Here is a 106,787-nt window from a genome sequence, read left to right on the forward strand (position 1 = left end):
GTGGAGCCCAGTGGGGCTCGATCCCACAACCCTGGGACCATGACCTGAGCTGAAATCAAGAGTCAGACCCTCAACTGACTGAGCCCCCCAGGCACCCCTCTCGGTTAGTTTTTTTTTTTTGGAGAGGAAGAGAGAGACTATCTCAAGCATGGAGCCCAATGAGGCTCGATCCCACAACTGCGGGACCCTGACCTGAGCTGAAATCAAGAGTCAGACCCTAAACGGACTGAGCCCCCCCCCAGGGGCTCTCGGTTAGTTTCTTGACCTGCCCCCCCAAGCCAGTTTCTTCCTCCCTTGGAAAGTTTGCCTCACAGAGTCTCCCCAGGAATGACCAAAGCCCTCCCGTGAGGGGCCTGATTGGCCCCACGGACAAGCAGCGTCACCACCCTGCCACCACACAGCCCAAGTAGCCGTGGGAAGGCTGACTTCGTAACACCTCCCGATGCACACATCTCGTGAGAAGGCAAGACAAAGACCCACGCGGAGCAGGCCGACACAGCGGTCTGAGCGGGAGGCCGCGGGAGGAGAGTCACAAAGCCGGAGGGCCACGCAGACTGGTGAGACGCCAGGACTGAGGAGCGCCACGAGCTCGCGTCTCCGCACCTGCACTTACTGCCTCCAAACCCACGTCAGGTGAAAGGTGGTTTGCTGAGAACAAACCGCGTGACGTGACCCGAGGGGTGGGCCAGACCAGCGCCCCCTGGAAGGCATCCATGCCTTGTGCCGCCCATGTGAGGAGCCCTTTCAGACGTGTTTTTGGACATCAGCCTATACAAGCTGGCTTCCTTGTTCTTCGCGTGTCCCCCTGGCAGAAGGAGGAGACGCCACTGTCCCACTCCGACACGCGTGGCGGGTTGGGAGCAGCCGGCTGGTGTTCCTTCAAGGCGCGCCCCGCAGTCCCAGATCCCAGCCCCGTGCCACCCCTCTGATGCATCCTCCGCGGATCCACTGCAGCCAGGTCCCCGGGTTTTGATGACGCTAATAATGCACAGAGACATCGTAAACTGTATGGAAGCCCTCAGAACAAAACGTGAAGCCCTCGGTCTCCCATGCTGCGCTGGTCGGAAGGGCCACTGCTAAGTGTGAAGCACATTCTCCCAGTTCTTTTTTTTTTTTTTAAAGATTTTATTTATTCATTTGAGAGAGAGAATGGGAGAGAGAGCATGAGAGGGGGGAGGGTCAGAGGGAGAAGCAGACTCCCTGCCGAGCAGGGAGCCCGATGCGGGACTCGATCCAGGGACTCCAGGATCATGACCTGAGCCGAAGGCAGTTGCTTAACCAACTGAGCCACCCAGGCGCCCACCACTCCCCTTTGAAGGGCTCACAGTTGCTCCCAATTCTGCCACATCCTCAATAGTGGTGTAGCAAACGGGCTTTTAGTCCACAAGTGTAAGTGGTTTTGAGAGACGGAGTCCTACAAGGGGGCACTGCTGGGTTGAGGAGCGGGTATTCTTTAACTTTTAACACATTCACGTGGTCTTCCCAAAAGGCTTCACCACACAGTGATCTTCCTGAAACACCCCTGTCAGGCCACCCCTCTGCTAAGGCTTCCAGCAAGTCTCCTCCGAGGGAAAGCCGGGGAAAGCTGCCGAGCAGGGGGTGGGCAGTGATGGGGCACTCCCACCCCTCCAGGGTGCTGTGTGCACTACACACGTGTGTACGCACGTGTTGTGGGGGTGCAGGCCAGGCCGGGGACAGGAGAGAAGCAGCCAGAACGGAGGCAGAGGAGGTCGGTGAGGGCTAAGGAATGAAGACAGAGAGGCACTTAAGACAGCGGGGCTTTGTGGCCACACCAGAGGCCAAGGACGAAAGGGCAGTTGGGTGGATGCCCTTGCTGGCTGTGGAGACAGGGCATGGCAGAGCAGGCTGGGTGGGGTGCACGTGTGGGGAAAGGTGGTGGTTTTGGTCTGGGCCCTCCTGAACCTGGAGGGACTGAGGGAGGTCTGACCCCAGGTGATCCCAGGTCAAGATCATGAGGCTTGAGACACCTGGGTGGCTCAGTCAATTGGGCATCTGCCTTTGGCTCGGGCTGTGGTGGAGCCCCACATGGGGCTCCCCACTCAGCAGAGGGTCTGCCTCTCTCTCTCCCTCTGCCTGCCGCTTTCCCTGCTTGTGCGCTTACATGCTGTGTGTCAAACAGATAAATCTTTTTTTAAAAAAGATTTTTATTTATTTATTGAGAGAAAGAGAATGAGAGAGACCATGAGAGGGAGAAGGGTCAGAGGGAGAAGCAGACTCCCCGCCGAGCAGGGAGCCCGATGTGGGACTCGATCCAGGGACTCCAGGATCATGACCTGAGCCGAAGGCAGTCGCCTAACCAACTGAGCCACCCAGGCGCCCCTAGATAAATAAAATCTAAAAAAAAAAAAAAATCATGAGGCCTGGAGCAGATCTGGGAACCATCAGCAAGGTGTTCATGGCCTCTAGAGAAAATCATGCTTCTAAGGCTACCACTCCAGTCCCCGGGTTGAAGGAAGCCCCAGGGAGGGGGGGGGACAGGAGTCACCCAGGGGGCCTCTCAGCACCCTGCTTCCCCAGGAACAGAGGCAGCACCTCTTTCAGCTGATCCTGTTAGGAAGGGAGGCGCCAGAAGGTGGGAGCACAGACCAGGTGCCTCTTGGGTCAGGGAACGTGCTCAGCCCTCGAGCAAGACCTGTGGTCTGGTTGGGTCACTTGTGAGTGGCTGATAGTGGGAACTCATTTGAAACGCTCTGTTTTTTGGAAGGGGGGGACGGTGGTAATGAGAAGAGTGAAAACAAAGGGCTGCCCAGGGTTGGGAGAAAATCAAGAGCTTCCAGCTGGGAAATTGAGGGACGAGATAAAGAGGGAACCACCCACTGGATCTGACTGCGTAGCAGGTCAGGGTGAGATGGTGGGAAGGCAGTGGGCTGGAGAGTAACCGGCGGCGAGTGGAGAAAGCCAGTGTAGACAACTCCCTTGAAGAAGGGTGGTCAGGACGGAAGATGAGGGTCAGGGAGGCTGCAGAGGGAGGATGCAGGACTGGTAAAAGGACCTAAGGGCAGTGTGGGTGCTGTAGGACTGGGTGCACTTACAGAGGACTGAAACAAAGCTGTGGGGAGACTGCAGGGGTCAGGGCCAGAGCCCAGAAGGGGGCACCCCCGCCTCAGCACCGCAGGGAGCCAGGAAGGCCAGGCCAGGGGGGAACCAAGTGCCCAAGGACTGGTGGCTCCCAGGTTTCTCCGGGATTTATCCCAGAGCAGCAGCTCCCCACAGAAGGGAGCGGGCGAGGGAGCCTCATCTGAATGCTCAGGCATTTCCTTATTGGGTACATCAGAAAGAATTGCTCTGGCTCTTGCTGATCCAACCGGTCTTCATGAATGGCTGTCCCTCCACCCCACCTACTGACTTCACAAGTTTAGTTGAATTCACACAATTTATACTGGATCTTGCAAGGACAGAGAAAGGTTTTATTTATTTAGAACAAAAACATATGTAACATAATTCTCCAAAACAGAAAACCCTATAAAATACACAAAGTAATCTCTATTTGTATTTACCCAGGGACATTAACAGCCGGAAGGGGGGCTAGGACTGGGAGAAAAGCCAAGGACTAATTCCATTTAAGAAAAACAAGAAACTGCCTTTTAAAAAAATAGCATTTTTCTACTTGTCAGTAGCTACACTTTCCCCGACTCTGTGTATGAAAACGTGAACAAAATAGCACCTGTGAAAACACATTTGAGCTGCGTCAGTCAGAGATGAGGCAATGACCGGGGCTGTGGAATTCCAGCCCCAACTTCCAAGCGCGTCCCTACAACACAGTGTGTGCTGGGGAGTTCTTTCTAGAAAGCCCCCCTAGCCCCAGTGATGGAGAACTCCAGCAGCCCGGCCACTCTCGTCTGTAGTTTAGTTGAAGAATCTAGGAATCAAACACAGCAGTTAGAAACGCAACAGGACTCAGCTGCCCGACGCAGAGCAATCATAATCTGGAGGTGCCACGTGCGGCCACGGCCACGGCCACGCGTCCGAGAGCCAAAGCCGGCCCTGGGTCTGCAGTGACCGCACTGGGCAGGACCGGGGGACAGCGGCCCCTACTGGATGGGTTCTGGGAGACGGTAGCTGATTAACGTGGTGGCTCTGAAACTTCAGATCAAAAACACAGGACAGTCTCCAAAGATTAGAACAGAAAGGACCCTACGATCATCCAGCTCAACTTCATTTTTCAGATGAGGCCCCAAAAGAAAAGACTAATTTTTGAACGCAGGCAGAGCTTTATTCATTGCAATTTCTCGACTGTTCCCCAGAGTGACACTTCCTTAGCCATTTAAAGATGTGAAACCCTCCCCCAAACAGCCGAATGCTTGCGGCAGCTGCTTTTCAACCGGCAACCACCAGCACCTGCCGCACACACTGGGGCAGCACGAGCTGCTCGGGATGCAACCAAACCAGGAGCCCGGGGGAACCTGTCCCGGGCAGCTCCGGGCACAAGCGGCGTCACGCTGCCGGACAGACGACACGCACACTGGTGCGGAGAGACAGAGCACCACCGTTCAAGTCCTGGGGGCCACCGCCTCCGCTCTGTGCCCCTCTGTCCCGAACCCGCGCCTCGAGCCTCACGCAGGTGCCGCCGGACGAGTGGGCTGGCGGCTTTCCCAGCGCTGCTGGAACAGAGGTGCGAGCATGGACACTTCTTCCTTCACGCGCAGTGGCGGTCTCAGGGGAGGGGACCTTGCCTGAACACCCGCCCCCGAGGGGCGGCTGTAGCGGCCGGTGGCTACAATCCAAGGCAGAAGGGGAAAGGCCAACGCTCCCTCCTCAAGTAGTTGATGTGGCTTCTCGCTTAAATCTACGTGGAGTGCTTTCCGTGCCTGTAAGGACTACGGCACTCGGCTCGTGAAGCCTTTGTTGGCTGGCCTTCGTCACAAACTACAGAAAAATATGGCACCTATAAAATTCAACTTACAAATCTCAAAGGCACCGCTCTTATGGAACTCGTTTTTAGTGGGATAAAGAGATGAATAAACACACAAATCTAAGTGCTATAAAAAAATAAGCAGGCTATAGGGAGGCAGAATGATGCACGGTGCTCTTCAACATGAAGTAACGCGAAGACCTCTCTGAGGGGACATTTAAGCAGACGGAGCTCTGTGAACAGCCAGGAGAAGGGCTTTCCAGGCTACAAGAACATGGATGCAAAGGCCGGGAGTCCGAGACACGGCTGGAGCGACGGAGAAACGTCAGCAAGCCAGCATGGCTGGGATGGAGTGAGCGAGGGGAAGAAAGACCACGACACTGGACTGGCACCAGGCGCCAAGTCACTGGGGCCACGGAGCCCTCGGGCAGGACTTTCAGGTGCACCACTGGGGGTTCTGAGCAGAGAAACAACTTTTTAAGAAAAGAAAGGTGAGTCTGGCTGCTTTGCGGGGAAGAGACTGCAGGGGCATAAGAACAGCAGTGGGGAGAGCAGTCCCCTCTACGCTGGGCTCTCGGGCTACTCTGCCCAGCACCCCGAGGTGGCAGCTGCGAGGTGGTGCCAGGTTCCTGGTCCAGGCCTTTGGAGACTGGCATCTTCACTCTCCGTTGGGCAGCACCTCACGTCCCATTTATTCCTCCACGAACCCAAGCTGCCATGTAAGTGCAACCATTCTAAGGCCATCGCACTGGACGGGCCACGTGTGGGCTCCAGTCAACAGTCCACTCACCTGCCTGACTAGAGTGAGACCCCCTGCCCACAGCCACTGACATGGGAAGCATTTGCTGTACTCTGCTGGGCGACCGGACAAGGAGAGGATGGGGGTATGACCACACAGGATGCATGACGGCGGAATCATCAAAAGCACTTGCCTGTCCAACCCCAAGCAAAGTCCTGGAGAAACAACATGCTGGCAGTAATCTCCTGATTAGTGGCAGGATCGCTGATGCAATCACCCCGAGAAATGGCCAGCCCTGGTGCCAAAACCAATTTGACATTGCTTCTGATCACTGGCAACTGCTGTCCAGCTTGAGGCCCAGCAGGATTTGCAACGTTCAGGCCCAGAACCTACCGGTGAATCAAGACCGAGCTCAAGCCCCAGAGTCAGTAAGGGGAGAGGGAGACTCACTGGAGCATCACGGAGCATGATTAAGTCATTCCACCACTAATGCTACCTGTTTGTCACACAAACAAGAGTCATTCTATTGTTAAAGTGAAGGAGTTAATTTACCCTGTATAGATGTGAACCCTTTGCTTCAGGTATCATATATGGTATTTTAAGTCCATAAACAGAAATTTTGGCATAATTATTTAAAAATAAAATCTTGAAAAAATAATCATCTCTGCACCCCAATGGGGCTCAAACCCACAACCCTGAGATCAAGAGTGGCACGCTCTACTGACCAAGGCAGCCAGGTGCTCTGGTACAACTATTCAGGCATTTGAATAAAAAATAAAGATCTAGGGGCGCCTGGGTGGCTCAGCTATTAAGCGTCTGCCTTCGGCTCAGGTCATGATCCCAAGGTCCTGGGATCGAGCCCCGCATCGGGCTCCCTGCTCGGCGGGAAGCCTGCTTCTCCCTCTCCCACTCCCCCTGCTTGTGTTCCCTCTCTCGCTCTCTGTCAAATAAATAAATAAATTCTTTAAAAAAAAAAAATAAAGATCTAAGGGCGCCTGGGTGGCTCAGTTGGTTAAGTGTCTGCCTTTGGATCAGGTCATGATTCCAGGGTCCTGGGGTCGAGCCCCGCATGGGGCTCCCTGCTCAGTGGGGAGCCTGTTTCTCCCTCTCCTGCTCTCTCTCTCAAATAAATAAAAAATCTTTTTTTTTTAAAAATACTAGAAGGACACAGACATTTCTTGCTAGTTATGGAGAAATGTAAATAGACAATAAGCAAATGAGGAGAAGCTTCCCTACACAAATTCAAACATCAGAAAGGCACGACGGGGCCCCTCCCACAGGTAACGGCACTTCTGCACTCTAGTCCACAGAAATGGGAGCATCAGCGCCTGGAGCCTGGGTAAAGCTGGCCGCCTTAGCACACCCGGCTGGGGAGCCCCCCCATCCACAAGGTTATGCTTAGGCCTGTCCGCACCCCCTTCAATGGGGCTTTCGGGCTCTCCTTTTGCTTCCTTCCCAAGTCCAAAAGTCCCCCACACTCCACCCTCTCAGGCATCAAGCTGCCTATTAACCTGGGAGGAGGAGGAGCAAATTTGGTCTCCTTTTACTTCAAACTCTTCTACTAAGTTTCAAGGTCTTTCATTAAACAATGTCCTAGAGATGCGCTTTCTTAGGGAAGGAACTGTTCTTTTGTGTACCTCTTCTGCTCTCCCAAAGCAACCAATTAAAAATGCACAATATTTCTATCCCTGCCACATCAAAGATTCAGTATTATAAAAACATTAACAGCAGGTCAAAGGGTAAAAAAAAAAAAGCTTATCTTTGTGACAGGAAGGCGTCTGCTACCAATCACTCCTGATAAAAGCTTTTAATAACAACCTTTCCTTAACATGATGAAAAGACGACTGTCTCAGCCCGAAGTTCGCATCATGCCTACGAGCGGAGAGTGGCAGTCCCATCACAGCCAGGAAAGATGCGGGTGCTCAGGGCTGTCTTCACTATTCAACACTTCTGGAAGCACTAGCCCACATGTTTTGATGGGCTCTGAGTAAAATAAGAAATGCAACTGGTAGAAATATTTGGATATGATGATCATATACCTAGAACATCAGGAAAGCAACTGACCAACTAATGTGACAACTATCAAAAAACTAAAAAATTCACAAACGTGTTTGGTTACACAGAAACAGCAATATTTATAGAAAGGACACCTGACTGTAAAGTTGCTTGACCAGGGACATGCTAATTCTCATGAGATCCCCTCTCAGATGCACCAAACTGGCAAAGATTAAACTAATAACAGAAATGACAGCAAAGCTATGGGACAGAATCTCTCAGATGCTACCAGAGGGGACATAATTGGTACAGCCACTGAAGAGATCAATTTAGCAATACCTAGTTCAGTTGAAGAAATACAGATCACAACCCAAGGATACATTTAGTTAAGTGTCACAGAAAGCTCAGGTGTGGGGACAATAACTACAAGGCCTCCTGCTACTGTTAAGAATATTGTAAAACCGGGCACCTGGGTGGCTCAGTGGGTTAAGCATCTGCTTTGGCCTAGGTCATGATCCTGGGGTCCTGGGATCGAGCCCCACATCAGGCTCCCCTCCCTGCTCAGCTGGGAGTCTGCTTCTCCTTCTGCCTCTGCCCCTTCCCCACTACTTGTGCTCTTTTTCATGGGAAAAAGAATACTGTAATACCCTCCTAAGATGGAATGCTACTCGTTTTTTTTTAAGATTTTATTTGTCAGAGAGAGAGAGAGAGCACACGCACACAAGCAGGGGGAGGGGCTGAGGGAGAGGGAGAAGCAGGCTCCCCACTGAGCACGGAGCCTGGTGCAGGACTTGATCCCAGGACCCTGAGACCATGACCTGAGCTGAAGGCAGACGCTTAACTGACTGAGCCACCCAAGCGCCCCTAACTCATCGTTTTTTAAAAATGAGGTGGTAGTTCTTTGAGTGTTAACTTAGAGATCACCCAAAATGTATTTAAATTTTATTTATGTACTTTAAGCAATCTCTATGTCCAATGTGCAGCTTGAACTCACGGACCCCAAGGTCAAGAGTCACATGCTCTTCTGACTGAGCCAGTCAGGCGCCCCCAAAATGTATTTGAACACAGTATGGTACAAAATATAGGATTCTATTTGTGGGGAAGATTGCATATACACCCACATTCTCAAATATTCACAATAAACCCTGCAGGAAGGATGTACATAAAACCTCAACAGTGGTTACCTCTGGAAAAGTGGGCTTGGGGACTGGGAGCTTTATACTTCAACCCCTCTTTTTTTTAAACTGTAAGCATATAGCATTTTATAATTTAAATACTGACAAAAAGTTGTGGGGGTGGGGTGGGTAGAAAGCACTGAAGTGCAGAATGCTGATAATTATCAGACAGGTAATGCATACACGGGCAGATCGGCATGCCGGCCTTTTCTACCTTTAGGTTTGAAAATCTCAAGGAAAAGCTTAATAATAATCAACTGAAAAAAGAAAAAAAAATGTTTCAATCTAGTCTGTGTTCCATGAAATGACTTGACACATAAATCCTGTGATCAATATTCACTCAGCGCAAAGATGTTCCCAGGAACGCTGATGATAGAGATAACCAAAGGATCAGATAACCAAAGGATCATTTTAGGAGGTTCAGTTAGTTGAATTTTCAAATTGGAACCAAGAAGAAGTAACACTTTAGCATAAAAGAAAAGGTATCAAAATGGAAAAGTTCACATTTTGCAAATCCAATTCTCGTAGCACACTGAGGTGCAGTCAGAGAAAAAGGTCATCATGTCTCCACGGCTCAAGGAAAGATAAGCCTGGAGACCTACAAAGACAAAAGCAGCCAGACTTAGGCAGGGAACACAGAGCAAGTTCCAACAGGCAGACTCCCGCTGAATATATGAATACTAAACAAGTGGCTTCCGAGGAGAACATACCCAGGCCTGGAGAAAAGGCAGCCAATGTGAAATCGAAACTCCAGCAAGGATATGATGATCGGTGTCTACAATAATTGCACATAATAGCGAGCAGTAATCAAAGAAGAGTGTGAAAGTGTAACAGAGAAGCCCAAGAAGTGATGTAATCCTGGAAGCCTGAGCCGGAGGCTGCAGAGCCCAGGATGTTGATGCCGGAGACCCGAGTACAAAGCCCTGGGGCCAGCCGGGCAGGGTGAGCAGGGTTCCCACGGAGTCTGGTGCCAGCCCCGCCCTGTCTCCCAGCGCCGTCCAGAGCACTTCCCTCTAGGGCCATGACAGGGAACCAGAGTGAACGACCGACCGCCAGCCTTGAGCGGCATCTGTGAGGAACGTCGGCAACAGTGGGTCTTTGAAAAAACTGACGAGAGCTGCAGATCCCTCTTCAAAATCCCAGAAAATGCACAAACACTGTCCATAAAGGTGAAAATTCATAGCCCCTCTCTGAAGCTGTTCTCTTAACTGGTTCTTTCTTAAAACACATTACTCAGCCAATTGGAAGAACCTAGTCTGGGTATCTCGAGTAATTCAACTGAAGGAGAAGAATGTGAGAAGGAGCCCTAGCCCATTCATACTCTGATGTGATGTTCTGGCCTGTAAGGTCCTCCTCCAATGCGTCCCTCCTGCTCCTGCCACGCAACTGTTCAAAGTGGACCGTCACTGCTGGGCCCTCCTTCATGTGCCGCTCCCCACCCCGGCCCTGGTTCTCTGGCTCCACACGGACCCTTACTATGCTGTCCAGGGTTGGCCTCCGCCTGGCGGTCGTCCGGCTCAGCAACCTGGCCCTCCCCTCGGCTACATCCCTCCACTTCTCACTGCTGGCGTGCATCGGGGGCTATTCAGTGGTCTTCCCTACCTGCTGGGGAATGCTGTCAAGCTCTCTGAGTGGTCCCCCAAGCCCAGGCTTTCTAGGCTCAAACTGAGCCAGAGAGCACTGCCGGGCCCTCCCCCCAGTGGGGGTGGCCAGGACCCGCCACACAGCCCTGCTGCACGTCCTCCAATGACCACTGTCAGAGCTCATGGCCCTCGGGTGCCACAGTGCCATGGTGAAGGCAGCAGGGTATATGGTCAAAGAGGTAAAAAGTGCCACCCAACTGCCACCTTCATTTCAAAACCAGGTTTGTATTTAATGATGCAACGGAAGCCCAGAGGGATTAATGGACTTGGCCAGGGTCACAGTAACGGAGTGAAGATAGAGGAGCCACATTTCCCGTTTCTCAAGCCCGTGATGAGTGGTAAAGGGCACTTCCATAATTGCAGATTTTGAAACTTAGAAAAAGGAACCTAGTTATCTCCTGAAATTTAATTAAGTCGCCCTCACTGATTCCTTACCACAACAAGCACAGAATCCACTGAAGGAAACCTTAGTAGGAAGCAGGTCTGGGGCCCATTACAGCTGCCAAGAGAGGATGTGAAGAGAGGTGAAGGGGCCAAAAACCCTGCCAGGGGAAATATTTTCCCAGGAAGGGGCACAATGAAAAGGTGCCAACCTCAGTGGAGCTATTTTTAGTCACACAACAAAGGGAGGACTTCAAGGATCCCTCCTGAGCTGGGAGAACAGGCATTTCACGGACCTTGAAAAGATCAAGGGACCGTGTCTAACAGTTTGCCTGAAAAGCGACATGGTCCTCATCTGACAACAAGAGAATGCCTGCCCGGCCCAGTTACCCTTGGGAAAACACAACCACATTTTGAAGAGGAAAAAAAAAGTGAAGATGCAGAGAAAGAAGATCTGACGAATTAATGACATATAAAGTTACAAAAACACCTTTAAGTATGTTATTATTTGTTTAGGACTCAGACGAGTCTTACTGGAGACATGAAATGTCTTTATAGACTTAAGAGTGGATTTGAAAATTTCTTCTTAATCTCTTTGGGAAGAGGGGGGATTCAAATAAATTCCCCATCCAGATCCAGTCACATGCTGTGGGGAAACAATGATTGCCTCCCAGGCTTTTCCTGGCAAATGACCAGTCCAGCCCGGACACAGGAAGGCTATTTTGGAACAAGGGAACCCCTGACCCCAGAGGACACCTCTAGCTTCAGCGTTGGCATCAAGTTCTGTGGGGCCTGCTGCTTTAGTGCTCACTTCCGGCCGACTCTCTGAACCAGGATTAAATCTCAGAATTTCAGCTACTAAGAATGTACTCTTTGCAGCGTGGCCTTTATTCCCACCTGAGCCTCCGAGGAACTTCTCTGGCTTCCCAGAAAACATTTCTTATTTTTATTTATTTCTTTTTAATTTATTTGAGAGAGAGAACATGTGCATGGGAGGGGGGGGGAAGGAGCAGAGGGAGAGGGACAAGCAGACTCCATGCTGGGTGCAGAGCCCGACGTGGGGCTTGATCTCTCGACCCGTGGAGATCATGACCTGAGCTGAAATCAAGAGTTGGTCGCTTAACTGACTGAGCCACCCAGGTTCCCTGAGACAACATTTAAAAAAAAATCTGTTAAGATACTCTTTTCCTGGGCGCCTGGGTGGCTCAGTCGGTTAAGCGACTGCCTTCGGCTCAGGTCATGATCCCGGAGTCCTGGGATTGAGCCCCACATCGGGCTCCCTGCTCAGCGGGGAGTCTGCTTCTCCCTCTGACCCTCTCCCCTCTCATGCTGTTTCTCTCTCTCTCTCTCACATAAATAAAATCTTAAAAAAAAAATACTCTTTTCCTGAGGCTGCTCATGCAACATGGCTCAGTCCTCTTAATTCTACAGCTCAAAGGCTTCAGCTTAAGTATGGAAAGCTGAGAAAAAGGGAGAAACTCCTAAATACCTAAGAGAGGGAGAAAAATCCAGGGGCACCCAGTGGTAACACTCCAACTGAAAAAAGCTGCTGAATATACTTAAAGCTTCAGATTTCATCTGGGGTTTAAATTTCAAATCCAATGAAAATGGTCACAGTTGTTCATACATAAGCATAAAGACCTCCACAGGAAGGGTCTAATTCTCTGAGCTTCATTCCTTCCCAAATCTGCAAAGTGGAAACAATAATTTCTCCCTCAGAAATGTTGCGAAGATTAATGGGCTTGTGAATAGTACGAAGCGTTGCAGACCTGGAATAATGCTCAGACTCTAGGAAGAACTGTTGAAAACCCTTCACCCCGAGCACTCCTGTTCACTCACTGCAGACCTTGGCTTACTCCCACAGGTCAAACATAAGCATAATAGGAATTCCAAAAACCATACAGAAACAGTGACCTGTGTAACTATATACATACTCAAAACAGCTGGAAGAAGAGATTTGAACTTACAAAACATTTAATTAACATCCTTCACATGAAAAAGGGTTCTTACCAATCAATACTTAAAAAGACCCAAGAGAAGAGTAGGCAAAGGAGGTCAACAGGCAGTTCGCATAAAGAATATAGATGGCCAATAAACACACAAAAAGCTGCTCAACCTCACTAGAAATTGGGGATATACAGATTAAGATGACATAGCACTTGTATCCACTATTTCAGGGGGGAAAAATCCACCTGGGGAAAAACTGGGGAAGCCACTATAAGAGTTGGTACCCAGTGCAGAGGATCCTGAAACATTTTGATTGGCTCCCACCTGCTCAGCCTTAAGAAGGAGGAGTGGATACCCTGCCCGTGTATAAGAACTCCTGACCAATTTTTCAACTGCTACATTTTTAAAAAAAGATTTTATTTATTTATTTGGCAAAGAGAGACACAGCAAGAGAGGGAACACAAGCAGGGGGAGTGGGAGAGGGAGAAGCAGGCTTCCCATGGAGCAGGGAGCCTGACGCGGGGCTTGATCCCAGAACCCTGGGATCATGACCTGAACCGAAGGCAGACGCTGAATGACTGAGCCACCCAGGCGCCCCGCAACTGCTACATTTTTAAATGTGAATAGGCAACCAAGAAAACACCAACTATTTGTGGAAAGTCTGCAACATGGGAAAGAGAAAGGTCAAAGCAAATAGGCAGAAAAATAAACATTTCAGAGAACAAGAGACAATGTACAAGAATGGTCCTTAGCTTCTAGAGATACACAGGGAAATGGGAAATCCTGTGGATGAAATGATAGCATTACTGGGATCCACTTCAAATTAACCTGACAGTGCTGGGGGTGGGGAGGAAATGTGTGGGGTCAGAGATGGAAACATTGGCTTTATGTTGATAACTGTTAAACCTAATGGCTGAATACATGGGAGAATCATTATTCTACTTGTCAAAGTTTGAGATTTTTCATAATACAAAAGTGTGTGTGTAGGGGGAACGTGGGATACTATGAAAAAGGGAAATTGGAAAAGATCTTGTGGTTTCAAATATTTGATTGCTGAAATGAAAAAAGCCAACAAGAAAGAGATGGAAGATGAGGTATGTTTCCCTGGAGGGTGAGGGAGGAGGAGAGAAAACTTAAAAGAGACATAAAGGACATAGAGAATCCCTGCAGAAGGTCCAACATCCAACGAACAGGAGTCCTAGAACAAGAGAGGGGGGGGGAAGGGAGGAAAATTTCATTAAAGAAATCTGGAATTGCTTAGCTCTCAAGAACCTGAACCTCTAGAATTAAGGTGCCTATATAAAGGACTTGAGCTTCTGGGGGTACCTGGACACACTACTGTGAAATTTTAGAGAAGGTAAAAATAAAGAGATATACTTTTACCAACATCTGGAGTTGCTGAGGAGGAGCTCTGAGAAGGGAGAGGAGTACAGACAGGAGAGCCATTTGGGGGTGGGGTGGGGTCTGAGGGGAGAGCTGTGAGGGCTAGGTGTGGAGGGAGGCACAGTTTGAGAGCAGAGATCTTTTAAATGGGGTCTGGGCAGGGGGTCAGAACTAACTGGGGGGCAAGTCCTAAAAGGGGGATAGTTTCTAATGAGGAAGGGAGCTTTCAACTGGGGGATAGGCTGTAAGTGGGGAGGGGGTTCTTTTCATTCTAAAATCTATACCCAGCTATGTGTCTGTAATCAAGTGTGAGTTGGACATATAAGGAGGTGAAAAATTTATCTCTTCTATATCCAATTTTTGGATGTTACTTGAGAATATCAGAAGAAGGAAGTAAACCAAGAAAAGAGATCCAGTAGACAGTGGATTCAACCCAGGAGAAAAACAAAATCCCAGAATGGCAGCTATGCATCAGCCTATGGGACACTCTGTACAGACTGTTACATAAAACAGGACATTTCTAAGAGGAAGAACCCTGAGAAGAAAGGAAAGTCATTGACTAAATGGTACCACACAGTTTTTGAAGAGGTAAGGATAAAAGCAAACAGTTCAAGAAACAAAAACAAACGCAGTTTGAAATTGTAGGAAAAACAAAAGCTCTTAAAAGGGGCACCTCGGTGGCTCATTCGTTAAACGTCCTGCCTTTGGCTCAGGTCATGATCTTGGGGTCCTGGGATCGAGCCCCGCATTGGGCTCCCTGCTCGGCGGGAAGCCTGCTTCTCCCTCTCCCACTCCCCCTGCTTGCGTTCCCTCTCTCACTGTGTCTCTCTCTGTCAAATAAATAAATAAAATCTTAAAAAAACAACAACAACACAGCATTGGCTTTTCAGTTAGTAACAGTCTCATCATAAAGTGGAGCACAGAAAATACTGTCTTTAGCTTATGAAATCAGAAACATCACTGTAATATTTTCATTACAATAATCTAACAGGGGCTGAGAACAGTGACCTAACTATAAAGGAGGAAAGAAATGGTATTGTATCATATCACAAGAAGTCAACCGATAAAAGTCCAAAACTGACCAAAAAAAAAAAAAAAAAAAAATCAAGAAATCGCAGTATAAACATAACATTTAGCTACGTAGAATACGGAATATCTAGTTACGTGGAACAATCCCCAGGAGAAAGAGAAGTTAAAATCGGTTTCCTGTGGTAAATGCTTTAGTATTTTTTTTTTCCAATGTGTGGCTCCAGATTTGACTCTGGCTCTTTCACTTACTAGCTACGTAACTGTGGCAGGTTAGCCTCTTCACGTCGAACTCATCGTTTATAAAATGGAGAGGACACCTATGTTCTAGAAATATTGAATTTATCCACGTAAAACACGTAAGAGTACCTGACACATTGAATGTTTAATAAATAGTTTGATCAAAATTAAACCATGAAAAAAATGAATAAACAGTAAGTAATGCTACCAAAACAATCTGGAAAAAAAATAAGACAAACCGAAAGCCAAGTACATTAAAACCATGCCTAGGTAAGATGGCCGGGTCGGGGAGTCTCCTCGGTCTATCCAAACCTACGAGTTAACCTTGTAAACTCGCTCAAGTTCTGCTTTCTCCAGGAAGCTTTCCCCATCACTCCTGGTGCGTACCAGGGTCACCTCTGAACTTCCAATTCTATCCCCCCACTGCCCCCTTAAAGCTTCTCTTCTCAGAACAGCTTTAGTCCCTTCTTCCACTGCCCACAGGTCATCCTGTAGAGCCTTTGGCATTATGGTCCTCCTCCTCCTCCAGCCAAATTCCCACTTAGTACTAGAATCCTACGGACAGAAAGCTCCCTCCCAGCCTTTCCAGATGGGAGGCTTCATGCTCCTGCCTCTTTCCATTCCTGCTCGTGTGTTTAACTCCAGGCTGTCGTTGCCTCTCCAATACCTGCCACCTGCCCTTCCAATGTGCCCTTCCCCTGCCCCCCTTCAGAACCTGCTTAGCATTAGCTGGAAAGATCACATCTTTCCCCTCCTCTGAAACCTACAGAGCACAGCCCGCACTCCAAAGCGGACTGAAATGCTGGGTGATCCACAACGGACCTCAGCTCTGAATTCCTGGTCTTCTCCCCACCGCTCACACCTGTGCCCAGTGCTGCCCTTCTTTGAGGCTGGGCTCAGCAGAGTTTTCCCCTCTTCCTCCCCTTGCTCTCTGGGACAAGCGGCCTTCTTGCTCGTCATTGCTCCCCACGTCCCTGCTCTGTGGTCCTAGGATGGGGTGCCACTCATGGGTCTCTATACACCCAAACAGGCCAAAGTCCTGCTTTGCGATTTTTCAAACTAGAGCCCTGGCTGGTACAGGAAGAAGAGGGAGGTATGGGGTAGGGAAGAGTTCGCTCTCAAATAGAAAGGCTGTGGAAGGGACCCCTGGGCACGCTTTACGGTGGGAGAGCATGCAGCAGAGATGGGACGAGGTCCTCGAGGCCTTCAGAGCTGCAGGTCTCCACCTGCCCAAGGCCTGGCTGGTCAATAACTGATTCTGCGAGCTCCCCAAATCCCTTCAGCAAATCTCTTTTTTAGCTGATGCTAGCTGAAGACAGGTTTCTGTCACTGGCAAGGACGAGTGTCCTGACAGCCAATATGAGAGCCAGCCTGGAGGATACGGTTTCAAAGAGGCTGGTCTAGCATTTCAGCTATTTTACACTTGATCCAACCAACATTTACTGAGTGCCCGTCATGTGCTGGGCATGGTTTCAGATGCTAAAAAATACAAAGACAAAAAAAAGACGTGGTCTCTGATCTCACAAAATGTAGTCTGTTATGACCAGGAGCTTCGAGAACATAAATGAGAGAACACTCATTCTACCAGAAGGCTCAACATCTTGGAAAACAAGATGAAGACAGATCACTAGGATTTAACATCTTGGAAAATAACAAATTTTGTCAAAACTAGGTTGTCAAAAAAGAATCTGAAAACTTGGACATTTTAAGTAACTGACTAGTCACAAGTACAACAGAAAAAGAGCGTAGCAGAGAGAACACCAAAGACCCAGAAGCCAAAATATGTTACAATCTCAACAGCAGTGGGAGTAGAATAATAATGGCTATTTTAGACCGAAACACAGTCATTGGTAATTTGACAAAACACCCAAGACATAGGAATATCTGGGAAACCATCTAAAAACTCATCAGGTCCAAAAGGCCTTAGAAACAGAGAAAGGGCAGGAGGAGGGGAGAGTAGAGACGACAAGAAGTAGCTGCCCTGCTGGATTTTCCCAGATCTGTTTCCAGGATGGACCGTGGAAGAACTGGGTCTTCGCTAAATGGCAGGACATGCCAGATGACAGTCCAAAATGTCTGGTAAGAAGCCAGCAAACCTTCCTTCCTGCTGCACATCAACAGCTGCCAAACAGGAGAAGTCCTCTGGCTCACGTCTCCGTTCAGAAGACCTACAAATACTCCAATGTCCCCGAAAGACCTGAAGGCCAGGGTCACAGGGTCAGAGTCCATGATAAAGGCAACGCTGACTTCTGATACCGACCGGTTGTTTTTGACAGGGCTGAGAACAGCAGTTTTTAGATCACTGGTGAAAATGTCTGGGATGAATAGGCCTTTTCACTGCCGCCTTCTCTCCAACCTCTTTTGTAGAGAGATGTAGGTAGCAACAAAGGGGAGATTTATTACCATGAGCCCATTCGGCAGCTGTTTTCTTGTTGCTCCTTGTTTAACTTCTCCCAAGAGAGCAGAGTTATCTACCCAGCTAAGCAGGTGTTGAAGGCAGGTGATTTTGTTTCCATTAATTTTCTTAAGTAATAGTAAACCAGACTAGAGAGTCCGCTTATGAACTCCCGGGGAAACCTTAACCCTATGGCTGCTAGACCACAGGGCGTCTGCTGCAGCTGGAAGGCTAGGTTCTGATCCTCGGTGGTTCTAACACCTTCCAATCTCTTGGACTAACAGTAAGCAGAACCTAAGAGTCCTGGCCCATCCCTGCCCCTCAACATCTGGATTTTGTCTTCGTTAACAATGTGTTCATTGTAAAGTGATGTTGGAGGCTCTCAGGAAAAACAGATTAAGAAAGGCATTCCTCTTCATTTCAGAGCCCAGATAAACCACCACATTAATGACTATACTCACAGCTTCATGTTCCAAGCTTCCGTGAGGGAGAGGTTAACATAAAACATGGAGAAGTTTTTAATTTTAAAGCTTAACACCTCCCAAACCTATCAATTTAACCTCAGTTCTGGGTGCACTTTGCAATCTTCTCCCTGATCTTCTTTTTTTTTTAAAGATTTTATTTATTTATTTGACACACAGAGAGAAAGCACAAGTAGGCAGAGAGGCAGGCAGAGAGAGAGGCAGAAGCAGGCTCTCCACTGAGCAGGGAGCCCGATGCGGGACTTGACCCCGGGACTCCAGGATCATGACCTGAGCCGAAGGCAGTCGCTTAACCAACTGAGCCACCCAGGCGCCCTCCCTGATCTTCTTCACGAGAAGGCCCGTGGTATGTGCACTCCACAAGGAACTTTCTACTCCTCCCATCTATGCTCGATTGTAGACAGCCACTATTCAATAGTGGACTGAGGAGAACAACCAACCTTCCATATATCGGGCAAAATCCTGAAGCCTTTTATGCTTCAGCCCTTTGATTACCTTCAATTTTCTCCTACTGTAGAGCCATTATCATAAGGAGCGAACATTCGGTGACACATCTCTTTCTCTTTATCTGTGTAGTCCCTGTAATAGCTGGAGACAGAAACATACACTAGTTAAAGTCTGTCTTTGCAGGAGGTGACATCTGGTGGCTGGAATACCGCACTCAGGTCCAGAAATACTGAAAATTCAGCAGGTCCTGAAGTGAATCAGGAGGGGATGGAAGCCATGCTGGAGGTAGGGGAGCCAGGAAACTCCCCTCCGAGGGGACAGTAACAGTAAACCTCTACCTCAGAGGCTGTTCAAGAAGCCCTTGGACAGAAAGCCCACAACCTGAAAAGACTGCAGCCTTAAAGGCTGGGAGCCACTTTCTAAGGGCTGCCAGGCTGAGCGTCTTGCCAAGTGGCCTCATACTCCGTGGCTTCTAAATTATCTTCAGATTTCTTTGCTAAAGAATGGTCAGATTCCAAAATTTCTACATCTAACTTATAAGTATCCTGACAGGATACTTCTCCTTTTTTTTTTTTTTTTAGAGAGAGAGAGAGCATGAGCAGGGAGAGACGCAGAGGGAGAGGGAGAAGCAGGCTCCCCGCCGAGCCAGGAGCCCGATGCGGGGCTCGATCCCAGGACCCCGGGATCATGACCCGGGCCGAAGGCAGACGCTTAACCATCTGAGCCACCCAGGCACCCCCAGGATACTTCTCTTAAAAATTATTTTTGGTACCCTAGGTGGGACTGACAGGATACTTTTAAAAACCAGAAAAGGGGGATGCCTGGCTGGCTCAGTTGGTAGAGCATGCAACTCTGATCCTGGAGTTGTAAGTTTGAGCCCCACATTGGGTATAGAGATTACTTAAAAATAAGATAGTTTTAAAATAAAAATCATTTCAGAAAAACAAACAAAAACAAAAAAAATTGCTGGACAGTCCTAAAAGGCCTGAAATATAACAAATGGATCTAAGTATAAGAGGTGCACACACCTCGGACTTTTTTAACATCAAAAGCTTTAACTAGCAATCTAGAGTAAATGTTTAATGTCAACAGGAGCAATACAGAAGGACAAAAACAAAACAAAACAAAATAAACCACCTAAAAAGACAGTGGATAGATTATGAGATGTTGGAATTACAGACTATTTATATGCCAATATAGTCATTGTAGAAAACTTTGAAAATGACGTCTATAATCACAAAATGTTGTATTACTGAAACACTGGTACAGATTTTACTTGGGTAACAAGAAAGTCACCCTATGCGTAGGAGTCAGACCTGAAAGACGCATTGCAGACCAAACAGGATCTGTAAGACAACTTTCTGCCATCTGTTAAAAACACTCGTTTTCAGTTGATGGCAAGTAGGGAGGAGTAGCTGAAGAACAAGGCCCTTTTTAAAAATTACACTGGCCCACCTGTTTTAAGGTGCTTACTTTGGGGGTAGGAAGTAGGGAACAGACTTGTAGTCCGGAGGAAGCTGTTGGTTCAGCACTTCATAAAGTCAGCTCTAGGGGGCGCTGCCTCCCAACACATGCTGGGCAACATTCCCAAACAGTCCTTTACCCAGGTGGAGAGACCAGAACCCCAGCCATGGCACTCGCCTCTTTCTTTGGTTTGTACTCCTGCAAACAGGTCTCACCTGGCCAGTTTCTTCAGCTCATTATTGATGTCATGATTGAAGGGCTGTTCCTGCTGGGCTCGGACTAGAAAATCTCGGGCCTTCTGATACTCAGTCATGAGTAGACAGGCCTGTCAAAGGATAGTTTTAAAAACACACTTGGTTAGAAAAGACAGCATTTTTTCACTATCTTTTCTTGGGCATTCGTTCTCAAGTCCCTGGCCTCCAACACACCTGTCCACACCGGAAGAGGGCCTTCGCATTCTTCCGGTCGATGATCAGAGCTTGTTCTCCATAGCGCAAGGCTGTGGTAGGTCGCTCCAGCTTCAGGTACGTAAAGGACAGGTTAAGGAGAACAAGAAGCTTGGCTGCTGCCACCAGATGCTGCTCTTCAGCGGGTGCTGATCGTCGGTGGAGAAGCAACAAGGCCTGTGGAGATGGAAAACAGGTAGTCAAGAGGAAGCACATAATCTTACTATTGAAAGCCCGAAGAATCAAAAAAAAATATATTAGAGGTTAAAAAAAAAATGAGCTCAACAAGTTGCAGGACATAATATCAATATATGAGAGGTAGTTGTAGGTCTATACTCCAGCAATAAACAATCCAAAAATGAAGAAAACCACTCCATTTACAACAGCATGAAAAGAAGTCACAATAAATTTAAAGTGTAAGAACTGAATATTGAAAACTACAAAATACTGTTGAAGACATTAAAAAAGATATAAATACAGAGAAACACATCCCATGTTCATGGCTCAAAGGACTTAATATAGTTAAGGCAATATTCCCCAATTGATCCACAGATTCAAAGCAACCACTACCAAAATTTCAATAGCCTTTTTTGCAGAAATGGTCAAGCTGACCTGAAGATTCACATGCAAATTCAAGGGGTGCCAAGGAGCCAAAACAATATTTACAAAGAGAAAATGGAAGACTCACACTTCCAAATTTCAAAGCTTATGACAAAGCTACAGCAGCAAAGCCAGTGTGGTAATAGCATAAGGACACACACAGATCAACAGAATAGAACTGACAATGCAGACTGAGAGTCCAGAAATGAACCCATACTTCTGTAGTCAACTGATTTTTCAACAAGGGAACCAGCCCCATTCAACAGGAAAAAAGTAGTCTTTTCAAAAAAAAGGTGCTGGGACAATTGGACGTCAACACGCAAAAGAGTGAGGTTGGATTCCCACTTCAGGCTATAAACACAAGTTAACAAAATGGATCATAGACCTAAACGTAGAAGCTAAACGTAAGACTCTCAGAAGAAACCTTGACGTGTAAACCTTCATGACTTTGAATTAGACAGTGGTTTCTTAGATATTACGTGAAAAGCACACACCACCAAAAGAATAAACTGGACTTCAAAAGTAAAAACTTCCGTGTTTCAAAGGACATTATCAAGAAAATGACTGAAGAAAAATCACTATAGCCATTACTTACTGGTTTAAGCTGATAACACAATTAATGGTTTATTGCTGTCACCGTCCGTACCTACAGATCATTCTGTATCTTTAAATAAAAAGACATTCATACATTCCTGAAAAGAAAAAGAATGTAAAAACAAAACCCGCAGAATGGGAGAAAGTATTTGTAAATCATATTTAAAAAAAAAATCTAGTATCCAGACAATATAAAGAACTTTTATAAGAATAAAAAGACAGAAAGCCCAATTAAAAATGGGTAAAGAATATGAACTGACATTTCTCCAAAGATGACATACAAATAGCCAATCAACACATTAGTTATTGGGAAATGCAAATCAAACTTAACGAGATACTGCTTCATACCCACTAGGATGGCTATAATTTGAAAGATGGAAAATAAGTGTTGGTGAGGATGTGGAGTAATTGGAACCCTCGTACTGTTGGTGGGAAAGTAAAGTGTTGCAGCCACTATGGAAAACAGTTTGGCAGTATTTCAAAAAGTTAAACACGGGAGTTACTACATGACCCAGCACTTGCACTCCTAGGTACAAACCCAAGAAAAATGAAAATCTGGGTCTACACAAGACCTTGTACACCAATGTAAAAAGCAACATTATTCACAGTAGCCAAAAAGAGGAAACAATCCAAATGTCCACCAACTGATGAACAAAACACAGTAGGAGCCACACAATATACTGCTCAGCCTTAAAATGAATGAAGTTTGGTATATGCTACAACACGGATGAGCCTTGAAAACCTCATGCTAAGTGAAAGAAGCCAATCACAAAAGGACAAATACTGTAGGATTCCATTCATAGAAGTACCCATGGCAGACAGACAAATTCCTAGAGGCATGAAGTAGAATGAAGATTACTGGGGCTGGAGGAGCAGGGAGAACTGGCAGTTACTGTTTAATGGCTAAACAATGTTTGGGATGAGGAAAAAGTTCCAGAAATGGGTAGTGATGATGGTTGCATAACACTGAATGCATTTAAATGCCACTGGATGGTACAGCTGAAAATAATTGAAAAGACAAATTTAGTTCTCACTAGTGTTCTCACTAGTGTTATTAAAAAATAAAAAATTTTAAGACAGAATGGAGTATGAATACACATTACAACATGGATGAACCTTGAGAATATTTTGCCAACTGAAAGAAGCCAGGCACAAAGCATCACACGTTTGATGATTCTGTTTACGTAAAATGTCCAGGAATAGGCAAACCCACAGAAACAGAAAGTAAAACAGGGGCTACCAGGATGTGTTGGGGGAATGGAATATAACTGCCAACAGGTACAGGGTTTTTTTTTTTGAGGTGATGAAATGATCTGGAATTAGTGTTGATAGGTGCACAACCTTACAAATACATGAAAAACCACTCACCTGTACACTTTAAAATGTGAATTTAGAAAAGCACAATCCCACGAGAACAAAGAATGAAAGGATCGATAGCAAACCCAAGATGTCAGAACAGATGGCAGAGTCATGACCGGAGAACGGAGGCCCACGTCCGAGGGGCTGGCCCTCCAGCGCAGAGCCGCAGGAACGGACAGAACGAGCGATCGGAACTGGCCAACAAGTGGGGCTGAGTAAGAGAGGACAAGATGGACATTGAGAGTAAAAAAAAGGAAAGCAGAAGCTCAATCCAGGAGGCCTAACAATTAACAAAGAGTCCCCCAAAAGAGAAGACAGAGACAAGGGCAAATTACCAAAGAAACAGCTCAAGAAAGTTTCCCAGAAGACAAGTTTCCTGAATGAAGTGATACACCCGGGGCTTAATACAACAAATTTTTAAACACACACAACCCCCACTGTAAAATTTATTAACACCAAAGGAAAAAAGATCCTTAAGTCTTTACAGAGAAAAAGGAGAAAAGGTCACATAGAATAGAACAGGAACCTAAAAGACATCAGACTTCCTCACAGCAACTGTAAAAGCTAGAATCAAACAGTATTCTTCAAATCTGACGAATAGTGACTGCATGCTAGAATTCTATACTCGGTTATGCCAACTGTTAAGCATGTGGTAAGTACAAGAATATTTTTAGAAATGCATGGACATACTTACTCTATCAACACAAGGGATAAGTGGAAAAAAGCAACAGGAAGTCCACAAACAGAATCACAGGGCAGCCCAGGACAAGAACTCTGAACCAGAACACCGGAGAGCAGAGGGAAAACACTAGTTAGAACTAAAGATCCACCTTCTAGAATGAGAAGTAGAAGATATTAAAAACAGAAACTAAAGCATGTCAAGTACCAACTCACAATGCCAGAAAAAGCCGCAAACTTAAAGAGGGCCTGGGAAATAGGACTAATGATGGAAGGACTGAACTGATCTTTCTTCATTGGAAAATTCTTTTCCCCCGTGTGAGCAGGCTCTGTCTCAAGAAACCTTACAACATTGATAGTTATCTGTGATTTGAGCCGACCGTGAGCCCAAGCCTGTACCCTTCATGTTTAGGACCTTGATTCTGTCAGCATTCCAAAGGACAACACACTCATCATGCACTCTCCTGTCTCTTGAGCATATGCATAGAAACCAAACGTCGCAAATACCATGAGCCACCTACCCCAAATCCTATCTCCCCCCTCCTCTAGCAGAGCCTTGAGTTCATTCACAGCAGTGGTATACAAATTAAACTACAGTTCCCAGATTCCTACACAGTTACTGGGGTCCACTGAATATAGGTCTGGCCAGTGATATAGAAAAGGAAGTCACTGGCTGAGGGGGTACTTCTGGAAAGCTCTTAACATAAATACACCAGACTCCTCTCCCCTCCCTTCTTCCTGCCTGGGTGACCATGTGATGCTACAGGACCATCTTGGGGTAAAAAAGGATATGTTTAAGGGTAGTGGAGCAGAAAGAGGGAATCTGGATTCCTTTACGGCTTCATAGAACTGACGTACCAGCGTTGGACTGCCTCCCTGCTCATTTGAAAAAAAATTTAAATTATGGTTTATTTTCATTAAATAATTAATTTTAGAACATGAGCTTGAGAGCGGGGGAGGGACGGAGGGAGAGAATCTTAAGCAGGCTCCACACCCCATGCAGCCTGACGCAGGGCTCAATCTCATGACCCTGAGATCATGACCTGAGCTGAAATCAAGAGTGGGGATGCTTAACCAACTGAGCCACCCAGGTGCCCCTAAATCTGGTTTAAAGTACAATTTTTCAAGATTCTGTTGCTTGCAGCTGAATGCAAATCCTGAATGAATGAGGCTCCCTTTACAAATGAGACAAAGTCAGAATGCTCCTAGACTCTAAACTCTGTCCTGTTTGCCTCTAGAACCTAGGGCAGAGTTTGGCATACAGAAAATGCTCATATTTGTTGAATGAGTCACAAAGCAAAAACAGTGAATTCCTGTCAGCATAATCTATGCAAGGAGCCAAACCACAATGAGAAGCCTGGTGAGAATGGAGTCACCTTATAGCTAGAAAAATCTCCACTGTCAGACAGGAAATGAAGATGGCAAATGGGATGGAAAATCAGTTGGTAGAGGACCAACTGATTTATTTTTTTTAAAGATTTTATTTATTTATTTGACAGAGAGAGATACAGTGAGAGAGAGAGCACAAGCAGGGGGAGTGGGAGAGGGAGAAGCAGGCCCCCGCTGAGCAGGGAGCCTGATGTGGGGCTCAATCCCAGGACCCTGGGATCATGACCTGAGCCGAAGGCAGATGCTTAACGACTGAGCCACCCAGGCACCCCTGGAATGAGAACTTTTAAAGACTTTTTACTGAAATACACACAGACACATACACATACAGGTAATTACAAAAACAAGTGAACAGTTCAACAAACTTTCACAATCTGAACACACCCATGTAACCACATCCAGACACAAACACAGAACACAAACACAAATCCCATGTCCCCTCGTCTGGTCATTATCCCCGGCAGGAAGATTTTCTCAATGAGATTTTTCTTTCTTTTTTTTTTTTAAGATTTTATTTATTTGCGAGAGAGAGAATGAGAGACAGAGAGCATGAGAGGGAGGAGGGTCAGAGGGAGAAGCAGACTCCCTGCCGAGCAGGGAGCCCGATGCGGGACTCGATCCCGGGACTCCAGGATCATGACCTGAGCCGAAGGCAGTCGCTTAACCGACTGAGCCACCCAGGCGCCCTCAATGAGATTTTTCTTAAGGACTGCACGTGAAGAATAGGGACATATAAGAACTTTCAAAAAAAAAAAGAATGTTTTCAGGGTCTAAATTCATACTTCTAAAGCATCCTTACCCTCTTATATCTCACTTTGGCATCATAGAAACGATTTTGGCGGAAAAGGTAGTTGCCAAACTCCCGTTCAGTAGCTGCCACTTTTAGGACCTTCTGAAGTGGAAACTCATCTTGTTGCTCCTGAGGACCAAAGACAAGGACACCCAGCAAGGAAACTGAAAGCCACAACACCATGATGCAAGTGCTGTTATAGATGTTAGTTTTTCTCCTTCACATCGTGCACTTTCGTTTAGTGCTGTATGTGTGCCAAGCTCTGGGCTTGGTGACCCTGCAGAGGTCATCTCTGTGGCTCCCAGCAAAAGCTAAAGGTATTACTAGTCCCATTTTATACACTAGAGCCAAAAAGTGGTCTACTCCTTTGGTCCTTCCAGAGATGCTCCCTGAAGAATTAGAAACTGATGGAACTTGCCAAGCATGGAAAGCAGGTCTCACAACAACCATTTATCCAACAAGCATTTAACAGGTCTTCGTCTGCCCGGGACCCTACTGGTCTTCCTGGCCACAATGTTGTACCCTGGGTACATGTCAATCACCCACAGAGCCTCTCTTCAAACACAATGTCCTGGCCTTATCCCCGCCTAGAGATTCTCAATCAGTACACCACAGGTGCGCCTCAGGGATTTGCAAGAACCTCTGTTTTGTGGAAAGGTGAGAAAAAGGTAAGGGCCCTCACTTGAGGTGATGGCAGTTTAGTGAGGGAGACATCATGTCCAGATATAAACCTAGGTGGACATCTAAGGCCACACACACAGTCCGTGTGGGACAGCATGAGTGAGAGTGTGTATGGCTGCCGAAGAGATAACAAGCCCTAGTTCTGTGTGATGGGTTAAGTGAAAGGCTACAAGGCAAGGGAATGTTTAAAGTTATGGGGACAGAGGCCATGTGCCCCCATGGGCCTGGGACTTTCCCAGTCTACACCTGATGTCCTGGGATCTCAGCCAGTTAATAATCTCCTTTGCTCTCAAGCATTTTAGGTTGGACAATAAAGCATATGTTCACCCTAGTCGACCACTACCAATGCTTGCTAGAAACCAAATTTAATGTTGAGAAGCAAATGCTCATGGTCTTGCAGGGAGAACTAGGCAAAGGGTGACTAAAAGTCACCTCAAACTGCTGGTCCAGAACAAACCCAAGGTTGGGCCTCAGCCTAGTTCATCTGCCCACACACAGGAGTCATTACTAAGATGGATATGTACCAGGAAATAAGGGAACCCCCCGCACCGCCGCCGCCACCACCACACAGGAGCCCCGGGGTGGAATGGGGGGCAGAGGATCACCATCAGAGAAAGGTAATTACCAAAAACACAAACCCATTCTCTCTTTTAAGTATGGACATCTATGCTCCAGAACTTACAGCTGAAAGGGCACAAAATTTGTCTGACTCAGCAGAGTCCAGGAAGTCAAGCAGCTCTATCTCAAACAGGACAGTGGTATTTGGGGGGATCAAGGGAGGGCAGCCCAGCGTTCCATAGGCATAGGTTGGTTTGAACAGAAACCTGGCCAGCTCTCCTCTCCTCATGCTCAGAAGGCCCAACTCCATGCCCCAGAGTGTAATATCTGGAAGAAGAACAAGAAGAATTTGAAGTTTGCCCAGCATCCTGATCCAATGTCATCAATTTCTTCCCCCTTGAAGTCCAAATCTTTCCACATCATACTCCAAGCCTTCTGCACTACGGTCCCAACTCACTTTTCAGTCTGTTTCCCACTACTACCACCATTCCCAAACTCCAACTTTTTTTTTTTTTTAAAGATTTTATTTATTTGAGAGAGCGAGAATGAGAGAGAGAGAGAGCACATGAGAAGGGGGAGGGTCAGAGGGAGAAGCAGACTCCCCGCTGAGCAGGGAGCCTGATGTGGGACTCGATCCTGGGACTCCAAGATCATGACCTGAGCCGCAGGCAGTCGCTTAACCAACTGAGCCGCCCAGGCGTCCCCCAAACTCCAACTTCTGTGGGCTCTGCAGCAATCTGGCTTCTCTACCCCTGTTCATACAGTTCCTTCTTCCTGCAAGAAAGTTCCTGCTTCCTCACCCCAGGCCCAGCTTCTAGCCTCACTGAAATCTTACTCAAACTTCAAGGCTCATTTTAAATGCCCCCTCCTCCATAAAGCCTTTCCTGATCTTCCCGGCTGGAATCAATTGTGCCTTTATTAAGCACTCCCATAACACTACTTACACCTCCCAGGACCTCATCCAATTCAGTGAATGTGCTCAATCTCCTTACTCTAGCTGAGATGTTCTAATCATCTGAGCACATCTTCTGTTTTCACCATGCGTTATGGATATTAAGCCCCCGATAAACGTTGTTAACAAATGAACATGCCCCATAATTCTCAGGATGCAAAAGTAACCTTGCCAGGTAAACCATCTCCCGAATATCTATGCCTCAATGGGAAATGTGTAGGCGAACAGGGCTGGTTTAGCAAAACCCAGCCTCAGAAAAACCAACTCAAAGACTCCCTGCTCTGAAGCGTTTCCACAAAAAAATCCCTGCTTTTCTGGCTGCTCATGTCAACTTACCCTCTCCAAGTTTCATCAGCCGGGGTGTTTTCCTAAAGCAATTAGAATCAAAAGGCTTGTCCATATGCTCCAGATATCCAGAATATTTCACTAGGACAGAAAACAAACAAAACGGTACAAGGAAAATAATACCAAGAATGTGCACACCTCTATCTCACTGTTACAAAACAAAAAACAAAAAAAAGATGGAATTCGATGCGTTCAAACCATCTCCCACCCAGAGTGATAGGAAAAATCTTCGCTCAATGTTTGGACGCCTGCCCTTTGGCTGTTTCAGGAGTTTGGCTGGTAAGCCTCAATGTCCCTTGTTCGTAGTGGCCTCATGCAAAGGGGAGATGGGTTCCCTCGTTTCCCTTAAGAACGCGAATTGTTAACAAAACAAGCGAGTTCTACCTTTTTTTTTAAACATAACCTTCCCTCCCCACCTCCCAAGGTAAGGTGCAGAACAGGCTTGGGGACTGGTACTTCTGCATCGCCAGCTGGGAGGCAGATGGTACCTAGCACGGAAGCATCCGGGGTCACCAGCTCTCCAGCACCCTCTCGGATGACGTCCTTCAGCACGCCCCGGTCCCCGGAAATGTCCAGCATCCTTCGACTCAACCTCTGGTACGGAGACTTGCGGGCAGAGACACAAGACCTCAGAGCCCCCGGCTGGCACGCCGACCCCGGCACCCCACGTCCGTGACTCCGCGGCGCACAGACTCTCACCTGGCCGGAAGCGTTGTCCCCCTGCAGGACTCTTGGGTTCCGCGTGCTCCCCCCCATCGTCACGTTGCCTACCCGGCGGCTGCGCGAGCCCTCAACCCCCTCGCCCTCCCCCTGGCGGTGGCCCAGCCACCCCTTTATACCCAGCCGCGCGCTCCCCACCGCGGCGCTCGGCTCAGGGGCCGCGAGGAGGCGCCGATCGCTTCGTGCCAACCGCCACCAACCGCCCTGCGCCCTAGGGCGGCGCGCCTGAGCACGTGGCGGGGACTCACGGCGCGTGATGGGGCACGTGACGGGGAAGCGCGGAGCTGGACGGGCCACGTGACGGGGACGCCCCAGCGGGGTGGGGGCGCGGGGTATGATGGGAGATGCGGCGTTGGCATACGCAGCGCCGTGGGGTTTGTGGCGGGGCCTGCGGGAGCACCTGGCGGGGGACGCGTGGCTCGTGAGGAGGTAGGTGGAGGGGACCACGAGAGGCGCGATGGGGAACGTGAAGGGTTCGCCTGTGGCAAGACGGGGCTCACGGGGGGAATGTGGGGGAAACGAGAAGGGGCGCGTGGCTGGGGTGCGCAGTGACAAGGCACGTGACAGGGGCGGGACAGCGTGAAGGGGCGCTCGACGCGGGAAGCTGTGCGAGCGGGAGCACGCGGCCGGGACGTGTGGGATGGCGCGGGACATGGGCCACCCGGGTGGTGGGGGGGACTGGGGACTGGGGCGGGGGCTTGCAGGGGGTGGGGCCTGTGGCGGGAGCGCGCTGGGGAGGACGAGGTTCCAGAAACGGTCTGCTGCCGGCAGCCGGCCGGCCCCACAGAAGTGGGTTATCCCCCCCACTTTTTTTTTTTTTTTTAAGATTTTATTTATTTGACAGAGAGAGAATGAGAGAGAGAGCACATGAGAGTGGGGAGGGTCAGAGGGAGAAGCAGGCTCCCTGCCGAGCAGGGAGCCCGATGCGGGACTCGATCCCGGGACTCCAGGATCATGACCTGAGCCGAAGGCAGTCGCTTAACCAACTGAGCCACCCAGGCGCCCCTCTCCCCCCCCCACTTTTTCCACTTTCCCTCGTCCTCCTCCTGGTACCGGAGCCGTTTAGGCGCAGACACAGGCCTTTCAAGCCCAAATGCCCAGGTCATGAGAAAACAAGGCGACGTTCCCTCACATCTCCCGTCATAAACCCGCAGAACCCGGACCCGCTCCCTGGCTGTTACGGGGTCGCAGGGCTCTCGTCTCACGGAGCGGAGGACCGGACCTCGTGGGTACGCAAGGGTTGAAGTGAGGTCAAAGTTGATTAAGTGAAGGTGAGAGCGGAAAGGAGAGAAGCTCTCTGGAGTGAGAGGGCGCCCGAGTGGGTTGCCACCCAGGTGCCCCAGTGGCAGACTTTCTTTCTTTCTTTTTTTTTTTAAAGATTTTATTTATTTGATAGACACAGTGAGAGAGGGAACACAAGCAGGGGGGTGGGGTGGGGTGGGAGAGGGAGAAGCAAGCTTCCAGCTGAGCAGGGAGCCCGATGCGGGGCTCGATCCCAGGACCCTGGGATCATGACCTGAGCCGAAGGCAGACACCTAACGACTGAGCCACCCAGGTGCCCCAGTGGCAGACTTCCATGGAGAACTGACGGGGAAGCTTGTGGCCTTGAGTTTCCTGTGCCATCTTGGTTTGAGCATGGACTCTTGATAACACGCGGATGACTTAATTGCTTGAGATTTGGACATTTTCTAGGATTACACTGGACCCGCTGAAGAAAATTACTAATTAACATTTAGGGCCAGGTGGTCTGTTTCCTTATCTCTTGTTCACCTGGCTTAGCGCTTCTGCCTGCCAGGAATAGTTTCAGAGCCCAGCCAGGGGCCCCCTACGTCTCCCTTCCTATACCTTAACCCTTTCCTTATTCATGGGGGTGCAAAGCAAGGATGGGCCTGATCCTGCCCCCTCTGGCTTGTTCCCTGGGTCCATCCTCGCTTGCCTATTCCAGGACTGAGAGGTCGCCCCTCTCTCCTGCACCAATCTTGCCTTGACTCCTGGGTCGTTTCTTCAGCTTAGATGTGTCCTAAAATGTCACATCTTAAGCCCCCCTTTATCCCACGTCTCACAGGTGGTCCCGTTTCCTGCTCTTCACAGAAAAACTTTTCACAAGAGTTGCTTCGAAGGCTTTCGCAACGATTTTATGTCCATCCTTCATTTTCTCTTTGACCCACTTCAGTACCACTTGTCCCGGCTCCGTGTCACCAGCACTGTACTGAATGCCATAAGCCATAAGACGCCTCTTTGTCCTCAGATTAATGGACTCTTGCCAGCATTTGATGAAGCTGACCTCTCCTTGAATGCTTTTTTCTTTTCTGTATTAGTTTCCTATCATCTTCACAATCGGTTACCAGAAAACTAGCTGTTTAGAGCAACAGGTATTTATGATCTCACCTATTTATCATCAGTTCTGTAGGTTAGAAATCTGACACCAGTCTCACTGGACTAAAATCAAGGCCTCAGCCTTAATAGAGGCTCTCGGGAAGAACCTGAAGCCCATTCATGTTGATAAATCCAGATCCTTGGAGCTCTATACCTGAGGTCCCCACATCCTTGGCACTTATCAGCCGGGGGCCATATTTAGCTCTTAGAGGCCCTCTCTCCTGCCCTTGCTCCTGGGCTCCCTACAGGTCAGAGTTAGCAACAGCATGCTGAATCTTCTCATGCTTTGAATCCTCTTGCCTCCTCTTCTGCATTCCTTCCTGACTCTTGCCCGGGAAAGTTCTCTACTGTTTCTTTTTAAATGTTTTTTTATTTAAAAAAAAAAAAAAGGTTTATTTAGGGCGCCTGGGTGGCTCAGATGGTTGAGCGTCTGCCTTCGGCTCAGGTCATGATCCCAGGGTCCTGGGATCGAGCCCCGCATCGGGCTCCCTGCTCAGCGGGGAGCCTGCTTCTCCCCCCTCTGCTTCCCCCCCTGCTCATGTTCTCGAATGAATAAATTAAAAAAATTCTCTATCTCGAATGAATAAATAAAAAAAATCTTTAAAAAAAAGATTTATTTATTTTTAGAGAAAGCGTGTGAGGGGGAGGGGCAGAGGGAGAGTGAGAATCCTCAAGCAACTCCCCACTGAGCATGGAGCCTGATGCAGGGCTCAATCTCAAGACTCTGAGATCATGACCTGAGCTAAAATCAGGAGTTGGACGCTTAACCAACTGCATCCAGTTCCCTACTGGTAAGGGGTCCCAAAAGTTTCCTACTGTTGAGAGGTCATATGGATCTGCTTCCTGGTGACTACTCTCCTGATTTTCCTTCTACCTAACCAGCTGTATCTTTTCAATCATGCTCTTCTTCCTCATCTCTCTAGTAGCAGCCTCAGGGCTCTGTTCTTGGATGCTTGCCCTTTTCTCTTCTTAATCCCAGAGAGAGCCTAGCCATTCCCACATTTAAATATGTGATGTACTTTAAACAGGTGGTATGTACCTGGCCAGTCTAGAGCCTCCCCTGAGTGCCAGAGCTCTGGGCTCCTGTGCCCAATTGCCTTTCTCAGTGGTTCTCAAAAGTGTAGTTCCCAGACCAGCAGCAGTGTTGTCTGGAAACTTGTTAAAAATGCAAATTCTTGAGCCCATCCCTGTGCTCCTGAATCAGAAACTCGGGCCAGAGGCCAGAAGTTTGTTTTTACAAGCACTCCAGGTGATTTGCTGAAGTCTGCAGACCACTGCTACTCAGTTGCTCCACCTGGATGTTCTCAGGTGTCTGACTCTAGATTTTCCCACCTACTGTTTCACCTTGATCTTTTCTGCATCAGGCTTCACTATGTATCCACCCAGGTGCTGAAGTTAACTGTGTATCTACACAGTGGCCAGAGTGGTCTCTTAAAAATACCAGACAATATTTCCTTGCCTTAAAATCCTCCAGTAGCTCCCACTGCCCTTGAAATTGTTACTATTATTATTTTAATTTAAGTAGGCTCCATGCTGGGCCCCAACATTGGGCTCAAATTCACGACCCTGAGATCAAGACTTGAGCTGAGATCAAGAGTCCGATGCTTAACCTACTGAGCCGCCCAGGCTCCCCTGCCCTTGAAATTAAATCTAAACCTTTACCCTCCTCTGCAGGGACTTCTCTGGCAACCCCTCTGACCTCCTCTCCTGGAGTTCCCTCTCACTACGCTCCAGCTACTCAGGTCTCCTCTCTAGGGTAGCTCATACATACTGAACTCTGTCTAGTCTCGGAGACTTTGCATTTGCTGCGCATTGCCTGATCTGCCCTCCCGTAGTCTTCTCGGTAGCTGGCATTTTTTTTTTTTATCCTTAAGGCCTCAGCTCAATCATCCATCCTCCCTGCCCTGCCCCTTTCTAACGTATCTCTCAAACAACCCATTACCTCCTGCCCTTTTTGTTCACTACACCGTTTACTTCCTGCATAGCATTTAGTGCTATGATGTTGTCTTATTTATGGTCCTATCCCACTTACTATCATTGTATTACAAATTCTGAAAGGACAGAAACCTCATTGGTCTTGTTCTCTGATGTCTCCCTAATGCTCAGGTTGGTGCTTGATACATAGCAGGTGCTCAGTAAATATTTGTTAAAATAATAAATTAGCTTTCTGCATAGCTGTGCCAGACCTTGGTCTTACTTGTCATGGAGCAGAGACTGCCCCCACCACTGGCAGACAGGAATGCTTAGGCCTATGGGGGTCCTGCAGGTCTAGAGCTCTCCCTTCCTTCCTTTCTTCCTTTTTATTCATCTAAATGTTTTTTTTTTTAGATTTTTTATTCATGTGAGAGAGAGAGAGAGAGCATGAGCAGGGGGGAGGGGCATGTCGAGGAAGAAGCAGGCTCCCCACTGGGCCTGACATGGGGCTCAATCCCAAGACCCTGGGATCATGACCCGAACTGAAGACAGACGCTTAACCAACAGCCACCCAGATACTCCTCTTTCTTTGTTTCCTTTTTTAAGATTGATTTATTGAGATGCCTGGCTGGCTCAGTCGGTTAAATGTCTGCCTTCAGCTCAGGTCATGATTCCAGGGTCCAGAGTTTGAGGCCTGCATCAGGCTTCTTGCTCAGCAGGGAGCCTGCTTCTCCCTCTGCCTCCCATTCCCTCTGCTTGTGCGTGCTATCTCTCTCTCTCTGACAAATACATAAAATCTTTAAAAAAATAAAAATAAGATTGATTTATTTTTAGAGAGTGCGCATGGGAGTGTGGGAGGGGCAGAGAGAATCCCCAAGCAGACTCTATGCTGAGTGTGAGACCAGGGCTTGATCCCAGGACCCATGAGATCGTGATCTGACCCAGCACTAAGAGAGGCTTAACCAACTGAGCCACCTAGGCACCCTTAGAGCTCTTGTTTCATTTTCTTTCTTCCTTTTTTTTTTTTTTTAAGATCTTATTTATTTATTTATTTGTCAGAGAGAGAGACAGAGACAGAGAATATAGACAGAAGGAGAAGCAGGCTCCATGCAGGACTTGATCCCAGAACCCTGGGATCATGACCTGAGCTGAAGGCAGACACTTTAACTGACTGAGCCACCCAGGCACCCCAGAGCTCTTGTTTCTTAACACTCCGAGAGACCCACTCTCACCTTTTTTCTAATCAGTGATTTTTACCACACTCCAATAGTATGTTAAGACTATAATGTTTAGGGCGCCTGGGTGGCTCAGTCGTTAAGCGTCTGCCTTCGGCTCAGGTCATGATCCCAGGACTCATGATCCCAGGGTCCTGGGATCGAGTCCCACATCGGGCTCCCGGCTCGGCGGGAGGCCTGCTTCTCCCTCTCCCACTCCCCCTGCTTGTGTTCCTGCTCTCGCTGTCTCTCTCTTTGTCAAATAAATAAATAAAAAAAATCTTTAAAAAAAAAAAAGACTATAATGTTTATTGACTGTAGAAAGAAATGTCACTGAACTTCTAAATCTCTGATAGACTTTATACAAAACGTTCATAATTCAATAATATTGAGTAAAGGAAGTGAGACACAAAAGAGCACATACTAGGTAATTCTGTTTATTTGAAATTCAAAACCAGGCTATGTTAATCTACGATGGTTAGAATCAGGTTAGTAGCTATCCTTGTTAGGGGGTTCTTACTGGGGAGCACATAGAGTGCCTTCTGGGTGCTAGAAACATTATGTTGAGAGTGAGTATACACGTGTAATGTGTACATCAAGCATGTAGTTAAGATTTGTGCCCTTTATAGAACTCCTATCTCAAAACATTGTATAAAAATACCTTCAAAAATAGATTCAGAAAGAATTGTGTCGAAGCATGAGTCCACTCCTGTTTGGGGTCTGTAAGGTGTGGCTGGGGGCCCACTCAGTCTCCCCCACCTTCCCTAAAGCATGGCCAAGGTGAGCACCTGCATGTTGGAATTATCAGTGTTGCTGGCCGAAAGGAGGCTGCCTCCCCAGTCCCGTGATGTGGCCCAGTTTCCACCTGATTCTGGGCGACCTTGAGGACATGGGGGTGTTGCTGGGAAAGAGGAGGAGGAAAGGGGCAGAGACTAAGGGTGAAGCACGCGTTCAGCTGCAGTCCCCATGCCTCTTAGTGCCTCTGCCCATCCTGGGGAGAAGAAAAAACTGAGCAGATCTGTTGGACATCTCTGCAGATTCTGAGAAAGCAGGTAGTTCATTGTGGGGGCTCTCCCTAGGTCTGCTGCCAACTTCTACCTTGGTGGTGCTTCTCTCTCAGTGCCAGTCAGCTTTCACAGGGTCTCAGGCTCTCTGGAACAGCAGTCTCTGCTTTAGAATGACCTGGGGGGTGTTTGTTATAAATGTAGATTTCTGGGGCTCACTGAAAATGTGTGAAGGGGTGACTCAGGAATCTCTTTTAACTGTGCTTCCAATAGTTGCTCACCAGTTTGAGAACTGATCTAGAACATGGGAAGGACCTTTGCTTGTTTTTGCTGCCCATTGCTAGGTCCATGCCGCTGAGAGCACATTGTTGGTGTCACTCCACATGACCTTGCAGACGGCCCTTTCTGTGTTTACCTCCAAATCTGAGTGAAAAATATAGAATTCTATGTTTCCAAGTGCGTTTCCCCCCAATTAAGCCCTTTGTTTTAAAGACAGAAAACAGACCCAAGGTCATAGGGGTTGAGATTGGAATCCAGGACTGGAGACCCTAAGGCACTCTGATTTCCAGTGGCACTTGCCAGGGGTTGGGGCCCCAGGGGGTGGAGGGAGCAGGTTTGAGTAAGCTGCCCTCTCTTCTAGCTGGGCACCGTGGATGGCGTGGCAGGTGAGTGTCCCTGAGCTGGAGGACCGCCTTCAGTGCCCCATCTGCCTGGAGGTCTTCAAGGAGCCCATGATGCTGCAGTGTGGACACTCCTACTGCAAGGGCTGCCTGGTGTCCCTGTCCCGCCACCTGGACTCGGAGCTCCGCTGCCCAGTGTGCCGACAGGAGGTGGATAGCAGCAGCTCCCCGCCCAATGTCTCCCTAGCACGGGTGATTGAAGCCCTACAGTTCCCTGGGGGCCCAGAGCCCAAGGTCTGTGAGCACCACCGGAACCCGCTCAGCCTCTTCTGTGAGAGGGACCAGGAGCTCATCTGTGGCCTCTGTGGCCTGCTGGGCTCCCACCAGCATCACCGCGTCACGCCCGTCTCCACTGTCTACAGCCGCATGAAGGTGGGCAGTGAGGCTGCTGGGGGGGGTGGGTTGCGGGGACACACCGAGCCTAGCTCCTACCCTCTCTGGCACCATTGCCTGGCAGAGAAGGGTCCCAGGCCAGGATGCCAGTTCCCTCCAGCCCTGTCCTGGAGCAGAGCTCATAGAGCATGCATCCATCCATCATGTTCTGTGCAGCTGTTCCAATCTCCAGGTGCTGGGGCCTAACTGACCTGCATGATGGAGAGCCCCTTGTCAAGTGCTAGCCCCTTCCCTTGCTCGGTTTTTCTTTGTAGCTCTCATTCATATTTTGAGCGCTCCCCAGACGATGCATGAGGGCAAGGACTTTGTTTTGTTTCCTCGGGTATTTTCATGCCTAGAGCCATGCCTAGCATGTAAGTAAAAGCTCAAAGCGTATTTGCAGAAGCAGTGGATTCCTGTTCTCGTGGACTTTTGCCTCAGATCTAGCAGGTCATCATTTAAGGTGAATGATGATGATGATACTCTCTTTGGTGAATATGTTGGTCTAAGATTTACGAAGGGGTTGGGGTTATCATTGCACTTTACAAATGAGGAAACAGGCTCAGAGAAGGTAAGGGTCTTACCTAAGATCATACAGCTTGTCACTGGCAGAGTGAGGACTCTGACTGTGGCTGGTTTTCTTTCCATTGCAAAACAGATCAAAGAAGGGCAGGAAGGATTCTCGGAAGTGAATTGCTAGAGGGTACCTGGCATAGTGTTTGGGAGGGAGGGGGAGAGTAAAGGTAAGGAATGACAAAATACAGGTGATAGGGGTGGGAAAGAGAAAGAGCATCAAGATCTGAAGGCAGAGTTCCAGGGATTTCTTGGCTGAGTGCCCCAGGCAGCATTTCTTTGCTTCTTCAGTCCTGGAAGACAAGTATGAAACGTGCACAGGGCCAGCCCAGCCATCCACCAGCCCCTCTTGCCCACAGACGTTTACTCGGCACCTAATGTGTACTCGGTGTTGTGCTAAAGCCCGTAGTACAATAGTGGGCAAGAGGTTTACCACAGCCTGGGAGTCTGGCAGAGAGTCGCATGTGTTGGGTGCTACTGTCAGGGTTAAGTACAGGCAATGGGGAGACCACCTCAAATGTAGCTCTGGCATGGTCTCGGGTGGTCAGGGAAGGTTTCCTGGAGGAAGCGGACTGCTGAACCAAGACCTGACCCACAAGGAGGAGTTGGTAGGAAAAGAAGGGGAGGAAAGCATTCCCTGTATAAAGACAGCCCCGCAAAAGATCAGGAGGGAAGGATATTTAAGAAATCGTAAGTTGGGGCGCCTGGGTGGCTCAGTTGGTTAAGCGACTGCCTTCGGCTCAGGTCATGATCCTGGAGTCCCGGGTTCGAGTCCCGCATCGGGCTCCCTGCTCGTCAGGGAGTCTGCTTCTCCCTCTGACCCTACCCCCTCTCATGTGCTTGCTCTCTCTCACTTTCTCTCTCTCAAATAAATAAATAAAATCTTAAAAAAAAAAAAAAAAAAAAGAAATCGTAAGTTGTTCTTTTAAGCTCAGGGGAGAGTTAGCTAAGTGGAAGCCAGGTCATAGTAAGGCTTGTGTGACATGTGAAGGGATTTGTAGTTTATTCAGAGGACCATCCTGGTTGAGGGGGGGGCACTGGAGAGTTTTAAGCAGAGTCCTGATGTGGTCCAAGCACTCTGCCGGAGGGTGGACTGGAGAGTGAGGCTTTGGGGTAAGAGACTGGGAGTAATTACATATGGGTGGTAATTGAAGCCGCAGGAGTGGAGAAGACCAACCAGGAGAGCCTGCAGTGTGGTAGGGAAGACACGGATGATGCCACCAAGGAGCACGAGGGTTTAAGATTCAGGTAAATAGAGCCCCCCAAAAGGGACAGAAAGAATCAACAGAGAGAGTAGGAACACTGGCTGAATATGGCCTCCTAGAAATCAGAACAGTGCTTTTTAATGAGAACAAGATCACTTGTGTGAAATGCTGCTGAGAATTGGAAAGCGTCTGTTAGATTTAGCAGTAAGGATTGATTATCTTGGCAAGAGTAGTTTTAGTGGAGTGTGAGAGGAGGAAGCCAAATTGCAGTGCAATGAAATTGAGCCTGTGTTTTATTAGCCCAGGAGAGAAGGAAACACACAGGAGCTCGCTCATCATTTCTGGCTTAGAGCCTGGGACTGCTTGGGTCCTGGTTTTAGATGTGGGTGTTTGTGATCCCAAGACTCTTCTCTGTGATGCAACAAAATTGTGTTCCTTTATTAGGTTCCATTTTATGCATTCCTGTTTTCCTCCTATTGATTGAGATCTTGAGGTTATTTATTTATTTGCATGATTTTTTTTTTCTTCTCCCAGTGACCCAGTTTGACAGAGAAAGAGGGAAAGAACTAATCTCATCTCTCTCTGCCTCAAGAGAGTTACCACTAGAATTCTGTTCTTGGGTTGCTCTGAGATCTTCTGATGCCTCATTATCCAGAGCAAGACCCTGTGTCCATTTACTCCTACAGTGGCTTTATTCTTTATTCAGCTCCTTTCCTGAAAGGCTTTTGTACCTGGTTTCTTTCTTTTTTTTTAAGTTTATTTTTTAGTAATGTCTGCACCCAGTGTGGGGCTTGAACTTACAACCGAGAGATCGAGAGTCACTTACTCTTCCAGCTGAGCCAGCCAGGTGCCCCTCTTGCCACTGATTTCTGCTTGGGAACTATCTAAGCCAGAGACCGTGTATGCTCCATGGGCACAAACCAGCAGGGCTCCCTTTAAGTAGTGCAGCTGTTTGGGGGTCTAGGTGGTCCTGGTTGAACCCTTAAGACTCTGTCAGATTTGGGGCCAGGGAAGCCCAGGAGAAGGGAGTTTACTTCAGCCTGGGGAGGCCCCAAATCCAGGCTGGGCCCGAGTCTGCCAGGGAAGGATTCAGGTCTTTATAGGGAGTGGGGAATCCCCAGGTATAAGTGGGGCAACTGTATGCACCATTGGCCTTCCTTGGGGCCATCCTTTTTGTGATATCTTGATCAAATGCCCACTGATTCTAGACCTGCTGGTGACCAGAGAGTTTACTTGGTGGGTACCCAATGGCCAGCATTCCATTCAGGGAGTGTTGGCTTCAGACTGGTTATCGCCCCTCTTGGATGTTGTGTGGTGCCTTCCAGGTGGACAATGTTTAGCGTCTATCTCCATGTCCTGAAGAGGGATGACCTGGAGATCCTTTTCTGTCTGGGTAATTCCTGCCCTCAATGTGGAATATTCTTGAATAATCTTAACCTATTTTGGAGTCAAGAGTACCCGGGTAGCTCTTTCCCTGATTCCACTGAGAGTGCTTGTGGCCATTAGGATGCTCCCTGGGGGTGCCTGGGTGGCTCAGTTGGTTAAGCGACTGCCTTCAGCTCAGGTCATGATCCCAGGGTCCTGGGATTGAGTCCTGCATAGGGCTCCCTGCTCTGCAGGGAGCCTGCTTCTCCCTCTCCCACTCCCCCTGCTTGTGTTCCCTCTCTCGCTGTGTCTCTCTCTGTCAAATAAATAAATAAAATCTTTAAAAAAAAAAAAAAAAGGATGCTCCTTGGAAGGGTGAAGCCCAGGGCTGGTCCCAAGGAGCTGAAACGGTGAAGGGGTCGGCTACTCATGAGGCCATGGTACATTGCCTCCAGGAGGACCTAGCGGCTCTCATCTCTGACCTGAAGCAGGAGCAGAAGAAGGTGGATGAGCATATTGCCAAACTGGTGAACAACAGGACCCGGATTGTCGTGAGTGCACTTTCCCTCTGTACCCTTACCCTGGGGCTGGCCACCTTCCCTTTCCTACGGAGCCCAGTTCTGATTTGTTCTTTACAGAAATCCATACCTTCATACAAAGCCAGAATTCAAAGCATTCCAGGGCGGAGTGGGGGAAAGGGCAAATCGCCTCAGGGGAATCAACTCAGTTGTTAGGACTCTGTCCAAGTTGGCTGTATCCCTCTTGTCCTTGGGAATGAGATAACACAGAACCTAAGTCCTAGAGGTAAACAGCTCAAAGTGTGGGCATGACTCTCCTGCTCTCTACGTCTATTTGACCTTGACAGTCTGGTGCCCGCCCAGTACCTCGGAGCAGAGGTGTGGAAAGGCTTGGTGGTTTTCTGCTTTTCCTGAGTGACAGGTACACTGGGGCTGGGAGGTGTTCTGAAAAAAAGATTCACGGCAGCTGTACTCTCAGTTTTGAAGGAGAAAAAACACTTTATTGATAGTATAAAAATGTAATAGAATCAGAAAGAAGAAAAGGGAAATCTGCATATAGATGAGGGCAATAGTAAGCAGTAAAGGAGAATAAAACAGAGTTACATCAAATCGGGTACTTACAACATCCAGCCTCATTAGCTGGGGGAGCTCCATGGAGACGGCCAGGCTGGAGTCCCGATGGAGAGGCCTGGGCCAAGCATCCTCCCCTCAGGTGAGATTTCCAACTGACCATCCCCATAAGGACCGTATTTATAGGGCAAATGAAGTTAAACATGTGTTTGCCTATGTGCAGTTTGGAGCGAGCTGCATTCCTGTGTTATCATGTCTTTACATATTCAAGGAGCCTGTGCTGGGTGTGCTTGCCCCTTCTCCCAGATTCCATTCTGGGGGGTCAGCCCAGCCTGGAGCTAGAGTGGATGTAAGGCAAGATTTACAGCTCATGGCATCCAGACCAGAAGGGCCAATTCTGACCTAGAGGCCAGCTAATGTCCACTCATCAGGCTCCCAAGGTCACTCATGCAGCATGAGTCTCACAAACAACATTCTTCCACCTGCCTGCGTGTAAGTGCAGGTTGGGGGGTGGTCAGGTATGCAGGACAAATCCCAGAAAGCTCCATCCATACAGTCCAGGAGGGTTTGGAGCCTGGGCCCTGCAGGCAGTTGTGAAACAGGAGCTGGAGGCCAGTGTCCCCTGAGAGTCTTCTCCATTAACCTCCCCACCCTCAGGGGGAGACGGCATTACCCCTGCCCAGTGGAGGCTGAACTCAGGGTCACACACGGAATCCTGGCTGTCTAAAGTCTGCTCTCCCAGGGCCTTGCAGACTTTTTTCAGTTGCGGAATCCTGTACTAAAGCTAAATCTGATATGCACATTTTTTTTTTTTTTAAAGATTTTATTTATTTATTTGAGACAGAATGAGAGAGACAGAGAGCACATGAGAGGGGGAAGGGTCAGAGGGAGAAGCAGGCTCCCCGCCGAGCAGGGAGCCCGATGCGGGACTCGATCCCGGGACTCCAGGATCATGACCTGAGCCGAAGGCAGTCGCTTAACCAACTGAGCCACCCAGGCGCCCTGATATGCACATTTAATAGCAATATTACCCACCACCACCTCCCAGTAGTGACAAAGCAATAGCAGAGCCACTGTGTTTGAAATGGGAGCTGGGGGCCAGTCTCTCCCCTGCCTCTGTTGCCCTCCCCATGGCCACATGTGGGATGCCCAGGCACAGTGTGAACACTGGGCAGGAGTCAGCCCTGCAACTGAACTACTAGAACCATCTCCAGTTGGAGGCCCAGGAAGGCCTAAGCTGCCAGGGCCTAGGGACACTGACGTCAGCCACAGCCAGGCAGTTCTGGCCGAGGTTCCAGCTGTGACCAGTTCCTCTTTGTCCCAGAATGAATCTGATGTCTTCAGCTGGGTGATTCGTCGTGAGTTCCAGGAGCTGCACCACCTGGTGGATGAGGAGAAGGCCCGCTGCCTGGAGGGGTTGGAGGGTCATACCCGTGGCCTCGTGGCCTCCCTGGACATGCAGCTAGAGCAGGCCCAGGGCAGTCAGGAGCGGCTGGTCCAGGCCGAGCACGTGCTGGAGCAGTTCAGTAATGAGAGTCACCATGAGTTCATCCGGGTGAGTGGACAAGGGAGTGCCCCCCATGCCGAGGCCCCCAGGTCCCAAGAGTCTTCCTCATGCCTTAACCATCCTGTCTTGTCTTGCAGAAGTATCACTCCATGGCCTCCAGGTAATAACCTTGGAGGGAGCTCTCAGCTTGGATCTGGTGGCTTCTCTCCACCACTTCCTGCCTTCGGCTGTACCAGTGCCTTGGCAGCAGCTGCCCACATCTGGCTCTGTACTGAGCCCAGGGAACACAGATGAAAGTCATGCCCCTGCCTTTAAGGGTCTCAAAGACTGGTGGGCGGCAGATGGTGAACTATGGTTACATCACTGTGGGTACCTAAAACCAAAGAAGTTCACACGAGCTACAGAAATAACAGGAGAAGGTGACTGGGGTTGCAGGTGGGGGGAATGGGCGAAGATGATGCATAGATGGACGAGCTTAGGGCAGAGGACAGGTGTTGACCAGGCAAGCAGAGTGGGGAATGGTCACATGAAAAGGTGAAGTAGGGTGTGGGACTGGGGTATTTATTGTATGATGCAGGGCAGAACGGGCAATGAATGGGAGAGGTAAGAGCCAGAATGAGGGGCCATGAATCCTGAACCATAGTTTGTGGGAAGGGATTGAATCCATGTTCCAGTCCCAACAAATGAACAACCATGCAGTTCCTTGGCCTTCCTCAGACCCTGATTGTGAGTCTCCTTGTTTTTTCAAATTTTCTTTCGTCTTAAGGACAGTTGCATTAGGAACATTGGTTTAAATGAATGGACAGTGAAGCTGATTGGGAGCAGGTGTCCACTCCAGCTGTGGCTAGGGGCCAGGGTCGCCCAATATAGGGCAGGGGTCCTCAAACGTTAGTGTGTATCAGGACCACATGGAGGGCTCATTACGTCAGATCGCTGGGCTCTAGTAATCACTTTCTGATTCAGCAGGTCTGGGGTGGGACCTGAGAAATTTGCATTTCTAGCAAGCTCCCAGGTGATGCTGCTGGTCTCGGGCCTGACCTGATGTAGAGTGTTTCCCCTTCTAGGAAGGGGGCAGGCACTCAGAGTGGGGTGGAGGGGAGGAAATGACAGGCATCTTGAGCACACAGTCTTCTGAGCTGTGACTGGCTTGTTGGACTTGTGTAAGGGTGAAGGGGTGGGGTTGGTGTGCAGCTCCGCCATCATGGTGAACCGTCACCCTCAGAGCAGAGCTCCAGCAGGCCCGGCCTTTGGAAGGCACCTTCAACCCCATCTCCTTCAAGCCAGGCCTCCACCAGGCTGACATCAAGTTGACTGTGTGGAAGAGGCTCTTCCGAAAAGTTCTGCCAGGTAAGGCTCCAGCCTGTTCTCTTTCCTGAGGGCTGCCCTGCAGGGTGGGCGCAGAAGACTGGAAGGTTGTTTGCGTGGGTTATGGTGAGAGCATGGCTTTGGGGTTCCACCAGACACCCCGTGCTCAAGCTCAGGTCCAACTCTTACTGGCCAAAGACAAGTTGTGTAATTTTTTTTTTTTTAATTTTTAAAAAAGATTTTATTTATTTAAAGAGTGAGCGCTCGAGTTGGGGGAGGGGTAGAGGGGGAGAGAGAATCCCAAGCCGACTCCCCACTAAGCGCGGAGCCCAGCCCAGGGCTTGATCTCACACCCTGAGATCATGACCTGAGCCGAAATCGAGAGTCGGGCACTTGATGGACTGAGCCATTCAGGTGCCCCGAGTGCACGCCCTTTTCCTTAACCAGAATGCCTCCCTCACAGCGATCCCATTTTTTTCCACGCTTCAGGAATTGTTCATGCATTCAGCAAGCATCCTTAGGGTTGCCTCTTCTGGGCCTGGCCCCTTCTTAGAAGGCCCCTCGGATACAGGGATGAGGCCATTGCAGTTCCTCCCCTGAGGAGCTCAGGGCCTCCAATCAGACTCCTTTGTGGCAGGGTGTGCTGCCTTCTGTGTAGCTTGAAAACACTTCTTTGATCTTTCTTAGCCCCGGAGTCCCTCAAGCTAGACCCTGCCACCGCCCACCCCCTCCTGGAACTCTCCAAGGGCAACACGGTGGTGCAGTGCGGCCTTCTGGCCCAGCGGCGTGCCAGCCAACCCGAGCGCTTTGACTACAGTACTTGCGTCCTGGCCAGTCGGGGCTTCTCCTGGGGCCGTCACTACTGGGAGGTGGTGGTGGGCAACAAGAGCGACTGGCGCCTGGGGGTCATCAAGGGCACAGTGAGTCGCAAGGGCAAGCTGAGCAAGTCCCCAGAGAACGGCGTGTGGCTCATTGGCCTGAAGGAGGGCCGGGTGTATGAGGCCTTTGGCTGCCCTCGGGTGCCCCTGCCTGTGGCTGGCCACCCCCACCGCATCGGCGTCTACTTGCACTATGAGCACGGAGAGCTCACTTTCTTTGATGCTGACCGCCCCGATGACTTGCGGCTGCTCTACACATTCCAGGCTGACTTCCAGGGCAAGCTCTACCCCATCCTGGACACATGCTGGCACGAAAGGGGCAGCAATGCACTACCTATGGTGTTGCCCCCGCCCAGCGGGCCTGCCCACCTCACCCCCCAACAGCCCACCAAGCTGTAGGGTTGCTGGTGGGTCTGCTGGGTTCAGCGAGCAGAGATGAGGTTCTTTACTGTTTGGGAAGGTCTTCGTGCCTGTGTGTTCCTGGAAACACCTAATGATAAGAAAAGGACTCTAATCCCTTCCCTGTCAGCCAGGGGCATATTTATTAACCTTTTTGCCAGGTTATTCAGCTGCTTATTAACCAACAGAACCAGGCCTTGGTGTCCATGGGTTAAGATAGGCTTCCCTTGATCCCTGCTAACCATGCTTTCTGCTTACTCTCTTAACAGAAGGTGGAAACATTCCCACACATAATTTCTCTTTGTCATTGTGAACTTAAGGATAATAAATGTGACACTATCTTTAAATTATTTGCAAACATTAACTGCTGTGCATACATACTGTTTTATGCTCAGGTCTTTAAAAGCAGCTCCAACCTCTGGTCAGCCAGAAGTCCCCTCAACTCTGGGCTGGCTGGTCTGTGGTTAGAGTCACATCAATCACTCTGTTACTGCTGTCTTCAAAGACCTCTCTTGATCTCCCTCTCCATTGGTTGTTACGGAAATAACACTTCTTCAGAGCAGAAGCAAGTAGGGTCCAGACGGACATGGCCTATCCCTGAAAGCTGCTGGACACATGGGAGCGGGCCCAGAGCCTCAGTCTGTTCATGGCGAGTCTGCCCCTGGCCACAGCTGATGGTGTCTGTCCAGACCAAAGCTGGGACAGCTGAATTCTCTCCCAAGAATTTGAAAGTTGGAAGAGAATGGTTGGGGCTGAGTCATCTGAGACCTAGTGCTTTCGAGAGAAGCTCCTCAGCCTTGTGCCACTGAGCTCTGTGGAGCTGCCTGAGCTACTGCTCTGGGGAACCACTCTGTCCTGGTGCCCTGGCACTTACCCGCATTGGCCACACAGGCAGAGGCTTGACCTGCAAGCTAAGTGATCCTCTAGGAACCCGAGAGGATGGGAGGTTTGTGAGGCACTGACCTTATCCCATGGAGACTGTCAGGGTAGGTCACCTACCAAGATCTCATAAGCATGGAACTTTCTGCGCCGCCTCCCTCTGAGCAGAGCTGTGGACTATAAAACAGCTTAACTGCGTCTAGAACTGGCTTCCCAGCAATGGGAAATCCCCCAGCCCTCGTTGTAGTCCTCCTCCTGTTGTGTGCAACAAGGACCATGTGGAGCTGGCACCTTTGGCTAATCTTCTGCCTATGTAAGTAATAAGCTGTCTGAATCAAAAGGTGCTTGTTGTATCTTTACCGGCTGAATCTCTTGGGCCTTGGCCTTGGTTGCTGTGTGTTTGACACCTTGCAGACCTGGTTTTTGGTTATGCAGCTCCTCAATTCCATGACTTGGCTGAAGATTGTGGCCCTCTATATCCACTCTCCCTCCCTCCTCCCTTCTCCGCCCTGTTCTCTGTCCTGGGAGACTGGCCCCAGTGGAATGCAAAACCCTCTGGCTTCCTGTTGGGTTTAGCAGATGGGAGGGACTGGCAGGAGATCCAAGGGCAGGAAAGGGAATTCAAGGTACTTATTTTTCTGGTTTCCTGCCTGCTGGGCTGTGGGTTTGCAGCTTTCCTCATCTGAAGATCCTTGGCAGGTGGCCCCTTCCTCTGTTGCTCTCCCTTGTTCCTTCAGGCCTGGCAGTGAGCAGTGCTGTCACCAGCCCCAAGTACTGCACCACCTCTAGTTTCCCTTAACTCTGACCATCCTTTCATAAATACGTCCTTCTTTAAGATCACTTCAACTACCATTGTGTGCTCACCTCTGCCCCCGCCAGCTGCTGACAGACACAGTGGCATACGTCTGCACTCACTTAGTAAATCCCCTCTTGTTTGGCTGGCTAGAGTTAGTGTTTGTGCTTGCAACCAAAAGATCCATTCAGTATGGAGAAGGCAGATGAAAGAGCAGTTCATTATGTGGAGTTGGCATTTAAGCTGAAAGAAGTGGAATACAGGCAGAGGAGAAGAGTTTTTGGGGGTCTAGTCCACGGAGGGATGCTGCAGCCGGAGCTGGACCTGCAGAGGGGGTGGAGGCTAGACCATGGAGAACCACTGATACTATCTTAGTGTATATTAACTTTGTTCTGTAGTAATGACAGCGTGGGAGTGGGAGAGTCTGCCCAGGGAGAAAATACTAGCTAACAGGAAGGAGGTCAGAGGATGGAACAGCAGAACTTAAGGAAGCAGCTTAGACAACGTTGCCAAAGAACTGTAGAAATGATAGAGAACTGGGAGGGAGTGCCAGCAGCAAAGATCATGGAAGCTAAAGCTTTCCAACAGAGAAGGTGTGCTCCGTAGTGCCGTGAAAACCCAGCCTCAGCAGGAAAGGCCTGAGGAATATTAGATTCTTGGTGGCCTTGGAGGAAGCCATGTCTGTGGACTAGCATGGGAGACAGACTGCAGGGGGTTACATAGTATGTGAGGAAGAAGTAAAGGCAATCACTGCTGATTCTTGTTTTAAGCAGCTGGACGGGGAAGGGAAGAAAACTGGGTCATGAGTTTGAGAGAAGGTGGGATTAAGAGAAGGCATTTTTAGGATAGAGGAGGCTACAACTTGTCCTACAGAAATACATGAGCCACATGTGTAGGTTGAAGTTTTCTAGGGGTCACGTATTAGACATTTTAAGGCACAGGTCACCTAGCGTCCACATCTTGGCTCCTAATAGCCATTCTCCAATGAAGAGGAAGCAGGGCTCCTTGGAGAAATAGCTGGTTCTAGGACTGGGGCAGGAAATACCCTGAGCCTTAAGCCGCTTGGAGTGCCAGGAAGCACTCACAAACAAAGGTGTGCAAAACCCCTACAATAATAGAGGCCTTTCAAAGGGACATGGGAGCCCATTGAAAGCACTCCTAGTGGCCAAAATGGGAAAAATGTGAGCGACAAAATAAAATAGTACAGGTTTCCCCGCTATCAGAAAGTAGAGTGTTTCTGTGAGATCTGTCATTAGCTGAAGTGGAGTAATGAGAATCAGCAATTACCATTACTTTATATGGAAACATTTTTTAGTGCTACCAGACCCCCCAAATTAACTGCTTTTAAGCTTTTCTTACCTTTGGATAAACCTTGCAAATGAATGCACACAGTCAATCGAGATAAAGCACAGTTCAGAGCTACGGAGGCTTGATGCTGAGATGCTGCGTTTGTAGATCTTGGGGAAGGAGCTTGGCAGCGTCACTCTCACTGGGGTGCGTGCTGCCTCTACAAGGGCTTGCGGCAAAACAATACTATTTTTACTTTTCCCCCTTTTTCATAAAAGTGAAAATCCTCTTAGGATTTCTTTCAGTTAACAAAAACAGGTACTACTCTAGGTCTTCCGTAAAAGTGAAGTGGTGTAATGCAAACTTCCAAAAGGAGGGATAGGGGTGCCTGGGTGCTCAGTCGAGCATCTAACTCTTGATCTCAGCTCAGGTCTTGATCTCAGGGTGGTGAGATCAAGTCCCACATTGGGCTCCACACTGGGTGTGGAGCATACTTTAAAAAAAAAAAAAAAGCAGAGGATACCTGTACTGGATTACAACTCAAAGTATAAAGTAAATATCCATGAGTCCATACTGATAAACGATTGGCTAATTAAATAAATCTGGGACAAGAGAGCATTCTGCAGAAGAATTCCAAATAATTTATGTAGCTACTTTGCCCTCAAAGAGGTAGAGTATAATCCCCTACTCCTTAAAGGGTGGGCTGTGCATAGTGACTGCTTTCCAGAGGGAACAGAGGGATAAAGACTAGTTTGCAGTGGAGAAGTGTGAATCTTAGCCAGGTGATCAAGGTTAACATCAACAGTGAAGGTCATGTTGATACTATATGCCCTTGATGTGATCTGATGAGGATGGTACTTTACCTGTAGTCTTCCAAAAACCCATAAGCCCAATCTGATAATGAGAAAAAAAATTTTAGAAAAATCCCAAATGAGAGACATTCTACAAAACACTGACCAGGATTCCTCAACACCATCAAGGTGATCAAAAATCAGGAAAGTCTGAGAAATTGTCACAGTCAAGGAGACGTGACAACTGAATTTAACGTGGTGTCCTAGATGAGACTTCCGAACAGAAAATGGACATTAGGTAAAAGCTAAGAAAATCTGAGTCAACTGTGGACTTTATTAATATTGATGCACTTGTTAACCACTCACCTGAAGGAGTGGGGATTGGGATTGTTTTAGGATGGGTTAACTGGCACAGCTGGCTGTCCAGCTGTCCATACCAGTTTGTGCTCCATTCATTCACTTCTTCACTCGTGCAACAGTAACTGTTAGGTCCTTACTGTAAGAAGAACACTGGTTTAGGAGGCACGGATAAATGAGTGTCAAACAGGATTTGCCCTCTTGGAGACAGCTAGAGAATAAATCATAACTACATATGGAACAGGTGCTGTGAAAATAAAATAGATGTTACTCAATTGGGGGTGGGGTTTCCACTCAAAGATCACTATTAACCAACCTAGAGCCACAGGACTGGATTAAACGTTTAAACAATTTTGATACAGACTAGAGTCAGTTCCCTTGCAAAATGCTTGCTGATGTGCTGTTGGCAATACAGAGAGTGTACAGGCAGGAGTATTCTGGTCCATTGAGGCCTGTCTACTTGAATGCTTGAAGTACACATGTACTGGATTTACTCAACTTAATGTGTATCAGTAACCACATGGATGCTGGGGACAGAGGCAAATCCTACAAAATCCTTGTTCTCCCAGAGGTCAGCTGGGGAAACTTTCCTATAAATGAATTATTACAATGCACGAAAAGCCAGCCGTTTGGAAACAAAGCACTCTTCCTCACAACACGTGCCAAACTGAATTCTAAACTGTTAAAGATTTAAGTGTGAAAAAATGAAGGCATAGTGATTGCTATTTGTAAAGATGTGAAGAAGACATCAAAGGCAGAAACCATAATTTAAAAAAATGAAAACACGTCCAAAATAAGCCACATTAAAAAGCAACAGTCAACTGTAGAAAAATATATCTAAGACGAGGTATATATTGTTAATATACAAAGGACACTAAGAGATGGTAGAAGAGTGACCAAAGACATTAACGTGTTAGAATGCAAAGGATCAATAAACACAAAATATTCAAGCTCTGTAACAAAAAGCAGGAAAATCCCATTGCCTATCTGACTGGCAAAGAGTGGAAGAAGAAAAAGGGAAGAGGTACGAAAAGGAGGGGAAAACGCTCTCCCAGCGCTCCACCTCACACAGGCCTTGGGAGCCCTGGAAGGGCACTGGGATTTCCGGGTCGGAACTTCCGTGCCCTTTGACCCGGAAGTGCGGGCGGACAGGGCGGTGCCGAGGCGGGCGTGCTTCGCGACAGAGCCGTAAAGGCGCGTGGGAGCGAAGCATGGCGCTGTACGCGACGGCGGCGTCTGTGCTGGCGGGTGTGGAAAGCCGACGGGGCTCCATCAAGGGGCTGGTGTACGCCAGCAGCTTCCAGGTAGCGGGGTTCGTGGTTCGGGCCCGGCGCGGGGGGGAGAAGGGGGCTGCGGAGGAGGGCCAGCCGGCCCGGCCCCCGCCTCAGCAGGTGTTCTTTCGGCCGCGCGCAGAACGTGAAGCAGCTGTACGCGCTCGTGTGCGAGACGCAGCGCTACTCCGCCGTGCTGGACGCCGTGATCGCCAGCGCCGGCCTCCTCCGCGCCGAGAAGAAGCTGCGGCCGCACCTGGCTAAGGTAGCGGGGCCAGGGGGCGGGGCTGGGCTGTGAGCCTCTCCGGACCTGGTCTCAGCGCCGTACGGTCCACGGCGTGACGTCAAGTCGCCTCTATGAAAGGATGAGCAGTCTCTAGCCGGGTCATTATTTGAGGTCGGATGAAAGTGCTGTACCTTTGATCCTCGTGTGGAAATTAAAAACAGAATTGCTAAGTAGCCACGGCGGGGACTCTAGCTAAAACAAAAGGGTGGTGTTGACAAGGAAGAGGGTTAGGATCCGGGGCTCTGCTGGTGAGAAGCCCTGGGGAGACGGTTTGGGACAGGTAAGCAAGACACAGGGCTCAGCTCCCGTGTTTGCCGGTAATCTTTTGTGTGGTCTTGCGCAAAATACCTCACTTTAACCTGTTACTGCCTCGATAAGTGGCTTGGTTAGCGCCTCCAGTTCCGACGCTATACTTAGGGTTTTTTTTCGTTCTTTCCCCGTCCCCAGGTGCTAGTGTATGAGTTGTTGTTGGGGAAAGGCTTCCGAGGGGGCGGGGGCCGATGGAAACCTTTGCTGGACCGGCACCAGGCAAGGCTGAAGGCTGAGCTGGCCCGGCTCAAGGTTCAGCGCCGTGTGAGCCGCAACGAGGATCTGTTGCAAGTGGGATCCAGGCCTGGCACAGGTGAGCTGGAAGGAGTTGTTGGGAGGACGGTAGCTCTCGGGCCCTCAGAGGAGAGGGCCTCGATCCTGCTCACTCACTGCTGATTCCTAGCCTCCCAGGTGCCTCGATTTGTGCGGGTGAACACTCTCAAGACCAGCCTTGTTGATGCAGTTGATTACTTCAAGAGGCAAGGTTTCTCCTATCAGGGTCGGGCTTCCAGGTGAGCTGAGAACCCTGCCTGGCTCCCTTCCTCTCTGGGGAGGTCCCTGGGGCCACTGGGAAACAGGGATCCGGAGGAGGAGAGAGGAGGGGTGGTGGTGACTGCACTCTGGTTTTCTCGTACTTTTCCAGCAGTTTCTTCCTCTCCTTCCAAGGTCTGGCTTTCTCCATCCCTTAACATTGATTCTCCTGGGAGTTCCATCTTAGTTCTTCTAATGTATCCATTTCTCTTGCTCTGACTCCTGTTTCTCCCCTGATGATTCATGTCTCCCAGTCTAGATTTCTCTCTGTATTCCCACCCTTAGTGTTCCTCAGACAGCGCAGCCACAGCGAGTGCCGGACTAAATTCATCTTCTCTCTGAACTTTGCACCTTCTTTTTTAATTGTTAAATCCTGTTTATTCAAAATTCAAGACTTAGGAGAAATCCTTCCAAAACAGTGTGCTTAAACACACATACTAGATTATTTTGTGGTGGTTTTTTTTTTTTTCTGAGGTATAATTGACATGTAACATTAATTTTAGGGAGACAGTGTGATGACTTGATATGTGTGTATATTGCAAAATAATGGCTACAATAAGTCTACCATTTATCACTACATGTAAATACAGAAAGTTTTTTTTCTTGTGATGAGAACTTTTTTTTAGGGGTGGGAGAGGGAGAGTCTCAAGCAGGCTCCATACCCTGTGTGGAGTCCAAAGCAGGGCTCAGGTCGATCTCACAACCCTGAGATCATGACTTGAGCCCGTATCAAGAGTCAGATGCTTCCCTGACTCAGCCACCCAGGTGCCCCTTCTTGTGATGAGAACTTTAAAGATCTCTTAGCGTCTTTCAAATATGCAGTACAGTATTTATTATAGTCACCATGTTGTGCACTAGATTCCTGGGACTTATGTATCTTATAACTGGGATTTTATACCTTTTGACTACCTTTACCCCTTTTGCAGTTCCCCTCCCCACAGTCATAAATCTGTTCTCTGTATTTATGAGTTGGTTTTTTTTTTTTTTTTTTTAAAGAGAGTCCATATATGAGTGAGAACATACAGCATTTGTCTTATATTCACTTAGCATAATACTCTCAAGGTCCATTCATGTGGTTGCAAATGGCAATACTTTATTTTTTGTAGCTGAATAATATTTGTGTGTGTACACGTGTGTATGTACACACATGTGTGTATATAGTTACATGTTTTCTTTATTCATCTAACAGTTGACATTTAGGTTGTTCCAGGTCTTGGCGATTCTAAATCTGCAGTAAACAGGGTCTAGATATCTTTTTGAATTAGTGTTTTCCTTTTCCTTGGATAAATACCTAGAAATGGAATTGCTGGATCATATGGTAGTTCTAGTTTTAATTTTTTGATGAACCTCTATATTGTTTTCCACAGTGGCCGCACCAGTTTACACTCCCACCAACAGTGCAAGAGGGTTCCCTTTTCCCACATCCTCACCAACACTTGTTGTTTCTTGTCTTTTTGGTAATAGCCATTCTGACAGGTGTGAGGTGAGAGCTCATTGTGGTTTTGATATGCATTTCCCTGATGACTCATGATGTTCAGCTCCTTTTCGTGTACCTGTTGGCCATCTGTCTGTCTTTGGAAAAACGGTCTTTGTCCAGTTTCATTCTTTTGCTCGTGGCCTCCATTTTCCCAAAACCATTATTGAAGGGGCTGTTTTTTCCCTGTTGTATATTCTTGGCTCCTTTGTCATAAATTAATCGACCATATAAGTATGGGTTTATTTCTGGGCTCTCTATTTTGTTTCATTGATCTGCGTGTCTGTTTTACGCCAGTACCAATACTGTTTTGATCTCTATAGCTTTGTAATATAGCTTGAAATCAGGGAGCGTGAGATCTCTAGCTTTCTCAAGATTGGTCTGGCTACTTGGGGTCCTTTGTGGTTCCATACAAATTTTAGGATTGTTCTGTGTCTGTAAAATTTCCATTGGAATTTGCTAGAGATTGCATTGGATCTGTAGACTGCTTTGGGTAGTATGGGCATTTTAACAATATTCGAATCTATGAGCATGGAGTGTCTTCATTTGTGTCATCTTCAGTTTCTTTTATCAGTATCTTACAGTTTCAGAGTACAGGCCTTTCACCTCCTTGGTTGAATTTATTTCTAGTTTTTTGGATACAAGTGTAAATGGGATTGTTTTCTTAATTTCTCTTTCTGATAACGTTGGTTTGCAAACTCCTTGGGAGCCTTCCAGGTAGAATCTAAAACCAGCCCCCATACGCACAGGGCAAGGCCAGAGAGAGAACGAAGAAAGAGGCAGGCCGCTCCAGATTGACGTGGGGCAGGTTTAGTAATAAGGGAACTTCTATACAAGGCTTGGGCCAGGGCAGGGCGTATGGTGCCCCCCTTGGTGTCGCTCTTGGAGGGTTTCTCCTCTGTCCCTGTGTGGCGTGTATTGTGTGACAGTTACTCTTTGAGGGGGTGGCAGGCTCCCAGGTTCCCCAGATGGGGCGTTTGCCCTCAGCACTGGTTTGATTAGCCCTCAGGTGGAATTCACCCTTAAGAGTTTCACCTGGTAGGATACCAGACCTGGTGTGTGCCCTAGTCCTGGGGAGAGAGAGACCCCTTGTTCTTGGGCAGGGGGAGGATGCCTAGTTGGCAGCATCAAGAGACTTTCTTGATGGGCATCGTTGCTCAGGTTTTAAGGCTTTCCACAGGCTGACCGCTCTGTTCCGCTGGGGGCCCCCGCAGCAATGAGGTCAAGTCCATGTGCTTCCAGGTTCCATTCTCCAGACCCTTTCTGGTCATTTGGGGGTGGCCTTTTGAGCTCCGTCTTGGTCCTGGGTCTCTCCCACAGCACCTGAATGTCTGTTGCACAAGTGGGCTCAGCGTGCCTGTGAGCAGCCCGTACCCCGTGCTGGGGGCTGACTGGAGCTCGCTTTCCTTCCTGTCATGACCTGGCCCTATCAGGGCTTTCAGAGACCGGGGTGCAGGTGGCCTGTCTCGTTCCCAACTCCCTAAGAATTTGTTGGACTTCTCTGTAGATTCCTGGGGTCCCGCATGCCCAGGAAGTTCCCCCTCATTGGGCCAAGCCTCCCTGCAGGCTAGAACAATCCAGTATCTGAGGACATAACTACCTTGCACTTCCTGTAAGCTGGAGGCCCCCTGCTGGAGGGCGGCAGGGTGTGTGCGGACGTGGCTCCTTTTCTCCGGCCCCTGCGCAGTTGGGGCAGCCATCGCTGTGCGGGATGCTCCCCCCGGCCTTCAGCTGGAACGCGGCAGCGTGTCCGCGAGCTCGGAGGGAGGAGACCCTCTTGTCAGGAGAGTTGCCCAAATCGGGGGGCTGCTCTTGCTTGCTCTTGTATTAGGGGTCTGCCGGTGCGGGGTGCTTCAGCCGTCCAAAGCCCTCCTCTTCCCCTCTCCTTGCCCCCCCCATTTGCTCTACCGCAGGGCCATCCGTGCAGTTTCTCCAGCGAGCGCGTTAAAGTGGCCTGCACTTTCGGGGTGTCCCCGTACTCACGCAGGGGTCCCCCAGCATCTGATGTAGGGGCTACCCCGCGCCACACAGTGGTCACTGGCCAACTGGGGACTTCCCCCGCGGACCATGTGTTTGGTCTCCAGGCTGGCTCTCCCATGGTTGGGGTGCGATCTCGGGAGCTTCCCGGGTGCGATCTGAACTGGCCCCGCGATGTGGAGGGTAGGGAGCGACAAAGAAGGAGGTAGGCCGCTCTGGACAGGTAGGGGGCAGACTTCATAAGCAAGGGGACTTACTGGGAAGCTTGTCTGGGGCGGCGTCAAGCAAGACGTCTCCACGCCCACCTGCCAGAATCTTCGGAGTCTATACAGAGGTCTTCCTGGGTTCAGCCTCCTGCCTTCCAGATGGTCTCTACACCCTATCGCTCTCTCAAGGCTGTGTCCTTGGGCAGCCTCGGGGAGTGGGGAAGGCAAGCAGGATGCACGTCCCAGGGACGGGGGTGAGGAGCCGGACTGTCCAGGTCCTGCCCCCGGCGGGTGGCCACATCATCTCCGTGACCTCCTCTAATAGTTTGTCATCTGTGTGTAAGAAACACAACAGATTTTCGCATATGGATTTTGTATCCTGCTGCTTTACTGAATCTGCTTAAAAGTTCTAACAGTTTTTTGGTTGGAATTTTTAGGGTTTTCTGTATATGTCATCTGCAAATAGTTACAGTTTTTCCTTTCGAACTTGGATGCCTCTTATTTATCTTGCCTGATGTGCTGGCTAGGTTCTGTTGAGTAAAAGGGGCAGGAGGGGGCATCCTTGTCTTGTTCTGGATCCTAGAGGAAGGGCTTTCAGCTTTTCACCCCTGAGTATGTTAGCTGTGGGCTTTTCACATGTGGCCTGTATTATGTTGAGGTGTGTGCCCCCGACACCCGCTCTGGTGAGCTTTTATCATGAATGGATGTTGAGTCTTGTTAGATGAGACGAGCAGGATCTTTGTCCTTCAATTTGTGAATGTGGTGCCGGGTATGGCTGGCTTGCGGGTGTGGAAGCGTCCGGTGTCCCTGCACTTTGCGCCTCAGCGTTCCCTGTTGTCAGCGAACAGGTGGCGGCCAGGCTAGCAGCTGAGTCGTGTCTCCCCGTCCCGCCCACCCTGCCCGCTGCACCTTTCTGTCCTCCCAGGCCCTGCCTGTCATTTTCTGTCTTCATGGGCCGAAGAACCTCCTGGTCTCCCCACTTCCAGACTTCAACTGTGGTTGGCTGCAGAAAGTTCTCCCAGCGGAACACCCTTCCTGGGCTGGCCCCTGGGCTGTGCCCCCTGCTTTCCGGGCCGCGGTGCTCCCCTGCACCCCCGCACCTCCTCGGAGTTTGACAGCTCTGGGAAGTCGCCTCCGCTCCCTCCCTTTCCCCTGCTGCCCGTGGAGGCCAGGGTGGTGCAGCGGGGGCCGGCCGCTTGGCCTGGGGCAGCCACCTGCCCCATGCTCCGTCCCCGAGCTCGGTGAGCGCGCCTTTTGCCCCCGCCCCTCACGCCAGCGCCCACCGGCCCGACGTATGTTTCCAAGCACTGACTGGCGTTTCGTGAGCGCCTCCCTTGTGCGGGCTGCTTCCTAAGTGTCTCCGACGTAGTAACTCCGTCCTCAACGGCGACCGTGCCCCAGAAGCGCGAGGGGGTGAGACCCCCCCCCGCGCCCGCCCCCGGCAAACGGTGGCGGTGGGACCCCAGGGCTGGCCTGAGCGCCCACTCGTTCCCTCGCCTGCCGCCTCTCCCTTTCTCCGTAGCAGCGCGAGAAACGTGGGGTCACAGGTAAGAGGCCCAGCCTGGCGCTCGGCCTGCGGCGGCTCCCAGCATGCTCGGTGCTTCTTGTTCCCTGGCAGCCTCGAGGATGCGCGGGCCCTCCGCGGCAGGTGCTTTCTTCTGGATCCCTTGTTGCCAGAGCTGCTGGTGTTTCCGGCCCAGACGGATCTGCACGACCACCCACTGTACCGGGCCGGTCACCTCATCCTACAGGACAAGGTGGGGCAGGCGGACGGGGGGGGCGGGGCGCGCACGCGTGGGCCGGCCGGGGGTCCCGGTGCCCCAGCGCTGCGCTCTGCCCGCCAGGCCAGCTGCCTCCCAGCCGCGCTGCTGGCCCCACCCCCGGGTGCCCACGTCATCGACGCCTGTGCCGCCCCCGGCAACAAGACCAGTCACTTGGCCGCTCTCCTCCAGAACCAGGGGTGAGTGCCGCGGTCAGCCCGGGCGGGGGGACACGGTGCCAGTTCCGTCCTTGGAGGTTGGGCACTGTATTCCAGCCGGGCCGGAGGCCCAGAGGAATTCCATTGGGACCTGTTGGTGCTGGAGCCCTACGCTCAGCTGCCCAGCGGGCGGCCGGTGGGAGATCTGAAGCCCCAGGGTCAGGTCCCTCCAACTGGACACTGTCCCTTCTTTCCTGTGTCCCAAATGGACGTGTTCCTGCCTGTCAGATCTGTGGGCCCTTAGGTGCCCGGTGATCCGCCCCAGCTCTCCCCTGTCCTCCAGGAAGATCTTTGCCTTTGACCTGGATGCCGGGCGCCTGGCGTCCATGGCTACCCTGCTGGCCCGGGCTGGGGTCTCGTGCTGCGAGCTGGCGGAGGAAGACTTCCTGGCGGTCTCACCCTCTGACCAGCGCTACCGTCGGGTCCAGTACATCTTACTGGATCCTTCTTGTAGCGGCTCAGGTGAGATGGGGACAGAGTGTTTGAGGGACCTGCAGCTCCGGGGTCTGCGTTGGCCTCGTGAGAAGTAGGGCATCTCCGTTCGAAGTGAGGCCGTCTGCAGCTGACACGCTTTGTCCCTAGGAATGCCAGCCAGACAGCTGGAGGAGCCCGGGGCAGGCACCCCGAGCAAGGCACGGCTGCAGGCCCTGGCCGGGTTCCAGCAGCGAGCACTGCGCCACGCGCTCACCTTCCCCTCCCTGCAGCGCCTGGTCTACTCCACGTGCTCCCTCTGCCAGGAGGAGAATGAAGATGTGGTGCGCGATGCCCTGCAGCAGAACCCAGGGACCTTCAGGTAGCGGGGCGGGCGGGGGGAGGGGGTCCTGCCGGGGTCCTGGGGAAGGGGGCTGCTCTCTTTTTACCCAGAACTCTGCCATTCTTCTCCACAGGCTAGCTCCCGTCCTACCCTCCTGGCCCCACCGAGGCCTCGGCACTTTCCCCGGGGCTGAATACTGCCTCCGGGCCTCCCCCGAGACCACGCTCACTGGTGGCTTCTTTGTTGCCGTTCTGGAAAGGGTAGAGGTGCCAAGGTGAGTGAGGGGGCAGGCACGGGGGCTGCATGGAAGGCGCTGGAGGACTGGGCTGCACCTAACTTAGGTACTTTCCTTCTAGCTCAGTCCCGCAGGCTGAAGCAGCGGCGCCTGAACCCACGCCCAGCGCAGCCCCGCGGAGGAAGAGACGGCGCCAGGCCGTGGCTCCTGGCGCGCAGCCCCGCACGCAGCAGGTCCGCAGGGCTTCTCCTTCTCGGGTGGGGAGGAAGAGCCCGCTCCTCCCCGCAGCTCAGCCAGCAGGTTTTTGAAAGGTTTTTTTTATTGCTTTAGAAAGGAAAGCGGTAACCCTGAATCTCCAGTGGGGGACAGAGTGGATTTCCTCGTCCTCTGGGTCCCTTCCCCGGGCCGTGTTCCTGCTGGTGAGAGAATTCTGCCCACAGAAATAAAAGGCGGGACACGGAATACGATAGATCACAGTTGTTTTTTATTCTTAATGACATAAGCAAGGAGAAAAATCTCACATTCATACTAAAAATTCCAACTAGACTCACAGGAATTAACTCTTTGTCATGGAAAGTCCCAGCCTCCCGTTCCTGTCCAGTGCACGTCCGTGTACACACACACACACACACACACCCGTGTACACACACACCCCCACACACTCACTCGGGCTGCACCAGGACACCCTCTTCCGGGGGCTCCCGGACCAACCGTCCTGCCGGTGGAACCGAGGTAACTAGCTCAGAGTGCTGTGGCGAAGAGGGGCCTACCTTCCGCCAGCTGCCCGCGGAAGCTTGCTTTCTAGACCCGTGCCCCCCCCCCCCCCCCGATCCTAACAGGGATTTGGGACATGAGGTGCAGGCCTCTCCCTCAGCTCCACACGCAGGGAAGTCAGGCCCGCTCTTCCCGGGGCTGGGGGGCGACGGGGATGGCCATGACCGTCGCCTGCCATACATAGCACTCAACCTCGGTCACGGGTGAGGGGGGACTAGTTACATCTACGTCACATTATTTATAAAATAAGAGTTACATTTTATATCGTGTGTCCTGAAGGAGCTCCGGCCCCTCAGGAGAGCTGCCGAGGACAGCATCTGAGCCTCTCACGGGCATAACTTACCTATACAGCTAATTCCTAGTCAATAGCATTTATACTTAACCACCTCAGTGAACCAAGCTTGAAGGAATTTAAAAGGCAATTTAGCTTAAATACAAAAATAAATTTTTATTTTGTTAAAAAATGTTTAAATATTTTTTTCTTTTAATTTAGACACACGCATTCATACTTCTCCCAAAGAGGATGGGCATGGCAGCAAGGCTCTTGGGCCCGGGGTAGGTGATCTGGGAACAGAGGAGGGAGGGAGGGAGGGAGGGGGGAAGGGGGGAGGAACCTGAAGAATTCTGAAGTGTGGTTCACTACTTTTGGTTTTCTACCACATCCTGGGGCGGATCTAGCCCACGGCGGGGGTGGGAGGGAAATGGCGGAGGGAAGGTCTTTGCTTCCCCTCGGCCCCATCCTCTTGGGCTGCCAGCCCTTAAAGTCAAAACACCATTTGCAAATCCAGGAGTCAGCACGTGTAGCCATAAAGTGGTGCTACTTCCCACATTCAATTAGCGAGGCCCCAGAAACTTGAAACAGTTAAGTCCGGCACTACCAACATGCCGCCACTCATACGATTCAATTCTTCCTCCAAACTCGATTCAAAGAGCAATGGACATGAGCATCAGACGGTAACACAGGACAAGGCTTTGAACATACAACCCGGGGGGGGGGGGGGGGGGCACGGGGCGGGCGGGGAGGCAGCTGAACAGTGGGGGGACGTCCTGCCTGCTCCGGGCGCTTCCCCCCCCTGCAGCTGCCAGGCTAACAGTCTTGAGCCACCAAGCTTTTAGGGGCCAAACTGGCAGAGGGTGGGGGACAAAACATTGACTTGGACTTGGCAGGAGCAGCACCCACTGGGGTCTCCAAGGCAAAGCGAAATTCGGGGCCACTTAAAAAGGAGTGGATCCTGCAAGGAACCAGTGAGGGACAAAGCAGCAAGAGATGGGGAAGCAGGGTCCCCTAACGGGCCCGGGGAGAACCACTTCTTATAGGCAAGCCAAGCAAGGTAAAGCTGCGGGGCTGACCCAGCTCCCCGACTCCTGTCCCCAGCAGCGACAAGGGCGAGGGCTGTGCCTGTGACCCCCCCTCCCCCCGCCAAGCCGGCTCTCGCGGGGAGCAGCGGGAACACACCACACAGGAGTCAGGGAAGGAGGGGACCATATGTACAGATGTTCTCGCGCTCTCCAGCCTCACCGCGGAGCTGTTCAAGTACAGGGAGCGGGCTGCCGCCCCTGCCCCCAGGCCCGAGGCTGCTTCCTTGAGGAGCGGGACCAGCCACCAGGGCTGCCGCTGCCTCCCCGCTGGCGGAAGCCAGAGATGGGGGCGGGGGGTGGTTGCTCTATGGAACTAGAAGGGTCAGAGGCTCTTCCTAGCAGGTGCTGAGGTCCACATTTGGGCAAGGAGTGGTGGGGACGGAAGGGGGCCAAAGGCTATTTCTTGCGGGCGTGCTGCCTGCGGGCCTGCAGTCGCTGCCGAGCCCCCGGGGTCTTGGATCCTGCACCAATGGAAAAGGAAGGGGCCGCCGAGCCTGGAAAGATGCAACAAGGTCTCATCAGGGCAGCTGCTGCCTGGGGCACTTCCCCGGGCACCCCAATCTTTGGAAGGTTAGGCCAGCAGAAGGCCGGGTACTAAACTGGGCCTCCCAAAACCATGTCAGTTGCTGGGGGGTGTGGGGGGGTGGAGAGGGACTAGTAAAAATGCAGAATCCCAGGTCCTCTGCGAGTGAGCGGGAAGGCATTGTTACCTGGCTTTCCAGTGGTCGGGAACGTTCCCCCCAACTCCATGGGCTGGGCTGTGCTGGCCTTCCAGCCAGGCCACATCTTTCTCGGGCTTATGAGGCTGATCTTTCCCGGGGAGGGGGGCCCCAGAGCAAGAACCTGCCGAGACCCCCTCCCTCTCTGGAGAAACAGGACACGCTGGCACCGAGGGGACTTGCTGCTTACCGAAAGGTCCGACTCCAACAAAGCCTTGGGTGGGTGTTGAGGATGCCCCAAAGGAGAGACCACTGCCTGACGCGCCCACCCCGGGGGCAGGGGTGTTCTGACCAAAGGTGGGTGTGGAGGTGCCTAGAACGAAGAGACCGCAGAAAACTAGCCACTAGGCCAGTGCCCAGAGGGCGTCCCGGGCCGGGTACTGAAGCTGGGGGGCGACCCCACAGGGCACCTCCGCCCTGGCCCCCCATGCTGGCTCACCCCAGTGGTGGGGACTGCCGCTTTCCCCACCGGCTGCGGCCAAGCCAAAGCCCCGCAGCGCTGCCCTCTGGCCTAAAGAGCAGAGTCTGCATTTCCGTGGCCACCAAAGCACAGGAGAGGGGAACACTCAGTTTAACCAGGTTACTTCCCTCTGGGGGCTGAGTTCTCCCTCCTCTCCCCATTTACCTGTCCCTCACTCCAGAAACCTGAGCCTTCCACCAAACACCCCCACCCCCCCATGGGTCCTCTTGCCTTCCCATGGCCACACCAGACCGCCTCTGCCCTCGCCACCAGAGGTCCACTGTCCAGTCCCACCACTGCCTCCCGACCGCCCGGAGGGCTGGCCTCCTCGCTCCAGCCCTGAGCCTGCCATCTTGCTGTCTGCCTCCACCCCTGCCCCCTACGGTTGCCCCTCACCGCCACCAGGGGCCATCCTAGCTCCCAGAGGGCCCCCAGGTCCCTGCACCCCCCCCCCCACGGGAACCTGTTGGAGCTGCCACGGGCGGGGTCTCCCTGCCCCCCAGCACTCATGTGAATGTTGCTGCACCGCCTGGCCTCACCTCAAATTCATTACCCCAATTCTCCGGCGCTCAGAACTTCCTGACAATTCTACTAGGTTCTCATTAAGTTCCTTTGCTCACCCTCCAAACGACCACTTCGAGAGGCCCTCATCTGTACACACCCCTCCCCAGTCCACTCTCACATTTAAGAACACAAACCATCAGGATCAGAACTCTGTGAGTCACCTGCCGCGGGGCAGCTAAGATCACTTCATTCTCCTGAAATTCTACAGGGATCTCCCTCTGCCCTTAAAATCCAAATTTAACCCTTAAGCCCTGCATGACCTTCAAGGTGGCCTACCTCTCCACAGCATTTTGGATCATTTCCCTTTTTAGATCCTCAAGCCGCACCTTGCTTTTTGTCTGTTCATGACTAGAGCGAGCTTGCTCCTGCCCCTGGGCCTTTGCACCAGCGCCCGTGTGCCCGAAAAGCGTGCTCTCACACACACACCTACCCACCACACTCCCAGTCCCTGTGCCCAACACAGAATTGGCTTCAATTTGCCCCGAGAGGCCCACCCTCCTTGACTACCCGAGGAGCTCCTCCACGGCCACTCGGGACGCACTGCCCCCTGGCCGGAGGCTTCCCGCTCCCTGAGCCCGTGTCTAACTACTGACCATCAGCCCCGGCCCGGCCAGACCGTGGCGCGCTGTCGGCGAGGGGGCCGCGCTGGCACTTAGACCAGTGCCCGGTGCAGCGGACCGAGGCCATTCCCGAGCTTACCTCCAAACACAGGTTTGCTCTCGGGCGTGCCGGCCACATTGAAGGCAAAGGGTGTGCTCTGACTGGGCGCGCCCAACGTGCTCTGACTCAAGCCTCCTCCGAAAGGGGTCGTGCCGCCGGCGCTCCCACTCTGTCCCGTGCCAAAGCTGAACGCTCCGGAGGTACCGGGGGCGGCCACGTTGATCCCAAAGCCCCCGCCGCCGGCCGCGCCGGCGGATCCCCCAAACGTGAAGGGCGACAGCGTCGTGCCGCCGAACACGGAGCCGCTCGTCCCGCTGCTGGTGGTCTGGGTCGTAGCTCCGAAGCCCGAGGTGGTGGCCGCCCCGAAGGAGAACACTGGCGTGCCGCTGCCGAAGGCAGGCTGGGTGCTGGCGGCGGTGCCGAAGGCGGAGGCGGCGGGCTTCAAGCCGCCGAAAGCGGACTGCGCGGCGCTGCCGAAGGCGGGCTGGGCCGGGCCGGGCGCCGGGGTGGCGGCCGGGGCCGGGGCCGCGGAGTTCGCGAAAGCGAAAGAGCTGCTGAAGCCGGGGGCGAGGGCGGGCTTGGCGGGCCCCTGCTGCTGCCCGTTGGCGGCCCCGAACGCGGGCTGGGGGTTGGCGCCCGGGTACGACGGCGGCGCGGGCTTGGGGCTCGAGCCGAAGGGAATGTGGAAGGCCGGGGTGGGGGCGGCGGCGGCGGCGGCCGTGGTGAAGGTCAGGGCCGGCGGGCTGCTGGTGGCGGGCGCGGTGAGGCCGCCGCCGAAGCCGCCGAAGCCGGAGGTGCCGCCGCTGCTGGCGGCTGTCTGCGCGGCGCCGGGGACGGACTGGCCAAAGGTGGTGACGGCTGTCGACGCGGGCGCGGCAGGGGGCTTGCCGAACTGGAACACGGAGCCCACGGCTGGGCTAAAGCTGGCACCGGAGGCCGGGGGCGCCCCGAAGAGGAAAGGCGCGGCAGCGGAGGTGGTGGTGCTGGTCACGCCGCTCACGCCAAAGCTGAACGTGGGCTTCGAAGCCGAGTCCGCCGACGTGCTGGCCGTGCTCGCGGGAGCCACGGGAGCCACGGGACCCACGGCTGAGGCGGCAGTGGCCTGGCCGGCAAAGAGAGGGCCGCTCGTGGCAGTGGCTAGAGCAGCGGTCTGACTGAAGGAGAAGGGAGCGGACAAGGGCGCAGATGTAGGGGGCCCCATGCTGCCGAAGACGGGCTTGAAGGTGGGCTGAGGGCTGCTAGCAGGTGCAGGGAGGGCGGAGCTGGAAGGTGTCGTGGTGGGGACCTTGGAGGGGCTGGACGGCAAGGGGCTCTCGTTCTCGCTTTTTGGCGGGGCCACAAAGATGGGCTTGAACATGGGGGATGCTGAAGACACAGCGGGGGCTGTAGACGCAGGGGGGTCAGCGGGTGGGGTGCTCAGCATTCCCAACAGAAGACTCTGCTTGGGGGTGGGGGACCGGACAGCCGGGGCTGGGGATTTGGCAGATGTCTCAGCCTGAGGAGCCGGAGGTGACCTGGTGGTGTCAGTGGCTGGTGTCGGGGATGCAGCAGAGGTCAGCCCCAAGAAAGTGGCTGCATTTTTGGAGTCCGAGGAAGTGCCTGGAAGGGGCCCTGACTGTGAAGAGCCAAGAGGGGCCAGAAGGCTGGGTGTCTTCGGAGGCAAAGGGGCCACAGTGGTTGCCACTCCAGGGGATTCTGGGAAGAAGAGAGAACGTGAATTCTGAATACCTCCGACGTGATGGCATTCAATGCTTCTGTGCCCCCCTCGCCCTCCTGCTCGGCGCAGTGCTAGGGCTCCCAAGTTAAGTCAACAAATGTGACCTCATCTATACCACAAACCCTTCAGGTATCCACTCCCTAAAATCAACGCGGTGTTCACTATTTCTACCCTTCACAGACCGTAAGATACAACGGAATACGATTTGGCCTAAGTGGGGGGTTAACTGTGTAGAAACTAAGGAAAACCCAATCACCCAAACTCAAGTCCATTTAATTACCTAGATGCACCTTACTCACCCCAGAAAGACTGACTGCATTTGCCTACTGTGTGCCGAGTGCGGAGCACAGAACCGCACAGAAGGGTCCCTCCCCCAGGCCCTGGGAGAGGCCGATGCCTGACAGAGCCCCCCACGTGATGAAGTGCAACGAGCGGATGTGGGCACATAAGGTGCCGTGACGGACCCCTGGAGACCTCAAGGGCAAAGGATGCCATCCTCTCGTGCCTGTGGTCTAAAGGCACGCGGCGGGATCTCCAACCATGTGATCTCCCATTTCCATTTCAGAAAGCCTCACGCCTCACAAGCTAAATGTTACGCGCATATTACTGAGGATGACGGCAAGGTTCCCAACAGCTCAGGAAGGGAGTTTCAAATCATGAACCACGGGACTCCTAAAGTGAGGCCGCCGACCCCAGCTTTAAGTATCGCAGCCCCCTTCCCGAAAGCTTCCCGATTAGAGACTTCTGGAGCTCTTTTGCGCACACCAGCTCGGGTTTGGTGAGCCACAGCAGGCTCAAGCTCCCACAGATTTCCGGGGACTGGCAGGCGAGCTGCTTTTACTTCGGGGGAAACCTAGGTCCTTCTATGCTCCGGGGCCGGGGGCTCTCCCACTCACCCGGGGCAGATGATAGGCCGGCACAACTCTGCATCTTCTTCAAGCTCTCCAGCAGCGGGCTGCTGCCGGGGGCTGGGAGGGTGGCTGGGGAGGTGGCAGTCCCAGCAGCGGGCAGGGTAAATGTCAGAGAAGGCTGAGTGGCAGGGGGCTTCTCGGCGACAGAGCTCGAGGCAGTATCTAAGCAAGGAAGAAAGATCGTGTTGGGTAATTCTCTCTGGGAGTACACCAGAGAACACAGGGCGCTCGGGATCCACTTATCTGGAAATGCCTCCCCAATGCCAGTGCCCACGGTTCCCGCTAACACCGAGGACCCAAATGGATTTCTCAGATGAGAAGGATCCAACTAAAACCCCAGGAAACGATTCCTTTCCAGGGCATGGACCTGGTCGGTCTTCCTTACCGGTCCCGTCTGCCAGGGCCTTGTTAAACCACTGCAGCGAAGCTCTCTTTTCCAGATCGAGGTCTTCGGCAGTGATGGAGTAGCCAAGCTGGGGAGGGGGTGGCTGCCAAGGAGGAAGACGAGAGGCCCGTCAGTCAGAGAAGCTGGAGGAGGCCTGTGTTCAGCTTCCCGAGAACTGGGGAGCGCTGTGCTGGGGCGGACGGGTGTGGCCGGACAGAGCCCTACCAGCGTCAGCCGGGCCCCTCGCCGCGACGGCAGCAACTGGACCCTCCGCCTGCGCTGCCTGGAGCTGCCAGGTGTGGGCGGGGAGCTGCACGAGGTCTGCGCCTTCCACGTGCTTGTATCTGCAGCTAAAGAAACAACACGGGCTTGTCTTCTTCCTCTTCCCTTCCAGAAACGGCTAGGTTTGTCTATCCACCCGGCTTCCCACCCTCTCTTCACTGGGTACCTCTGAAAGGTCGCATTTTCCGTGCTTGGGGCCCTGGGTAGTGTGTGCAAGATTATTTCTGACGGGAGGGCATAAAGAGGGAACTGCCCCAAATGCAGGCAGATGAGTGCGTACTACCGGCCCACCCGCAGATTCCGGCACCTCGGCTGACCGCCAGCCCCAGTGACGCCGGGCCGCGACGTCGATCTGCCCGCGCCACAGACTACAAACCTCTGACCGGACAGGCCCCACACGCAGCGACGCTCGGCGCGTGTTCTCGGAGCCTCCAGAAACACGCCCACCTCAAGTCACTCTCGTGCGCTTATCCACCTACCCTTTTCTCCCGGGGCCTCCTTGTCTGTTGCCAACGGGGTTGAAGAACTGGAGCGATGAGAAAGCTCGTCTTCTCTGCGGGTGGAAGAGGCACAGGTGCACTTAGAAACACCTCCTGACTCGGGCTCCGGTGCCGGTGAAGCGTCTGCCTTCGGCTCGGGTCACGATCCCGGGGTCCTGGGATCGAGCCCCGCCATCGGGCTCCCTGCTCCGCGGGGAGCCTGCTTCTCCCTCTGCCCCCCAACCCTGGCTTGTGCTCTCTCACTGCTTCTAATAAATCTTAAAAAAAAAAAAAAGAAAAAAAGAAAAGAAAAAGAAAGTCCTCCCGACAGAGTACTGGGTAACTTCTTACACCCTCCTAACTACCAACTGGCCAAAGTCCAGACCATCATGATTTAAGATCAAAGTATGCCAAGACAAAAAATTTAAGAAATCAAAAGAAAATTCCTACAAAACGAAGGGAGGCAGTTCACAGACGCCATGGAGAAACCTTTGTCTTACAGCAAGCACAACACAATAACCTTCAAAACCTTACTTTCAACCTGCCAATCCCTGCGAGCTGTCACACATCTGACCCCAAGAGCAGCGTTCTAGTCGACTTTCGGTGCCTAGAGGGTCAGCCGGAGTCTAGAACGTGAGCTCTCCTGCCCCTGACGTAACTCACTCTGCTCCCTGCACACCCCGGCTGCTCCAGCTGCAGAATGAGGAAGAAAGCCAGAGACTCTAGGGTCAGCATGAAGACTGTAAGAGAGGAGAGTAGTTCAGGCAGGTACTTTCCCTGTCCTTCTAGATGGCAATTTCTTTGACTCTCCAAATCACAGCTGCAGGAAGCCTAAGAGCCAAGCACGTGTCCTTCCTTTCCTGCCCTTTTGTGAATCCGCAGGCGAGTCAGGACTCATTACCTTATTTTCTTTGCTGGCCTCTCGGGGGTCTGGGAGCGAGATGAGGCGGGGCTGGAGAACGGGGACGAGCTGGGGCCACTCCTCTTCCAAAGCTGAAAGGCAGACCGCAGAGACATGACTGAGTCTACAGGACAATATAACTCTGTGTTCTGTTCATCACTGCTATCAAGTCTCCTTTTCAGTAACTTTAACATTTCTTTATGGGGCGCCTGGCTGCCTCAGGCAGTAGAGCGTGTGACTCTTAATCTTGGGGTTGTGGGTTTAAGCCCTATGTTGGGTGTAGAGATTACTTAAAATAAAATCTTAAGAAAAAAAAACACAGGTGCCTGGGTGGCTCAGTCGTTAAGCCTCTGCCTTCAGCTCAGGTCACGATCTCAGGGTCCTGGGATCGAGCCCCGCATCGGGCCCCCTGCTCTGTGGGGAGCCTGCTTCTCCCTCTCTCTCTGCTGCTCCGCCTGCTCGTGCTCTCTGTCAAATAAATAAATAAAAATTCTTTAAAAAAAAAAAAAAAGATTTATTTGTGAAGGAAGGCCCCTGAAAGAAAGTCAATTGCCAGTATTAAATAGGGGGGGGGGGGGGCAATAATCTGAACAAGTAAGGGGAAGTGAAATAATAAATGTACAAGGAGCAAATGTACCTTTTGCATACATTAAAAAGTGGAATGTCACACTCAGTCATGGTTTAGAGCCATGATGCTTACAAGTTTACACTGCCTTACAGAAATGATAAAATTAAGAAACTTTTCCAACCCTTCCCCCCAAAAACCCTATCACAGCAAAGATAAGCCAGTAAACTGATTTAGTCCTTTCATTAAATTTTCAGTTTTACTTCAACTTTATTTTTTAAAAATGTGCTACCATGACATTCATGACTTTTGCAGCATCTCTGGTATTTACTTTTTTTTTTTTTTTTAAAGATTTTATTTATTTATTCATTAGAGACAGAGAGAGAGGCAGAGGGAGAAGCAGGCTCCCAAGGAGCAGGGAGCCCGATGCGGGACTCGATCCCAGGACCCTGAGATCATGACCTGAGCCGAAGGCAGACGCTTAACCATCTGAGCCACCCAGGCGCCCTCTGGTATTTACTGTTAAATAATAATTACCCAGACACCTGTCTTTTCCACCAGGCAGTCTCGATGACAAAGACGGTCTATTCTCCCCTCCCCTCCTGCGAAGCAGGCTTGCAGCAAAGTGACCGACGAGAGCTGGCACTCTGCACACAGCTGCATTCAGTCTTCAGCCGAATTACAACAATCCTAGCACTGCAGACCTTTTTCTCACTGAGAAGCTTCTAGTGATTTTTTAACTCCGTAACAGTTATATAAGGGGCAGCTGGGTGGCTCAGTCCGCTGAGTGTCCAACTCTCAGTTTTGGCTCAGGTCATGACTCCAGGGTTGTGAGATGGAGACCCATGCTCTGCGGGAAGTCTGCCTGAGAGTCTCGCCCTCTCTGCCCCTCCCCCACTGGCACATGTGCTCTACAATAAATAAATCTTAAAAAAAAAAAAGAGAGAGGGGCGCCTGGGTGGCTCAGTTGGTTAAGCCGCTGCCTTCGGCTCAGATCATGATTCCAGAGTCCTGGGATCGAGCCCCACATCGGGCTCCTTGCTCTGCGGGGAGCCTGCTTCTCCCTCTCCCTCTGCCTGCCACTCCCCCTGCTTGTGCTCTCTCTCTCTCTCTCTCTGTGTCAAATGGATAAATAAAATCTTTAAAAAAAAAAAAAAAAAAGAGAGAAAAGCTCTCTGTATAAAAGCACTGCCCTGTAGCAAGAGACCCCACTGTACGCCATCGGAATTTCCAACCGTACCAACAGTTCCACAAAACAGACATAAAACCTATGTGGGCAGGAAATAAAAACATCCCCAAGCAAAACAAAAACCAGAAAATTAAAAGGCAAACAATTTCAGTAAGAGTTAATATCTGTTACATGTAAACATGGGAGTCCTGCAACTCCACTTAAATATAATGAACATATCTAATGAAAAGTAAGATAAAGATATAAATCATAAAAAGAAATAGTCAATCCATGTATCTAGCAATCAGTTTAGTTCTGCATTGTAATTCAATTTTTAATTAGCTGAGTTCTCACTTCAGAGAGGCACTAGACCTTCACACTTGACAAAGAATGCAAAGATGAGCTAAGCGCTCCATCACCAAGGGACTGACAATGTGGAAAAGAGATGGGAGAGTACACAAACTGACTGTGAACAACCGAAAGGTAGCAGAGGTCTCTACACAGGAGCCCCAGGAGAGAGATGACACAGCGCTGGTTAGAAGAATCGGTAAAGGAGGGAGGTGACATCTAAGAGCCTTTCACGACTTCACAAAAAGCACCTGAAGAGACAAGCCGCACAGGCTTGCAATGGGACGGACACATCATCCCACAGCGGGAACAGAACAAGGAAGGGAAGGCACCAGGAAGGTATTAGGTGCTCCAAGAAGATAATAAATGTCCTAGTCTGGCTGATAGATCATACAAAGGAATAACTGGGCACGAGGTCAGAGAGGAAAGCTGGGGTTTGAAGCACTGAAGGCAAGGGTAAATATTCCTACTTTGGAAAATGACAAGTCTCATAAGACATGGATATATCAAGGCCATGCACAAAGAGGTCAGAGGACAGTTTACTTCTTCTAGAATTGGTCCCCGTCTAACGTGTGTAATGATTTTATAATTTCAAAGCTAGAGTTTCTAGTTCGGGCAGCTGTAGATTTGGCTACTTCCTAGCGTTCCCCTGGAAAAATACAGTTAGTCAAAGATCTTGACTGCCACCTGCACCAAATGTAAGGGCTGTCACCGATACTGACTAAATCACTACCTCAGGACATTTGTTTTGTCTTTTTTTCTCAAAGAGAAGCTTCAACATAAAGAACTTTCACATTACTTTAATCTCCTCTTCCTAATACCGACTTCTGAGAACTTAGCGTATGTGCAAATACCACACGGGAGCAGGGGGCCGGTAACTACTGGGACCACCAGACGGCGCTTACTGTTCGCGGCTGCACTTCCAGCAGGAGGTCACAGGCTCCACCCTGGAGTGAGGGCGCTGATCACAAACTCGGACTCTCTTGCAGGCAATGGCTATGTTGTTCTAGAGCAACACTCCCACCAGGGACAAGCAGCAAATGCTGGAGAAGATGCGGCCCCCATGTGTGAAGGTACGGCGTGCTGGGGAAGAGCTACCAGGCCGGTGAGACTTTGTGGAGACAAGAGGAGGAGCCAAGGGGTGAGCCCCCCCCCCCCCCCCCATTTAGAGCTCCTTTTTCTCTCTCGGTGACTGCCAATTCCAAAAGGAAAAGCTGCAGTTGGGAGACTGAGAAAAGCTTTTATCAGTCTCACGGGGTTGGAAAGACAAAAATGAATTCAGGGCTTTCCAAAGTACAGGGTCCCTAATATGACCTAAAGCTTTTGGTTGAGATCCTCAAGGCTCCATACGGGAAGAGAGGGGAAATCAGAAATAAACCAGCCCTCACAAGACCTGACAACTCAGAATCATGTCAAGTCTGCCCAGACGGAAGTCATCTGTCCCTATCCTAGCTACTGCCAGAGGTAAAATAAAAAAGTAAAACCTCTCTGGAGGAAGATACCATCATTCAGAGATTCAAGTTATTGTTACTTTTTTTTTCAATGTCTGACAGAGAAATACAGCAACAAAAATCAAGTATATAAGAAAGTAATATTTAACCAATACCCCAGAGGAAAAAAGCAGACATCAGAAACAGACCACAGAAGATTCAAATATTGGAGTTATTGAACAAGACTTCAGAAGAACTATTATAAAAATTTAAGTGACAATATGGAGAATGCTGGCAGACAAATGGTAACTATAAGAAAGAGAACAACAGTGATTTAAGAATGCACTGTATGGGCTAAAATAGCACATAACTAAAGAAAATCAGTAGACTAGACAACGGAAGAACTGGGGGAGGGGGGAGACAAAATGATGGGAAACACAGACAGACAGACAAGACAGACGTGGGACAAAAGGAAAAGGTCTAACATGTGTCTTTGAACACCAAGACGGGAGAAAACAGGGCAGAACATCTGAAGAGAAAATGGTTGAGGTGTTTCAAAACCGTCAAAAGACCTCAAGCCACGTGACAAACTCTAAGGAACATAAACCATAAGTGAGCACTTCATGAAATTTCTTCTCAAGTGAAGTTGAAACATTTACCAAAACTGAACATGTGCTGGGCCACAGAGCAAATCTACTTCAAGGATTGATAGGAGCACATCCTGTGAGCTAGTGGAATTTAGTTAAAAACCAGTAACAGAAAGATAACAACTGTTTTGAAATTAAGCAATGTATTTCTAAGCATAGAAATCAAAGAACTCAAAACGGAAATCAGAAAGTATCTGAACTGAATGAAAATGAAAAATACTTCTACTTCAAGACTGTGGTAAGCACCTAAGGTTTACAGGAAATGTATAACCTTTGATACATATATATATAATATATATATATATATTAGAAAAGGAAAAAGGCTGAAAAAAACCCAGTGACCTAAGAATCTGGATTAAAGAATTACAGGGACACCTAGGTGACTCAGTTGGTGAACTGTCTGCTTTCACCTCAAGTCATGATCCCAGGGTCCTGGCATCAAGCCCCGCCTCAGGCTCCATGCTCAGCGGGGAGCCTGCTTCTCCTTCTGCCTGCTCACTGCTCCCCCTGCTTGTGCTCTCTCTCTCTTTCTGACAAATAAATAAAATCTTTAAAAAAAAATTAAAAAAAAGAAAGAAAGAAATCCCAGCAAGTGGAACATGAAAAAAAAGAAAGGGCGCCTGAGGGGCTCAGTTGGTTAAGCATCCGACTCTTGCTCTCAGCTCAGGTCTCGATCTCAGGGTCATGAGTTCAAGCCCCACGGCTCCAAGCTGGGCATGGAGCCTACTTAAAAAAAAAGAAAAAAAAGGTCTCTTGCTGCAGCAACGCGAGTGGGAGCACCAGGCGCCGGGCTCAGAGTGGAACTCCACGGATCGCTTTAAGAAAATGGCAGACAAGCCGGACATGGGGGAAATCGCCGGCTTCGATAAGGCCAAGCTGAAGAAAACGGAGACGCAGGAGAACACCCTGCTGACCAAAGAGACCACTGAGCAGGAGAAGCGGAGTGAAATTTCCTAAGATCCTAGAGGATTCCCCACCCCCGTCATCTTCAAGACACCCCAGTCGTGATGTGGAGGAAGAAGAGCCACCTGCAAGATGGACATGAGTGACAGGCTGCACTGTGAACCCGGGCACTCTGTGCCGACACCACCGGCCTGCGCGTCTCTGAGGGGAACCCCCCCCAATCAGACTGCCAAATTCTCCGGTTTGCCCTGGGATATTATAGCAAATTATTTGTACGTTTAATGAAAATAAAACACACCTCATGCCATGGCAAAAAAAAAAAAAAAAAGGAAATAGTATCTGGAAGGGCAGAAATTAAATAGAACAACACGTAATAGAGTGACTCCTAAAACTGATTATTTGATGATACAACCTTGAAAAAGGAACTTCCTTAATCCAATAGAGTATTTACCAAAAAACTGTATCAGGGTGCCTGGGTGGTATAGTCAGTTAAGTGGCTGACTCCTGGTTTTGTGATCTCAGGGTCGTGGGATCGAGCCCTATGTTGAGCTCCACGCTCAGCTCGGAGTCTGCTTGAGACTCTCTCCCCCACCCATGCATTCTCTCCAAAATAAATAAATAAATCTTAAAAAAAAAAACCAAAAAAAACCTCACAACAACCCTATATCAAACAGCATATATAACAGGAAATGTGGAGAGCACTCCCTTTGAGATCAAGAAAATAAGGATGTTTGCTGTCACTTCTATTCAACATTGTACTTCAGGTCTTAACCAAATACAGTAAGGCATAAAAACTATAAAGTAAAGAGGGAAAAAAGCTGTCATTGTAGACAACATGATGTACACACAAAAATCCTAAAGAATATACAGATGATTATGGAATTTAGCAAATTTTTAAAATACGATAATCAGTTGTATTTGTATATATCAGCAACAGATTATACACCATTTACAACAGCATCAAAAAATATACCTAGGAATAAGTTTAATATGTAAAACCACTACACAGGGCAGTTAGAAATGATGTAAATAAGTGAAAGATATACCATGTTCATGGATTGGAAGATTCAACACTGTAAAAATGTAATCTCTCTCCAAAATAACTGGTAGATTAAAGGCAGTCTTAATATCTCACAAGTGTCCATTCTTTCTTTTAGTGGAAATTGACGAGCTGATTCTAAACTTACAGAGAAATGCAAAGGGTCAAGATCCAAGACAATTCTGAAGAGGAATAAGAGAAATAAGAAGTTGGATGACTTATTCTACTACATATCAAAACTAAAAGACTGTGTGGCACAGTGTAGGAAAAAAAGACAGGTACAGGGCAAAAAAACAGACAATGGAACAGAACAGAATCTAGAAATGGAGCCACATATATACACTTAAATTATAACTAAGGCAGTGCCACAGAACAACAGGAAAGGGATGGTCCAACCTTTCAATAAATGTTGCTTACTAAGTCAAGTGGTATTTTGATTGCTACTTCACACCGTATACAAAAATCAACTTCAGGTGGATTATAGATCCAAATGTGAAAAGAAAAAGAATAAAGCTTCTAGAAGATAGCATATCATCATCATGACTTTAGGTAGACAAAGAGCTCCTAAACAGCGCACACAATACACTAACCGTAAGTGTAAAGTGAAGAAAATGAAGTGGTGAGACACAGAGTAGGATAGTGATTTGTTGCAACACGTACAATTTAGAGAAAGCTTGTATCTAGAATATATAAAGAATTTCTATAAATCAGTAACAAAAAGACAAACAACTTAATAGAAAAGGGCCAAGAAACTTGAATAGGCACTTCATAAAAAAGGAAGTACAAATGGCTAATGAACAGTTCATACCTCTATTTCATTAGCAATCAGCAATTACAATACAACCACAAATTACAACCACAATGAAATTTGGTTACCAGAATGGGTAATTAAAGAGACTGGCAACATCAAGTGTTAGGATGTATAACCACAGGAACAAAATCTCACTGCAGTGGTCAAGAGTATTAACTGAAATGTAACTTTAAAAAATGATCCAACAACATCTACTACAACTGAGCACTTCACATACTTTACATATGTGCACCAAAAGACTTAATACGAACATTACGCATAATAGCTCTAAACTGGAAACCCAATGTCCAACAGCAGGAGGAAAAACGTAATTATGGTATATTCGTGTAAAGAAAATGAATTTCATGAAAGATTTGCTGCTACATGTAACAACCTGGATGCATCTCACAAGGAAAACAGTGAAAGAAGCCAAACACAAAAGAAAGCATATCCTGGTCTTCATTTATATAAAGTTTAAAAACAGGGAAAACTATAAGGTGCTAATATTCAAGAAGGAAGGAGGAGGTATAAGAGGGGCTTCTGGGGGTTGAAAATGATTTATTACTTGACTGGTTACATGAAGCTGTACACTTAAGGTATTTTTCTACATTATTAAAAAAACTAAATATAGATTTAACACAGAATACTATGCAATATATGATTTAAAAAGAGACAAAAAAGCACATACGTGATGATCTCATTTGTGTAACACAGACCAAAAATTCTCTGCATTATCTGTGTTCGCACACCTAGTACGAATGTTAACAACAGGTACCTATGGGATGGAGACTGGGACAGCCAGGACAGGGGAATCTTATTTTACGTAACAGTTATCTATACTTAAAAACTTTTTGAAACCAGGAAAGTTACTACGCGCAGCACGTCATACTTTCCAACAAGCAGAGTACACAGTAGAAAGTTTTCCTTCTACCTCAACAGTTATTCCTGGTTTCTAATAAAATCTATCAAAAGTATTCTATGCACAAATAACAAAGAACACTATACACACAATTCTGCACCTTGCTTTTGTTCTGTATTTTTGAATTCCCATCAGTGCCTCTTAAGCTACCTTATTCTTTTTGATAATTACATAGTATTGCAACTTATGGAAATATTGTTACTTAACCAGCCCCCCCCAAGGTACCTTTACATTGTTTCCAAGCTTCTGCTATTAAAATGCTACAATCAACATCCTTCTATATGCTTCTGAGTATATGTATAGAATTCCTAAAAACAAACCTGCTGGATCAAAGGGCACATGCATCTCTAATACTGATAATTACTGCCACACTGCTCTCCAGAGAACTGTATGAATGGACACTCCCATCAGCAATGCATGAGAAGCCTGTACTTACAAATACTTTTATGGTTTTTATTTTACATTTGTATCTTTAGTTCATTTGGAATATATTTCTCTAATATATGAAAATCGGCCCAAACTCACTCTTAAGAGACACAAATATGGGGTGCCTGGGTGGCTCAGTGGCTTAAGCATCCGACTCTTTTTATTTCAGCTCTGGTCATGGGATCCAGCCCTGCGTCATGCTCTGTGCTTCGCGTGGAGTCTGCTTGAGATTCTCTCCCTCCCTCTGCTCCCCACCCCCCCCCACATGCACATCCTCTCCAAATAAAATCTTAAGAAAGCGAGAGACACACACACACACACACACACTCTCTCTCTCTCTCTCTCTCTGTTCCTCACCCAACTGGTAAAAACCCAAAGCTATGACAACCTAATCTATTGGTGTGACTATGGAGAAGTCGTCACTCATATAATGCTAATGGGAATGCTAATGGTACATCCTCTAAGGAGGGGAATTTAAAAATATCTAGTGAAACTACATGCATCTAACTGTGGCCTGGGAAATCAGTATTCCAGGCCATATATCCAAGAAGTATAATGGCCAAAGAGTGAAATGACATTGTGAGTTAAAGCGTTACCTGCAGTACCACCTGTCACAGCAGAAAACTGAGACAGCTCAATGTTCATCAACAGAGCACAAGAGTAACTGCACTTACTGTAGGAGGAAAGATGAAGCAAGGCTCAAACTTGTACATATTACTGCCTCACGTGTTAGAAGGTGGGGTTTACAGATAGACATGGATTTGCATATAGTTTTAAGAAAAAAAAGACAGTGGAAGAATAGCCAAAAAGTAATAAAAATAGGAAGGGAACAATGTGGAGCAGAAAGAGGTTGAAATTGTGAACTTCTCTGAGTGTATTTTGTTTTCTCGTATGTTCTCTGGAACAATTTTTATTTTATTTATATTTATTCACATTTATGTTTACTTACATTATTTATTTTTATTTTTAATTTTTTAAAAGTAGGCTCCATGCCCAGCATGGAGCCCAAAGCGGGACTTGAACTCACAACCCTCAGATCAAGATCTGAGCTGAGATTAAGAGTCAACTGAGCCACCCAGGAACCCCAGAACAATTTTTTTTTTTAAATTTTACTTTTAAGTAATCTTTACACCCATGGTGGGGCTGGAACTCACGACCCTGAGATCAAGAGTCACATAATCCACTGACCGAGTGGGACGCCTGGGTGGCTCAGTTGGTTAAGCGGCTGCCTTTGGCCCAGGTCATGATCCCAGGGTCCTGGGATCGAGTCCCACATCGGGCTCCTTGCCCAGCAGGGAGCCTTCTTCTCCCTCTCTCTCCTTCTGCTTGTGCTTTCTGTCAAATAAATAAAATCTTTAAAAAAAAAAAAAAAAAAATCCACCGACCGAAGCAGCCAGGCGCCCCTGTTCTTTGGGACAATTTAAGTATTTTATTTTACATAAATAAAAACAAACTGTATTAAAAAAAAAAAAACCCCAAAACATTAAAATATACTGAACAAACCTTACTGTATATCAAGTTGGTGGTGTACCCAACTGAGAACACTGAATTCACATTACTCTAAAACACATATTTTGACTGTATCAAAAATAATTCTTAAGCTGATTCAAAATCTTACTGTTTATAATACATTGATATCATTATTTTGAAATTGTGTGTACTGGGACCAGTCAAATAAGTAATTATGAAGCAACACTTTTTGTGTAAAAATACATAAAATGAGGGGTGCCTGGGTGGTTCAGTTGGTTAAGTGTCTGACTCTTGATTTCAGCACAGGTCATGATTTCGGGGTGGTGAGATCGAGCTCCATGTCAGGCTCTGTGCACTCAGTGCAGAGTCTACTCAAGATTCTCTCTCTCCCTTTGCCCCTTCCCCTGTTTGTGCTTTCTCTAAAAGAAATAAAATCTTCAAACATAAAAATGTAAAATCAAAGAAATTATGTAAAAAGTTCTGTGATCCTAAATCTGAACTTAAAATTTCAATATGAACTAATGACTGAGAGTTCTCTTTCTAAAGGATATGTGTAATTTTAACTCTCCTAGAATCCAGACTGTAGTCTATAAAGATCATTTCCAACTGAAAAAAAGGAAGGCTACTTGAACAAATAGCCAACTTCAGTTGGAGTTGGAAATGTACAAGATGGATTTTTTTTCAAAGCTAAAAAGCAACAAAGTTATTTATCAAAAACTACTGGGATCAAAACAAAAGGATACAGGAGCCAATTTGAAAGGGCTCCCACTGGCCAAAGGTGGAAAACTTTGTGCCTCAAAAAAAGTGAAATGTCTATACAAACTAAGAAGTTCATAAAGATAATCACAACAGCCAAAAACTCATTGGTCACTTCTGGAGTTGGCTCTGGCATCAGCGCCTTCTTATTACCTAGATACTCCCACAGGTAGGACATGTTCTCCTGTACAGAATTTCAGTTAATAAATGCAGAGGAAATGACAGAATTAGATTACTACCATTTTGCAACCTAATAAAACCGTGGACCTAGGCAAAGATGATAAATGGATGCTAAAATCGTCAGATGAAAAACTCATAGAAAAATGAAAATGGAAGAATCTGACTGAAACAGCTGAGCCCAGGGATCATTACCAACCTCATAAAAGGGAGGCAGCCAGTCCTCACGTGCTCCTGGTGTGATGCAATCACAGGGATGTGATGTTCTGCTAAAATAACTGAACTTGAATCTAATCAAGTCTCAGGACTCAAATTCCCATTTACAGGGAACATAGGGGATCGTGTATATGTTAAAAAGATACCATGATGATGGAAACTTAATCTAGAATGTGGGAAATTCCACAGAACAAAATGATTCAGTTTTTTCAAAGGCATGAAAAAAATAGTAGTATTATAGATTTAAAGAGTCTAAGAGACCTAGGAACCAAATGTAAAGAACTGATGTTTGGTCCCTCAAACAAAGGAACTGTAGTAAGACAGTTTGGGATAACACAGGCAATCTGAACATGGAGCAGTATTAACAAATATTAAGGAATAATTACTGTTTAAGAGGAATAATGCCAATGTGGTTATCAATGTTTATAAAAAGTTTTAAATACACTGAAGTCCCTATACGTGAAATGACAGGTTTGTAATTTACTGTAAAACACAAGGGCAAAAACAGGGTGGGGTGCACTGATGGAACAAGACAAACAAAACGCTGGTAACTAACGAGTGAAGCTATAGGGAGGGAGGTCCATTAGATTCCCTTTCCTTTTGCGTACATTTTAAATTTGACATAATAAAAAGATTTTAAAGAACAGGTAAGTACAGGCATACTTCGTTTTACTGCACTTTGCAAATGCGGTTTTTTTTTGTTTTTAAGATTTTATTTATTTGACAGAGAGAGACACAGCGAGAGAGGGAACACAAGCAGGGGGAGTGGGAGAGGGAGAAGCAGGCTTCCCACTGAGCAGGGAGCCCGATGCGGGGCTCGATCCCAGGACCCTGGGATCATGACCTGAGCCGAAGGCAGACGCTTAACGACTGAGCCACCCAGGCGCCCCTGCAAATGCTGTTTTTAACTAATTGAAGGTTTGTGGCAAATCTACTTCAAGCAAGTCTATCAGTGCCATTTTCCTAACAGCATTTGCTCACTTCATGTCTCTGTCTCACATTTTGGTTAAGTATTGCAGTATTTCCAACTTTTCATTATTATTCTCTTTGTTACAATGATCTGTGATGAGGGATCTTTGATGCTACTTTTTTCTTTTTTTTTAAGATTTTATTTATTTATTTGAGATAGAGAGAATGAGAGACAGAGAGCATGAGAGGGAGGAGGGTCAGAGGGAGAAGCAGACTCCCCACCGAGCAGGGAGCCCGATGTGGGACTCGATCCCGGGACTCCAGGATCATGACCTGAGCCGAAGGCAGTCACTTAACCAACTGAGCCACCCAGGCGCCCCTGATGCTACTATTGTAATTGTTTTGAGGAGCCACAAACCACGCCCTTATAAGGCGGCTGACTTAAATAAATAAGTGTGCTCTGATTGTCCCATTAACTGGCAGTTCTCCCATCTCTCTCCCTCTTCCGGCCTCCTTATTCGCCGAGATAGTACAATATTGCAATTATACCAGGTAACGACCCTACAGCGGCCTCTTAAGTGTTCAAATGAAAGGAGGAGTCGCACGACTCACACTTTAAATCAAAAGTTACAAATGATCAAGCTTAGTAAGGAAGGCAGGTCAAAAGCCGAGACATGCTGAAAGGTAGGCTTCTTGCACTCAACAGCCAAGTTGTGAATGCAAAGGAAAAGTTCTTGAAGGACATGAAAAGTACTACCCTAATGAACACATGAAAGATAAGAAAGTGAAAAGGCCTTATTCTTGACATGAAGAAAGTCTGAATGGTCTGGGTGGAAGATCAAACCAGCCATACCATTGCCTTAAGCCAAAGCCTAAACCAGGGCACGGCCTAACTTCAATTCCAGGAAGGCTGAGAAGTGAGGAAGCTGCTGGAGACAAGTCTGGAGCTAGCAGAAGCTGACTCAGTGAGGTTTCAGGGAAGAAGTCATCTCCGTAACAAGGGGAAGCAGCAGGCGCTGATGTAGAAGCCGCAGGTCATCCAGAAGATCTAGCTAAGATCATTCATGAAGGGGTCTATACCAAACAATGGAATTGCAACAGAGCCTATACTGGAAGAAGATGCCATCTAGGACCTTCATAACTACAGAGAAGTCAGTGCCTGGCTTGAAAGCTTCAAAGGACAGGCTGACGCTCTTACTAGGGGCCAATGCGACCGGTGACTTTAAATTGAAGCCAGTACTCACCATTCTGAAAATCCTAGGGCTCTTGAGAATTATTCTCAATCTGCCTGTTGTGGTGTTTATTCCTACAACTACTCAAGCTTAGGCCTTCATTTTTCATTTATGTTATTGTAAAAAGCCTTCTGGATTACCTCATCTCAAAAATTTTCTCCCCTCAAAACTCTTCCTCCTTGAACGCTTTATTTTTTTCTCACTACCATATATAGGGTACCCACTTACTGACATGCATTGTAATGGATATTTTTCAAGCATTGTCTTCAATCTTTATAATAATCCTCGGGAGATGAGAAATAGAAAGTTGAAGTGATTTACCTGCCCGAGGCCCTATAGCTACTAAGTGTCAGAGGCAAAATCTGAATCCAAGTCTGTCTGGTAGCAAAGCTTGTTCTGTCCCCTAGGCCATACTGCATCCTCTTTCTAAGAAAGAATTGCAATTTTTTCTAAAAAATAATTTTAAAATATTATAATATTTTGAAAACTTTTCACTCAATTCTCAATGATGATAGGATGAATTTTATGATCCAGTGCAATCTGGACTGAATCTACCTTTTCAATCAAATTAATATCATTTATTGAATTATTCATTCTTTGTCCATTTATCTACAATACTGGCTGTTTTGTATCAGCTGTCCCCATATGTACTGGTTTACTTTCTGGGCTTTCTATTGTTCCCTGGGTCTAAGTTACCATTCAAGGGTTTGCATCTTCTATTAGCTCAGAGGCAATCCCAGTATCTGACGGGTGGAAGGTGGTTAGTAAACACTGGCTCATCAATTAACGCTTGGAGCACCTTTCCCCCATGCCACAAGAAGAACGTACCTGAGAGAAACCTCGAGTTGAACTGTAAGAACTGGTAATGGCATTGCGGCTGGAGCTAGGGATGCCACCCGTGTACGTGCTCGTCAGGGAGCTCACAGAAGAGGTGCGAGATCTCTTATTCGAGTGGTCGTCGGAGCTTTGGGAATTGAGACCTCTCTTCAGAGAGCCAGGCCTAACAAAAAAGAAAAAGGCAGTGAGTGTGCTATTTAAGGCAACATTCTTTTAAGGCTTCATCCATGGTCACAAAATATTTCTTAAATAAACTTAATAAAAAAGGATAAAGCTCTTAATGCTAATGTTACCACTTCAGCTAAATACCTTGGGCAAGTCAGGAAGGGAAAGCCAAATATTTAAAAAATTAAATGTATGACTCCACTTGTATAATATTCTAGAAAAAACTGCACGCTAATCTACAGTGACAAAAAGCACATCAGTGGATGCCTGGGACTGGGGGCAGGACTGGAGGGAGGCGTTACTAAGGAGCAAGGGGCAACTTTTGAAGGTGATAGTTATGTTTATTACCTTGGCTATGGCAATGGTTTAACAGGTGTATACAGGTCAGAACTTATCAGACTGTACATTTTAAAAAGGCACAGTTTATTATAATGTTAGTTACACGTCAATAAACCTACTAAAAAAACCAGAGTTAAGAGGAACCAACCAATTTTTTTAAGCTTCCAACAGAACATCTTTCCTGTAGAATAGTCACCCAACCTTTGTTACAATGTAGACAACTCACTTTCTCCCAGAGTGATGAATGTCAACCATGGACTAGTTTATTCTTACACTGGATGAAAATATATTTCCTCTTTCACCTATTTCACCTACGGATCTATTTGGAGCCAAACCGAACAAATGTTAGCCTTTTCTTCATGTGACTTCCCTCTCTCATTTCCTTATTCCCCTTGAGATTTTTCTCCCTTGGGTTAATACTTTAAACTTTCAAAACCCACTCATGCACGGCCACCACTCTGTAACATATTACAATTGCTTCATTCGGAATGACCGTTAGGTTGTGTTTATGGTCTCTTACAGTGCAGGCCACGGAACCAAGCACAACACTACACGGACAATGTGAGCAGAACTCAGGACAGCAGGAACCTCCGCCCCCCTCCCCACATGCTCCATTCTGGTCTTTGTTCTGCTATCAGCATAGACTGGGAGCACATTAGCTCTTTTGGCAGCCTTGTCACTCTCTTGACTCAATAAGCATGTAAGTTACCTCAAGTCTTTTCACACAGATTTCCAAGACACTTTCCCCCTCATCCAACCCCTAAATGTATTTAAACTCAATTGTACAAACTTAACATTTATCTTAAATTTCATACTGTTGCACTTTAACTGTTGCACAAACCTGTTTATATACGTAGTTATTAAATATATTTACAATCTCTCTTAGCCTTACCATATTTTTATCCATATTAATGAAAAAATATTAAAAGAAATTAGACAATAGTTATTGTGGAACATTACTCAAAATGTTCCTCTCTGATGTCAAAAACTTGAACCTGGGCTAATAAAGCAATGCAAAAAAACACAGAGGAAAATCTCTGTAGGACAACAGCTCTGACAGTGCCCTTCCCCAGTCTACCTCGTTCAGATGGATTCTCACTTACTTAGGCACAAAAGAAGCAGGGACTCCATTGGCCACCAGGGGCTCAAATGCTGAATGTCCACTCCCACTGCTATCATGGCGCCTGTGACAAATCAAAAAACCCTCAATTAAATGAATTGACTTTTTTTTTTTCCTTAGAGCATCCTCTCATACTCCTGGAACCTTATACTATTTCTATGGCATACAGAAATGGCTAGACAAGAAAAAGGCTGCTTCAAATCCTAAAGATTCTGAAAGGTAGATTTATTCTAAGACTGTCCTCATAATAACGAGTATAAAAATGCTTCAAGACCTTTTGAACTTATTCAGGTGTTATTATTTGCTAACTTCTCTCCAAAGTACTACTATCACAATACCCTACCATCCACAAATGAAAAACAAAAAACAAAAACATTTTAGGGACTAACCCACACATCCCATAGTGCTCTAGAGGTTAATATGGCAAGTCTGTTAGGGAAAAACTTCACATATCACACATAAGGGCCTATGCATGGTCCCATAATCACTGCTTTCTCCAAGTGTGAGAAAGATAATATAGAATCCTCAGTTATAGGCTCACTGGGGTCAAGAAAAATTTTAACCTTGGAGAATATGAGAGACTTATTTGGATCATAAGGAAGATGATTCCCTTTCCCACCTCCCCCACTCCTTGCCACCCCTGCTTAGCCAGTTGACATCAGTTCAAATTGCTCACCCATAAATCATCTCTACTCATCACTAGATCTTCCCATGTCACATAAAAACACTTCCATTTATTAATATCTCCCTACCTAACTTTGCACTGGTAGTACCAAAAACGGCCAACTTTGTAGGATATGAACAATCTGGTCTAGGTAATGGTTACATTTAACAAGTGTGGGGTCCACTGTCTCCTCAGAGTGCTTCCTTGACTAATGTATATGAAGAAACCCCCTTCTCATCATCTGTTATAGCATCCTGTTGTATTTCTTTTTTTTTACTTCTATACACACACAATCTAGAATTCCTTATTTTATTATCCAAGTCCCATGGGGACTCTGTCTTACTCATTGCTCTATCCACAGTACCTGGAGTAGGCCCAGGCACACATTAGGTGCTCAATCTGTCAAATTAAAAGATGCATGAAATCCTTAACTGATTCTTGGAAAGCAGTTATGCATCATACCTAGTGACTTCAACCTCTGCTCTTTCCACACTTAGGAGACAGATTGCTTATTCCATTTTCATTAAAATACCAGAAACCAAATAATGAAATTGGTTTTACTCTTATTACTGATAAATCTACCATATTCCAGTCTTCACTTTGCTTCGCCAAGCATTTCCTCCAGCACAAATAAGACATTCGAATGGTGGTTACCCAAATAATTAAGCAACACAAGCTAGTGAAGGGAAGATTTTTAGCATTCCCTCTAAAAAAAATAAAATTTAGCACATTTGTATCAAAAGTATGAGGCTAACATGGCTAACAGCTGTCAGCTTATCTCTAATACTTGTGGAAAAGGCAAGTTATAAAATTTAACCTGTACCTTGGGAAACTAACAGCATTAAACCCCTTGTTACCAAGCTCTTCCATGGAATCCAAAGAAGGGCACCTACTGAAGCTCAGAAACTGTGGAGTTGGTCTCTGTTTCTTCTTGGGAGTGATCTGTATATCAACAAATCACAGGAGTCTGTGTGGGAGGCCTGTTTAGTACTCTGCGGGGCCTGTTACCTTCTTTTATTTTCCTGGCTATCAGAAAATATTTGGTCTTCCTCCTCCACTGTCCTTTTCTTCCTCTCCTTGAGGGCACTCAGTACAGTCTCTTTTGCACATGGGTCTGGGGCATTACTTGATGGTGAGGACAGTGTTGAGTTGATTGTCTGCTCTGGTCTGTAATGAAAAACAAGATTCTGGCATTAAGATATGTTAATAACCATGCATATAGCACGGACTTCAGTCACTGGAAATCAGAAGCTATCTAATAAGCAAAAGTATACACTGATAGAAACTGCCCTTAGAATTAAAGCTACCGTCTAAGGCCAAAACAAAAAATGCTGTTCAAGGACTAGAGTTAGGGATTTCTCATTCAAATAAGAACTTCTTCCCTTTTTTGCTTTATAGTTCTTTTGTGAGAGGAACGGCTGTGGAAGAATAAGTGGAAATAAACAGGAAAGTTTATTCTGCCAGCAGTAATACTCACATTGGCGAACGAGTCCATTTACTATCCGGAGGAGCAATCCTCACTGTCACTGGGCTGCACACCATTTTGGAATTACGAGGAGACAGCACAGCCTTCTTGTGATAACCATTCCAGCACACTGTAGGAAGTACGCCCAGAAGGGAATACTGGGCCTGCTGGATTGGATATCGTCTTCGAGGTGTTATCACAAACCGGTTTGATAAACTCCCACAATCCCTATGGAGAATGGGAAACACATTATAGAACCAAAGAAGCCTGAAGGAATGGCAGAAATGTAAATTACTAAAGAATCACGTGGGTTCAGTTATCTTCCAGAGAGCTTAAACTGCTTAAAAAAAAAAAAAAAAAGGTTTTATTTATTTATTTATTTAGAGAAAGCTAGCACACGCGGGGGAGGGGCAGAAGACTAGGGAGAGAAAAATCTCAAGCAGACTACACCCTGAGCACGCAGAGCCTGATGCGAGACTTCCTCTCACAACCTTGAGATCACGACTGGAGCCGAAACCGAGTCGCAGGCTCAACTGACTGAGCCACCCAAGCGCCCCTTAAACTGCTTTTTGAGCCACAAAAAAACCCACAGCATTTTTATGGCAACGTTCCCCCATTCCATCTAAGGATGGAAAGTGGCAGCTGCTTAGCAGCTGTCCCTACAATGGACTTCAACAACTTTGAGAGGGAAATTGAAAACCCTGCCCACACAAGTAAAACTGCGATGGAAGAAAAGTGCGCGTTTGGACATGCAAGGAGGAACTTTTAAAAAATTCTTAAATCTTTTCAATCTTTTATGCTGAGTCATAAGTAATAAACAACCAAAGTCAAACATTTTTGACACCTAAGTTCATCTTTCAACTGAATGTACTTATTGATAATCTAGTATTTTCACCAAAGTTTTGTATTCTCTTGTAATGCTCAGCTATTGGGACTAAATGGAAAAGCCTCTTTAATTTGATCACCTTTATCAATCAAGTTTTATCAAAAGAAGGGTCTCCTGGGAACACCTCTTTGAGCTCGGCTAACTGACCTAATTGCTCTTATTGGTCCAAAGGAAAAATACAACAAAATATACTATATATCTACTCTAGAAAGGTCAAGATACTTTCACCATAAGTAGGGATATTTTAGTAACTTATCAAGTATTTTTCTAAACGCGGTTTTAAAAACTGTAAAGAAGGGAACAGCTCTGGCATCACATCTCATTCCAAAGGCTCAAGGAAGGCAGGGGACGACTGACACACACCAAGCTGTTTCAAGAAGACAAAGCGACACAGAATCCACTTTTGACTTAATGAAAAAGAAAATCAGATTTAAAAAGTCAAGCTCTCCATTCAAAGCCAGTCGACAGGAGGGTGTGGGAAAGATGAGCAGATCTTACCGGAGGGAAGGCCTCCTAGAGGATCGGAGAAGAGGAGTGGGGTGAGAGGGGTAAATGTGGTGAACACGATGGGCCGAGGGCGCGGGCGGTGCGGCGCGGGCGGGAGTGCGGCGACGGCCAGGCCTCTCCAGCAGGTCCCTGGCCTCCGGGGCGGGGGCGGGGGCAGGCTGCGGGGGGCCGGGCTTGCCCAGGTAACTGCCCATGAGGAGCAGTTCGGCGGGGTCCGGTCCTTCGAGCAGGGACCGCGGCTCTAGGAGATTTCCGTTCACCGCCGACTTGGCTGGAGGCGAGGCGTGCAGGGTTCGCTGACGCCGCGCGTTCCGAACGAGCGAGGAGAGGGCGCGCGAACCGCGGGGCTCGCGGCTCAGTCCCCACCAGGCCGCGGTGGCCCCCACGGCCAGCCAGGCCAGCGCCGCCGCCGCCGGCACCAGGTACAGCACGAGGCCGAACAGCGACAGGCCGAGGAGCGCCGCCCCGGCAGGGCCGCCGCAGCCCCCGCCCCGGCTCCGGCCGTCCCTGACGCTCGCTATCGGCCTCCGCCGCTCGCCTCCGCCAGCCGCCGCAGCCGCCGGAGACATCGCGGCTCCGCGCCGCGGAGAAGACTTAAATATCCCAGCGTGCACCGCGCCGCGCGCCGCGTCACCGCGCGCTGGCTGCGTCACTGCGCAGGCGACTCGTACGCGCGACTGCTGCGGGCAACGCCGCTGCTGCCTGGCAACGCGCTAGACCCGACCCCACTCTGCAAATGCGGCCCCCATAAACAGCGAGGTCGTCTTCTCGAGGCTTCCTCGCGTACACCGCGCGGCACCCATCCCGAGGTGACCCGGTAGAAGAGTCGCGTTAAAAATAAAAGCTCCGGAAAGCGACCACTCAAGTAATGCTTGATCCATGTTGTTTTGTAGAGGGCTGAACTCCCCGGAAGAGGTTGTTACCGGGCACGTTTTTCACGATTGCTACGAAAGGTGGTGAGTTTTTCAGGTGCCCTCTTTCTGCCAAAGGGGGTTTACGTGCACAGCAACAGTGAAAAGCCAGACCAGCCCAAACCAACCACTCTTGTTAAATGTGGATCTAATTCTTTTTTTTTTTTTTTTTTAAAGATTCTGTTTATTTATTTGACAGAGAGCGAGAGCAGGAACACAAACGGGGGAGTGGGAGAGGGAGAAGCAGGTTTCCCGCAGAGCAGGGAGCCCGATGTGGGGCTCAATCCCAGGACTCTGGGACAACGACCCGAGCCGAAGGCAGACACCCAATGACTGAGCCACCCAGGCGCCCCTAAATGTGGATCTAATTCTAATAAATTCCCGATCAAGCAGTCTAATAGTCTAATATATTGCGGATCAAACCTGAAGCTGCAAGCTAAGTTTGATTTCCTGCCGTACAAATTGGTTAAGTGAAACAGTTATCTACCAAATTTCACATCATGGTTCAGAATCGGGTAGATTTTGAGGATTTGTGATCAATTTACCTATGTTAAATTTGATGGTCTGGGAAAATGGATTAGTGGTTGGCGAGGGCTGGGGAGTGTGTTGGGGGTCGGAAATGGAGAATGACTGCTAAAGGGTAGGGTTTTCTTTTTGAGGGGGGACAAAAAAGTTTTAAAATTAGATTATGGTGGTGGTTGCACAACCCTGTGAATTCTACGGTATGTGAATTATATCTTAATAAAAGCATTAAAAAAAAAAAGCCTTGGTGGTCTGCCAATTCAGATTTTGATCTAGCTCAGCTTCCTTGGCCATTCATTCACTCCACTACTGATAGACATGAAAGGGAAAAAGACAGGGTCTCTGATTTCTAGAAGCCTTCTGTTTAGTGGATAAGAAAGATGTGTAAGTAGAAAGCTTTGATTCATTGTGGCCAGCGTGATAACAGAGGCACAAAAAAGAGAGGGAATGATAAAGGGGAAGACAGACTGGGAGGTGTTTCTTGAGCAGACAAGAACTGGGTTCAAGGCAGATGCAGGAGCACTGTGCAGAAGCACAGAGATGGAAAGGAGTATGGCTGGAAATTGGGAGGTCTGAGGGAGTAGAGAGGTTAGAATGATAGGCAGGGCTCAGTAAAGAGGTCTCTGGAGCAACCTCAAGAGATGAGAAAGGCAGTCAGTTCTCCCCAACCCACTGCGAGGGTAATTCTGCTTCTGTTTGATTTCACCAAAGACTTCATTTGAAAAGAAAAGGGGATGGGCTGTTTTACTTAGGAAGAAATCTCAGCAGCAGCAGTGGAAGAGTGGGACAAGAGCCCAGCTGCAGCGAGTTAAACTATGGATGGAAGACCAGGAAGTGGAGGCACAGTGAGTGCAGATTTCCCATTCACGGAATCTGGATAAGGAAGAACAAAGTATCTAGCGCAGCAAGGGTCCTTAAATTATCATACATTACTGGTATTTACAGGAGGAGCCAGACGTAAAAGCCATCAGTGTACACATGCCGTAAGACAAAGATTACTTGGGAATTAATGTACATAGAGAGGTCTGAGACTTGAGCCCCAGGGCACTCCCGTGTTTAGGGGTTGAAGAAATAAACACACAAACCTGCAAATCATTTAGTAAAATATAAATATGACTACATTAAGATTTAACACTTTTGTAGTGGGGGAAGACAACACAGGTGCTAAAAGACAAGCTAAGACTGAGAAGAAACAACTAACTCACACAAAAAAACCTCATATAACTCATATTTAAAAACCATGTAACTAGAATTTATAAGGAACTCCTAAGAATCAGCACAAAAAGACTCAACTGTAAAAAAAGGACAAGTGATATAAAAATGTAATTTATTGAATAGGAAACCTAAGTGGCCAATAATAAATAAATACATATTTACATGTATATCTGTATATACCTCACTAGTAATCTAGGAAGGCTCTACTGAAGTAACAAGAAACCATTGTGCATTCCTTTGCATAAGCAGAAAAATTTAATAGTTCAAGATCACATTTTGGCAAGGATGTGGAACAAATGGAGTGGACATGTTGTTTGTGGATACGTAAAACTGTAATTTGGAAAGCAATTTGGCAATATAAGACTGAAGAAATAGGTACCTTATAACCTTGCAATTCCATTTCTGGGTACAAAGACAGTCATTGCAGCATCATTTGTATTACTGACAATTTGAACACACCTAAATGTCTAATGTCTACCAACCCAAGAATGGAGGAATAGTGGTATAATTCATATAATAAAATATTATAAAAGCAGCTGAAAATTAACCACCTTTCCAGCCATAATTAAGGGATTCCAGGCTAGTCCTCCCACCATGAACAACTATAAAAATGGACAAAACTTAGGAAGCAACTACTTTCAGACAAAGAACAATAGGAAGGGCAAGACTGATCCCTGAGAGGAAACTCATGAAGTAAGCCCCTAAAATCACCGAGTTCCTCTAAGTGGGGACAATTTCCCAAGTGTAGTGCAGACAGCTAGAGTATGAGCAGAGTGGGGAGATCTGAGGAGGCAAAAACAGACTTCAAGACAGCTGAAACTGCTGGAAACCACTAGGCAGAGCAACAGAAAGGAGGGTGTCATGCAGACAGGGAATTCCAGAAGTCTATGTGTGAGTCCCCTAAAAATCTATGGCTGAAACTGGCATGATGATTAATTTTATGTCTCAACTTGACTGAGCCTCAGGGTGCCCAGGTACTTGGTTAAAGATTATTTTGAGGTAAGTCTATGAGAGTATTTCTGGATGAGATTAACATTTGAATTGGTAGACTAAGTAAAGAAGATTGATCTTCCACAGTGGGTAGGCCTCAGCAAATCTGTTGAAGGCCTGAATAGAACAAAAGGCCTGGGTAAGAATTCTCTCTGCCTGGCTTTTAGCTGGGACATTTGTCTTCTCGCTTCTGCTTTCAGACTTGAACTTGGAACTCACACTATTGGCTCTTTTGCTTCTTAGGCCTTTGGCCTTGGACAAAACTATACCATTGGCTCTCCTGGGTCTCCAGCTTGTCGACTACAGATCTTAGGACTTCTCAGCCTCCATACTGCATGAACCAATTCCTGATAATAAGTGTGTGTGTGTATCCATCCTATTGGCTCTGTTTTTCTGGAGAACTCTAAATAATACAGCCAGGTGGTATATGCACAGAGAGACTCCCTGAGGCTTACTAGAAAGCAAAGTACTAAATGGGTTAAGATTAGAACAGAGATATTAAAGTTAGGGCAATCCTGGGGTAAGAGCATTGCCAGGGGCGTTCTGGTCTTACCAAAATGGAGAGATCTCATAAGTGCATCTTTAACATCCTTGGAATCCAGTTGAAACAGCAGAAAGGTTACAACTTGAGGTAAGGATCATAGTCTAGACTAAGATCTATTCTAGGTCTGCCTTAATAAATTCTAAAATCAAACCATGACAAGATCCATAGGAAACAAGTTTGGAGGTTGAGTCTCGCCAACTTAGTGGGGCTTGGGAAACACTCTAGGCTCTTCAGTGATGTGTAAAGACAAAACAAAACCAAGTATAAACAAGTGTAAGGTCATTAGCCAATAATTACATTGCCTGCCAGAACAAGAATCCATACACCTCATGGAGAAATAACAGACTTCACAGTATTGTTCACAATGTACAATATTCAGTAAAAGCCCGTTAGACATACAAAGAAACAAAACAATGTGATCCATTGTCAAGAAAAAAAGTAGCATATAGAAATGAACCCAAGACGGTCTAAATGTTAGACTTAGCCAACCAAGATCTTAGTGAACTATTATAAATATATCCAAAGAATTAAAGGAAAGCATGGTCTTAATAAGTAAATAGATAAGGAATCTGCCCAGAAATGGAAATTATAAGGAAGAAACTAACAAATGCTAAAACTAAAAAATAATTGAAAATGTTTACTAGATAAGCTTACCAGCAGATTGGAGACAGGAAAATAAAGTCAGTGGACTCAAAGGTCAGCAGAGTAATCTCATAATGAACAGACCCTCCAGGATCTATGAAGCAGTATCAAATAGTCTACCATACGTGCAACTGGACTATCAGAAGGAAACGTGAGACTGGGGCAGAAAGATATATTTAAAAAATAATGTCTAAATTGCCCCAATGTGGTGAAAAATTACAGCTTAAAGATCCATGAAGCTGAACAAACTACAAAGCAACTAAAACAACTGCAGCTTCTAATCAGAAACAAGGTAGGCTAGGGGCGCCTGGGTGGCTCAGTTGGTTAAGCGGCTGCCTTCGGCTCAGGTCATGATCCCAGGGTCCTGGGATCGAGCCCCGCATCAGGCTCCCTGCTCGGCGGGGAGTCTGCTTCTCCCTCTCCCTCTGTCTGCCGCTCTGCCTACTTACACTGTCTCTCTCTGTTAAATAAATAAATAAATAAATAAAATCTTTAAAAAAAAAAAAACAAGGTAGGCTAGAGGACAATGAGAGAGTTTTTTAAATGCCAGGGGGGTGAAGGGTGCTGAATCTTGTCATCCCAGAATTCTATGTTCAAGCAGAAAATCTTTCAAAAATGAGAATAAAATAAAGACACCTCCTTCTAAATGAAATCTAAGAGAATTTATCACTGGCAGAACTGTACAAGGAATGTTAAAGGCTGCCCTTTAGACCAAAGGGAGCTAAGACCAGGTGGAAATGTGGAACTATCTGAAGGAATGGAGACCATCATGGTAAACAAGTAGGTGAATGTAAAAGACTATTTTTTCATGATTTACTTTAAGAACTGATTGTTTCAAGTAAAAATAAAGAGACACTGTATAGGTGGATATAACAAATACAGAAGGAAAAGATGTAATAACCACTGAAAGCTGGGTTGTGGGGAGGGTAAGTGTAATTATACTATTGTAAGGTTATTACATTTGTTATATGGAAAGCAGGAAGTGGGACATTTGAAGTGCAAGGTCTGACATGAGAGGGGTATGGTGAAATAGAAATAGCAAAGTAATGTGTAAAGGTATTTGATAGTGACTATATCCTGGATCATAAGAGAAGTCTTAATAAATGTAAAAGAATTGATATAAAACAAAGTGCATTCTCTGAGCATAATGGAATTGAACTAGAAAATCAATAACAAACAAAAGGAGAATCTCCAAACACTTGATAATTAAACAATACAATCTAATTAATCCATGAGTCAAATAGCAAGTCTCAAGGGACCTTAGAAAATATTTTGAAATGAATTAAAATGAAAATATAATGTATCAAAGTCTAGAACAGGGGCTTTTACTTCTGACAAAAATGGAAAAACAGATTTACCCTCTGACCTAGAACAACAACAAAAACAAAAACCAGACAATATATGAAACGGTGGTTTCCAAGACTACAAATTAGACAAGGGGCAATGATCACTAAGTTGAGAAACAACATGAGCCCTATGATCATCACAGCTTACTCTCTTGAGTTTCTAGGCAGTGTTACAGAAAGGAGGGAACTGAGGAAGAGCCCAATGGATTTCCTGACTTGAAATACAGGGCTAAGAGTTTGGAGAGATCAAAATATCTAAAGTTTAAAAGAACACCAGAGAGAAGAGAACTGTGAAAAGAGTTCCCAGAGATCTACCGAGGTTTCTCTTGAGTATTTAGCCAGTACCCAAGAGTATATGTTTATGGGGAAACTACCCAATGCCAAAGAAAAAAACATCCAAAAGTATTAAAAGAAACAGGATCTGACACTAACAAAGGGTCAAGAATCATGTCTATTCTCACCAGCCAGACTGTGAAAAGTTATAATAGGATATTAGGTGTACTCAGGAAGGTGCTGCCTTAGTAATGGGAAATAATCAGCCTTACACTGAGCACTGCTCTGGACCTACCTTGTAGATCATAAAAGCAAAACCTGAAAGGATCACACTGTTTCCAACAGTCTTACCTGTATCCCAAAACAAAGTTCAAGAAAATGTACGGGACTAAAAAAATGACCAGCACTCAACAAGGTAAAATTCAGTGTCTGGCATCCAGAAAAAAATTACCAGGCATGTAAACAAGCAGGGAAATAGCTCATCAAGAGGAGAGTAATCAATTGAAACTGACCCAGAACTGACACGTTAAAATTATCAGAGGACAGTAAAAATTATTTAACTGTATTCCATATATTCAAAAAGATAACTAGAGATGAGGAAAAATATAAGAAGAAATAGTAGCCTAAAACTTCCCAAACATAATGAAAAATACACATCCTCATATCTGAAGCTCAATCTTAAGTACAAGAAACAAAGAGAACTATAACAAGTCACATCATAACCGAATTGTTCAAAACCAGGGATACAGATAAGACCCCAAAGACAGCTAGAGAAAACAGACGTGTTACTTACATAGGAACAAAGATAAGGATAATACCAAATTTCTTCTTGGAAACAATGCAAAGGAGAAGACAGCAGAGTAAAAACTTTAAAGTACTGATAGAAAAAAACTGTAAATCTAGGATGATAGACCTAGTGAAAATATCAAAGGTGAGATAAAGAGGTCTTCAGACATACAAAAGCTAAAAGAATTCATCACTACCAAACTAATAGTATAAGAAATGTTAAAAGATGCCCTTCAGGCAGAAGGAAAACAATCCCAGATGGAAACCTGGATCTACACAAAGGAATGAATTCAGTGAGAGCACTGGAAATGGTAACTGCATACGTAGGTATCTATGACCTTCCCTCCTCATTATTTAAGTCTCTTTAAGACACAATGGAGTGACCTAAGCCAAATAGCAGAGGAGGCAGCTTCAAGCTCCCATCCTTCAACAGAAACAACAAACAAGAAGTAACTGTTAGAACCAACTTTATCAGAACTCTGGAAAACAATCTAAGGTTTACATCAACCAAACAAATGCTGAATCAAGAAAACAGCAATTTTAAAGTGGTGAAAAGCCTTGTGGTTTGGTTTGGTTTGGTTACTTGCCCTTCTAACTCACCTACTCCCCATTTGGCAGCAATCTTGAAGACAGAAACCTCCATTCCCAGTGTGGGAACCTAGTCACTGGTTCCACAGGGATTACAGTAGATCCTTTTTGCAAATTACTGTGTGTATCTGCTGTATGTTGGGGCTACCTGAGGGAATGATGCAGGAACTCATCTCTATTTTAACAAACTTGGAATTCACTAAGGCTAGAAAAGCAATGGGCATTGCTTGAAAACACCACAAGGAAAACAATCACAGATGCATCGCACAAAAGGTTACAGTTGAGACACACAATGAACCACTGTTACAGACTGAATTTTGTTTCCCCAAAATATATATGCTGAACCCCAATCCTCAATGTAACTCTATTTGGAGATAGGTTATTATTTAAATTTTTAAAAAAGATTTATTTACCTGACAGAGAGAGAGAGAGAGAGAGCACGCACAAACAGGGGGAGTGGGAGAGGGAGAAGGGCTCCCGCTGAGAAAGGAGACCGATGTGGGACTCCATCCCAGGACCCTGGGATCATGACCTGAGCTGCAGGCAGATGCTTAACCAACTGAGTCACCCAGGTGCACCAGAGATAGGTTCTTTAAAAAGGTAATTAAACTTCAGTGAAGTCATATGGGTGAAGCCCTAATCCAAGATGACTAGTGTCCTTATAAGAAGAGGTAGAAATGACTCAGTTGGTTAAGCGTCCGACTCTTGGTTTTGACTCAGGTCATGATCTCAGGGTCCTGGGACTGAGCCCCACGTCAGGCTCCCAGCTCAGCTGGGAGTCTGCTTGAGGATTCTCTTGCTCTGCCCCTCTCCGTCCTCCTCTCTAAAATAAATGAATAAATCTTAAAAAAAAAAAAAAAAAGACAACGTAGAGACCCTAGGGATGTTTGTGTACAGAGAAAGGCCATGTGAGAACACAGCAAGAATATGGACATCTGCAACCAAGAGGAGAGGACTCAGGAGAAGACAGCCCTAACAACACATTGATCTTGGACTCTGAGCATCTAAGAACTGTGAAAAAATTAATTTCTATTGTTTAAGCCATCTAGTCTGGTATTTTGTTATGGCAATCCCCTAGCAGACTAATACAGACTGCCTGAAGTATGGGAGGGAAAGCCGGGGAGTTTCTTTGGGAAATCAGGGTATTTATAATCACCCATGTATAAGAGAGAATTTAGAACGCCACATGCATGCCCAGGGCAAGATGTGTCCTCAGAATATATCTGACAAGACCCTAAGTTTTCACCTTGGTCTGATACCTAGGATCAGTAGAGGCCTGGATAAGTGTTTAAAAAAAAAAAAAAAAAAAAAAAGCAGCAAAGTGACAATCTACAAAGACTAAGAGAAGTGGGTTTTTTTCCTTCTATATTAAGCTCCTGGTATTCACGGACCTCTCTATCAAACCATTAGCTTCATGAACATAAGCCAACATGACTGAGACTTCAGTGACCACACATGACAAGGATATAGTCCACAAAAATAGTTTGGAAAAGTCACAAAACAGGTGGACTATTACAGCCTTCAATGATTTAATTTTTTAAAAAGCTCAACCAACAGCAGGGCAGGGGAGATCAGATTTCCAGAATTACTACATTATAATATACAAATGTCCAATGACATTGTCAATAACAATCACAAGCCATGCAAAGAAACAGGACAGTATGGTCCACTCAAAGTAACAAAAATAAATGGGCAGAGATCGTCCCTGAGGGCGCCCAGCCCTTAGACTTACCAAAGATTTTAAAAGAAAGTATTAAATATGCTCAAGAACTAAAGGGAAATGATGTATGAACAAAATGAAGATATTGATAAAGAGATAAATTACAAAAAGGAACCAAAGAGAAATTCTGAAGCTAAAAAGTACGTTAACTGAAATAAAACATTCATTAGATGGTTTCAAGAGCAGATTTGAGCAGGCAGAAGAATCACCGAACTTGATTGAAATTATCCAGTCTGAGGAGCAGAAAGAAAAAAGATTGAGAAAAAATGAACAGAGACTAAGAGACTTGTGGTACAACAACAAGACCAACATGTGCATTATGGGAGTCTCAGAGGAGAGAAAGAGAAACAGAAAGAATATTTGAAAAAATAATGGTCAGAACTTTCCAAATTTGGTGAAAGATACGAATCAGCACATCCAAGAAGTCAACAAACTCTAAATAAAATAAGCCCAAAGAGATGCACACCAAGACACATTATAATCAAACTGTATAAAGACAAAGTCTTGAAAGCAGAAAGACAGAAGCAACTTGTCAAGTACAAGGGATCCTCAATAAGACTAGCAGCTGATTTATCATCTGAAACCATGGAAGCCAGAAGGCAGTGAGGTACTATATTTAAAGTGGTGAAAGACAGCTGCACTCCCATGTTTACTACAGCATTATTTACAACAGCCAAGATGTGGAAACAACCTAAGTACCCACCAGTGGATGGATGAATAAAAAAGATGTGATATGTGCATGCTATGAAATACTACTCAGTCATCAGAAAAGGAAATCCTGCCATTTAAGACAACTGGATGGACCCTGAGGGCATTACGCTAAGTGAGGTAAGTCAGAGAAAGACAAATACTGCATGATATTATATGTGGAATCCCAAAAATTCCAACCTCTTAGAAACAAAGAGTAGAATGGGGATTACTAGGTGCTGGGGGGTGGAGGAAAGAAGGAGACGTTGTTTAAGTGTACAAACTTGCAACTAATAGAAAAATGACTTCTGGAGATCTAAGGCACAACACAGTGGTTACAGTCAACAACATTGTATTATAAACTTCAAAGATGCTAAGAGACTAGAACTTAGTTGTTCTCACCATAAAAACAATGTTAATTATGTGACACGATAGAAGTCTTAGTTAAAGCTATAATGGTAGTCTTACTGCAATACACAAATGCATTAAATCAACACACTGTACACCTTAAACTTACACAGTGTTCTGTGTTTATGTCTCAATTAAAAAAAAAAGTGTCAAAAGAAAACACCTGTCAACCAAGAATTCTATATCCAGGAAAGTTTTCCTTTAAAAATCAAAAAGAAATTAACTTATTCACAGTTACAAAAACTGTGGAAGTTCAATAACACTAGATCCCCCTGCATAAAATGCTAAAGTAAGTCCTTTTGATGGAAATGAAAGGATATGAGTTAGGAACTTAAAGCCATATGAAGAAACAAAGATCTCTGGTAAAGGTAACTCTATGGGCATATAGAAAAACCAGTATTATTGTATTTTGGTTAGTAGCTCTGTGTTTTATTTCTTTTTTATATATATTTTATTTATTTATTTACAGAGAGATAGAGAAAACAAGTAGGCAGAGCAGCAGGCAGAGGAAGAGGGAGAAGCAGGCTCTCCACTGAGCAGGGAGCCCAATGCAGGGCTGGATCCCAGGGCCCTGGGATCATGACCTGAGCAGAAGGTAGCTGCTTTAACCAACTGAGCCACCTGGGCACCCTCCATGTTTTCTTTCTTACATAATTTGAAGGACAAATGCATTAAAAGTAATTATAAATCTGTATTATTGGGCACACCATATACAGAGATGTAATTTGTGACAACAATAATGGGGGGTGGAGTTGTATAGGAGCAGAGTTTTTGTGTGCTATTAAAGTTGTTATCAATTCAAACTAGATTGTTATACATTTAGGATGCTGAATGTAATTCCATGGTAACCACAAAGAAAATGTTTTTTAAATACCTGCAAAAAGAAATGAGAGGGAATCAAAATGGTTCACTACAAAAAAATTAAATACAAAAGAAGGCAAAAAAGAAGAAGGAAAAAAATGAAGGACAAAAAAAGTATAACTTTGGGCTCCCTGCTCAGCGGGGAGTCTGCTTCTCCCTCTGACCCTCACCCCTCTTGTTCTCTGTCACTCTCTCTCTCAAAAGTAAAAAAAAAAAAAAAAGTATAACACAGAAAACAAATAGGAAAAAGGAAAAGTCCTTCCTTATAAGTAATTGCTTTAAATATAAATTAAGCAAAGATTGGCAGAATGAATAAACACATCCAACTAGGTGCTGTCTACAAAAGACTCACTGTATTTTTTTATTTTGGGGGGAGGGAGGAAGGGGGGAGGGGTAGAGAGAGAGAGAAGACAGAATCTTAAGCAGGCTCCACACCCAGTGCAGAGCCCGACATGGGGCTTGATCTCACAACCCTGTGATCATGACCTGAGCTGAGATCCAGAATTGGAAGCTTAACTGACTGAGCCACCGTGGCGCCCCAAGACACACTTTAGACACAAAGACACTAAAAGGCTGAAAAATGAAAGGTTGGAAAATACATTTCATGCTAATAGTAACCATGAGAGACCCGGCGGTTGCAACTATAGTAATATTAGGCAAAAAAGACTTTAAGTAAAAAATCATTATGGGGTGCCTGGGTGGCTTAGTTGGTTAACCATCTGCCTTTGGCTCAGGTCATGTCAGGGTCCTGGGATTGAGCCCCATGTCAGGCTCCCTGCTCAGCAGGGGGTCTGCTTCTTCCTCTCCCTCTCCGTCCCCCACCCCTCCACTAGTGCACTCCCGCTCTCTCTCAAATAAATAAAATCTTTAAAAAAAAAAAAACAAAACAAAAAGAACCGTTATGAGACAGAGACATTACCTATTGATAAAAGGGCCAATTTTATCAAGAAGATATAACATATACGCAACCAAAAAAAAAAACAGCGCCCCAAATTATATGAAGCAAAAACTGAAGGAATTGAAGGGAGAAATGGACAGTTCTGCCCTAACAGTTAGACTTCAATATACTACTTTAAATGGATAGACTATCTATACAGAAGCTCGACAGGGAAATAGAGCACCTGAACAACACTATAAACCATCTACACCTAAAAGACAGACATGGACCACTGTACCCAACAATAGCAGAATACATATCCTTCTTAAGTACACATGGAATATTTTCTAGGATACAGCATAAGTTAGATCACAAACTAAGTCTTGATAAATTTTGAAAGATTGAAGTCATACCATTCATCTTCTCACACCACAAAGGAATAAAGATAGAAATCAGTAACAGAAGGAAAATTGAAAAAAATCACAAGTAGTGGAAATTAAACAACACTCTTAAATAAACGGTGGGTCAAGGAAGAAATCACAAATCAAATGAAAACATAACATAATTAAATTTATGGGATGCTGTGAGGGCAGTGCTCAGAAAGAAATGTATAGTTGTAAATGCCTACATTTAAAATGAGGAAAGATCTCAAATCAATAACCTAACTTTATACCATGGAGAAGTAGGAAAAAAAGAGCTAACTACCTACAAAGCTAGCAGAAGAAAGGAAATAATAATGATTAGAATGGAGATTAATGATATACAGAGTAGAAAACAATAGAGAATCAATAAAACCAAAAAGTTGGTTCTTTGGAAATATCAACAAAATGGGCAAACCTATAGATAGACTGACAAAAAAAAAGAGAAGACATAACTAAAATCAGAAATGAAAGTGGGACACTACTACCAACCTTAGAGAAATAAAAAAGGATTATAAGAGAATACCATGAATACACCAACAAATGAGATAATCTAAATGAAATGGACAATTGCCTAGCAATAAGCAAATTAAGCCAACTGAAGGTGGACTAGAAATCTTTAATTTTTATTTAAATTCTAGTTACTTAACATTACAGTGCAATATTGGTTTCAGGAGTAGAATTCAGTGATTCATCACTTACATACAACACCCATTGCTCATCACAATAAGTGCCCTCCTTAATACCCGTCACCCATCTAGCCCATCCCCTAACTACCTCCCTCCATCAACCCTCAGTTTGTTCTCTATTGTTAAGAGTTTCTTATGGTGGGGCGCCTGGGTGGCTCAGTCGTTAAGCGTCTGCCTTTGGCTCAGGTCATGATCCCAGGGTCCTGGGATCGAGCCCCGCATCAGGCTCCCTGCTCAGCGGGAAGCCTGCTTCTCCCTCTCCCATTCCCCCTGCTTGTGTTCCCTCTCTTGCTGTATCTCCCTCTGTCAAATAAATAAATAAAATCTTAAAAAAAAAAAAAGTTTCTTATGGTTTGTTTCCCTCTCTTTTTCCCCCCTTCCATACGTTCATCTGTTTTGTTTCTTAAATTCCACATATGAGTGAAATCATATGGTATTTGTCTTTCTCTGACTGATTTATTTTGCTAGAATAGAAATCTCAATAGACCTATAACAAATAAAAGGACTGGAGTGCCTGGGTGGCACTGACTCTTGGTTTCAGCTCAGGTCATGATCTCAGGGTTGTGAGACTGAGCCCCGCATATGGCTCCACACTCAAGGTGGAGTCTGTTTGAGATTTTCTCTCTCCTTCTCCCTCTCCCCCTCCCCCCAGTTGCATGCGCTCTCTAAATACATAAATAAACAAAATATATATTTTTTAAAGTAAAAAGACTGAATCAATAATTAAAAACCTCCCAACAAATAATGATGAGAACCAGATGGCTTCACTGGTGAATTCTACCAAAAATTTAAAGAATTACCACCAACTATTCTCAAATTCTTCCAAAAAATAGAAGAGGAGGGAACACTTTGTAAGTCATTCTATGAGAACAGATACCAAAACCAGATAAAGACATCATAAGAAAACTATAGACCAATATCCTTTATGAAGACAGATGCAAAAATCCTGAACAAAATACCAGCAAACCAAATCTGGCATATAAAAAGCATTATACACCATGACCAAGTGGTATTTATCCTAAGGATGTAAGGCTGGTTCAATATATGAAAACCAATGTAATACATCACATTAATCGAACAAAGGAAAAATACATAAGCATCTCAATTAATGCAGAAAAGACATTTGACAAAATCCAACATCCTGTCATGATAAGAACTCTCAGAAAAGCAAAAATAGAAAATTCCTCAACGTGATAAAAGGTATTTATGAAAACTCCATGTTTAATAGCAAATTCAGTGGTGGAAGACTGAAACTGTACCTGTAAGATCAAGAACAAGAAAAGGATGCACACTTTAGCCACTGCTGCTCAACACTCAACTAGAAGTTCTAGCCAGAGATACTAGACAAGAAAAAGAAATAAAATACATTCAAATTCCAAAGGAAGCAGTAACACCATCTCTATTTGTAGAAGACATGATCCTATACAGAAAATCCCCAAAAATTCGTAAGAAAGCCACTAGAGCTTATAATAAACAAAATCAACAATGTTGTAGGGTATAAGATCAACTTACAGAATCAATTGTGTTAAACTGTGTTTGTATACATCAGCAATAAATAATCCAAAAAAGAAATTAAGAAAGCAATTCCTTTTACAGTAGAATCTAAGACACTAAAATACCTAGGAATAAATTTAACCAAAGATTTGTACACTGAAAACTACAAAATACTGCTGAAAGAAATTAAAGAAGACCTAAACAAATAGAAAGACATCCCCTGTTGATTAGAAGACTTACTACTGTTAAGACAACAATACTACCCAAAGCAATCTACAAATTCAAGGCAATCCCTATCAGAATTTCAACAGCTTTTTTTTTTTGTAGAAATAGAAAAGTCAACCCTCAAATTCATATGGAATTGCAAGGGTTCCAAATATGCAAAACAAAACTGAAAAAGAATCAACTAACCTAAATATGAAAGTTAAGGGCATAAAATTTCCACAAAGAAAACACAGGGGTAAATCTTTATGACCTTGGATTTCATATCAAAAGCATTAACAACAAAAGAAAAACTAAGGGCGCCTGGGTGGCTCAGTTGGTTAAGCCTCCAACTCTTGGTTTTGGCTCAGGTCATGATCTCAGGGTTGTGAGATCAAGCCCTGCATCAGGCTCCATACTCAGCGGGGGGTCTGCTAGATATTCTCTCTCTCTCTCCTCCTCCCTCCCCACTCTCTCTCCCCCTCCCTCCCCACTCTCTCTCCCTCGCATGCACTCTCTCTAAAATAATCTTTAAAAAAGGAAAGAAAAACTAAATTGGGCTTCAACAAAATAAAAAACTTCTGTGCATCAAAGGTGATTATCAGGAATGTGCAAAGACAATCCACAGAATGGGAGAAAATATTTGCAGATCCGATATCTGATCAGAGTTTAACATCCAGAATATATAGCAAGTCTCTACAACTCAACAACAAAAAGAGGAATAGTGCAATTAAAAAATAAGCAAAGGACTCATATAGATACTTCTCAAAAGATACACAAATGGCCAAAAAGGACATGAAATCAGTATCACTAGTCATTAGAGAAATGTAAATCAAAACCACTATGAGATACCATTTCATACCTACTGGGGTATAATAGTAATTTAAGAAGGAAAGTAAGTGTTGGTGAGGATGTGGAGAAACTGGAACCCTCAAATATGGCTGTGGAAAAAAGTTTGGCAGTTCCAAAAAAAAAATTAAAAATATAATTACCATATACCCAGTATCCTCACTTCTGGGTATATAGCCAAAGGAAATGAAATCACAATCTTGAAGAGAGAGCTGTCTCCATGTTCATCAGAGCATTATTCACAATGAGTAAGACATGGAAATAACCTAAGTGTCCATCTATGGGTGACTGCATGAAGACAATTTGGTATGTACATAGAATGGAGTATTCAGCCATAAAAAGAAGGAAATCCTGCTTTTTGTGACAACATGGATGGACCTTGAGGGAATTATGCTAAGTGAAATAAGTCAGAGACAAATACTGTATGTCCTCACTTATATGTGGAATCTAAAAAAATCAAACTCATAGAAATAGAGAGTAGAATGGCGCTTGCCAGGGCCTGGGGGTGGTGAGGGAAATGGAGATATGTTGGCCAAAGGGTACAGAGTACTAACTTTCAGCTATGAATGAATAAGTTCTGGGGATATATTATGATGACAATAATTAACAATACTGTATTGTATATTTGAAATTTGTTACGAGAGTAGTTCTTCAATATTATCAGCACACATACACACACACTTAGTGAGGAAAGACTGGGACAAGGTAAGGATGTCCACTCTCATTAGTTCCATTCAACATTATGAGGGCAATCAAGGCAAGAAAAAGAATGAAATAACATACGCATTGGAAAGGAAGAAGTAAAAATGTTCCTTATTTGCAGATCACAGGATTTGTGTTCAGAGAAAATTTGATGCAATCTACAAAAGAACTGCTAGAGCTAATGAGTGAACTGAGCAAGAGTACATGAAACAAAACGGGATCAGTATATAAAAATCAATTACAGCAAAATTAAAATTATATACTTAAAAATACAATACCAATTATAATAGCATAAAACATGAAATATTTAAAATTTAACAAAATACATGCAAAACTTCTACACTAAAACATTACACAAATCTGCAAAACATTTTTGAGAGAAATTAAAGAAAACCTAAATAAATGGAGAGATATATGTTCATGGATTGGAAGAATCAATATTGTTAAGATAGCCATTATCCTTATGTTGAACTATAGATTCGGTGCAGTACCAATGAAAATCCCAGTAGGTTTTTTTTCCTTGTAGAAATCAACTAACTGATTTAAAATATATATGGAAAAGAACCCAGAATAGCCAAATCAATTTTGACATAAGAAATAACAATAACAAAGTTGGAGGACTTACACTACCTGACTTGAAGACTACAGTAAAAGTTATAGCAGTGAAGACAGTATGCTGTTTATTGGCATAAACAGACATACAGTTTACGGGAACAGAATAGAGAATCCAGAAAAAAAGACTAATATATAGGTAGTTGGCTGATGTCCTATATTGGCACCATTATAATTCAATGGCGAAGATGCCGGAATACTGGATGTATTAGTTCTCTATTACTGCAGAACAATTATTCCACAATTTAGTGGCTTAAATCAACATTTATCTTACAGTTTCTATGAGTCAGGAATTTGAGAGTGGCTTACCTGGGTGGTTCTGGCTCAGGAGCTCTCATGAGGTGGCAGTCAAGGCATCAGTGAGGGCTGCAGTCATATGAAGGTTCAGCTAGTGCTGCCGGATTTGCTTTCAAGATAGCTTACTCATTTAGTATTCAGAGAACGCCCCAGTTCCTTGCCAGCCATTGGCAGAAGGCCTCAGTTCTTCACCATGTGGACCTCTCCATAAGGTTGGTTCATTGTCCTCAACATGCGGCATCTGGCTTCCCACACGGTGAGTAATCCAAGGAGAGAGAGCAAGGGGGAAGCCAAAATGCCTTTCATGCCTTAATTTTGGGTCACACACCATCATTTCTATCACATTCTGTTCATTAAAATCAAGTCATTAAGTACAGCCCACACCTAAGAAGAATTAGGTTCTATCTTTTGAAGACAGGAGTATCAAAGAATTTGTGAGCATATTATAAAATGCCCACACTAGATATCCATTTGGAACAAAATTAATCTCAGGCCCTACCTCACACCATACACAAAAAATTAATTCAAAATGGACCAGAGAGGGGCACCTGGTTGGCTCAGTCGGTAGAGCATGTGAATCTTGGTCTAAGGGTCTTGAGTTTGAGTTCCACCTTGGGCACAGAGGTTACTTAAAAAAAAAAAAAAAGGATCAGAAAACTAAATAAAGGGCAAAACTATAAAATTTCTAGAAGGAAACATAGGAGACAATCTTTGTGACCTTTGTGTGCCAAAAGCACTTACTGTTAAAGATAATTCAATGTTGTACATATAGAATATGGATAAATGTCAAAAACAATGTTAAGTGGAAAAAACAAAGTAGCATAATGATACATGCAAAATTAAAGGATACTAAATAATAATATACCTAATACGGATACCTCTATATATAAAGATAATAATTGCATGCATGGGAAGAAAACACACAACTTCAACATTATGTTCACCCCTGGAAAGGAAGAGAAAGAAGGGAATGGCATCCAGGTGGCATACACAAAGGAACTTCAATTGTATCACTAATGCATTGTTATTTTTATTTTGTTTATTTATTTATTTTTAAAGATTTTATTTATTTTTGAGAGAGAGCGTGTGTGCATGAGAGAGAGTGCACATTAGCGGGGGGGGGAGGGGCAGAGGGAGAGGGAGAAGTGGACTCCCTGCTGAGCAGGAAGCCCCATGTGGGACTCGACCCCAGGATCCTGAGATCATGACCTGAGCCGAAGGCAGATGCTTAACCGACTGAGCCACTTAGGCGCCCTGTATTGTTATTTTTAAAGATTTGAAACATGGCAAAATATAAATATTTGGTATATGTAGGTGACAGATAATATAATATTCATTATATTATCCTCTGTATATTTCTGAGGTTTGAAATACTTCATACTAAAAAACATTTTTAAAGGATGCAGTGGATTTGGCAATGGGAGGTTATTGGTGAACCTGACTAGAAAAATCCCTATTTTTATTATTTATATTATTATTTATATTGGGGTCAGCAAACTACGGCCTGCAAGCAGGCCACCAGTTTCTATAAATAAAGTTTCACTGGAACAGAGGCACCCCCTTAGATGATGTACAGTCTGTGGCTGCTTGCCTACCACAGCAGCAGAGCTGAGTAGTGACAGAGACCATATGGCCTCTACGCCTAAAATATTAACTACCTGGCTCTGATTTATATCATCTACAGTGCTTGGCTTAATGTCTTAAACATGGTAAGCTCTTAAGAAATGTGCTCGTGCTCCCAAACAGCGCACGTTGTTTACTTTGTTCAGTAAGTATTAGTTGAGCTCTTACTAACTGCCAGATAATGCTGTAGGCCCCGATTATAGTCAACAAGACAGAACTGGTCCCTACACTCTAATTTCTTTGTTCCGAGATCCAGGTTGCCTTGAAGTATAATATAGTACTAAATTGTGCTACTTCCCAGTAGAGGGCAGCCTGAAGCTTTTCCTTAATGGCACCGTCATAGCTGTTAACCCTGCAATCTATACCACCTGTGAAGTGTCGTGAAGGACAAAATACCAGACTACCTAAGGTCTTATTCTCTCAAGACTGTCATTGACAAAATTATAAAATGGGTCAAGTTTGTCTTTGGAACTCCTGGCCTCCTGTTTCTTCACCTTTTCTTACAGGCAGGCACCACTTGCAAGTGAAAAAGGTGGCAGAACCAATCAAGTACATCTCACACCAATAGATCAGTCAGATTCCTGGGGAGGGAGAGAAGATTCCTGGGGAGGGAGGGATCAACCTGGTAAGCACAAACTGCAGACCAGAAGCTAGCCTGGACGCAGAAACATGTGGGTGCCTGCTTGCCCATACAGACACCAACATGAGCGTGTACCCACATTAAAAGAAGAAACACATACCTCCTATTCATTAATTCATTAGTTCTTGTGCACCCACTGCCTTCTTTGTGCCGCACAAGAAATAGCAATGAGCACTGCAGACACAGGACCAGCTCGCAAGGAGCATACAGTTTAACAGGGAAGTCAGACAGTACACACATAGAAATGCACGGAAAGTACAGAAGTAGGAAAGAAAAAGACTGTTTCAGTTACTAACAGCGTAAGAAACCAATAAAATGTGTAGTGGTATAAAACAATCATTTTGTCTTCCTTCCTTCCTTCCTTCCTTCCTTCCTTCCTTCCTTCCTTCCTT

General features: G+C 47.0%; 5 protein-coding genes across 11 annotated transcripts; 3 read left to right on the forward strand and 2 right to left on the reverse strand.

Annotated features, from left to right (window-relative positions):
* Positions 1 to 18,776: 18,776 nt before the first annotated feature.
* On the reverse strand, positions 18,777 to 29,338 carry FKBP6 (FKBP prolyl isomerase family member 6 (inactive)). 2 transcript variants are annotated; one of them, XM_021700571.1, is made up of 8 exons: positions 29,282 to 29,338; positions 29,071 to 29,188; positions 28,574 to 28,663; positions 27,410 to 27,612; positions 26,056 to 26,175; positions 20,619 to 20,813; positions 20,406 to 20,515; positions 18,777 to 18,867 (listed from the first exon to the last, which is right to left on the reverse strand). In XM_021700571.1, the coding sequence occupies exons 1-8, from the start codon at positions 29,336 to 29,338 to the stop codon at positions 18,777 to 18,779; spliced, it is 984 nt and encodes a 327-aa protein (XP_021556246.1). The 2 variants fall into 2 exon arrangements, with proteins under 2 accessions (XP_021556246.1, XP_021556247.1); XM_021700572.1 differs by lacking the exon at positions 28,574 to 28,663.
* Positions 29,339 to 35,794: 6,456 nt separating this feature from the next.
* TRIM50 (tripartite motif containing 50) lies at positions 35,795 to 45,200 on the forward strand. The gene is made up of 7 exons (XM_021700551.1): positions 35,795 to 35,858; positions 36,451 to 36,862; positions 40,461 to 40,556; positions 42,418 to 42,648; positions 42,738 to 42,760; positions 43,823 to 43,947; positions 44,593 to 45,200. Exons 2-7 carry the CDS (start codon positions 36,464 to 36,466, stop codon positions 45,180 to 45,182), a joined length of 1,464 nt encoding a protein of 487 aa, XP_021556226.1. The 5' UTR covers positions 35,795 to 35,858; positions 36,451 to 36,463; the 3' UTR covers positions 45,183 to 45,200.
* A 5,280-nt stretch (positions 45,201 to 50,480) lies between these two features.
* Positions 50,481 to 59,506, forward strand: NSUN5 (NOP2/Sun RNA methyltransferase 5). Of its 4 annotated transcripts, XM_021700324.2 has the most exons (11): positions 50,481 to 50,593; positions 50,703 to 50,825; positions 51,294 to 51,468; positions 51,559 to 51,667; positions 56,962 to 57,100; positions 57,188 to 57,303; positions 57,605 to 57,783; positions 57,904 to 58,114; positions 58,209 to 58,349; positions 58,432 to 58,543; positions 58,641 to 59,506. In XM_021700324.2, the coding sequence occupies exons 1-11, from the start codon at positions 50,501 to 50,503 to the stop codon at positions 58,653 to 58,655; spliced, it is 1,413 nt and encodes a 470-aa protein (XP_021555999.2). In that variant the 5' UTR covers positions 50,481 to 50,500; the 3' UTR covers positions 58,656 to 59,506. The 4 variants fall into 4 exon arrangements, with proteins under 4 accessions (XP_021555999.2, XP_044771645.1, XP_044771646.1 ...); XM_044915710.1 differs by having other exon boundaries at positions 58,432 to 59,506; XM_044915711.1 differs by lacking the exons at positions 58,432 to 58,543; positions 58,641 to 59,506 and having other exon boundaries at positions 51,408 to 51,468; positions 58,209 to 58,353.
* A 586-nt stretch (positions 59,507 to 60,092) lies between these two features.
* POM121C (POM121 transmembrane nucleoporin C) lies at positions 60,093 to 87,068 on the reverse strand. 3 transcript variants are annotated; one of them, XM_021700323.2, is made up of 13 exons: positions 86,491 to 87,068; positions 85,119 to 85,334; positions 84,650 to 84,808; positions 82,961 to 83,041; positions 81,345 to 81,516; positions 67,522 to 67,613; positions 66,621 to 66,694; positions 66,085 to 66,209; positions 65,860 to 65,962; positions 65,460 to 65,636; positions 62,886 to 64,541; positions 61,353 to 61,475; positions 60,093 to 60,937 (listed from the first exon to the last, which is right to left on the reverse strand). In XM_021700323.2, the coding sequence occupies exons 1-13, from the start codon at positions 87,066 to 87,068 to the stop codon at positions 60,840 to 60,842; spliced, it is 3,654 nt and encodes a 1,217-aa protein (XP_021555998.2). In that variant the 3' UTR covers positions 60,093 to 60,839. The 3 variants fall into 3 exon arrangements, with proteins under 3 accessions (XP_021555998.2, XP_044771642.1, XP_044771643.1); XM_044915707.1 differs by lacking the exon at positions 65,460 to 65,636; XM_044915708.1 differs by lacking the exons at positions 66,085 to 66,209; positions 66,621 to 66,694; positions 67,522 to 67,613.
* LOC110589741 (thymosin beta-10-like) lies at positions 72,489 to 72,692 on the forward strand. The gene has a single exon (XM_044915712.1). The coding sequence runs from the start codon at positions 72,505 to 72,507 to the stop codon at positions 72,634 to 72,636; it is 132 nt and encodes a 43-aa protein (XP_044771647.1). The 5' UTR covers positions 72,489 to 72,504; the 3' UTR covers positions 72,637 to 72,692.
* Positions 87,069 to 106,787: the final 19,719 nt, after the last annotated feature.

This window comes from Neomonachus schauinslandi, chromosome 5 (genome assembly GCF_002201575.2).
Source record: "Neomonachus schauinslandi chromosome 5, ASM220157v2, whole genome shotgun sequence".
Classification (NCBI taxonomy): domain Eukaryota; kingdom Metazoa; phylum Chordata; class Mammalia; order Carnivora; family Phocidae; genus Neomonachus; species Neomonachus schauinslandi.

Excerpts from the sequence above, each read along its gene's own strand:
- FKBP6 (XM_021700571.1), bottom strand. The coding sequence starts at position 29,338 with ATGGGGGGGAGCACGCGGAACCCAAGAGTCCTGCAGGGGGACAACGCT. Across the intron at positions 20,516-20,618 it reads CCCTCTTCCGGTGTGGACAG|GCCTGTCTACTCATGACTGA; the intron begins GTGTGTTGGAGG and ends ATCCTTTGACAG. Across the intron at positions 18,868-20,405 it reads GAGCTGAAGAAACTGGCCAG|CTATTACAGGGACTACACAG; the intron begins GTGAGACCTGTT and ends TTCTGTCTCCAG.
- TRIM50 (XM_021700551.1), top strand. The coding sequence starts at position 36,464 with ATGGCGTGGCAGGTGAGTGTCCCTGAGCTGGAGGACCGCCTTCAGTGC. Across the intron at positions 36,863-40,460 it reads CTGTCTACAGCCGCATGAAG|GAGGACCTAGCGGCTCTCAT; the intron begins GTGGGCAGTGAG and ends CATTGCCTCCAG. Across the intron at positions 43,948-44,592 it reads CTTCCGAAAAGTTCTGCCAG|CCCCGGAGTCCCTCAAGCTA; the intron begins GTAAGGCTCCAG and ends GATCTTTCTTAG.
- NSUN5 (XM_044915710.1), top strand. The coding sequence starts at position 50,501 with ATGGCGCTGTACGCGACGGCGGCGTCTGTGCTGGCGGGTGTGGAAAGC. Across the intron at positions 51,668-56,961 it reads TATCAGGGTCGGGCTTCCAG|CCTCGAGGATGCGCGGGCCC; the intron begins GTGAGCTGAGAA and ends GTTCCCTGGCAG. Across the intron at positions 57,101-57,187 it reads ACCTCATCCTACAGGACAAG|GCCAGCTGCCTCCCAGCCGC; the intron begins GTGGGGCAGGCG and ends TCTGCCCGCCAG.
- LOC110589741 (XM_044915712.1), top strand. The coding sequence starts at position 72,505 with ATGGCAGACAAGCCGGACATGGGGGAAATCGCCGGCTTCGATAAGGCC.
- POM121C (XM_021700323.2), bottom strand. The coding sequence starts at position 87,068 with ATGTCTCCGGCGGCTGCGGCGGCTGGCGGAGGCGAGCGGCGGAGGCCG. Across the intron at positions 66,695-67,521 it reads AGGCCAGCAAAGAAAATAAG|AGAAGACGAGCTTTCTCATC; the intron begins GTAATGAGTCCT and ends TTCCACCCGCAG. Across the intron at positions 61,476-62,885 it reads GAGCAAACCTGTGTTTGGAG|GCACCTCCACACCCACCTTT; the intron begins GTAAGCTCGGGA and ends TCTTCGTTCTAG.